At 41.1% G+C, this 144,179-nt stretch overlaps 1 protein-coding gene and 1 long non-coding RNA gene across 7 annotated transcripts; one reads left to right on the top strand and one right to left on the bottom strand.

The window, feature by feature from the left end:
• The first annotated feature begins 30,358 nt into the window (after nt 1-30,358).
• On the top strand, nt 30,359-118,950 carry LOC137423108 (voltage-gated potassium channel KCNC1-like). Of its 6 annotated transcripts, none has more exons than XM_068109922.2 (4): nt 30,359-31,390; nt 84,333-85,251; nt 85,415-85,567; nt 117,298-118,950. In XM_068109922.2, exons 1-4 carry the CDS (start codon nt 30,863-30,865, stop codon nt 117,309-117,311), a joined length of 1,614 nt encoding a protein of 537 aa, XP_067966023.1. In that variant the 5' UTR covers nt 30,359-30,862; the 3' UTR covers nt 117,312-118,950. The 6 variants fall into 6 exon arrangements, with proteins under 6 accessions (XP_067966023.1, XP_067966026.1, XP_078630818.1 ...); XM_068109925.2 differs by having other exon boundaries at nt 30,364-31,390; nt 85,469-85,567; nt 117,301-118,950; XM_078774692.1 differs by having other exon boundaries at nt 30,364-31,390; nt 85,430-85,567; nt 117,301-118,950.
• LOC144891369 (uncharacterized) lies at nt 44,408-46,078 on the bottom strand. The gene is made up of 3 exons (XR_013622888.1): nt 45,563-46,078; nt 45,077-45,468; nt 44,408-44,952 (listed from the first exon to the last, which is right to left on the bottom strand). It is a non-coding gene; the product is annotated as an uncharacterized LOC144891369 (long non-coding RNA).
• Nucleotides 118,951-144,179: the final 25,229 nt, after the last annotated feature.

Raw genomic sequence — 144,179 nt, 5'->3', positions numbered from 1 at the left:
AAAAAGCCAATGGGAAAACAGCCTGGGGCTGGGAAAAAGCCAATGGGAAAACAGCCTGGGGCTGGGAAAAAGCCAATGGGAAAACAGCCTGGGGCTGGGAAAAAGCCAATGGGAAAACAGCCTGGGGCTGGGAAAAAGCGAATGGGAAAACAGCCTGGGGCTGGGAAAAAGCTAATGGGAAAACAGCCTGGGGCTCGGAAAAAAGCCAATGGGAAAACAGCCTGGGGCTGAGAAAAAGTCAATGGGAAAACAGCCTGGGGCTGGGAAAAAGCCAATGGGAAAACAGCCTGGGGCTTGAAAAAAGCGAATGGGAAAACAGCCTTGAGTGGGAAAAAGCCAATGGGAAAACAGCCTGGGGCTGGGAAAAAGCCAATGGGAAAACAGCCTGGGGCTGGGAAAAAGCCAATGGGAAAACAGCCTGGGGCTGGGAAAAAGCCAATGGGAAAACAGCCTGGGGCTGGGAAAAAGCCAATGGGAAAACAGCCTGGGGCTGGGAAAAAGCGAATGGGAAAACAGCCTGGGGCTGGGCAAAAGCTAATGGGAAAACAGCCTGGGGCTCGGAAAAAAGCCAATGGGAAAACAGCCTGGGGCTTGGAAAAAAAGCCAATGGCAAAACAGCCTGGGGCTTGAAAAAATCCCATGGAAAAACAGCCTGCGGCTTGGAAAAAAAGCCAATGGCAAAACAGCCTGGGGCTGGGAAAAAGCCAATGGGAAAACAGCCTGGGGCTTGAAAAAAATCCCAAGGGTATACAGCCTGGGGCTTGGAAAAAACAGCCTGGGGCTGGGAAAAAACAGCCTGGGGCTGGGAAAAAGACAGTGGTAAAACAGCCTGGGGCTGGGGAAAAGACAATGGGAAAACAGCCTGGGGCTGGGAAAAAGCCAATTGCAAAAGAGCCTGGGGCTTGAAAAAAATCCCATGGGAAAACAGCCTGCGGTAATGAAAAAAGCCAATGGGAAAACAGACTGGGGCTTGAAAAAAATCCCATGGCAAAACAGCCTGGGGCTGGGAAAAGCCAATGGAAAAACAGCCTGGGGCTTGAAATAAATCCCAACGTTATACAGCCTGGGGCTGAGAAAAAAACTGCCTGGGGCTGGGAAAAAATCCCATGGGGAAACAGCCTCGGGCTTGGAAATAAGTCAATGGGAAAACAGCCTGGGGCTGGGAAAAAAAGCCAATTGCAAAACAGCCTGGGGCTTGAAAAAAATCCAATGGGAAAACAGCCTGCGGCTTGGAAAAAAAAGCCAATGGCAAAAGAGCCTGGGGCTGGGAAAAACGCCAATGGGAAAACAGCCTGGGGCTTGAAAAAAATCCCAAGGGTATACAGCCTGGGGCTGGGAAAAAACTGCCTGGGGCTGGGAAAAAAACTGCCTGGGGCTGGGAAAAAGACAATGGTAAAACAGCCTGGGGCTGGGGAAAAGACAATGGGAAAACAGCCTGGGGCTGGGAAAAAGCCAATGGCAAAACAGCCTGGGGCTTGAAAAAAATCCCATGGGAAAACAGCCAGGGGCTGGGAAAAAGCCAATGGGAAAACAGCCTGGGGCTGGGAAAAAGCCAATGGGAAAACAGCCTGGGGCTGGGAAAAAGCCAATGGGAAAACAACCTGGGGGTGGGAAAAAGCCAATGGGAAAACAGCCTGGGGCTGGGAAAAAAGCCAATGGGAAAACAGCCTGTGGGTGGGAAAAAGCCAATGGGAAAACAGCCTGGGGCTGGGAAAAAGCCAATGGGAAAACAGCCTGGGGCTGGGAAAAAGCCAATGGGAAAACAGCCTGGGGCTGGGAAAAAGCCAATGGGAAAACAGCCTGGGGCTGGGAAAAAGCCAATGGGAAAACAGCCTGGGGCTGGGAAAAAGCGAATGGGAAAACAGCCTGGGGCTGGGAAAAAGCTAATGGGAAAACAGCCTGGGGCTCGGAAAAAAGCCAATGGGAAAACAGCCTGGGGCTGAGAAAAAGTCAATGGGAAAACAGCCTGGGGCTGGGAAAAAGCCAATGGGAAAACAGCCTGGGGCTTGAAAAAAGCGAATGGGAAAACAGCCTTGAGTGGGAAAAAGCCAATGGGAAAACAGCCTGGGGCTGGGAAAAAGCCAATGGGAAAACAGCCTGGGGCTGGGAAAAAGCCAATGGGAAAACAGCCTGGGGCTTGAAAAAAATCCCAAGGGTATACAGCCTAGGGCTTGGAAAAAACAGCCTGGGGCTGGGAAAAAACAGCCTGGGGCTGGGAAAAAGACAGTGGTAAAACAGCCTGGGGCTGGGGAAAAGACAATGGGAAAACAGCCTGGGGCTGGGAAAAAGCCAATTGCAAAAGAGCCTGGGGCTTGAAAAAAATCCCATGGGAAAACAGCCTACGGTAATGAAAAAAGCCAATGGGAAAACAGACTGGGGCTTGAAAAAAATCCCATGGCAAAACAGCCTGGGGCTGGGAAAAGCCAATGGAAAAACAGCCTGGGGCTTGAAATAAATCCCAACGTTATACAGCCTGGGGCTGAGAAAAAACTGCCTGGGGCTGGGAAAAAATCCCATGGGGAAACAGCCTCGGGCTTGGAAATAAGTCAATGGGAAAACAGCCTGGGGCTGGGAAAAAAAGCCAATTGCAAAACAGCCTGGGGCTTGAAAAAAATCCAATGGGAAAACAGCCTGCGGCTTGGAAAAAAAAGCCAATGGCAAAAGAGCCTGGGGCTGGGAAAAACGCCAATGGGAAAACAGCCTGGGGCTTGAAAAAAATCCCAAGGGTATACAGCCTGGGGCTGGGAAAAAACTGCCTGGGGCTGGGAAAAAAACTGCCTGGGGCTGGGAAAAAGACAATGGTAAAACAGCCTGGGGCTGGGGAAAAGACAATGGGAAAACAGCCTGGGGCTGGGAAAAAGCCAATGGCAAAACAGCCTGGGGCTTGAAAAAAATCCCATGGGAAAACAGCCAGGGGCTGGGAAAAAGCCAATGGGAAAACAGCCTGGGGCTGGGAAAAAGCCAATGGGAAAACAGCCTGGGGCTGGGAAAAAGCCAATGGGAAAACAACCTGGGGGTGGGAAAAAGCCAATGGGAAAACAGCCTGGGGCTGGGAAAAAAGCCAATGGGAAAACAGCCTGTGGGTGGGAAAAAGCCAATGGGAAAACAGCCGGGGGCTGGGAAAAAGCCAATGGGAAAACACCCTGGGGGTGGGAAAAGCCAATGGGAAAACAGCCTGTGGCTTGGAAAAAAGCCATTGGGAAAACAGCCTGGGGCTGGAAAAAAAACAGCCTGGGGCTGGGAAAAAGCCAATGGCAAAACAGCCTGGGGCTTGAAAAAAAATCCCATGGGAAAACAGCCAGGGGCTGGGAAAAAGCCAATGGGAAAACAGCCTGGGGCTGGGAAAAAAGCCAATGGGAAAACAGCCTGGGGCTGTGGAAAAGCCAATGGGAAAACAACCTGGGGCTGGGAAAAAGCCAATGGGAAAACAGCCTGGGGCTTGGAAAAAGCCAATGGGAAAACAGCCTGGGGCTGGGAAAAAGCCAATGGGAAAAAAACCTCAGGCTCAGAAAAAAGCCAATGGGAAAACAGCCTGGGGCTGGGAAAAAGCCAATGGGAAAACAGCCTGGGGCTGGGAAAAAACAGCCTGGGTCTGGGAAAAAACAGCCTGGGGCTGGGAAAAAGACAGTGGTAAAACAGCCTGGGGCTGGGGAAAAGACAATGGGAAAACAGCCTGGGGCTGGGAAAAAGCCAATGGCAAAACAGCCTGGGGCTTGAAAAAAATCCCATGGGAAAACAGTCAGGGGCTGGGAAAAAGCCAATGGGAAAACAGCCTGGGGCTGGGAAAAAAGCCAATGGGAAAACAGCCTGGGTCTGTGGAAAAGCCAATGGGAAAACAACCTGGGGCTGGGAAAAAGCCAATGGGAAAACAGCCTGGGGCTTGGAAAAAGCCAATGGGAAAACAGCCTGGGGCTGGGAAAAAGCCAATGGGAAAAAAACCTCGGGCTCAGAATAAAGCCAATTGGAAAACAGCCTGGGGCTGGGAAAAAGCCAATGGGAAAACAGCCTGGGGCTGGGAAAAAGTCAATGGGAAAACAACCTGGGGGTGGGAAAAAGCCAATGGGAAAACAGCTGGGGCTGGGAAAAAGCCAATGGGAAAACAGCCGGGGGCTGGGAAAAAGCCAATGGGAAAACAGCCTGGGGCTGGGAAAAAGCCAATGCGAAAACACCCTGGGGGTGGGAAAAGCCAATGGGAAAACAGCCTGGGGCTGGGAAAAAGCCAATGGGAAAACAGCCAGGGGCTGGGAAAAAGCCAATGGGAAAACAGCCTGGGGCTGGGAAAAAGCCAATGGGAAAACAGCCTGTGGCTTGGAAAAAAGCCATTGGGAAAACAGCCTGTGGGTGGGAAAAAGCCAATGGGAAAACAGCCAGGGGCTGGGAAAAAGCCAATGCGAAAACACCCTGGGGGTGGGAAAAGCCAATGGGAAAACAGCCTGGGGCTGGGAAAAAACAGGCTGGGGCTGGGAAAAAGCCAATGGCAAAACAGCCTGGGGCTGGGGAAAAGCCAATGGGAAAACAGCCTCGGGCTGGATAAAAGCCAATGGGAAAACAACCTGGGGCTCGGAAAAAAGCCAATGGGAAAACAGCCTGGTGCTGGGGAAAAGCCAATGGGAAAACAGCCTGGGCTGGGAAAAAGCCAATAGGAAAACAGCCTGGGGCTGGGAAAAAGCCAATGTGAAAACAGCCTGGGGCTGGGAAAAAGCCAATGGGAAAACAGCCTGGGGCTGGGAAAAAGCCAATGGGAAAACATCCTGGGGCTGGGAAAAAGCCAATGGGAAAACAGCCTGGGGCTGGAAAAAAAACAGCCTGTGGCTGAGAAAAAGCCAATGGCAAAACAGCCTGGGGCTGGGAAAAAGCCAATGGCAAAACAGCCTGGGGCTGGGAAAAAGCCAATGTGAAAACAGCCTGGGGCTGGGAAAAAGCCAATGGGAAAACAGCCTGGGGCTGGGAAAAAGCCAATGGGAAAACATCCTGGGGCTGGGAAAAAGCCAATGGGAAAACAGCCTGGGGCTGGAAAAAAAACAGCCTGTGGCTGAGAAAAAGCCAATGGCAAAACAGCCTGGGGCTGGAAAAAAACCAGCCTGGGGCTGGGAAAAAGCCAATGGGAAAACAGCCTGGGGCTGGGAAAAAGCCAATGGGAAAACAGCCTGGGGCTCAGAAAAAAGCCAATGGGAAAACAGCCTGAGGCTGGGAAAAAGCCAATGGGAAAACAACCTGGGGCTCGGGAAAAAGCCAATGGGAAAACAGCCTGGGGCTGGGCAAAAGCTAATGGGAAAACAGCCTGGGGCTCGGAAAAAAGCCAATGGGAAAACAGCCTGGGGCTGGGAAAAAGCCAATGGGAAAACAGCCTGGGGCTGGGAAAAAGCCAATGGGAAAACAGCCTGGGGCTTGGAAAAAGCCAATGGGAAAACAGCCTGGGGCTGGGAAAAAGCCAATGGGAAAACAGCCTGGGGCTGGGAAAAAGCCAATGGGAAAACAGCCTGGGGGTGGGAAAAAGCCAATGGGAAAACAGCCTGGGGCTGGAAAAAAAGCCAATGGGAAAACAGCCTGGGGCTGGGAAAAAGCCAATGGGAAAACAGCTTGGGGCTGGGAAAAAGCCAATGGGAAAACAGCCTGGGGCTGGGGGAAAAAACCAATGGGAAAACAGGCTGGGGCTGGGGAAAAGCCAATGGGAAAACAGGCCTGGGGCTGGGGAAAAAATCCCAAGAGAAAACAGCCTGGGGCTGGGAAAAAGCCAATGGGAAAACAGCCTGGGGCTGGGGGAAAAAACCAATGGGAAAACAGGCTGGGGCTGGGAAAAAGCCAATGGGAAAACAGGCCTGGGGCTGGGAAAAAATCCCAAGAGAAAACAGCCTGGGGCTGGGAAAAAGCCAATGGGAAAACAGCATGGGGCTTGGAAAAAGCCAAGGGGAAAACAGCCTGGGGCTGGGAAAAAGCCAATGGGAAAACAGCTTGGGGCTGGGAAAAAGCCAATGGGAAAACAGCCTGGGGCTGGGAAAAAGCCAATGGGAAAACAGCCTGGGGCTGGGAAAAAGCCAATGGGAAAACAGCCTGGGGCTGGGAAAAAGCCAATGGGAAAACAGCCTGGGGCTGGGAAAAAGCCAATGGGAAAACAGCCTGGAGCTTGAAAAAAATCCCAAGAGAAAACAGCCTGGGGGTTGCAAAAAGCCCAAGGGAAACAGCCTGGGGCTGGGGGAAAAAACAGCCCAGGACGGCAAAGTTCCCGGGGCCCAGTGTAGACAACTTTACACAGTGTGGTTTACACACCAGTCAATCTGTCATGTCATGTAAGCCATCATTTGTGTTTTTTTCCTTGTCATAGTGTACGTTTCTTTAAATTTAATAAATGCGGTAACGAAAATCTGATTTGGTAATTAATTGTGGGCAGAAGTCCATATCAATGGCGCGATAAAAGGTCGTGCTATATAAATACCGCAGCAATTTCCATAAGTTGCTAGCATGGATTTCCGTCATTGGTAAATGCATAAACTACTAATATTTATTTATTTTTTATTTCTATTTTTTGTTATGTTGAAGGCTCCAGGCACAGACTATGTCGTCCTCATCGAGGCCAGGCCAAATAAAAGAGCTGCATTGATAGAAAAGTATAGAAGGAGAGAATAGTCTAAGAGTTTTTGAGAAAGCAGAGAATCTGATTTTTGAAAAGGGGAAGATCATAAGTGTTTGGAAAGACATGTGAAGGTAAAGAGTTCCAGAGTTTGGCAGTGGAGGGGAAGAAACAAACATCATAACGGCCCACCCTTGAGTTGCCAATGGCCACACAATAATCATGAGATGTAGTGGCTTGTCGAGTATTCCGTGGTCTCGCTAATGGCGGAGGTATACAAGCAGCAAGTCCTTGGGAGCAAAAACCGAAGTAATATCTGTAGAAAAGAGAAAGAGAGCCAAATTTGCTGCGTAATTTGAGCAGGTCGAGTTTTGAGGTCAGATTGGGAGAGTTGATAAGTCGGATTACTTTTAATTCAATTCTGTCCTGTAAGTATGTGGAACTAGAACCTCCCCAGATGTGAGAGCAGTACTCCATACAAGGACGAATCAATCCTTTATATAGTTGAAGAAACTGTTGAGAGGAGAAGAATCTTCGACATCTGAACAGGACTCCCAGTTTCTTCGAGGCAGATTTAGCTATTTGTGTAATGTGTGGATTCCAGGAAAAATTTGAAGTTAGGGTAATACCTAGTAGGTTTATTATATCACATGGTGTAATTGTGGAACATTCAAAGGAGATTGGAGAGATGAGAGGAGTTTTGGAGAGATATATGGGAAGAAATTGAGTTTTAGAAGCATTAAACTGAACCTGGTTACATTTGCCCCAATGGGAAATCTTGTCCAAATTTGTTTTTAAGTGTATATTAATTTGTTTAATAGTGTATATTAATGTTTTCTGGCTATTATTACAGCTGACATATACAGTGCCTTCAGAAAGTATTCACAACTCCTTGACTTTTTCACATTTTGTTGTGTTCCAGCCTGAATTTAAAATGAATTAAATTGACGATTTTTGTCATTGATCTGCACATAATACCCAATAATGTCAATGTGGAATTTTTTTTTAGAATTCTTTACAAAATCATTAAAAATGAAAAGCTGAAATGTCTCGAGTCAATAAGTATTCAACACCTTTGCTATGACATTTCAAATTGAGCTCAGGTGCATCCAATTTCCTTTGATCATCCTTAACATCTATCTGCAGCTTGATTGGAGTCCACCGGTGTCCAATTCAATTGATCGTACATGATTTAGGAAGAAACACACCTTTCTATATAAGGTCTAACAGAAACTCTTCCATGAAGTCCAAGGAACGGTCTGCAGAACTCCCAGATAGAATTGCGAGGAGGCATAGATCTGGGGAAGGGTATAAAACAATTTATAGTGTTGAAAGTTTTCAAGAGCACAGTGAGCTCCATCATTAAAAAAAGGAAAGAATATGGAATGACACAGACTCTTCCTAGAGCTGGCCGTTCGACCAAACTGAGCACACAGGCAAGAACGACCTGGTCAGGGAGGTTACCAAGAACAACAAGCATTCTGAGTATTGCGCTGCAATACATGTCCCCTACCAAAGTTCAAAGTGCCATAACTTTGTCAAAAATGATCGAATATGCAAATTTATGCATGGTTGATGCTGGTTTTCAAACTTGATTTGAGGTATGCTGAGACACACGTGTGTCACGCCTCGCCTCGTTGATAAGCCCGCAAGGTCGCTCCGTGGAGCAGCCTGCACGTGTTTCACTGTGTGAATTATATAATTACCATCTCATGGTCTGAGGTACTAGCGATTCAAGAGATATCCATTTTTTAAATATTCTCGTTTAATTAACGATATCTGCCAAACCACGTGCCCTATCGCAAATTCCAAAAGGACGTTTTAGTAGACTGACATGCTGAACAGATCTGTGAAGTTTTCCCTCGAATGGATCAAAAATGAGGGAGGAGCTCGGTTTTAAAGGTTCATGCTTAAAAACGTCATAACTCTGAAACCATGTGATGCATGACGTCATGCTCGCTGAGTTTTTTGTTCGCCATGGGTATGCGATTCTGCCTGCAAAGTTTGGCCTCGATCTGTTCAGCCGTTGCAGAGAAAAAGGGGTTTTCGTGTTTTCACGAAAAACAATGTGGCGGCCGAACCACGTGACCTGTGACGTCATAATTACCATTAAAATATTCTACCGACCGAGTCCCTCCTATGGTGAAAATTTGATCTCACTCCGTCCAATTATTGCAGAGAAAATGTTTTTTAAAGGAAATTAAAACTTAAAATGGCACTGAGAGCATCAGAATTATCAGAATTCCCAAAGTTCAAAGTGCCATAACTTTGTCAAAAATGATCATGAAGTTCGAACTTGATGTGTACCTTATCATGAGGAAACCATGTGCCAAGTTTGAAATCATTAGCATTAAGCGTTTAGAAAAAAAAGTCTGGAAAACTGTTCTTTGCGTGACGGACTGACAGACTGACGGACTGACGGACTGACGGACTGACGGACTGACAGACTGACAGACTGACGGACTGATGGACTGACAGACTGACAGACGGAGGGACGGCGTGGAGGGACGGAGGGAGAAATGAAAGGGAGAAAAGAAAGACGGAGGGAGAAAAGAAATATGACAGCACACCTGGATTTTGCAAAAAGGTACCTGAAAGGGACTGAGAAAATGAGGCAAAATATTCTGTGGTCTGCTGAAATGAAAATTGAACGCTTTGGTCTGAATGCTTTGGTCTTTGGTCTGAAAACTGAGCACATCTCATCACCCATATAACACCACCCCTACTGTGAAGTATGGTGGTGGCAGCATCATGCTGGGGATACTTTTCAATGGCAGGGACTGGGAGATTTGTAAGGATAGAGGGAACAAGGAATGGAGCCAAATACAGGCAAATCCTCGAGGAGAACCTGCTTCAGAGTGCAAAAGACCTTAGACTGTGGAGAAGATTTACATTCCAAGAGAACAATGACCCCAAGCACACAGTCAAAGAAACACTGGAATGGCTTCAGAGCAAGAACGTGAAAGTCCTTGAGGAGGGAGAGTGTAGAGAGAAAGGAGGGGGGGGGGGAGCAAAGCCTCACCACATGTCGCTATACTGTACACTCTGGGAGTGAGGGATGGTGTGAGGAGGGGAGTGGGTGCGAGGGAAAAAGGGAGAGGGTGGGAGAGAGAGAGGGTGGGGGTGAGTGTGAGAGGGGTGGAAGATAGAGGCAGTGGGGAGGGGAGAGATGGAAGGGAGAAAGGAGGTGGGGGAAAGCCAGCCTTGCCACTTGTCGCGAAACTGTACATTCCGGGAGGGAAGAGGGGAGTGGGAGCAAGGGAAAGAGAGAGGGAGGAAGAGGGGAGAGTGAGGGGTGAGGATGAGGAGGAGGAAGAAAAGATTGCGGGGTTTGGGGCGGGGGTTTGAAAATCTGGCAGATGTGATGCCCAGTTAGTTTAATATCCATCTGAGGGACGGCACACACATTGATGAATCACGCTACATGTGAAACACCGAGATGATAGTTTATATCTGGGTCGGGAGTTGAACCCAGGCTATACGGCTTAGAGCAAGTGTGCATTCCTCTCGGACATTGTGCTTGTCCCGTTTCTTTAATCCTCTAATTTATTTACGTTCTAATTCCTGGGATGTCCCCAAGGAGTGGCAAGCCAGGTATCACCATGAAAGCCAAGTGGCTTAAACACTCGACGTTGGTTTTATTACATGTATATTTTTATAGGTGTGCTAATATAACTTTATTCATAAAATGAAAGAAGATCGCACAAAAAGGGGGAAAATAAAAGATTTTTAGCAGGTGAGGCAGCACCCGACGCACCGCACATCGCACATAGTCAGGCAGATAGGTGTAACAATTGTGGGTTTATACGTACAAGCATGAAATTTGGCACAGTCATAGATAATAGTCTAATGAATAATTCCAGATATGGTCCCACCGCGAAAACGTCCTATGGTAGCCGTGGCGGCCATTTTACAAAATGGCCGCTTTTAGTCTAGTGGCTAGATAGGGGTCTCGTGCACCCCCCCCCCCCTCCCCCCGAAATATACTTTTCATTGGTGTCTATAGATAGGAAAAAATGTGTAGAAAATGATTTGCTATGTTAAATAGTTGAAAAAATGTCCCACGTATCATTTTAATGCAAATTAGTGCAAATTAGCAAATTAAATAAAGTGCAAATTAGCAAATTAAATAAAGTTTTTATTTATTTATTGCAACTTGTTATCGTATCTTATCTTTTTTTTCAGTTGGTGTTTCGAACAGCGAAATGTCTAAGAGTTATCAGCTAGTGGATCCACTGCAACCTGGACAATCAAAGGCGCAGGTACAGACGGATTGGAACAAGTGCGGTTTGTGCCAAAAAATCACACGAGAAAGTTTGCAATGCCCAGCAGAATCAAAACGGCACGATGTTGGAGTTGGTTATTCTACCATTGCCTTCAACATCAGACGTTTCAATGAACTTCACGAATTACCGATGCCACTAGAATTAGGACGCCTTGATGACGGGAATGGCATTGAAGCTACGTTTCTGGAGAACAATGCCAAGTGGCACAAATCTTGCCATACAAAATTCAATAATATAAAACTACAACGAGCAGAAAAAAGGAAATGCACACAGGGTTGCGACCCTGATGCTACTCCATCCAAGAAATACACTCGTCAAGTCGCTCATCATGAAGTGGCAGCATCGGATGTCTTTTTTATGCGAAGATGTGTCAACTTCCGAACCACTCCGTGAGGCATCAACTTTTCGTCTAGACTCACGCGTACGAAAATGTGCATTAGACCTGCAGGACGAGAGGCTACTTGCAAAATTGAGTGCTGGGGACATGGTCGCACAAGATGAAAAATATCATCCAAGGTGTTTTGTTTCACTTTACAACAAAACTAAATCATTACAAGATAAACAGAAGATGGACACAACTGATAAAGTCAACCATGGGATTGCACTAGCCGAGTTGCTGTCATTTATCGATGAAACAAGAATAGATGAAGAGCATGCCCCTGTCTTTAAACTTGCAGATCTCGTCAAACTTTATTCTAATCGTCTAGAACAACTTGGAGTGGAGCAGCATGTCAGACAACATAGCACAGAGTTAAAAAATCGTATCCTGGCCCAAATCCCAGACCTTACGGCTCATAAGGAAGGGCGTGATATACTACTTGCATTTGATAAAGATGTAGGACCTGCCCTCCGTAAAGTCTGCAAAGAAGACTACGATGACGAAGCCATATGTCTTGCAAGGGCAGCGAAGATAGTACGTAGAGAAATGTTCCCAACTGCAGCTACATTCACAGGTTCATTTGATGAGGACTGCCAAGTAAAATCAGTACCTCAGTCACTGTTGACTTTGGTGTCCATGATCCTCGACGGCCCCAACATCAAGTCTCAATCAGGTGATGGTGTAACCCAAGCAACCCTCAGCACAGCTCAGTTGTTGCAGTACAATAGCTCCATCCGTCGCAGAGTGGGAAGTACTACTGTGCGTCACAACAAAGACAGAGAAACCCCATTGCCCATCTACGTGGGACTCACAGTCCATGCTAGGACTCGGAAACGTGACCTCATTGAGATGCTGTTTGATCTCGGACTGTCCATCTCCTATGACCGAGTGATGGCAATCTCCACATCCATGGGAAACAGAGTGTGTGAGCAGTATCACCGAGATGAGGTAGTGTGTCCACCCAATCTACGCGAGGGCTTATTCACAACGGCAGCGGTTGATAATATCGACCACAATCCGAGCTCCACAACGTCGACAGATTCCTTTCCCGGTACTGGGATATCACTTTTCCAGCACCCCAGTCTGCAAAATAATGGGACGGACCGCAGGGAACACAGCGTCCTTGAACAGCCATCTACTACCACTACACTGTCAGAGCTCCCAGAGTCCTACACCTGTGTTCGTCCGCTGGTGTTACCTCGGAAGGATCCTCCACTCCCAAAGGCTGATGGTCCATTGAAGAGTGATGGGCAGGAGATCACCCAGGCATTGCACCAAGAGTATGGGTGAGTACTTGTAACATTCTAACATAATACCATGCCATAAGAACGTGATGCAATAACATTATTGTTATACCATGAGTAAATGTTTGCTTGTTTTCTGACAATTCTAATGTACTTTGCTTAATTTACAGATGGCTGGATACTGTGAAACAGAGGTATCAAGAAATCCCACAAAGTGACAGTAACTTATCATGGGCAACCTACCATGCCAGTAAGGAGTCAGGACAAGATAATCTGCCGGCGATCACAGCACTACTTCCCCTCTTTCCATTGTTTAGTCGATCGTCTCCAAGAGAGAAATCCAAGACAAGTTTGCAAGTAACTTCGCTAAAGAGTGACTGCTCTTTATTCTCAAGACTCTACATTGCGTCTCAAACACGAGATGGTGATCTTGCAGAATTTTTCCGCCATGAAAACCAAGCATGTCCCCCGTCTTTATCTCAGCTTGGGAAGTTACGACTGGGAACCAAATCAGATCTATTGGTGTGTCTAGAGAGTTGCGCAGAGGTCAGAGGTGATGCTCCAAAACCAGATACTGACGTCACTATCCTTGACGGGGCAGTGTTGGTGAACGTTCTGAAACCAGTTGCTGCCAAAACCTTTGATGATTATGCGCTGAAAGTATTCTTGCCACACATACAAGGTCACTTGCAAAGAGCCTGTCGTGTGGATATAGTCTGGGACCACGGATGGTTCACGCGCAGATAGTCAGCAGATAGTCACCACGGATGGTTCAGATGTGACGTGCATTCCCGCACGCGACACCAGTCATCTTACCCCATGTGACCATGAGGAGGCTGATACACGAATGATGATACATCTCGCGGATGCAGTCCGTGATGGATTTCAGAAAATTCTTCTGCGTACGGTGGATACAGATATAGTGGTATTGGCTGTGGCAGCAACAACCAAACTCAAAATCCAGGAGCTTTGGGTGGCCTTTGGGACAGGCCAGCACTTCAGGTATATTCCAGCACATGAAATTGCAGCATTCCTCGGACCAGATAAGTCACAGGCCCTCCCGATGTTCCATGCATACACAGGGTGTGACACAGTCTCATCATTTAATACACGGGGCAAGAATACAGCCTGGGATACCTGGAAAGTATTTGACGAATTGACGCCAGCGTTAGTTCATCTCTCCACGGGGACAGCAGACATCTCTGATGACGTTGTGGCAGTGCTCGAGCGGTTCACCATTCTTCTCTACGATCGCACCAGCAATCTCGTCAACATAGACGAAGCTCGACAGGCACTCTTCACGAAGAAAGGACGAGCCATGCAAGCTATTCCCCCTACCAGAGGAGCCCTGGTACAACAAATCAAGAGGGCTGTGTACACGGGTGGCCACTGCTGGGGAAACATGCTCAAGGTTGTTATGGATCTGCCCTCACCTGGGGATTGGGGATGGATCGATCCCCACAACTGGAAACCCCTGTGGTCCATGCTTCCTGAAGCCAGCATTTCATCAAGGGAGCTGATTTGTTGTAAATGCAAAAAGGGTTGCAAGGGACGATGCAAGTGCAAACAAGCTAGTTTGAAATGTACCGCTTTGTGCCAGTGTTACATATTTATGTGAATGTATGTGGATTACCATTCAGGTCTTTGCTTATCCGTGTGTAGTATATTAAGGGTTGTTGTGATTGGAGGGTCAGGAGCCCTTCTGAACAAGTGGCCGGAAACGGAAGTGACCGAAAACGGAAGAGGAAAAGACACGAGGAAAAAAGGACGAGTATTCTTCTTCCTCGCCCCGCACCGACGAAAGGTGGGATTGATTGAGCTGCGTGGAAAAGCGGCGTTCCGAAACCCGCCTGGCGAGAGGAATCACCGGGACGTGTACCTGCCCGGTGGAGACGTCAAGTTGACGTGGGGCCGTGCATCGACCCCGCGTCTGGCACCGTTCCCAACACCGTCTAAAAAGACGCGTACGGGTCGCCCGTTGGGGCCTAACACGCCTGGCAAGCGGCGTGGGGCTTTTGGCTTGCTTTCCCGTCCCCGCGTCGCGTGGCCGCGAGGGGCTGTAGCCGGGGTGCCGGGTACGATACCTGCCCGGTGGAAACACGTCCACCCGGGGTTCGTTCAACCGCCCGAGTGCGGTGACGCTGACTATCATCTTGGTCAGGAGGGGCCCAGAGACATTGTGCGGGACCGAGACCAAAAGGGTGTCGTGAGTACTCACCGGGACACACGTATATAAGATGGCCATCTTACTCATAGGGAATTGACTGTGGCTGGGGAATTGTTGATGGTAGTGTATTGTTGATTGCTCGGGGAAAATCTCCGTGGTTGTGTCATTGAAATATTGTTGATGGTTGTGTATTGTTGATTGCTCGGGGAAAATCTCCGTGGTTGTGTCATTGAAATTGTATGGTATCATTACCATTGGAAATATATCCTTGAACATCAGTTGTCTCCTGGGGGAAATTCATATGGATTGCGTGGTGAAAGCGCATATATAATACAGCTTGCTGGCGGAGTTCCTCTCACGGTCCGGGGGTCACCGAGACCAGGTATTCACCGAGGGGACCACGTAACAGAATTGGGGGCTCGTCCAAATTACGATTTGCGGTTTCGCAATTGGGTCTACGTCCGGGATTTAAAATTGTATAAAATAATAAAATAATAATTTTTTTATTAATTAAAATTTATTAATTAATTATTAATTGGTAAAAAAAAATTTTGAGAAATTGGGGTAAAGTCTTGGGTGAAGGTTAACAGGTGTTAACGATAGGCACCATGGCGTTTGTGGCACAGAACTTTGGGGTAACCCCGAGTGAGGCACAGTTCCGAGCGTTGCTAAAGTCGGACCTCTTGAAATTGGCCAAACATTTTAACTTGGAGGTCCGAACTAATTTGAGGAAGGCAGAGTTGCAGGCCACGGTGATACAATCTATGGTGGGATTAGGAACATGGGACGAGTTAGCCTGGGAGTGGCTACCCGAAGAACCAGAAGACGTTGAGCTCCGGAAACTGGAGTTGCAATTACGGAGCCAGGAACGGATTAAAGAAGAAGAAAGGAAAGCAGAAAAGGAAAGAGCAGAAGAAGAAAGGAAAGCAGAAAAGGAAAGAGCAGAAGAAGAAAGGAAAGCAGAAGAGAGGAGGGAAGAGAAACAAGCGGAGGAAAGGAGAGTGGAACGAGAACTCCAGGAAAGGTTAAAAGAAGAAGAAAGGAAAGCAGAAGCGAGGAGAGAAGAGAAGCAAGCAGAGGAAAGGAGAGTGGCACGAGAACTCCAGGAAAGGTTAAAAGAAGAAGAAAGGAAAGCAGAAGCAGAGGAAAGGAGAGTGGAACGAGAACTCCAGGAAAGGTTAGAAGGGAGAAAAGCAGAGGAGAGGAGAGCTGCAAGGGACCTCGAAGCAGAGGAGAGAAAAGCGGAAAGGGAATTAAAGGAACGTGACATGGAGCTTCAGCAAGAAATCAAATTCAAGGAGCTGGAGTTAATGAGAGAACGGGGAGAGGCACCACCCTTGCTGACGGGGTCGACACCTAACCAGAAAACCTGGGATGTGGGCAGACATGTGAGGCTGGTTCCACCGTTCAGTGAAAAGGAAGTCGCGAAATTTTTCCCACACTTTGAGAAAGTGGCTCGACAATTAAACTGGCCGGAGGAGGCCTGGACCATACTCGTGCAAAGTGTGCTGGTGGGGAAAGCTCAGGAAATTTATTCGGCGCTACCAATGGACCAATGTGCAGATTATGAGGTACTGAAGAAGCACATCCTCAAGGCCTATGAGTTGGTTCCGGAAGCTTACAGGCAAAAATTCAGGAATGCCAGGAAGAGGGAGAGTGAGACCCATGTGGAGTTTGCCAGAGTGAAAGAAAACATGTTTGATCGGTGGTGTGAGTCAAAAGGAGTCGGGAAAGACTTCGAGACATTGCGGGACTTGATCCTGGTGGAGGAATTCCAGCAGTGTGTCCACGAGGACATCAAAGTGTACCTGCAGGAAAAGAAGGTACCAAAGTTGTGGGACGCAGCCACCATGGCAGATGATTATGCCTTAACCCACCGAATAGGGGTCCACGAACCTAACTCCTCGACTAGATCTCCGCAGGGGAGGTGGGGAACAGCAGGTGCGGAGAACGACCATACATGGCGGCGGCCTCGAGATGATTATGGGGACAACTATGATACCCCACCTGTTCGAAATCAGAGGGATGCGGGCCCAAGACAAACTTATAGTTCGGGGGGCCCGAGGCAGACCACGAGTTTTTCCTCCGGGCCTACTTGCGCTTTTTGCAAGAAACCTGGACACTTGATGTCCAGTTGTTACCGCATGAAAAGCGAAGACCCAGAGCGGAGTCCGACTACTATGACTCCAAACGCAATGGCCATTGTGAGAAATCGCCATCAAAAGGGTTACCAACCATTTATTTCAGAGGGGTTTGTGTCACGGGATGGAGCCTCGACTAACCGGAAACCGGTTAGGATATTGAGGGACACAGGGGCACATCAATCTTTAATGCTGGAAGGCATTTTGCCATGGTCCGAGGAGACGGCAACGGGGGATAGTGTTCGTTTACAGGGGATCGGGGGCGGTGTTAGTGCTCCCCTTCATGTCATCCATTTGGAGTCCGATTTGGTGTCAGGACCGGTCACCGTCGGTTTACAAGCCACGCTTCCTGTAGAGGGTGTATCTGTGGTTATCGGGAATGATTTGGCCGGGGGTCAAGTTTATGGTAACCTGAGGGTTGGTAAAGAGCCCAGCAGGGAAAATAACGCCACACCAGCTCGGGATGGCGACAAAAGTGCCAAGTTATTTGTAGGGGGACTGAACTTCAAAACAGAGGAAGAAGTTCTGACCTCTGTCTTCAACAGATATGGGCCGCTGGTGGAAGTGCGGTTGGTAAGAGACTGGGAAACGCAACAGTCAAGAGGGTTCGGCTTTGTCACGTTTGCCAGCACAAAAGACGCCAGAGAGGCAGAGAAGAATTGGAATGGCAGGGATTTGGAGGGTCGGACCATAACAGTAGGGAAGGCATTTCATAGACGTCGAAAGGTCTACAGGAGAGGACAACTGGGCGGTAGTGTTGGTGGTGGCCGCAATCAATATTATTATGGAGGCTCCCTGAGTTACGGCCGCTCCCGAAGGAAGGATTGGCAAAGTAGTGGCCGAGAAGGAGACCGCTATTCATGGGACTACAGGGACAAGTGGTCCCACCCTAATTATTAGGGAAGTTCTGAGAAGTTGAAGCACGGAATGCGGCGGAGCCGCCGAGCCAAGATTCCTACACGGATTAACCGTGAACGCCGTTCCTAAAGGCGTCCATGTAGTGAACTTTCATGCACGGACTAACCGTGAACTCCACGTTCCTCAAGGCGCCCATGTAGAGAACTTTCCTGCACGGACTAACCGTGAACTCCACGTTCCTAAAGGCATCCATGTAGTGAATACTCGGCTTGGCCTCCCAGAAAAAGTGCTATCGAGTGGCTTAACTTTGGATCTGTGATCAACCCCTTAACCTTCATTCACAAGAAACTGGCGGTCAAAGTCAGAGGGCCATGAGATGGAGTTTGATTTGGCAGGGACAATGTCGTTGCTGGTGCTTAGTCCAGAGTGAGTAATCTGGAGGGGTTGTGGTGAAATTTTGGTTGCTTTATTTTTAAGTGATAACTGTGCCCGGGGGCAACTGATAATGTGGGGGGGGGTTGAGTTATCTGGTTTGTTTCTCCAAATTGGCCGGCAAAGAAAGTTTTCGCTGGGTTCAAACTTTCTTTCTTGAAGGGGGGGAGTGTTACATATTTATGTGAATGTATGTGGATTACCATTCAGGTCTTTGCTTATCCGTGTGTAGTATATTAAGGGTTGTTGTGATTGGAGGGTCAGGAGCCCTTCTGAACAAGTGGCCGGAAACGGAAGTGACCGAAAACGGAAGAGGAAAAGACACGAGGAAAAAATGACGAGTATTCTTCTTCCTCGCCCCGCACCGACGAAAGGTGGGATTGATTGAGCTGCGTGGAAAAGCGGCGTTCCGAAACCCGCCTGGCGAGAGGAATCACCGGGACGTGTACCTGCCCGGTGGAGACGTCAAGTTGACGTGGGGCCGTGCATCGACCCCGCGTCTGGCACCGTTCCCAACACCGTCTAAAAAGACGCGTACGGGTCGCCCGTTGGGGCCTAACACGCCTGGCAAGCGGCGTGGGGCTTTTGGCTTGCTTTCCCGTCCCCGCGTCGCGTGGCCGCGAGGGGCTGTAGCCGGGGTGCCGGGTACGATACCTGCCCGGTGGAAACACGTCCACCTGGGGTTCGTTCAACCGCCCGAGTGCGGCGACGCTGACTATCATCTTGGTCAGGAGGGGCCCAGAGACATTGTGCGGGACCGAGACCAAAAGGGTGTCGTGAGTACTCACCGGGACACACGTATATAAGATGGCCATCTTACTCATAGGGAATTGACTGTGGCTGGGGAATTGTTGATGGTAGTGTATTGTTGATTGCTCGGGGAAAATCTCCGTGGTTGTGTCATTGAAATATTGTTGATGGTTGTGTATTGTTGATTGCTCGGGGAAAATCTCCGTGGTTGTGTCATTGAAATTGTATGGTATCATTACCATTGGAAATATATCCTTGAACATCAGTTGTCTCCTGGGGGAAATTCATATGGATTGCGTGGCGAAAGTGCATATATAATACAGCTTGCTGGCGGAGTTCCTCTCACGGTCCGGGGGTCACCGAGACCAGGTATTCACCGAGGGGACCACGTAACACCAGTGTGGTGGAGAAAATTGTGACGTATAAACAAGATCAAACTGGAACTATCTAGTAATATAAGTTACCGTTACAGTGCTTGGTGGGTTAATTGACATTGCTGGCAACACAAATGCAAATTGTGGTCATTTGGAGAATATAATTATGGCATATATGTGTATCTAGAGTCATTTCATTAGAACATAAAGAAGCATTTGTGTCGTCCGGTAAAAAATAATCGCGGTCAAAACGGCCATTTTGTAAAATGGCCGCCATGGCTACCATAGGACGTTTTCGCGGTGGTTCCATATCTGGAATTATTCATTAGATTATTATCTATGACTGTGCCAAATTTCATGCTTGTACGTCTAAACCCACAATTCTTATGATGGATACACCTATCTGCCTGACTAACAACACCGCAGACCCAAACACAGGCATATGGGGGCGTATTTGAAGAAGAAGAATTATCAGAAGCAGATTGTTTCTCCGTAATATTTTCCGAGTTTGAATAAATAGTTTTTCGTGAGTTTGAAGAAGATCTGGGTGGTACATGTTGCCAAAAATTCATGGGATAATAAAGTGTGTTGTTTTTTTATTTTGATGTTTTGCCAATTTCAAGAAAAAGAAGAATAAGGGCTAATGCTTTGTTCACACTGTTTCTCCGGAAGAAGAAGAATGATCTCTGTAATGATTTTCGAGTTTGAAGAAGAAGAATTATCAGAGGCAGATTGTTTCCCTGTAATGTTTTCTGAGTTTGAATAAAAAGTTTCTTGTTGAGTTTGAAATTCGCAGCTCGAACCAGCATGCTATAACTACCAACACGAGATTGATGGACATTATTTTTATATGTATCTATTTATTGGGGAGTGGCAAGTCATATAATGAAAGCAGCTCACACAAAAAGGGAGAAAACAAAATAGCACAACAAAGGCAATGCACCGCCCATGGCACCGGGGGGGTTGGCAGGGGAGGCTGCCTTTGTTCATCAATATATGCGCTTTTTACATTTTAAAGGGAGGAAATAAATAAAATAGACTCAATCGGAAGAGGGGTGTTCCATCTAATAAAGTGCTCCATTACCAAGCTGCTTATAGAGCACTCGCCAAGCAGCTTAAGCACTTGTGTAGACACTCCAACAATGTTGTTTATATGCCTGAAATGTCCCACAATGTCTGAATTGAACAAATAAACACTTTTTTTTTTAATAGTCGGAACTGCTGCTGAGGTTAATTCTGCAGTTAACATTTTAAAATTCGGTTCAAGTGAAGAGATTCTCAAGCTTTGCGAAAATTAAATAAAGGCATGGACACTGGCATTTGTAAGCATTGTGATGCATACAGGAATACAGCGAATCGTAGGTGTGAAGATCAGCGATATTACCCTTCATAGATATGAAGCCTTATTGTACAGAAACCGACCTGTTTTGAGGCAAGGCATACTTGAGTTGAGTGGACAATATGGTGGAATTAAGACCTCAAACTTAGTGATCTGGATGCAGGCTGACCAAAATTAAGCCTGTTCGTGTAAATTGTCTTCAAAAACACACCAAGACACCCAGTTTTCAATCGTGCACGCTCCTGGAGGTTATATATATATATATATATATATATATATATATATATATATATATATATATATATATATATATATATATATATATACATATATTATCGTATTGTGTGCTGCTTACGGTTGTACAAATATGGTGGTCGTGATCAAAGGAGAAGAGGAATCACATTTCATCGGTAAGTGAAATTCACCTTAGTTAGTTTGAAAGTCATGGGAACTCATTGTACTAAGAGTCCCATTCATTACTTATGGGAAAGCAAAGATGGAAGGCAAATGGCTTCAAAAAACGAGCTTCCCCTGCTATCCAGTTAATATGGTAGATCAGTGTTGGAATCTACACTTTTCAATAATTTCACCCTCTTTATAATGTGTGTGGCCATCCAAGCATGTTTCTCCATTTTTTTCTCTCTTTCAGGTTGAAGTTTTCCTTAAGCCCAGCCTGTGTGTATAAACAAGATACGCCATGATGTATGACATATGGTGAGGACAGACATGTGAGGGGGAAAAAGCGAAGAAGGTGCATGCACTCGAAGGGTCTGGACTCTGAACAAAAGGATAAACATGGTGAGAGGCTTCAGCGAGTATGTTGGGCTGGCAAGGGTTCCCTCGAGGTAAGCAGACGTCACCTCCAAACTGTCTATACTGGCTTCCTGGAATCAAATCCTGACCCAGCTATAAACTGTCATCTTGGTCTTTCACAGGCATGGTGATTCATCAATGTGTGTCATCCCTCGGATGGGAGTTAACCGAGGTGCCCTGTCTTCCTGCATTAGTTCATGGATGTTTCAGATCAAACGGTGTTCTCTGGGGAGAGTAGAGGAGCTCACCTATGCTGCTGGGTCTTCTGGGAAGCTTAGAACTCTTTCAATGCCCCCATTAGAAATTCCTGACTATGCCAGTGCCTTTGGGATCCTATAATTGACCCTTCTCCCCAAGCACCACAAACCCTAACTATGCCACTGCACCCATTATCTCACATGGAGGAACTTTTTTCTGAACTGAGACGTAATACAGTCTTTTTGACAATTGACCTTGCTAGTGCTTACTATCAGGTTACCCTGCAAGAGGACTGCCACAATTTGACAGTTTTTATTACGTAAGAGGGACTTTTCCAATACTGCAGAGCTTCATTTGGCTTCGCATCAGCCTCTGCTGCATTTCAAAAAACTTATGTTGACAATTCTTCAGGGATTACCAGGTGTATAAATCTACTTGGATGATAAAATTATTTATGGTCATTCCAAAGTTGAGCATGATACAAACCTCAGTGCTGTTCTACACCGATTGCATGAGGCTGGACTAAAACTCAACACTAAAAAGTGTTCATCCAATCAAACCAGCTTGCATTTTCTCGGACACCATTATTTCAAACGATGGTCTCCTTCTTGATTGTAACCACATTACAACCATAGCTGAGGCACATACTCCTCTAGACATTGTTTCCTGCACTTCTTTTTGGGACTTACCTCATGGTACAGAAAATTATTGCCAATCTATGCCACTGTTGTTGAACCAATGCACACACTGCTTAGATCTGGGAGTGACGTAAAGTTTACCTGGACTTCTGAAGCTGAGCGGAGTTTTGCTGCTTTGAAGATGCTTATTGTTGAGAGCTCTGATCTTGCTCTTTTCATCCAAAACTGCCAACATTTGTTTCAACAGATGCGTCTGACTACAGGCTGGGGGGGAGTGTTAACTCAGCAGCACTCTAACAATACTGAGCGCACGGTGGCCTTTGCCTTCCGCTCAATGGCTCCTGCCGAAAGGAAATACTCGACAGTTGAGAAGGAAGCTCTAGCCTGCGTCTGGGCTGTGGAAAAGTAGAGAACATACCTCTGTGGACATCACTTCACCCTTCAAATTAACCCCAAACACTGACCACACTGTTGGCTACAAAAGACATTGGTGTGCTGGACTGCAAATTGCCAGATGATCTTCTCGGCTGCTTTCCTTCTCTTACGATGCGATGTATCACCCTAGAAAGCGAAATTACACTGCAAACTGTTTATCTAGACTGCTTCTGCCTACCAATTGTGATGCAGTAGATAAACCTTAACTGATCGCCACTATTTCAGCTGCTCTGCCTGCTCTGTCTGTAACCGAGTTCTCCGCTGCCTGGGAAACCTGCCGGGACTGTGGCTGTTGCGTGCCCATATCGGGAAAGGCTGGACAAACTCAAGGAAAGCAGTTGCACCTGAAGTTGCTTCATACTTCACTGTCCATCATGAACTGACCGTGGACAATGCATATTTGAGTGTACCTCTGTCGTTGCACACCAAAGTGGTCAACCTGGCACAGGAGAGTCATCAGGGCATCGTGTGCACTAAACAGTGCCTCCATGACCTATACTGGTGGCCCAAGCTGGACAGTCTTGTGCAATCCATTATTTCGTCTTGTGTGTCTTGACAACTGGGCAACTAAACTGCAAAACCTTCCCTGCTCTGCTGCAACCAGTCAAACTGCCAGAGGGACCATAGCAGAAAGTGGCAATATACATTATTGAACCATTCAAATTTGGAACATGGGATTGATGTTATACCATCAACCTGATCGATTATTACAGTAAGTGGCCTGATGTTGCATTTACTTCAAGTGTCGCCACAAAGGTTTTTATAGCTTTCCTGTGCTCCGTTTTCAGTCAAAACAGAAATCCCCACTGGGTTGTTTCTGACAATGGACCCCAATTCACTTCTACTGCCTTCTCTCGGTTTTTGGAAGAGAGGAATATGGCAAAGTCGCTCCAGCATCTACTACCCCGTGGATAATGATGCTGTGAAAGGTTCAACAGAGTGCTGAAGGAGTATATACAGAATGTGGAATGAAAACGTAAACTTTTAAACTTGCGGTGGCTGAATTCTTTCAGAACTACAAGGCTACACCACACACCGCTATTGGTGTATCGCCGTTCTAGTTGCTCCACAAAAGGAAGATGTGCATTAAGCTGAACATCTTTGTGATCATCAGTGATTCCGAACCGCTCCTGAATTTGAGACACTTTATTCAAAAGACAGACGAAGAGTAAGGAGTACACCGACCAACCAATGGATTATGTGCGAGGAAAGAAACCTGTGAATGTGAGAAAAGCGACTACAAAATACACTGATCCTATGCTGATTCTGGAGAAAATTGGACCAGGCACATACATACTCAGTGATGGGAAGAAATGGATTACCTCGCACCTGACCCTCGATCCAAAGACTGTGCTAATGCCGATCACAAGGGGACATGGAAGGCATGAAACTGTTGCAAGTCCAGAGGGAAATGGAAGGAATTAAACTGTTGTAAGTCCAGCGGGAAATGGAAGGAATTAAACTGTTGTAAGTCCAGCGCGGAGCATGACGGTGAGAAGACCACCTGCTCGGCTAAAATATTTTGAGAGATACTAGGATTAGTGTGACAAGAATTAAGTAAATGTTAATTGCTCATGTATTATTAAACGTGAAAATTACAATTTCATTCCTTACAGTTAATATTATCATGAGTGATTGTAGGAAATGTTCTCCAACTTAACGATAATTAAACGAAACATTGATTAGAGTCCATGTGTGAAGGTACCAAGTCATGACATTTATGCAAAGTTTGAACTGAATCGATCGATAAATGAAGGAGGAGATACATTTTTGAGGTTTTTCATGAAATCCAATATGGCCACCACGTGACCTATATGGCCATCACGTGAAGTCACGTGACCTATGATGTCATCCTTAGGATATACATCAATTCCAGTGCCATACTATAAGTGGTCCAAGTTTCAACTCAATCGATCAAAAAATAAAGACGGAGATGCATTTTAATGGTTTCCATGAAATCCAATATGGCCACCTTGTCACGTGACCTATGACTTCATCAATTTTCATCAATTTTGTTTTATTTTTCATAGACAGGCTTGTGACTGATCAAAACGAAATTTCAAATTTAAGTTCTTATTGATGTGTAGATGCCACAAAAATGTTTCGTGTTAATTGGAGAATTTTTTTTTACCTCGATGTGGCTGCACCGATGCATCCTATACACCGATGATGATGAATGTAGCTGATGTAGCAGCTTGACTGATGACGTCATCTTGTACAACTTTTTTGTGCCATGGGTAGTCGATCATAACCTGACAAGAATCGAATTTTTCACTTAAATCCAAGCTGGTTGCTATGGCGATTGCAAAATTAAAATTCGGAAACAATATGGTATCAATTCCTATTGGTCCCAACATTCCTGGGAAGTTTCGATTTAATCAAAGCAACAATGCCGATGCAGCAGCGACAACAAAATTTGGCGGAAAGAATAATACGAAGTCTAATAACAATAGGAGACCAAGTCTTTTATATATTTGGTCCCATAAATAGTCCACATGATGACAGAAAGTGTTCCTTAATACAGTTCAAATTTTTAGGCTTCAGCATTGCCACCATCTTTACCTCAATCACTGAAGGTGGGCGGAGGTTATGGTTTCATCCCTGTCTGTCTGTTTGTTACTTGCAAAATCGAAGATTTTTCAAGTATATAGGTCTGTCGTCTTTGTTATTCTGTCTGTTTGAAAGTTTGTCTGTCTGCCTGTCTTACTCGCCTACAGGTCACAATTCTAAACTGATCGTCATGAAACTTTACCAGGTTGTAGAGGGAGTCACATCTTTGAAGCCTATTGATTTGGAGGTCAAAGGTCATCTTCAGGTCAAGTTTCTAAAATTGTCATTTTTAATCGAAATGACTTTAAAGGTGCACAGCATTTGCATATTGAGTCACCACATTCAGAAACCAACAATTTTTGAGGTCAAAAGATCAAACTTCTAAAATCATCAATTTCCGTCTGAAAAATCATCAATTTTTATTCGATTTACTTAACAATTAAACAAAAATTGCATAGTGCCTCACTGAATTGGCAAACCACCAATTTTTAACTCAAGGTCAAATTTCTAAAATCATAAATTTTCATCTGAAAAATCAAAAAAAAATTGCAAGTATCGTGCTTTGCAAGCGTGGTTGTTGTGGACGGATACGGCTGAAATTTTGTGGAGAGGTTGGGGACATGGACGAAATCATTACATTTTGGTGAAGCTCCGGATCTGGATCTAGATCCCAGAATATTTAAAGTGTTTTTTCACCATTGAGAGAAAGGGCAAGAAAACAATATACAGCACAATATTTCAACAACGTGTGGCCCTGAATGGATTTCTTTCATCTCCCCTTCCTGTTCAGGCTCGAGTTCCCCAAGGCAGTGTTCTGGGCCCTGTACTTTTTCTGGTCTTCATCAATGATCAACTTCATCAATTTCTGGTTCCGACTCTCTGGAAAATCCTCTCTATCTCTTTGCTGATGACTCCACTCTCTGCCGCTCCATTCCCCATCCCTCAGATCGGCAGTCTGCAGCCTCCTCACTCTCTGCAGACCTGGACAAAATCACAGACTGGTCAAACAAGTGGAACATGTCTTTCAATCCTGACAAATCCCACACTCTTACAATGTCTCTCCGAAAAGACCGAATGGAAAACCCTCCCATCTACTTTCTCAACAATCCTCTCCAAGAAGTTCTGTCACTCAATCTTTTGGGTCTCAATATCTGCCATGATCTTTCCTGGGAAAACCACATTTCAAATCTGGCCTCCAAAGCCCGTCGCCGACTGGGCATCCTCCGTCGTGCGATGTCCTTCCTTGGCACAGCTGAGCTCCTCACCACATACAAGGCTTTCATCCGCAGCTCACTGGAACGCTGCTCTCCCCTTTGGGCTGGTGCTCCTGCCTCACACCTCGCTCGGCTTCACGCGGTTGAAACCAAAGCTTTCAGAATCATTGGAATCTCCCACGATGAAGCTGATTCTGAGGACCTTTCTCTCTCACGGCAGGCAAGTTGGTGGTCTTTTAACGACTTTACCGGTCTCCTACCAACTCCTCTCCGGCCTAGCTCCCCCAGCTCTGTCTGTGCTCTGTCCCTCAAATATTTATACAGGTGGCACAAGATCGGCCAGCAATCCTCTTTCGGGTGAAACTACCAAAATAAAGACTCTCTGCTCACCTTCACTCTTTCATTCCTCCTTACTCCCGCCTCTGGAACAAACTCACTCACTCTCTTCAATCCCACTCCTCCCTCCATGTCTTTAAAACAGCTGTTCACTATCCCCCATCCAAAACCTTGATCTTTTCTACCCCCGTTAATTTTTTATTTTATTTTTTGGATACAGAATCGAGGTTCGTGTAAGAGCTGACACATTGAACATGAAAACATGCACAGACACATAAAACATGCAATGAAGGGAGTGGGAGACAAGAGGGGGAGAGAGGGAAGCACACAAGCACAACAGAAGAGAACAGGGATGCCGGTAGATCTGTGGAAGCGGGAGGGCTGGGGAAGGAGGGAGGGGTACATGGTACAAAGCAAACGAACACTTCTAGGAACCCCGGGAAAGAAGCTGGGGATGCAGAGTCGGATTTGGGGCGTTTTAACGGGGGTAGAAATTTTTAAACCACTTATTTTCAAATACTTTTCAATCAACCACAACCAGAAAATTCACCCCAGACCCACTTTTTTCAAATACCAATTTCTTTCCTGGAACTCCTAGCAGTATCCATGTGTTTTATTCCTCTCCCACCCCCCCCCCACCCCCCTGATTGACTGAAAATTTTAAAATAATTGCATATTGGGTCACGGAATTGGATCACAAATCAGAAAGCTAAAAGCCTGTTTTGTTTTGTTTTAGATCAAAAGGTCAAAGGTCAAGGTTGCATAAAATCATCAATTTTCAACCAATTGACCTGAAATAAAACAATTACATATTGGGTCACTGAATTGGTTCACGAATCACATTCCTTCACATTCACATTCATCCACACAACCACATTCCTCCCCCCACCCCTTCCCATGACTCCACACCCCAAGCCCTCTCCCTCCCACAGATCTCCAGATGTCCCTGTTTTCTGCTGTTGTACTTGTGTGCTTCCCTCTCTCTCCCCTTATTGTCTCCCGCTCCCTTTATTATATGTTTTATGTGTCCATTTGTTTTTTTGTGATTAATGTTAGCTCTTACACAAGTCTCGATGTTGTATACAAAAATAAATAAATCAAAAAGTTATGGATGGATTCAAACGAATCTTGGTGGACAGGTTAGTTGTGTGACGAGGATGAATCATTTCAATTTTGGTAAAGATTCGAATCCGGATCCGGATACAATAATTTTTTTCGTGATTCTTCATCATTGAATGATGGAGCGAAAAATGATATATAGCGCAATGTCTCAAAAATTATTGACGGATTCAGATGAAACTTGGTGGACAAGTTAGTTTTGTTACAAGGATGAATCAATTCTATCTTGGTGAAGATCTGAATACATATCCAGATACGAGACTTTTTTAAATTTCTAAGTGATTCTTCACAATTAAGTGATAATACAAAAAAATAATATATAGCATGATATTTCAAAAAGTTGTGAACGGGTTATAACAAAACTAGGTGGATGAGTTGGTTAGGCGACAAGAGCAAGCCGATTACATTTTGGTTCAGGACCGAATCCAGATCTGGCCCATCAGTGAGAAACAAAACATAAACTGTTCAGCCTGGCAGAGGTATGTTTGCTCTCTCCAGAGTGCCGTTCTGGTTTGTATTGAATGCATCTTTCAATGCAATTTTCCAACTTGTTGAAAACATTTTCCAGTGATTGCTGAGTCATTCCATGAATTGCCTTTGTGGTCATAGCCCTGTTCATAACCCTTTTTGGGTCATTGAAAGAATATGGTTTTGATGAGTAAACAAGTTTCACATAGCCCCATAAAATGTAGTCCAATGGGGACAAGTCAGGCGAACTACGTAACCAAGCATTTGGTCCACGTCAACTGATACACTTGTCTGGGAAGACGTCGTTCAAGAGCTGTCACACATTCAAAGAATAGAGGTATGGAGCCTCGTCTTGCTGGTGCAAGGTGATATGTAAAATATTTAATCATGTAGTTCGGGAACGAAATGCGGTAATTGTGGTGGTTGACTTTACCACTGATGTCGAAGTTGCCTCATCAGAAATGTCAACTCGTCAAGAAACCCAGTGGAATTGTGAATTTAACAACAGCAATAAAACATTAATAACTAGAAAGTATCTGGAAATGCAAAACCCGTCCACGTCTGCTTTGTATTCAGACTTCTTCTTCCATATGCTAAACATGACTAAACAGCTAAAAAAAAAAAAAAAAAAATTGATGATTTTAGGCGACCTTGACCTTTATGACCTCAAAAGTAATAGGCTTCAGTGATCTAATATGCAAACCCTGCTCGAATTTCAAGTCAATTGAATGCAAATTGACGATTTTATGCAACCTTGACCTTTTGATCAAAAAAACCCAAAAACAATCAGCATATAGCTTTTGATTCGTGAACATTTTCAGTGACACATTATGCAAAATTTTTTAAATCTAAGTCAATTGGATGAAAATTGACGATTTTATGCAACCTTGACCTTGGACCTTTTGATCTAAAAAAAAATAGGCTTCTAGCTTTTGATTCGTGAACCAATTCCGTGACCCAATATGCACATTTTTTAAATTCTCAGTCAATCGGATGAAAATTGACGATTTTATGCAACATTGACCTTTGACATTTTCATCTAAAAAACAATAGGCTTCTAGCTTTTGATTCGTGAACCAATTCCGTGACCCAATATGCAAATTTTTAAAAATCTAAGTCAATCGGATGAAAATTGACGATTTTATACAACCTTGACCTTTGACCTTTTGATCTAAAAAAAACAATAGACTTCTAGCTTTTAATTCGTGAACCAATTCAGTGACCCAATATGCAAGTTTTTAAAATGTAAAGTCAATCGGATAAAAATTGACGATTTCATGCAACCTTGACCTTTGACATTTTGTTCTAAAAATAAAACAATAGACTTCTAGCTTTTGATTCGTGAACCAATTCAGTGACCCAATATGCAATTGTTTTTATTTCAGGTGAATTGGTTGAAAATTGATGATTTTACGTGAAGCTGTTCTTTGACCTTTTGACCTAATTATTAATTTGGCTTCTCCATTTTCTCATAAAAAAAACTTCGATGACAACTTTTTTTACCATTTGAGCTTTTATGACTGAGACACAGAAGTGATTGCAAAACCCCAAGCGGAACGCGTTAACAACATTAACAAGAACAAACTTGATGAATTGTGCTTTCATATGCCATTTACCGTTTGTTTGTATCATATGTACATCAAAAGTTATAAAAGCTATAAGTTGCACAAGGACTTTATGGACACCCTGTATGTACAACTTGGACCTGCAGGTTTCGATTTCACCACCTTAATGTCAACCAAACCCAACACCAACTTGGGTATAAAACGGGAAACTTGTGATGACTTTGGGTCCAAAGGGCAATCAATGGCTTTGTAATTGGAGAAAAACAGCACAAACACAGAAGAGAGAACAAAAAATAATCTACCTGTCAAGCAATGCTCTTTTTTGTTCCCGTGGACCCAGAATCACTCGGATCACGTGGGTGTCGCCGGTTGAATGTACCCCGGGAGTGCCGCGAGTAATTGGCAGATCCCCTTGTACTTGTAGTTGTAGTTCGACCATCAGGGGGCTCGATGCGCGTACGTCACGAGGACCCCTCCTCTGCGCTCCTTTCTCGCCCGATATTCAAGACATCGCTGCTTCTTGTTTCTTTCTTGGTCCGTTTCGTTATTTGCTCCATCGCACCGTCTGCGCACGTCTCGTCCCGCCCGCTGACATCACGGGGACCGAGAGGCGGAGCCGCCTGTTGAGCGGACACTCGTTGCGCAGGCCGTGTTTACTCGGTCGCAGCAGGACGTGCGCGGTACGTGCCGGACAAGGGTCGTCTCACTCGTGCGTTCCCCCGGAGCGAACGTCTGACAACCCCGTCCGTCTAGACAGCGTCAAGCACAACTATCCCAATTGTCTCTTCCAAATGTTCGCGCGTTTTACCACCACGTGGTGCTCCTTTCGTTTTCCTTCGGCGTTCGGATTCCCCGTCGTCCTCGCTTAATCCCAAGTAGGTTTTCCCAAATCCCCCGGGATTCAATCCCAAGCGGTCCGAGAGCTCTGAGCGCCGAACGCGCACGTCTCCCCGTCGAGCGTTCCGAAGAGACATGTCGACACGGCGATATGGGCAAGAACGACGACTATGAGCGAATGGTCGTCAACGTGGGGGGCCTGAGGCACGAAACGTACCGGAGCACCCTGAAAACCGTACCAGGGACCAGGCTCGCACGGCTCGCCGAGACGGACCCTCGGTGCGTATCAAGTTTTGACCCGTACACGGGGGAGTTCTTCTTCGATCGACACCCGACGGTGTTCGCGCTCATCCTCAACTACTACCGCACGGGGAAGCTGCATTGCCCGGCCGAGGTTTGCGGTCCCCTCTTCGAGGAGGAACTCGCTTTCTGGGGTATCGATGAGACGGACATCGAGGCGTGCTGCTGGATGAACTACCGACATCACCGGGATGCCGAGGAAGCCCTCGACAAGTTTGAGAGTCACGACCTCAACTACGGACAAGATGGGGCCATCGACGACGGCGTGTCTCGCCTCGACGGCTGCTCCAGAACTGAAGGATCCATCCACTATTGGAAGCTTTGGCAACCAAAGATCTGGGCGCTTTTTGAAGATCCTTATTCATCACGTGCAGCGAGGGTATGTCCGCCAGGTTCGGTTTTAACATGGACATCCTCCATATCTCCATATATAATCTAATATGTGCGAAACGTGTGCACCACATAATACACATATATATACAGTGCAAGTCCATGAACGATAAAATTAACCGTGTTTTAGTGGCAGTGATGCAGTAAGAACTTGAAATCGCAGGTGAGGTGAGAATGCGTGCTTATGATCCACACCTGGAACGAGATAATTATTGTTTTCACCCTTACGACGGATTTATCTACACCCAGCAACACCGAGTGTTAGGTGCCCGAAAAGCAAACTCCAAAAGTTTCCAAATCCAAAACTCCAAAAGATGAACTCCAAAAGTGAAATTAACTCCAAAAGAGTTTAAAAAAATAGATTATCACTCAATATTTAGATGTCGTTTCTTGGCAACTACTCTTCAATGATACTCTTAATCAACATAGTTGTTTTTAGATGTTGTTCATTTCATCAATCATAAACATTCAGTTTCAATCTGAAATTTACTCTGTCTTCTGTTTAAGTAAACTTCATAGCTTTTGATGTTGCTGTGTTTGTAGTTCACAAAAAAAAAAGAAGGTTTTGTTTTGGAAGATCCATATATTCAGAAATTAAGGCAACCCAGGTTATAGTGAGTCCTATAGCTTCCCAACAAACGAGGCTCAGGTGGCTGGTGCTTCTCATTTTTTAATATTCAAATATTGTGAAGGCAATTAATTGACTTGGGGAAAGCCCATGATCAGATCTCTCAAAACGTGTGAAAGCCACTGGGTCAGTTATTACCTGCCGTCCCTCAACCTATAGCATGGAGGTCTTCCCTCAAAGGATGAACTAGACAACGCTCAGCTTCCCAGATCTGGCAGGATCAATGTCAATCAGGCTTAACAGCTCCTCATTAGATTCATAGTACAACACTAGATTGAGTCTTACAACCTAAAATTTGCTTCATTCTTCAGTTCCTTGACGTTCTCATGGAAAACTATCAGTTAACAGGTGTCCGTCAACAGTAACATAAAAAACTTACAGGTGCCAGATTCGGAAATTATGTAGCAATTTTGAAAGAAATGTTGAAAATTTGATTATATATAGTGTTGAAGTGCATGCGTTTTTTCATTTATCCAAGAAGCTTATACTGTAGGTTGCAAACTACCTGCTTCAGCAATGATGCAATAAAATGGTAGCGGGTACAAATTCGGAATTCGGAATGTATATATATGTATATATATTAGTATATGTAATTTAGTTCACCAACTGACTGATATATATATATATATATATATCTGTGCAGCGTCTGTCCTGTCCTGTGTTGTGTTGTGCTGTGTTGTGTTGTCACTGAACTACCTTCTCAAACTTTTGTGAAATCGTACCAAACTTCTGGAATGCACATATCTCTCCCGTCAGTATGTCCTCAGGGTATTTTATTTGAAAAATTTTCCAATTTTGTTTTTTGGGGGGAATTTTTTTGGGAAATTTGTTTTTTTTCAACTTCAATTGTTTATAAAATGTGATATCACGTATATTACAAATACATTTGTGCAAAATAATTGTTTGAATTATGATTGGTTTAAACCATGACAAAACGGCAACTCGGGTACAGTCATTTATCTATATATCTACACATATGGGCAGTGTCTGTGTTGTCACTTAACGACTCCCTCAAACTTTTGTTTCCGTGGTTGTGAAGTGTTTTTAATAACGTTGTGGTGGTTTTGAATCATGTGATGGAGGTATTTTGAATTATGTGGTGGTGAGGTGTTTTTAAATGACGTGGTGGTGAGGTGTTTTTATTACGTGTTTTATGGCTGTGATGTGTTTTTATTACGTGTTTTATGGCTGTGAGGTGTTTTTAATTTTGTGGTGGTGAGGTGTTTTTATTACGTGTTTTATGGCTGTGAGGTGTTTTTATTACGTGTTTTAAGGCTGTGAGGTGTTTTTAATTTTGTGGTGGTGAGGTGTTTTTATTACGTGTTTTATGGCTGTGATGTGTTTTTATTACGTGTTTTATGGCTGTGAGGTGTTTTTAATTTTGTGGTGGTGAGGTGTTTTTATGACGTGTTTTATGGCTGTGAGGTGTTTTTATTACGTGTTTTATGGCTGTGAGGTGTTTTTATTTTTGTTGTGGTGAGGTGTTTTTATTGCGTGTTTTATGGCTGTGAGGCGTTTTTATTATGTGTTTTATGGCTGTGAGGTGTTTTCAATTTCGTGGTGGTGAGGTGTTTTTAATTTCGTGGTGGTGCGGTGTTTTTATTACGTGTTTTATGGCTGTGAGGTGTTTTAAATTACTTGGTGGTGAGGTATTTTGAACTACGTGGTGGTGAGGTGTTTTGAATTACGTGGTGGTGAGGTGTTTTGAATTACTTGGTGGTGAGGTGTTTTGAATTACGTGGTGGTGAGGTGTAATCGTTCAAAACTTCCAGTCTGCACATACCCCTCCCCTATGTATGTGCGGAGGGGTTCTTTCTTGAAAAAAAAACATTCAACCTAAATCTTCAACCTAAATTGCCGATAAAAATGTAATATCACAAATACAACAAATACATTTGTGCAAAGTAATTGTTTGTATTATGATTGGTGAAAATCATGACAACACAGCAACTCAGGTACAGTCATTAGCCTCAGTTAAAATAAGCCCGTTCCTCAGTATCGACGCTTGGTGAGGCGAGCGCAGCGAGCCGAGCCAAGCTAGTATATATATATATTTGCACACTCATAAGAGGGTTGCTCAAAAAGTTTTGCAACACAATTTTTTTTATTGCTAGTAATTTATTATACAATTATTTGAACATAATCATAGGATAACTAGATGTATTTATTACATTCCTCATTTTTCTACATAATCTCCGTCAACTTCAACAGCCTTGCGCCAGCGAGAAACAAGAGCATGTATCCCCTTATTGTACCAGTCTTAATCCTGCACTCGCAGCCACTTCTGATCACTTCTTCAATAACCCCGTCATCACTCCCAAACCTTTTCCCACAGAGGGCATCCTTAAGGGCTCCAAAGAGGTGGAAATCTGAGGGAGCAAGATCTGGGCTGTATGGTGCGTGGGGAAGAACAGTCCATCCGAGTTTTGTGATTGCTTCTTGTGTTTTCAAACTTGTGTGTGGTCCTGCGTTGTCGTGTTGAAGGAGGATTTCAGCAAAATTTTTGTGAGGTCGAACACTCCTAAAACGTTTCTGCAATTTTTTAAAGAGTTTGAATATACAGATCTGAGTTAATGGTTTGACCACGTGGCATGTCTACCAAAATCACTGATTCTGCATCCCAAAAGAGGTGGCCATGACGTTCCCTGCTGAAGGGGTAACCTTAAACTTCTGCTTCCAAGGAGAAGTTGGATGATGCCATTCCATTGACTGTATTTTGGTCTCCGCTTAAAAGTGATGTATCCATGTTTCATCCCCAGTGACGATCCGTGCCAAAAGCTTTCACCATCAGCCTCGTAACGGGAGACCAAATCTGAACACACCTCTTTCCGCAAAGTTTTGTGATCGTCGGTTCGGCTTCGTGGAACCCAACGTGCACACACTTTTGAATATCCTAAGGCATCAATAATGTTGTTCACACTTCCCTTGGATACTGAGAGCTCAGTTTAAAGCCTTCTGGTTGTAATCCATCAATCCTTTCAAATGAGTTCATCAGCACGTTGAAGCAACGCCGGAGTGACTGCTGTTGTTGGCCGGCCAGAGTGAGGCGCAACACTGAGATCTGTTTGGCCTTTCTCAGAAGCCGCAATTTGTGAAGCCCAACGACTAACAGTGTTTTTATCAACAGCATTGACTCCGTATACATTTTCTAACCGCCTGTGAATGTTCGTTACTGATTCCTTCTCTGCCACAATAAATTCAATAACAGGCTGTTGTTTAAAACGCTCACCACCACATAGCGCCATTTTGACGACCCACTGCGCATGCGCTAGAAAACGTATTGTTCCGCGGAGCTGCAGTAGTAAGCGGGACATTCAAAATTAACCACAGAATAGGTTGCAGACATTTCCTGTTGATTTTGACTGAAGTATAGAAAGTGTTGCAAAACCGTTTGGGCAACCCTCATATAAATATATGTATATATATACATATATACACTCATATAAATATATATATATATAGTGCATATCAAAAAAAAAGGTAATCCGAATTCAAGGGGTTAATATGCAAAGGTTATTTATTTTGACAATTTACATGTGGTTTACTAATTAAGAGGAGATCCTCGGCTTTCCATTGATACCTTCCATGCATCATTGCTGTCACACATGACCGAGTACATGTTCATTGAAAATGACAAGTTCAAATCGCATTTTTACAAGTTTGGCTAATCGATGCAAGTCAGGATAATTCGGAGCAAAATGAACGTCAGATGTGAACTTTTCTCAGGAATGATTGGCCTTTATGCACCCACACCTTCAACATGTCCACCTCCCCTTTCAGCACAAAGCTCACAGCGGCGGCGCATGCCCTGAACTGCTCGTCTCACCATAGCCGGGTCATTGCGCAAAGCATCCACTTCATGTCGAATAAGGCCCTGCAATTCGTCAAGATCACGGGAAGGAGTTACGAACACCTTGTTCTTTAAATGTCCCCAAAGGAAATAATCACATGGTGTGAGGTCAGGTGATCTTGGCGGCAATTCCACTGCATGGATGAGGGCGATGACTCGGTCTCCAAAGAGTTCCCTCAGTCGATCTCGGACAGCGATAAGACGATGTGCTGTGGCACCGTCTTGGGCCCACCAGAGATATCTGAAGACACCACGAACCTGTCGCTCAAAGTTCTCCTCCAGCTGTGGTAAAACTTCATCATTGATCATCTGCAGATACCTGTTACCAATGACATTCCTTTGAAAGAAAAATGGCCCGATCACCTTACCACTTCCACAAAGTTCCAACCAAACAGTCCACTTTTGTCGATTCATGATGGTGTCAAAATTAAATTCCGGGGTTTGTCCTGTTGGTGCATATTCAAGAAAATTATGGGTATTGACCTTGCCGCCAATGGTGAAAGCAGCTTCGTCGCCGATAACAAGATACCGCAGGAAATTGAAATCTGCTTCGCAACGTGCTATCAACCATCTGGCAAGCACCAGCCTCCTGGCAAAATCCCCTGGCGTAAGTTGATGCAGGATGTGAATCCGATATGGATGTTGGTGGAGGTCCAGTCTTGTGATTCGGTTGAATGTTCCCGAAGGCAATCCCGTCCCATTTCGTCTTGTGCTGGTATCCCTAGGATGCTCCAAAACTTGCTGCCTTACTGTTGCAATTGTCATTTCCGATTGCCCAGTGTGCCTCCTACCAGAATTCCCATTGTTGTGGTTGATGCTAGTGCCATGCTCTTGGTATTTTCTAGCATTCGCCCAGATGGTTTTGGCTGCTGGAGGCTCCCGTTCTGGGAAACGTTCCCTGAACGCATCACGAGTTTGCTGCAAACTTCCAGTGTGGTGAAAGGTTGTAACCACGAAGGTCCGCTGTTCAGTCGTAGGTTGAACCATCTTTTCAATTATTCAGACTGTCTCTAAACCCATACACTGTAGGCCCATCTTAAATACCCATCTTAAACAAAGGATGACGCAACCGACGATTACCAGACCAGCTTAACAATTTTACATAATCAACCTGGCAGTCGACAAGTAATGCGTCCATTTCAAACTGTCTTGCACCGATTAGCCAAACTTGTAAAAATGCGATTTGAACTTGTCATTTTCAATGAACATGTACTCGGTCGTGTGTGACAGCAATGACGCATGAAAGGCATCAATGAAAATCTGAGGATCTCCTCATAATTGGTAAACCACATGTAAATTGTCAAACGAAATAAACTTTGCATATTAACCCCTTGAATTTGGATTACCTTTTTTTGATACGCACTGTATATATATATATATATATATCTATATATATATATATATATATATCTATATATATATATACACTCATATAAATATATATATATATATATATATATATATATATATATATATATATATATATATAGATATATATATATATATATATATATATAGATATATATATGTATATATATATATATATATATATATATATATATATATATATATATATATATATATATATATATATATATATATATATATATAAGCGTCGTTACTGAGGAACGGGCTTATTTTAGCTGAGGATAATGACTGTACCTGAGTTGTCATGATTTACACCAATCACAATACAAACAATTATTTTGCACAAATGTATTTGTTGTGTTTGTGCTATTACATTTTTATAGGCAATTTAGGTTGAAGATTCAGGTTGAATGTTTTTTTTTTTCAAGAAAGAACCCGTCAGCACATACAAAGGGGAGGGGAAGGTGCAGACTGGAAGTTTGGGACGATTACACCTCACCACCACGCAATTCAAAACACCTCACCACCAAGTAATTCAAAACACCTCACCACCAAGTAATTCAAAACACCTCATCACCAAGTAATTTAAAACACCTCACAGCCATAAAACACGTCATAAAAACACCTCACCACCACGAAATTGAAAACACCTCACATCCATAAAACACGTAATAAAAACACCTCACAGCCATAAAACACGTAATAAAAACACCTCACAGCCATAAAATACGAAATAAAAAGACCTCACAGCCATAAAACACGTAATAAAAACACCTCACCACCACAAAATTGAAAACACCTCACAGCCATAAAACACGTAATAAAAACACCTCACCACCACGAAATTGAAAACACCTCACATCCATTAAACACGTAATAAAAACACCTCACAGCCATAAAACACGAAATAAAAACACCTCACAGCCATAAAACACATAATAAAAACACCTCACAGCCATAAAACACATAATAAAAACACCTCACAGCCATAAAATACGTAATAAAAACACCTCACATCCATAAAACACGTAATAAAAACACCTCACAGCCATAAAACACGAAATAAAAACACCTCACAGCCATAAAACACATAATAAAAACACCTCACAGCCATAAAACACATAATAAAAACACCTCACAGCAATAAAACACGAAATAAAAACACCTCACAGCCATAAAACACAAAATAAAAACACCTCACAGCCATAAAATACATAATAAAAACACCTCACATCCATAAAACACGTAATAAAAATACCTCACAGCCATAAAACACGTAATAAAAACACCTCACAGCGATAAAACATGAAATGAAAACACCTCACAGCGATAAAACATGAAATGAAAACACCTCACAGCCATAAAACACGAAATAAAAACACCTCACAGCGATAAAACATGAAATGAAAAACACCTCACATCCATAAAACACGTAATAAAAACACCTCACAGCAATAAAACATGAAAGAAAAACACCTCACAGCCATAAAACACGAAATAAAAACACCTCACAGCCATAAAACACATAATAAAAGCACCTCACAGCCATAAAACACGTAATAAAAACACCTCATAGCCATAAAACATGAAATAAAAACACCTCACATCCATGAAACACGTAATAAAAACACCTCACAGCCAAAAAACACATAATAAAAACACCTCACCACCACGAAATTCAAAGCACCTCACAGCCATAAAACACGTAATAAAAACACCTCACCACCACCAAATTAAAAACACCTCACAGCCATAAAACATGGAATAAAAACACCTCAACACCACGAAATTCAAAGCACCTCAGCCATAAAACACGTAGTAAAAACACCTCACCACCACAAAATTAAAAACACCTCACAGCCATAAAACACGTTATAAAAACACCTCACAGCCATAAAACACGAAATAAAAACACCTCACAGCCATAAAATACGTAGTAAAAACACCTCACCACCACAAAATTAAAAACACCTCACAGCAATTAAACATGAAATAAAAACACCTCACAGCCATAAAAGACGTAATAAAAACACCTCACAGCCATAAAACACGAAATAAAAACACCTCACAGCCATAAAATACGTAGTACAAACACCTCACCACCACAAAATTAAAAACACCTCACAGCCATAAAACACGAAATAAAAACACCTCACAGCAATAAAACATGAAATAAAAACACCTCACAGCCATAAAAGACGAATAAGAACACCTCACAGCCATAAAAGTCGAAATAAAAACACCTCACAGCCATAAAATACGTAGTAAAAACACCTCACCACCACAAAATTAAAAACACCTCACAGCCATAAAACACGTAATAAAAACACCTCACAGCAATAAAACATGAAATAAAAACACCTCACAGCCATAAAAGACGTAATAAAAACACCTCACAGCAATAAAACATGAAATAAAAACACCTCACAGCAATAAAACATGAAACAAAAACACCTCACAGCCATAAAACATGAAATAAAAACACCTCACAGCCATAAAAGACGTAATAAAAACACCTCACAGCCATAAAAGACGTAATAAAAACACCTCACAGCCATAAAACACGAAATAAAAACACCTCACAGCCATAAAACATGAAATAAAAACACCTCACAGCCATAAAAGACGAAATAAAAACACCTCACAGCCATAAAATACGTAGTAAAAACACCTCACCACCACAAAATTAAAAACACCTCACAGCAATAAAACACGAAATAAAAACACCTCACAGCAATAAAACATGAAATAAAAACACCTCACAGCCATAAAAGACGTAATAAAAACACCTCACAGCCATAAAACACGAAATAAAAACACCTCACAGCCATAAAATACGTAGTAAAAACACCTCACCACCACAAAATTAAAAACACCTCACAGCAATAAAACACGAAATAAAAACACCTCACAGCAATAAAACATGAAATAAAAACACCTCACAGCCATAAAAGACGTAATAAAAACACCTCACAGCCATAAAACACGAAATAAAAACACCTCACAGCCATAAAACATGTAATAAAAACACCTCACCACCACAAAATTAAAAACACCTCACAGCCATAAAACACATAATAAAACCCCTCACAGCCGTAAAACATGTAATAAAAACACCTCACAGCCATAAAACACGTAATAAAAACACCTCACAGCCGTAACACATGTAATAAAAACACCTCACAGCCATAAAACATGAAATAAAAACACCTCACAGCCATAAAACATGGAATAAAAACACCTCACAGCCATAAAACATGAAATAAAAACACCTCACAGCCATAAAACACGTAATAAAAACACCTCACAGCCATAAAACACATAATAAAACACCTCACAGCCGTAAAACATGCAATAAAAACACCTCACAGCCATAAAACTCGAAATAAAAACACCTCACAGCCATAAAACATGAAATAAAAACACCTCACAGCCATAAAACACGAAATAAAAACACCTCACAGCAATAAAACATGAAATAAAAACACCTCACAGCCATAAAACACGAAATAAAAACACCTCACAGCAATAAAACATGAAATAAAAACACCTCACAGCCATAAAAGACGTAATAAAAACACCTCACCACCACAAAATTAGAAACACCTCACAGCCATAAAACACATAATAAAACACCTCACAGCCGTAAAACATGTAATAAAAACACCTCACAGCCATAAAACACGTAATAAAAACACCTCACCACCACGAAATTCAAAACACCTCACAGACATAAAACACATAATAAAACACCTCACAGCCGTAAAACATGTAATAAAAACACCTCACAGCCATAAAACACGAAATAAAAACACCTCACATCCATAAAACACGTAATAAAAACACCTCACCACCACAAAATTGAAAACACCTCACAGCCATAAAACACGTAATAAAAACACCTCACAGCCATAAAACACGTAATAAAAACACCTCACCACCACAAAATTGAAAACACCTCACAGCCATAAAATACGAAATAAAAACACCTCACAGCCATAAAACACGTAATAAAAACACCTCACCACCACAAAATTGAAAACACCTCACAGCCATAAAACACGTAATAAAAACACCTCACCACCACGAAATTGAAAACACCTCACATCCATTAAACACGTAATAAAAACACCTCACGGCCATAAAAGACGTAATAAAAACACCTCACAGCCATAAAACATGAAATAAAAACACCTCACAGCCATCAAACACATAATAAAAACACCTCACAGCCATAATACACATAATAAAAACACCTCACAGCCATAAAATACGTAATAAAAACACATCACATCCATAAAACACGTAATAAAAACACCTCACAGCCATAAAACACGAAATAAAAACACCTCACAGCCATAAAACACATAATAAAACACCTCACAGCCATAAAACACATAATAAAAACACCTCACAGCAATAAAACATGAAATAAAAACACCTCACAGCCATAAAACACATAATAAAAACACCTCACAGCCATAAAACACATAATAAAAACACCTCACAGCCATAAAATACGTAATAAAAACACCTCACATCCATAAAACACGTAATAAAAATACCTCACAGCCATAAAACACGGAATAAAAACACCTCACAGCGATAAAACATGAAATAAAAACACCTCACATCCATAAAACACGTAATAAAAACACCTGACAGCAATAAAACATGAAAGAAAAACACCTCACAGCCATAAAACACATAATAAAAACACCTCACAGCCATAAAACATAATAAAAGCACCTCACAGCCATAAAACACGAAATAAAAACACCTCACAGCCATAAAACACATAATAAAAGCACCTCACAGCCATAAAACACGTAATAAAAACACCTCACAGCCATAAAACATGAAATAAAAACACCTCACATCCATAAAACACGTAATAAAAACACCTCACAGCCATAAAACACGTAATAAAAACACCTCACCACCACCAAATTAAAAACACCTCACAGCCATAAAACACGTAATAAAAACACCTCACCACCACCAAATTAAAAACACCTCACAGCCATAAAACATGGAATAAAAACACCTCAACACCACGAAATTCAAAGCACCTCAGCCATAAAACACGTAATAAAACACCTCACAGCCATAAAACACGTAGTAAAAACACCTCACCACCACGAAATTAAAAACACCTCACAGCCATAAAACACGAAATAAAAACACCTCACGGCAATAAAACACGAAATAAAAACACCTCACAGCCATAAAACATGAAATAAAAACACCTCACAGCCATAAAAGACGTAATAAAAACACCTCACAGCCATAAAAGACGTAATAAAAACACCTCACAGCCATAAAACACGAAATAAAAACACGTCACCACCACAAAATTAAAAACACCTCACAGCCATAAAACACGTAGTAAAAACACCTCACCACCACAAAATTAAAAACACCTCACAGCCATAAAACATGAAATAAAAACACCTCACGGCAATAAAACACGAAATAAAAACACCTCACAGCCATAAAACATGAAATAAAAACACCTCACAGCCATAAAAGACGTAATAAAAACACCTCACCGCCATAAAAGACGTAATAAAAACACCTCACAGCCATAAAACACGAAATAAAAACACCTCACAGCCATAAAAGACGTAATAAAAACACCTCACAGCCATAAAAGACTGAATAAAAACACCTCACAGCCATAAAAGACGTAATAAAAACACCTCACAGCCATAAAAGACGTAATAAAAACACCTCACAGCCATAAAACACGAAATAAAAACACCTCACAGCCATAAAATACGTAGTAAAAACACCTCACCACCACAAAATTAAAAACACCTCACAGCCATAAAACACGAAATAAAAACACCTCACAGCAATAAAACATGAAATAAAAACACCTCACAGCCATAAAAGACGTAATAAAAACACCTCACAGCCATAAAAGACGTAATAAAAACACCTCACAGCCATAAAATACGTAGTAAAAACACCTCACCACCACTAAATTAAAAACACCTCACAGCAATAAAACACGAAATAAAAACACCTCACAGCAATAAAACATGAAATAAAAACACCTCACAGCCATAAAAGACGTAATAAAAACACCTCACAGCCATAAAACACGAAATAAAAACACCTCACAGCCATAAAACATGTAATAAAAACACCTCACCACCACAAAATTAAAAACACCTCACAGCCATAAAACACATAATAAAACACCTCACAGCCGTAAAACATGTAATAAAAACACCTCACAGCCATAAAACACGTAATAAAAACACCTCACAGCCGTAACACATGTAATAAAAACACCTCACAGCCATAAAACACGAAATAAAAACACCTCACAGCCATAAAACATGAAATAAAAACACCTCACAGCCATAAAACATGAAATAAAAACACCTCACAGCCATAAAAGACGTAATAAAAACACCTCACAGCCATAAAACACGAAATAAAAACACCTCACAGCAATAAAACATGAAATAAAAACACCTCACAGCCATAAAAGACATAATAAAAACACCTCACAGCCATAAAACACGTAATAAAAACACCTCACCACCACAAAATTAAAAACACCTCACAGCCATAAAACACATAATAAAACACCTCACAGCCGTAAAACATGTAATAAAAACACCTCACAGCCATAAAACACATAATAAAACACCTCACAGCCGTAAAACATGTAATAAAAACACCTCACAGCCATAAAACACATAATAAAACACCTCACAGCCGTAAAACACGAAATAAAAACACCTCACAGCCATAAAACACGAAATAAAAACACCTCACAGCCATAAAACACGAAATAAAAACACCACACAGCCATAAAACATGAAAGAAAAACACCTCACAGCCATAAAACACATAATAAAACACCTCACAGCCATAAAACATGAAATAAAAACACCTCACAGCCATAAAACACATAATAAAACACCTCACAGCCATAAAATACGTAGTAAAAACACCTCACAGCCATAAAACACGAAATAAAAACACCTCACAGCAATAAAACATGAAATAAAAACACCTCACAGCCATAAAAGACGTAATAAAAACACCTCACAGCCATAAAAGACGTAATAAAAACACCTCACAGCCATTAAATACGTAGTAAAAACACCTCACCACCACTAAATTAAAAACACCTCACAGCAATAAAACACGAAATAAAAACACCTCACAGCAATAAAACATGAAATAAAAACACCTCACAGCCATAAAAGACGTAATAAAAACACCTCACAGCCATAAAACACGAAATAAAAACACCTCACAGCCATAAAACATGTAATAAAAACACCTCACCACCACAAAATTAAAAACACCTCACAGCCATAAAACACATAATAAAACACCTCACAGCCGTAAAACATGTAATAAAAACACCTCACAGCCATAAAACACGTAATAAAAACACCTCACAGCCGTAACACATGTAATAAAAACACCTCACAGCCATAAAACACGAAATAAAAACACCTCACAGCCATAAAACATGAAATAAAAACACCTCACAGCCATAAAACATGAAATAAAAACACCTCACAGCAATAAAAGACGTAATAAAAACACCTCACAGCCATAAAACACGAAATAAAAACACCTCACAGCAATAAAACATGAAATAAAAACACCTCACAGCCATAAAAGACATAATAAAAACACCTCACAGCCATAAAACACGTAATAAAAACACCTCACAGCCATAAAACACGAAATAAAAACACCTCACAGCAATAAAACATGAAATAAAAACACCTCACAGCCATAAAAGACATAATAAAAACACCTCACAGCCATAAAACACGTAATAAAAACACCTCACCACCACAAAATTAAAAACACCTCACAGCCATAAAACACATAATAAAACACCTCACAGCCGTAAAACATGTAATAAAAACACCTCACAGCCATAAAACACATAATAAAACACCTCACAGCCGTAAAACATGTAATAAAAACACCTCACAGCCATAAAACACATAATAAAACACCTCACAGCCGTAAAACACGAAATAAAAACACCTCACAGCCATAAAACACGAAATAAAAACACCTCACAGCCATAAAACACGAAATAAAAACACCACACAGCCATAAAACATGAAAGAAAAACACCTCACAGCCATAAAACACATAATAAAACACCTCACAGCCATAAAACATGAAATAAAAACACCTCACAGCCATAAAACACATAATAAAACACCTCACAGCCATAAAACATGAAATAAAAACACCTCACAGCCATAAAAGACGTAATTAAAAACACCTCACAGCCATAAAACACGAAATAAAAACACCTCACAGCCATAAAATACGTAGTAAAAACACCTCACCACCACAAAATTAAAAACACCTCACAGCCATAAAACACGAAATAAAAACACCTCACAGCAATAAAACATGAAATAAAAACACCTCACAGCCATAAAAGACGTAATAAAAACACCTCACAGCTATAAAAGACGTAATAAAAACACCTCACAGCCATAAAATACGTAGTAAAAACACCTCACCACCACAAAATTAAAAACACCTCACAGCAATAAAACACGAAATAAAAACACCTCACAGCAATAAAACATGAAATAAAAACACCTCACAGCCATAAAAGACGTAATAAAAACACCTCACAGCCATAAAACACGAAATAAAAACACCTCACAGCCATAAAACATGTAATAAAAACACCTCACCACCACAAAATTAAAAACACCTCACAGCCATAAAACACATAATAAAACACCTCACAGCCATAAAACATGTAATAAAAACACCTCACAGCCATAAAACACATAATAAAAACACCTCACAGCCGTAACACATGCAATAAAAACACCTCACAGCCATAAAACACGAAATAAAAACACCTCACAGCCATAAAACACGAAATAAAAACACCTCACAGCCATAAAACATGAAATAAAAACACCTCACAGCCATAAAACATGAAATAAAAACACCTCACAGCCATAAAAGACGTAATAAAAACACCTCACAGCCATAAAACACGAAATAAAAACACCTCACAGCCATAAAACACGAAATAAAAACACCTCACAGCCATAAAACACGAAATAAAAACACCTCACAGCCATAAAACATGAAATAAAAACACCTCACAGCCATAAAACATGAAATAAAAACACCTCACAGCCATAAAAGACGTAATAAAAACACCTCACAGCCATAAAACACGAAATAAAAACACCTCACAGCAATAAAACATGAAATAAAAACACCTCACAGCCATAAAAGACATAATAAAAACACCTCACAGCCATAAAACACGTAATAAAAACACCTCACCACCACAAAATTAAAAACACCTCACATCCATAAAACACGTAATAAAAACACCTCACAGCCATAAAACATGTAATAAAAACACCTCACAGCCATAAAACACATAATAAAACACCTCACAGCCGTAAAACACGAAATAAAAACACCTCACAGCCATAAAACACGAAATAAAAACACCTCACAGCCATAAAACACGAAATAAAAACACCTCACAGCCATAAAACATGAAAGAAAAACACCTCACAGCCATAAAACACGTAATAAAAACACCTCACAGCAATAAAACATGAAAGAAAAACACCTCACAGCCATAAAACACGAAATAAAAACACCTCACCACCACGAAATTCAAAACACCTCACAGCCATAAAACACGTAATAAAAACACCTCACCACCACGAAATTAAAAACACCTCACAGCCATAAAACACGTAATAAAAACACCTCACCACCACGAAATTAAAAACACCTCACATCCATAAAACACGTAATAAAAACACCTCACCACCACGAAATTAAAAACACCTCACATCCATAAAACACGTAATAAAAACATCTCACAGCCACGAAATTAAAAACACCTCACAGCCATAAAACACGCAATAAAAACACCTCACCACCACGAAATTAAAAACACCTCACAGCCTTAAAACACGTAATAAAAACATCTCACAGCCACGAAATTAAAAACACCTCACAGCCATAAAACACATAATAAAAACACCTCACAGCCATAAAACACATAATAAAAACACCTCACAGCCATAAAACACATAATAAAAACACCTCACAGCCATAAAACACATAATAAAAACACCTCACCACCACGAAATTAAAAACACCTCACATCCATAAAACACGTAATAAAAACACCTCACCACCACGAAATTAAAAACACCTCACATCCATAAAACACGTAATAAAAACACCTCACAGCCACTAAATTAAAAACACCTCACAGCCATAAAACACATAATAAAAACACCTCACCACCACGAAATTAAAAACACCTCACATCCATAAAACACGTAATAAAAACACCTCACCACCACGAAATTAAAAACACCTCACATCCATAAAACACGTAATAAAAACACCTCACAGCCATAAAACACATAATAAAAACACCTCACAGCCACTAAATTAAAAACACCTCACAGCCATAAAACACATAATAAAAACACCTCACCACCACGAAATTAAAAACACCTCACATCGATAAAACACATAATAAAAACACCTCACAGCCATAAAACACATAATAAAAACACCTCACAGCCACTAAATTAAAAACACCTCACAGCCATAAAACACATAATAAAAACACCTCACCACCACGAAATTAAAAACACCTCACATCCATAAAACACGTTATAAAAACACCTCACCACCACGAAATTAAAAACACCTGACAGCCATAAAACACATAATAAAAACACCTCACCACCACGAAATTAAAAACACCTCACATCCATAAAACACGTAATAAAAACACCTCACCACCACGAAATTAAAAACACCTCACATCCATAAAACACGTAATAAAAACACCTCACCACCACGAAATTAAAAACACCTGACAGCCATAAAACACATAATAAAAACACCTCACAGCCATAAAACACATAATAAAAACACCTCACAGCCATAAAACACATAATAAAAACACCTCACAGCCATAAAACACAAAATAAAAACACCTCACAGCCATAAAACACATAATAAAAACACCTCACAGCCATAAAACACATAATAAAAACACCTCACAGCCATAAAACACATAATAAAAACACCTCACAGCCATAAAACACGTAATAAAAACACCTCACAGCAATAAAACACGTAATAAAAACATCTCAGCCACAAAATTAAACACACCTCACAGCCATAAAACACGTAATAAAAACACCTCACAGACACAAAATTAAAAACACCTCACAGCCATAAAACACGTTATAAAAACACCTCACCACCACGAAATTAAAAACACCTCACAGCCATAAAACACGTAATAAAAACACCTCACCACCACGAAATTAAAAACACCTCACATCCATAAAACACGTAATAAAAACACCTCACCACCACGAAATTAAAAACACCTCACATCCATAAAACACGTAATAAAAACATCTCACAGCCACGAAATTAAAAACACCTCACAGCCATAAAACACGTAATAAAAACACCTCACCACCACGAAATTAAAAACACCTCACAGCCATAAAACACGTAATAAAAACACCTCACCACCACGAAATTAAAAACACCTCACATCCATAAAACACGTAATAAAAACATCTCACAGCCACGAAATTAAAAACACCTCACAGCCATAAAACACGTAATAAAAACACCTCACCACCACGAAATTAAAAACACCTCACAGCCATAAAACACGTAATAAAAACACCTCACAGACACAAAATTAAAAACACCTCACAGCCATAAAACACGTAATAAAAACACCTCACCACCACGAAATTAAAAACACCTCACAGCCATAAAACACGTAATAAAAACATCTCACAGTCACAAAATTAAACACACCTCACAGCCATAAAACACGTAATAAAAACACCTCACAGACACAAAATTAAAAACACCTCACAGCCATAAAACACGTAATAAAAACACCTCACCACCACGAAATTAAAAACACCTCACAGCCATAAAACACGTAATAAAAACACCTCACCACCACGAAATTAAAAACACCTCACATCCATAAAACACGTAATAAAAACACCTCACCACCACGAAATTAAAAACACCTCACATCCATAAAACACGTAATAAAAACAACTCACAGCCACGAAATTAAAAACACCTCACAGCCATAAAACACGTAATAAAAACACCTCACCACCACGAAATTAAAAACACCTCACAGCCATAAAACACGTAATAAAAACATCTCACAGCCACGAAATTAAAAACACCTCACAGCCATAAAACACATAATAAAAACACCTCACAGCCATAAAACACATAATAAAAACACCTCACAGCCATAAAACACATAATAAAAACACCTCACAGCCATAAAACACATAATAAGAACACCTCACCACCACGAAATTAAAAACACCTCACATCCATAAAACACGTAATAAAAACGCCTCACCACCACGAAATTAAAAACACCTCACATCCATAAAACACGTAATAAAAACACCTCACCACCACAAAATAAAAAACACCTCACATCCATAAAACACGTAATAAAAACACCTCACCACCACTAAATTAAAAACACCTCACAGCCATAAAACACATAATAAAAACACCTCACCACCACGAAATTAAAAACACCTCACATCCATAAAACACGTAATAAAAACACCTCACCACCACGAAATTAAAAACACCTCACATCCATAAAACACGTAATAAAAACACCTCACAGCCATAAAAAACATAATAAAAACACCTCACAGCCACTAAATTAAAAACACCTCACAGCCATAAAACACATAATAAAAACACCTCACCACCACGAAATTAAAAACACCTCACATCCATAAAACACGTAATAAAAACACCTCACCACCACGAAATTAAAAACACCTCACATCCATAAAACACGTAATAAAAACACCTCACCACCACGAAATTAAAAACACCTGACAGCCATAAAACACATAATAAAAACACCTCACAGCCATAAAACACATAATAAAAACACCTCACAGCCATAAAACACATAATAAAAACACCTCACAGCCATAAAACACAAAATAAAAACACCTCACAGCCATAAAACACATAATAAAAACACCTCACAGCCATAAAACACATAATAAAAACACCTCACAGCCATAAAACACATAATAAAAACACCTCACAGCCATAAAACACGTAATAAAAACACCTCACAGCAATAAAACACGTAATAAAAAAATCTCACAGCCACAAAATTAAAAACACCTCACAGCCATAAAACACATAATAAAAACACCTCACAGCCATAAAACACATAATAAAAACACCTCACAGCCATAAAACACATAATAAAAACACCTCACAGCCATAAAACACATAATAAAAACACCTCACAGCCATAAAACACGTAATAAAAACACCTCACAGCCATAAAACACATAATAAAAACACCTCACAGCCACTAAATTAAAAACACCTCACAGCCATAAAACACATAATAAAAACACCTCACCACCACGAAATTAAAAACACCTCACATCCATAAAACACGTAATAAAAACACCTCACCACCACGAAATTCAAAACACCTCACAGCCATAAAACACATAATAAAAACACCTCACAGCCATAAAACACATAATAAAAACACCTCACAGCCATAAAACACGTAATAAAAACACCTCACAGCCATAAAACACATAATTAAAACACCTCACAGCCAGAAAACACATAATAAAAACACCTCACAGCCATAAAACACATAATAAAAACACCTCACAGCCACTAAATTAAACACACCTCACAGCCATAAAACACGTAATAAAAACACCTCACAGCCACTAAATTAAAAACACCTCACAGCCATAAAACACGTAATAAAAACACCTCACAGCCACTAAATTAAACACACCTCACAGCCATAAAACACGTAATAAACACATCTCACAGCCACAAAATTAAACACACCTCACAGCCATAAAACACGTAATAAAAACACCTCACAGCCATAAAACACGAAATAAAAACACCTCACAGCCATAAAATACGTAGTAAAAACACCTCACCACCACAAAATTAAAAACACCTCACAGCAATAAAACACGAAATAAAAACACCTCACAGCAATAAAACATGAAATAAAAACACCTCACAGCCATAAAAGACGTAATAAAAACACCTCACAGCCATAAAACATGAAATAAAAACACCTCACAGCCATAAAACACGAAATAAAAACACCTCACAGCCATAAAACATGAAATAAAAACACCTCACAGCCATAAAACACGTAATAAAAACACCTCACAGCCATAAAACACATAATAAAACACCTCACAGCCGTAAAACATGCAATAAAAACACCTCACAGCCATAAAACTCGAAATAAAAACACCTCACAGCCATAAAACATGAAATAAAAACACCTCACAGCCATAAAACACGAAATAAAAACACCTCACAGCAATAAAACATGAAATAAAAACACCTCACAGCCATAAAACACGAAATAAAAACACCTCACAGCAATAAAACATGAAATAAAAACACCTCACAGCCATAAAAGACGTAATAAAAACACCTCACCACCACAAAATTAGAAACACCTCACAGCCATAAAACATAATAAAACACCTCACAGCCGTAAAACATGTAATAAAAACACCTCACAGCCATAAAACACGTAATAAAAACACCTCACCACCACGAAATTCAAAACACCTCACAGACATAAAACACATAATAAAACACCTCACAGCCGTAAAACATGTAATAAAAACACCTCACAGCCATAAAACACGAAATAAAAACACCTCACATCCATAAAACACGTAATAAAAACACCTCACCACCACAAAATTGAAAACACCTCACAGCCATAAAACACGTAATAAAAACACCTCACAGCCATAAAACACGTAATAAAAACACCTCACCACCACAAAATTGAAAACACCTCACAGCCATAAAATACGAAATAAAAACACCTCACAGCCATAAAACACGTAATAAAAACACCTCACCACCACAAAATTGAAAACACCTCACAGCCATAAAACACGTAATAAAAACACCTCACCACCACGAAATTGAAAACACCTCACATCCATTAAACACGTAATAAAAACACCTCACGGCCATAAAAGACGTAATAAAAACACCTCACAGCCATAAAACACGAAATAAAAACACCTCACAGCCATAAAACACATAATAAAAACACCTCACAGCCATAAAACACATAATAAAAACACCTCACAGCCATAAAATACATAATAAAAACACCTCACATCCATAAAACACGTAATAAAAACACCTCACAGCCATAAAACACGAAATAAAAACACCTCACAGCCATAAAACACATAATAAAACACCTCACAGCCATAAAACACATAATAAAAACACCTCACAGCAATAAAACATGAAATAAAAACACCTCACAGCCATAAAACACATAATAAAAACACCTCACAGCCATAAAACACATAATAAAAACACCTCACAGCCATAAAATACGTAATAAAAACACCTCACATCCATAAAACACGTAATAAAAATACCTCACAGCCATAAAACACGGAATAAAAACACCTCACAGCGATAAAACATGAAATAAAAACACCTCACATCCATAAAACACGTAATAAAAACACCTGACAGCAATAAAACATGAAAGAAAAACACCTCACAGCCATAAAACACATAATAAAAACACCTCACAGCCATAAAACATAATAAAAGCACCTCACAGCCATAAAACACGAAATAAAAACACCTCACAGCCATAAAACACATAATAAAAGCACCTCACAGCCATAAAACACGTAATAAAAACACCTCACAGCCATAAAACATGAAATAAAAACACCTCACATCCATAAAACACGTAATAAAAACACCTCACAGCCATAAAACACGTAATAAAAACACCTCACCACCACCAAATTAAAAACACCTCACAGCCATAAAACAAGTAATAAAAACACCTCACCACCACCAAATTAAAAACACCTCACAGCCATAAAACATGGAATAAAAACACCTCAACACCACGAAATTCAAAGCACCTCAGCCATAAAACATGTAATAAAACACCTCACAGCCATAAAACACGTAGTAAAAACACCTCACCACCACGAAATTAAAAACACCTCACAGCCATAAAACACGAAATAAAAACACCTCACGGCAATAAAACACGAAATAAAAACACCTCACAGCCATAAAACATGAAATAAAAACACCTCACAGCCATAAAAGACGTAATAAAAACACCTCACAGCCATAAAAGACGTAATAAAAACACCTCACAGCCATAAAACACGAAATAAAAACACCTCACCACCACAAAATTAAAAACACCTCACAGCCATAAAACACATAGTAAAAACACCTCACCACCACAAAATTAAAAACACCTCACAGCCATAAAACACGAAATAAAAACACCTCACGGCAATAAAACACGAAATAAAAACACCTCACAGCCATAAAACATGAAATAAAAACACCTCACAGCCATAAAAGACGTAATAAAAACACCTCACAGCCATAAAAGACGAAATAAAAACACCTCACAGCCATAAAAGACGGAATAAAAACACCTCACAGCCATAAAACACGAAATAAAAACACCTCACAGCCATAAAAGACGTAATAAAAACACCTCACAGCCATAAAAGACGGAATAAAAACACCTCAGCCATAAAAGACGTAATAAAAACACCTCACAGCCATAAAAGACGTAATAAAAACACCTCACAGCCATAAAACACGAAATAAAAACACCTCACAGCCATAAAATACGTAGTAAAAACACCTCACCACCACAAAATTAAAAACACCTCACAGCCATAAAACACGAAATAAACACACCTCACAGCAATAAAACATGAAATAAAAACACCTCACAGCCATAAAAGACGTAATAAAAACACCTCACAGCCATAAAAGACGTAATAAAAACACCTCATAGCCATAAAATACGTAGTAAAAACACCTCACCACCACTAAATTAAAAACACCTCACAGCAATAAAACACGAAATAAAAACACCTCACAGCAATAAAACATGAAATAAAAACACCTCACAGCCATAAAAGACGTAATAAAAACACCTCACAGCCATAAAACACGAAATAAAAACACCTCACAGCCATAAAACATGTAATAAAAACACCTCACCACCACAAAATTAAAAACACCTCACAGCCATAAAACACATAATAAAACACCTCACAGCCGTAAAACATGTAATAAAAACACCTCACAGCCATAAAACACTTAATAAAAACACCTCACAGCCGTAACACATGTAATAAAAACACCTCACAGCCATAAAACACGAAATAAAAACACCTCACAGCCATAAAACATGAAATAAAAACACCTCACAGCCATAAAACATGAAATAAAAACACCTCACAGCCATAAAAGACGTAATAAAAACACCTCACAGCCATAAAACACGAAATAAAAACACCTCACAGCAATAAAACATGAAATAAAAACACCTCACAGCCATAAAAGACATAATAAAAACACCTCACAGCCATAAAACACGTAATAAAAACACCTCACCACCACAAAATTAAAAACACCTCACAGCCATAAAACACATAATAAAACACCTCACAGCCGTAAAACATGTAATAAAAACACCTCACAGCCATAAAACACATAATAAAACACCTCACAGCCGTAAAACATGTAATAAAAACACCTCACAGCCATAAAACACATAATAAAACACCTCACAGCCGTAAAACACGAAATAAAAAGACCTCACAGCCATAAAACACGAAATAAAAACACCTCACAGCCATAAAACACGAAATAAAAACACCACACAGCCATAAAACATGAAAGAAAAACACCTCACAGCCATAAAACACATAATAAAACACCTCACAGCCATAAAACATGAAATAAAAACACCTCACAGCCATAAAACACATAATAAAACACCTCACAGCCATAAAACACATAATAAAACACCTCACAGCCGTAAAACACGTAATAAAAACACCTCACAGCCATAAAACACATAATAAAACACCTCACAGCCGTAAAACATGTAATAAAAACACCTCACAGCCATAAAACACATAATAAAACACCTCACAGCCGTAAAACATGTAATAAAAACACCTCACAGCCATAAAACACATAATAAAACACCTCACAGCCGTAAAACACGAAATAAAAACACCTCACAGCCATAAAACACGAAATAAAAACACCTCACAGCCATAAAACACATAATAAAACACCTCACAGCCATAAAACACATAATAAAACACCTCACAGCCATAAAACACGTAATAAAAACACCTCACAGCCATAAAACACATAATAAAACACCTCACAGCCGTAAAACATGCAATAAAAACACCTCACAGCCATAAAACTCGAAATAAAAACACCTCACAGCCATAAAACATGAAATAAAAACACCTCACAGCCATAAAACACGAAATAAAAACACCTCACAGCAATAAAACATGAAATAAAAACACCTCACAGCCATAAAACACGAAATAAAAACACCTCACAGCAATAAAACATGAAATAAAAACACCTCACAGCCATAAAAGACGTAATAAAAACACCTCACCACCACAAAATTAGAAACACCTCACAGCCATAAAACATAATAAAACACCTCACAGCCGTAAAACATGTAATAAAAACACCTCACAGCCATAAAACACGTAATAAAAACACCTCACCACCACGAAATTCAAAACACCTCACAGACATAAAACACATAATAAAACACCTCACAGCCGTAAAACATGTAATAAAAACACCTCACAGCCATAAAACACGAAATAAAAACACCTCACATCCATAAAACACGTAATAAAAACACCTCACCACCACAAAATTGAAAACACCTCACAGCCATAAAACACGTAATAAAAACACCTCACAGCCATAAAACACGTAATAAAAACACCTCACCACCACAAAATTGAAAACACCTCACAGCCATAAAATACGAAATAAAAACACCTCACAGCCATAAAACACGTAATAAAAACACCTCACCACCACAAAATTGAAAACACCTCACAGCCATAAAACACGTAATAAAAACACCTCACCACCACGAAATTGAAAACACCTCACATCCATTAAACACGTAATAAAAACACCTCACGGCCATAAAAGACGTAATAAAAACACCTCACAGCCATAAAACACGAAATAAAAACACCTCACAGCCATAAAACACATAATAAAAACACCTCACAGCCATAAAACACATAATAAAAACACCTCACAGCCATAAAATACATAATAAAAACACCTCACATCCATAAAACACGTAATAAAAACACCTCACAGCCATAAAACACGAAATAAAAACACCTCACAGCCATAAAACACATAATAAAACACCTCACAGCCATAAAACACATAATAAAAACACCTCACAGCAATAAAACATGAAATAAAAACACCTCACAGCCATAAAACACATAATAAAAACACCTCACAGCCATAAAACACATAATAAAAACACCTCACAGCCATAAAATACGTAATAAAAACACCTCACATCCATAAAACACGTAATAAAAATACCTCACAGCCATAAAACACGGAATAAAAACACCTCACAGCGATAAAACATGAAATAAAAACACCTCACATCCATAAAACACGTAATAAAAACACCTGACAGCAATAAAACATGAAAGAAAAACACCTCACAGCCATAAAACACATAATAAAAACACCTCACAGCCATAAAACATAATAAAAGCACCTCACAGCCATAAAACACGAAATAAAAACACCTCACAGCCATAAAACACATAATAAAAGCACCTCACAGCCATAAAACACGTAATAAAAACACCTCACAGCCATAAAACATGAAATAAAAACACCTCACATCCATAAAACACGTAATAAAAACACCTCACAGCCATAAAACACGTAATAAAAACACCTCACCACCACCAAATTAAAAACACCTCACAGCCATAAAACAAGTAATAAAAACACCTCACCACCACCAAATTAAAAACACCTCACAGCCATAAAACATGGAATAAAAACACCTCAACACCACGAAATTCAAAGCACCTCAGCCATAAAACATGTAATAAAACACCTCACAGCCATAAAACACGTAGTAAAAACACCTCACCACCACGAAATTAAAAACACCTCACAGCCATAAAACACGAAATAAAAACACCTCACGGCAATAAAACACGAAATAAAAACACCTCACAGCCATAAAACATGAAATAAAAACACCTCACAGCCATAAAAGACGTAATAAAAACACCTCACAGCCATAAAAGACGTAATAAAAACACCTCACAGCCATAAAACACGAAATAAAAACACCTCACCACCACAAAATTAAAAACACCTCACAGCCATAAAACACATAGTAAAAACACCTCACCACCACAAAATTAAAAACACCTCACAGCCATAAAACACGAAATAAAAACACCTCACGGCAATAAAACACGAAATAAAAACACCTCACAGCCATAAAACATGAAATAAAAACACCTCACAGCCATAAAAGACGTAATAAAAACACCTCACAGCCATAAAAGACGAAATAAAAACACCTCACAGCCATAAAAGACGGAATAAAAACACCTCACAGCCATAAAACACGAAATAAAAACACCTCACAGCCATAAAAGACGTAATAAAAACACCTCACAGCCATAAAAGACGGAATAAAAACACCTCAGCCATAAAAGACGTAATAAAAACACCTCACAGCCATAAAAGACGTAATAAAAACACCTCACAGCCATAAAACACGAAATAAAAACACCTCACAGCCATAAAATACGTAGTAAAAACACCTCACCACCACAAAATTAAAAACACCTCACAGCCATAAAACACGAAATAAACACACCTCACAGCAATAAAACATGAAATAAAAACACCTCACAGCCATAAAAGACGTAATAAAAACACCTCACAGCCATAAAAGACGTAATAAAAACACCTCATAGCCATAAAATACGTAGTAAAAACACCTCACCACCACTAAATTAAAAACACCTCACAGCAATAAAACACGAAATAAAAACACCTCACAGCAATAAAACATGAAATAAAAACACCTCACAGCCATAAAAGACGTAATAAAAACACCTCACAGCCATAAAACACGAAATAAAAACACCTCACAGCCATAAAACATGTAATAAAAACACCTCACCACCACAAAATTAAAAACACCTCACAGCCATAAAACACATAATAAAACACCTCACAGCCGTAAAACATGTAATAAAAACACCTCACAGCCATAAAACACTTAATAAAAACACCTCACAGCCGTAACACATGTAATAAAAACACCTCACAGCCATAAAACACGAAATAAAAACACCTCACAGCCATAAAACATGAAATAAAAACACCTCACAGCCATAAAACATGAAATAAAAACACCTCACAGCCATAAAAGACGTAATAAAAACACCTCACAGCCATAAAACACGAAATAAAAACACCTCACAGCAATAAAACATGAAATAAAAACACCTCACAGCCATAAAAGACATAATAAAAACACCTCACAGCCATAAAACACGTAATAAAAACACCTCACCACCACAAAATTAAAAACACCTCACAGCCATAAAACACATAATAAAACACCTCACAGCCGTAAAACATGTAATAAAAACACCTCACAGCCATAAAACACATAATAAAACACCTCACAGCCGTAAAACATGTAATAAAAACACCTCACAGCCATAAAACACATAATAAAACACCTCACAGCCGTAAAACACGAAATAAAAAGACCTCACAGCCATAAAACACGAAATAAAAACACCTCACAGCCATAAAACACGAAATAAAAACACCACACAGCCATAAAACATGAAAGAAAAACACCTCACAGCCATAAAACACATAATAAAACACCTCACAGCCATAAAACATGAAATAAAAACACCTCACAGCCATAAAACACATAATAAAACACCTCACAGCCATAAAACATGAAATAACTAGAACGGGCACTCGGTAGAGCGCATACCTTCGCCGCAGCTACTGTTCTGTACTTGGCATGGGAGTGTAGGGAACAGAACAACAAAAATACGATTTTGACCTTTTCGTGACCTTGACCTTGACCTTTGACCCGATTGCTCCCAAAATCTAATCAAATGTGTCCCGTATAATAACCAATCATCCCACCAAATTTCATGCAATTCGGTTGAATACTTTTTGAGTTATGCGAATAACATACACACACACACACAGACATACAAATAAATACACAGCGATCAAAACATAACCTTCTGCTTTTGCGAAGGTAAAAACACCTCACAGCCATAAAAGACGTAATAAAAACACCTCACAGCCATAAAACACGAAATAAAAACACCTCACAGCCATAAAATACGTAGTAAAAACACCTCACCACCACAAAATTAAAAACACCTCACAGCCATAAAACACGAAATAACTAGAACGGGCACTCGGTAGAGCGCATACCTTCGCCGCAGCTACTGTTCTGTACTTGGCATGGGAGTGTAGGGAACAGACCAACAAAAATACGATTTTGACCTTTTCGTGACCTTGACCTTGACCTTTGACCCGATTGCTCCCAAAATCTAATCAAATGTGTCCCGTATAATAACCAATCATCCCACCAAATTTCATGCAATTCGGTGGAATACTTTTTGAGTTATGCGAATAACATACACACACACACACAGACATACAAATAAATACACAGCGATCAAAACATAACCTTCCGCTTTTGCGAAGGTAAAAACACCTCACAGCAATAAAACATGAAATAAAAACACCTCACAGCCATAAAAGACGTAATAAAAACACCTCACAGCCATAAAAGACGTAATAAAAACACCTCACAGCCATAAAATACGTAGTAAAAACACCTCACCACCACAAAATTAAAAACACCTCACAGCAATAAAACACGAAATAAAAACACCTCACAGCAATAAAACATGAAATAAAAACACCTCACAGCCATAAAAGACATAATAAAAACACCTCACAGCCATAAAACACGAAATAAAAACACCTCACAGCCATAAAACATGTAATAAAAACACCTCACCACCACAAAATTAAAAACACCTCACAGCCATAAAACACATAATAAAACACCTCATAGCCGTAAAACATGTAATAAAAACACCTCACAGCCATAAAACACGTAATAAAAACACCTCACAGCCGTAACACATGCAATAAAAACACCTCACAGCCATAAAACACGAAATAAAAACACCTCACAGCCATAAAACACGAAATAAAAACACCTCACAGCCATAAAACATGAAATAAAAACACCTCACAGCCATAAAACATGAAATAAAAACACCTCACAGCCATAAAACACGTAATAAAAACACCTCACAGCCATAAAACACGAAATAAAAACACCTCACAGCCATAAAACACGAAATAAAAACACCTCACAGCCATAAAACATGAAATAAAAACACCTCACAGCCATAAAACATGAAATAAAAACACCTCACAGCCATAAAACATGAAATAAAAACACCTCACAGCCATAAAAGACGTAATAAAAACACCTCACAGCCATAAAACACGAAATAAAAACACCTCACAGCAATAAAACATGAAATAAAAACACCTCACAGCCATAAAAGACATAATAAAAACACCTCACAGCCATAAAACACGTAATAAAAACACCGCACCACCACAAAATTAAAAACACCTCACACCCATAAAACACATAATAAAACACCTCACAGCCATAAAACATGTAATAAAAACACCTCACAGCCATAAAACACATAATAAAACACCTCACAGCCGTAAAACACGAAATAAAAACACCTCACAGCCATAAAACACGAAATAAAAACACCTCACAGCCATAAAACACGAAATAAAAACACCTCACAGCCATAAAACATGAAAGAAAAACACCTCACAGCCATAAAACACGTAATAAAAACACCTCACAGCAATAAAACATGAAAGAAAAACACCTCACAGCCATAAAACACGAAATAAAAACACCTCACCACCACGAAATTCAAAACACCTCACAGCCATAAAACACGTAATAAAAACACCTCACCACCACGAAATTAAAAACACCTCACAGCCATAAAACAAGTAATAAAAACACCTCACCACCACGAAATTAAAAACACCTCACATCCATAAAACACGTAATAAAAACACCTCACCACCACGAAATTAAAAACACCTCACATCCATAAAACACGTAATAAAAACATCTCACAGCCACGAAATTAAAAACACCTCACAGCCATAAAACACGCAATAAAAACACCTCACCACCACGAAATTAAAAACACCTCACAGCCATAAAACACGTAATAAAAACATCTCACAGCCACGAAATTAAAAACACCTCACAGCCATAAAACACATAATAAAAACACCTCACAGCCATAAAACACATAATAAAAACACCTCACAGCCATAAAACACATAATAAAAACACCTCACAGCCATAAAACACATAATAAAAACACCTCACCACCACGAAATTAAAAACACCTCACATCCATAAAACACGTAATAAAAACACCTCACCACCACGAAATTAAAAACACCTCACATCCATAAAACAAGTAATGAAAACACCTCACAGCCACTAAATTAAAAACACCTCAAAGCCATAAAACACATAATAAAAACACCTCACCACCACGAAATTAAAAACACCTCACATCCATAAAACACGTAATAAAAACACCTCACCACCACGAAATTAAAAACACCTCACATCCATAAAACACGTAATAAAAACACCTCACAGCCATAAAACACATAATAAAAACACCTCACAGCCACTAAATTAAAAACACCTCACAGCCATAAAACACATAATAAAAACACCTCACCACCACGAAATTAAAAACACCTCACATCGATAAAACACATAATAAAAACACCTCACAGCCATAAAACACATAATAAAAACACCTCACAGCCACTAAATTAAAAACACCTCACAGCCATAAAACACATAATAAAAACACCTCACAGCCACTAAATTAAAAACACCTCACATCCATAAAACACATAATAAAAACACCTCACCACCACGAAATTAAAAACACCTCACATCCATAAAACACGTAATAAAAACACCTCACAGCCATAAAACACATAATAAAAACACCTCACAGCCACTAAATTAAAAACACCTCACAGCCATAAAACACATAATAAAAACACCTCACCACCACGAAATTAAAAACACCTCACATCCATAAAACACATAATAAAAACACCTCACAGCCACTAAATTAAAAACACCTCACAGCCATAAAACACATAATAAAAACACCTCACCACCACGAAATTAAAAACACCTGACAGCCATAAAACACATAATAAAAACACCTCACAGCCATAAAACACATAATAAAAACACCTCACAGCCATAAAACACATAATAAAAACACCTCACAGCCATAAAACACAAAATAAAAACACCTCACAGCCATAAAACACATAATAAAAACACCTCACAGCCATAAAACACATAATAAAAACACCTCACAGCCACTAAATTAAAAACACCTCACAGCCATAAAACACATAATAAAAACACCTCACCACCACGAAATTAAAAACACCTGACAGCCATAAAACACATAATAAAAACACCTCACAGCCATAAAACACATAATAAAAACACCTCACAGCCATAAAACACATAATAAAAACACCTCACAGCCATAAAACACATAATAAAAACACCTCACAGCCATAAAACACAAAATAAAAACACCTCACAGCCATAAAACACATAATAAAAACACCTCACAGCCATAAAACACATAATAAAAACACCTCACAGCCATAAAACACGTAATAAAAACACCTCACAGCCATAAAACACGTAATAAAAACACCTCACAGACACAAAATTAAAAACACCTCACAGCCATAAAACACGTAATAAAAACACCTCACCACCACGAAATTAAAAACACCTCACAGCCATAAAACACGTAATAAAAACACCTCACCACCACGAAATTAAAAACACCTCACATCCATAAAACACGTAATAAAAACACCTCACCACCACGAAATTAAAAACACCTCACATCCATAAAACACGTAATAAAAACATCTCACAGCCACGAAATTAAAAACACCTCACAGCCATAAAACACGTAATAAAAACACCTCACCACCACGAAATTAAAAACACCTCACAGCCATAAAACACGTAATAAAAACACCTCACCACCACGAAATTAAAAACACCTCACATCCATAAAACACGTAATAAAAACATCTCACAGCCACGAAATTAAAAACACCTCACAGCCATAAAACACGTAATAAAAACACCTCACCACCACAAAATTAAAAACACCTCACAGCCATAAAACACGTAATAAAAACACCTCACAGACACAAAATTAAAAACACCTCACAGCCATAAAACACGTAATAAAAACACCTCACCACCACAAAATTAAAAACACCTCACAGCCATAAAACACGTAATAAAAACATCTCACAGCCACAAAATTAAATACACCTCACAGCCATAAAACACGTAATAAAAACACCTCACAGACACAAAATTAAAAACACCTCACAGCCATAAAACACGTAATAAAAACACCTCACCACCACAAAATTAAAAACACCTCACAGCCATAAAACACGTAATAAAAACACCTCACCACCACGAAATTAAAAACACCTCACATCCATAAAACACGTAATAAAAACACCTCACCACCACGAAATTAAAAACACCTCACATCCATAAAACACGTAATAAAAACAACTCACAGCCACGAAATTAAAAACACCTCACAGCCATAAAACACGTAATAAAAACACCTCACCACCACGAAATTAAAAACACCTCACAGCCATAAAACACGTAATAAAAACATCTCACAGCCACAAAATTAAAAACACCTCACAGCCATAAAACACATAATAAAAACACCTCACAGCCATAAAACACATAATAAAAACACCTCACAGCCATAAAACACATAATAAAAACACCTCACAGCCATAAAACACATAATAAAAACACCTCACCACCACGAAATTCAAAACACCTCACAGCCATAAAACACGTAATAAAAACACCTCACCACCACGAAATTAAAAACACCTCACAGCCATAAAACAAGTAATAAAAACACCTCACCACCACGAAATTAAAAACACCTCACATCCATAAAACACGTAATAAAAACACCTCACCACCACGAAATTAAAAACACCTCACATCCATAAAACACGTAATAAAAACATCTCACAGCCACGAAATTAAAAACACCTCACAGCCATAAAACACGCAATAAAAACACCTCACCACCACGAAATTAAAAACACCTCACAGCCATAAAACACGTAATAAAAACATCTCACAGCCACGAAATTAAAAACACCTCACAGCCATAAAACACATAATAAAAACACCTCACAGCCATAAAACACATAATAAAAACACCTCACAGCCATAAAACACATAATAAAAACACCTCACAGCCATAAAACACATAATAAAAACACCTCACCACCACGAAATTAAAAACACCTCACATCCATAAAACACGTAATAAAAACACCTCACCACCACGAAATTAAAAACACCTCACATCCATAAAACAAGTAATAAAAACACCTCACAGCCACTAAATTAAAAACACCTCAAAGCCATAAAACACATAATAAAAACACCTCACCACCACGAAATTAAAAACACCTCACATCCATAAAACACGTAATAAAAACACCTCACCACCACGAAATTAAAAACACCTCACAGCCATAAAACACGTAATAAAAACACCTCACAGCCACTAAATTAAAAACACCTCACAGCCATAAAACACATAATAAAAACACCTCACCACCACGAAATTAAAAACACCTCACATCCATAAAACACGTAATAAAAACACCTCACCACCACGAAATTAAAAACACCTCACAGCCATAAAACACGTAATAAAAACACCTCACCACCACGAAATTAAAAACACCTCACATCGATAAAACACATAATAAAAACACCTCACAGCCATAAAACACATAATAAAAACACCTCACAGCCACTAAATTAAAAACACCTCACAGCCATAAAACACATAATAAAAACACCTCACAGCCACTAAATTAAAAACACCTCACATCCATAAAACACATAATAAAAACACCTCACCACCACGAAATTAAAAACACCTCACATCCATAAAACACGTAATAAAAACACCTCACAGCCATAAAACACATAATAAAAACACCTCACAGCCACTAAATTAAAAACACCTCACAGCCATAAAACACATAATAAAAACACCTCACCACCACGAAATTAAAAACACCTCACATCCATAAAACACATAATAAAAACACCTCACAGCCACTAAATTAAAAACACCTCACAGCCATAAAACACATAATAAAAACACCTCACCACCACGAAATTAAAAACACCTGACAGCCATAAAACACATAATAAAAACACCTCACAGCCATAAAACACATAATAAAAACACCTCACAGCCATAAAACACATAATAAAAACACCTCACAGCCATAAAACACAAAATAAAAACACCTCACAGCCATAAAACACATAATAAAAACACCTCACAGCCATAAAACACATAATAAAAACACCTCACAGCCACTAAATTAAAAACACCTCACAGCCATAAAACACATAATAAAAACACCTCACCACCACGAAATTAAAAACACCTGACAGCCATAAAACACATAATAAAAACACCTCACAGCCATAAAACACATAATAAAAACACCTCACAGCCATAAAACACATAATAAAAACACCTCACAGCCATAAAACACATAATAAAAACACCTCACAGCCATAAAACACAAAATAAAAACACCTCACAGCCATAAAACACATAATAAAAACACCTCACAGCCATAAAACACATAATAAAAACACCTCACAGCCATAAAACACGTAATAAAAACACCTCACAGCCATAAAACACGTAATAAAAACACCTCACAGACACAAAATTAAAAACACCTCACAGCCATAAAACACGTAATAAAAACACCTCACCACCACGAAATTAAAAACACCTCACAGCCATAAAACACGTAATAAAAACACCTCACCACCACGAAATTAAAAACACCTCACATCCATAAAACACGTAATAAAAACACCTCACCACCACGAAATTAAAAACACCTCACATCCATAAAACACGTAATAAAAACATCTCACAGCCACGAAATTAAAAACACCTCACAGCCATAAAACACGTAATAAAAACACCTCACCACCACGAAATTAAAAACACCTCACAGCCATAAAACACGTAATAAAAACACCTCACCACCACGAAATTAAAAACACCTCACATCCATAAAACACGTAATAAAAACATCTCACAGCCACGAAATTAAAAACACCTCACAGCCATAAAACACGTAATAAAAACACCTCACCACCACAAAATTAAAAACACCTCACAGCCATAAAACACGTAATAAAAACACCTCACAGACACAAAATTAAAAACACCTCACAGCCATAAAACACGTAATAAAAACACCTCACCACCACAAAATTAAAAACACCTCACAGCCATAAAACACGTAATAAAAACATCTCACAGCCACAAAATTAAATACACCTCACAGCCATAAAACACGTAATAAAAACACCTCACAGACACAAAATTAAAAACACCTCACAGCCATAAAACACGTAATAAAAACACCTCACCACCACAAAATTAAAAACACCTCACAGCCATAAAACACGTAATAAAAACACCTCACCACCACGAAATTAAAAACACCTCACATCCATAAAACACGTAATAAAAACACCTCACCACCACGAAATTAAAAACACCTCACATCCATAAAACACGTAATAAAAACAACTCACAGCCACGAAATTAAAAACACCTCACAGCCATAAAACACGTAATAAAAACACCTCACCACCACGAAATTAAAAACACCTCACAGCCATAAAACACGTAATAAAAACATCTCACAGCCACAAAATTAAAAACACCTCACAGCCATAAAACACATAATAAAAACACCTCACAGCCATAAAACACATAATAAAAACACCTCACAGCCATAAAACACATAATAAAAACACCTCACAGCCATAAAACACATAATAAAAACACCTCACCACCACGAAATTAAAAACACCTCACATCCATAAAACACGTAATAAAAACGCCTCACCACCACGAAATTAAAAACACCTCACATCCATAAAACACGTAATAAAAACACCTCACCACCACAAAATTAAAAACACCTCACATCCATAAAACACGTAATAAAAACACCTCACCACCACTAAATTAAAAACACCTCACAGCCATAAAACACATAATAAAAACACCTCACCACCACGAAATTAAAAACACCTCACATCCATAAAACACGTAATAAAAACACCTCACCACCACGAAATTAAAAACACCTCACATCCATAAAACACGTAATAAAAACACCTCACAGCCATAAAACACATAATAAAAACACCTCACAGCCACTAAATTAAAAACACCTCACAGCCATAAAACACATAATAAAAACACCTCACCACCACGAAATTAAAAACACCTCACATCCATAAAACATATAATAAAAACACCTCACAGCCATAAAACACATAATAAAAACACCTCACAGCCACTAAATTAAAAACACCTCACAGCCATAAAACACATAATAAAAACACCTCACCACCACGAAATTAAAAACACCTCACATCCATAAAACACGTAATAAAAACACCTCACCACCACGAAATTAAAAACACCTCACATCCATAAAACACGTAATAAAAACACCTCACCACCACGAAATTAAAAACACCTGACAGCCATAAAACACATAATAAAAACACCTCACAGCCATAAAACACATTATAAAAACACCTCACAGCCATAAAACACATAATAAAAACACCTCACAGCCATAAAACACAAAATAAAAACACCTCACAGCCATAAAACACATAATAAAAACACCTCACAGCCATAAAACACATAATAAAAACACCTCACAGCCATAAAACATGTAATAAAAACACCTCACAGCAATAAAACACGTAATAAAAACATCTCACAGCCACAAAATTAAAAACACCTCACATCCATAAAACACATAATAAAAACACCTCACAGCCATAAAACACATAATAAAAACACCTCACAGCCACTAAATTAAAAACACCTCACAGCCATAAAACACATAATAAAAACACCTCACCACCACGAAATTAAAAACACCTCACATCCATAAAACACGTAATAAAAACACCTCACCACCACGAAATTAAAAACACCTCACATCCATAAAACACGTAATAAAAACACCTCACCACCACGAAATTCAAAACACCTCACAGCCATAAAACACATAATAAAAACACCTCACAGCCATAAAACACATAATAAAAACACCTCACAGCCATAAAACACGTAATAAAAACACCTCACAGCCATAAAACACATAATTAAAACACCTCACAGCCATAAAACACATAATAAAAACACCTCACAGCCATAAAACACATAATAAAAACACCTCACAGCCACTAAATTAAACACACCTCACAGCCATAAAACACGTAATAAAAACACCTCACAGCCACTAAATTAAAAACACCTCACAGCCATAAAACACGTAATAAAAACACCTCACAGCCACTAAATTAAACACACCTCACAGCCATAAAACACGTAATAAAAACACCTCACAGCCATAAAACACGTAATAAAAACACCTCACCACCACGAAATTAAAAACACCTCACAGCCATAAAACACGTAATAAAAACACCTCACAGACACAAAATTAAAAACACCTCACAGCCATAAAACACGTAATAAAAACACCTCACCACCACGAAATTAAAAACACCTCACAGCCATAAAACACGTAATAAAAACATCTCACAGCCACAAAATTAAACACACCTCACAGCCATAAAACACGTAATAAAAACACCTCACCACCACGAAATTAAAAACACCTCACAGCCATAAAACACGTAATAAAAACACCTCACCACCACGAAATTAAAAACACCTCACAGCCATAAAACACGTAATAAAAACACCTCACCACCACGAAATTAAAAACACCTCACATCCATAAAACACGTAATAAAAACACCTCACCACCACGAAATTAAAAACACCTCACATCCATAAAACACGTAATAAAAACAACTCACAGCCACGAAATTAAAAACACCTCACAGCCATAAAACACGTAATAAAAACACCTCACCACCACGAAATTAAAAACACCTCACAGCCATAAAACACGTAATAAAAACATCTCACAGCCACGAAATTAAAAACACCTCACAGCCATAAAACACATAATAAAAACACCTCACAGCCATAAAACACATAATAAAAACACCTCACAGCCATAAAACACATAATAAAAACACCTCACAGCCATAAAACACATAATAAAAACACCTCACCACCACGAAATTAAAAACACCTCACATCCATAAAACACGTAATAAAAACGCCTCACCACCACGAAATTAAAAACACCTCACATCCATAAAACACGTAATAAAAACACCTCACCACCACAAAATTAAAAACACCTCACATCCATAAAACACGTAATAAAAACACCTCACCACCACTAAATTAAAAACACCTCACAGCCATAAAACACATAATAAAAACACCTCACCACCACGAAATTAAAAACACCTCACATCCATAAAACACGTAATAAAAACACCTCACCACCACGAAATTAAAAACACCTCACATCCATAAAACACGTAATAAAAACACCTCACAGCCATAAAACACATAATAAAAACACCTCACAGCCACTAAATTAAAAACACCTCACAGCCATAAAACACATAATAAAAACACCTCACCACCACGAAATTAAAAACACCTCACATCCATAAAACACATAATAAAAACACCTCACAGCCATAAAACACATAATAAAAACACCTCACAGCCACTAAATTAAAAACACCTCACAGCCATAAAACACATAATAAAAACACCTCACCACCACGAAATTAAAAACACCTCACATCCATAAAACACGTAATAAAAACACCTCACCACCACGAAATTAAAAACACCTCACATCCATAAAACACGTAATAAAAACACCTCACCACCACGAAATTAAAAACACCTGACAGCCATAAAACACATAATAAAAACACCTCACAGCCATAAAACACATAATAAAAACACCTCACAGCCATAAAACACATAATAAAAACACCTCACAGCCATTAAACACAAAATAAAAACACCTCACAGCCATAAAACACATAATAAAAACACCTCACAGCCATAAAACACATAATAAAAACACCTCACAGCCATAAAACACGTAATAAAAACACCTCACAGCAATAAAACACGTAATAAAAACATCTCACAGCCACAAAATTAAAAACACCTCACAGCCATAAAACACATAATAAAAACACCTCACAGCCATAAAACACATAATAAAAACACCTCACAGCCACTAAATTAAAAACACCTCACAGCCATAAAACACAAAATAAAAACACCTCACCACCACGAAATTAAAAACACCTCACATCCATAAAACACGTAATAAAAACACCTCACCACCACGAAATTAAAAACACCTCACATCCATAAAACACGTAATAAAAACACCTCACCACCACGAAATTCAAAACACCTCACAGCCATAAAACACATAATAAAAACACCTCACAGCCATAAAACACATAATAAAAACACCTCACAGCCATAAAACACGTAATAAAAACACCTCACAGCCATAAAACACATAATTAAAACACCTCACAGCCATAAAACACATAATAAAAACACCTCACAGCCATAAAACACATAATAAAAACACCTCACAGCCACTAAATTAAACACACCTCACAGCCATAAAACACGTAATAAAAACACCTCACAGCCACTAAATTAAAAACACCTCACAGCCATAAAACACGTAATAAAAACACCTCACAGCCACTAAATTAAACACACCTCACAGCCATAAAACACGTAATAAAAACATCTCACAGCCACAAAATTAAACACACCTCACAGCCATAAAACACGTAATAAAAACACCTCACAGCCATAAAACACGTAATAAAAACACCTCACCACCACGAAATTAAAAACACCTCACAGCCATAAAACACGTAATAAAAACACCTCACCACCACGAAATTAAAAACACCTCACAGCCATAAAACACGTAATAAATACATCTCACAGCCACGATATTAAACACACCTCACAGCCATAAAACACGTAATAAAAACACCTCACAGCCATAAAACACGTAATAAAAACACCTCACCACCACAAAATTAAAAACACCTCACAGCCATAAAACACGTAATAAAAACATCTCACAGCCACGAAATTAAAAACACCTCACAGCCATAAAACACATAATAAAAACACCTCACAGCCATAAAACACATAATAAAAACACCTCACAGCCATAAAACACATAATAAAAACACCTCACAGCCATAAAACACATAATAAGAACACCTCACCACCACGAAATTAAAAACACCTCACATCCATAAAACACGTAATAAAAACGCCTCACCACCACGAAATTAAAAACACCTCACATCCATAAAACACGTAATAAAAACACCTCACCACCACAAAATTAAAAACACCTCACATCCATAAAACACGTAATAAAAACACCTCACCACCACTAAATTAAAAACACCTCACAGCCATAAAACACATAATAAAAACACCTCACCACCACGAAATTAAAAACACCTCACATCCATAAAACACGTAATAAAAACACCTCACCACCACGAAATTAAAAACACCTCACATCCATAAAACACGTAATAAAAACACCTCACAGCCATAAAAAACATAATAAAAACACCTCACAGCCACTAAATTAAAAACACCTCACAGCCATAAAACACATAATAAAAACACCTCACCACCACGAAATTAAAAACACCTCACATCCATAAAACACGTAATAAAAACACCTCACCACCACGAAATTAAAAACACCTCACATCCATAAAACACGTAATAAAAACACCTCACCACCACGAAATTAAAAACACCTGACAGCCATAAAACACATAATAAAAACACCTCACAGCCATAAAACACATAATAAAAACACCTCACAGCCATAAAACACATAATAAAAACACCTCACAGCCATAAAACACAAAATAAAAACACCTCACAGCCATAAAACACATAATAAAAACACCTCACAGCCATAAAACACATAATAAAAACACCTCACAGCCATAAAACACATAATAAAAACACCTCACAGCCATAAAACACGTAATAAAAACACCTCACAGCAATAAAACACGTAATAAAAAAATCTCACAGCCACAAAATTAAAAACACCTCACAGCCATAAAACACATAATAAAAACACCTCACAGCCATAAAACACATAATAAAAACACCTCACAGCCATAAAACACATAATAAAAACACCTCACAGCCATAAAACACATAATAAAAACACCTCACAGCCATAAAACACGTAATAAAAACACCTCACAGCCATAAAACACATAATAAAAACACCTCACAGCCACTAAATTAAAAACACCTCACAGCCATAAAACACATAATAAAAACACCTCACCACCACGAAATTAAAAACACCTCACATCCATAAAACACGTAATAAAAACACCTCACCACCACGAAATTCAAAACACCTCACAGCCATAAAACACATAATAAAAACACCTCACAGCCATAAAACACATAATAAAAACACCTCACAGCCATAAAACACGTAATAAAAACACCTCACAGCCATAAAACACATAATTAAAACACCTCACAGCCAGAAAACACATAATAAAAACACCTCACAGCCATAAAACACATAATAAAAACACCTCACAGCCACTAAATTAAACACACCTCACAGCCATAAAACACGTAATAAAAACACCTCACAGCCACTAAATTAAAAACACCTCACAGCCATAAAACACGTAATAAAAACACCTCACAGCCACTAAATTAAACACACCTCACAGCCATAAAACACGTAATAAACACATCTCACAGCCACAAAATTAAACACACCTCACAGCCATAAAACACGTAATAAAAACACCTCACAGCCATAAAACACGAAATAAAAACACCTCACAGCCATAAAATACGTAGTAAAAACACCTCACCACCACAAAATTAAAAACACCTCACAGCAATAAAACACGAAATAAAAACACCTCACAGCAATAAAACATGAAATAAAAACACCTCACAGCCATAAAAGACATAATAAAAACACCTCACAGCCATAAAACATGAAATAAAAACACCTCACAGCCATAAAACACGAAATAAAAACACCTCACAGCCATAAAACATGAAATAAAAACACCTCACAGCCATAAAACACGTAATAAAAACACCTCACAGCCATAAAACACATAATAAAACACCTCACAGCCGTAAAACATGCAATAAAAACACCTCACAGCCATAAAACTCGAAATAAAAACACCTCACAGCCATAAAACATGAAATAAAAACACCTCACAGCCATAAAACACGAAATAAAAACACCTCACAGCAATAAAACATGAAATAAAAACACCTCACAGCCATAAAACACGAAATAAAAACACCTCACAGCAATAAAACATGAAATAAAAACACCTCACAGCCATAAAAGACGTAATAAAAACACCTCACCACCACAAAATTAGAAACACCTCACAGCCATAAAACATAATAAAACACCTCACAGCCGTAAAACATGTAATAAAAACACCTCACAGCCATAAAACACGTAATAAAAACACCTCACCACCACGAAATTCAAAACACCTCACAGACATAAAACACATAATAAAACACCTCACAGCCGTAAAACATGTAATAAAAACACCTCACAGCCATAAAACACGAAATAAAAACACCTCACATCCATAAAACACGTAATAAAAACACCTCACCACCACAAAATTGAAAACACCTCACAGCCATAAAACACGTAATAAAAACACCTCACAGCCATAAAACACGTAATAAAAACACCTCACCACCACAAAATTGAAAACACCTCACAGCCATAAAATACGAAATAAAAACACCTCACAGCCATAAAACACGTAATAAAAACACCTCACCACCACAAAATTGAAAACACCTCACAGCCATAAAACACGTAATAAAAACACCTCACCACCACGAAATTGAAAACACCTCACATCCATTAAACACGTAATAAAAACACCTCACGGCCATAAAAGACGTAATAAAAACACCTCACAGCCATAAAACACGAAATAAAAACACCTCACAGCCATAAAACACATAATAAAAACACCTCACAGCCATAAAACACATAATAAAAACACCTCACAGCCATAAAATACATAATAAAAACACCTCACATCCATAAAACACGTAATAAAAACACCTCACCACCACAAAATTAGAAACACCTCACAGCCATAAAACATAATAAAACACCTCACAGCCGTAAAACATGTAATAAAAACACCTCACAGCCATAAAACACGAAATAAAAACACCTCACAGCCATAAAACACATAATAAAAACACCTCACAGCCATAAAACACATAATAAAAACACCTCACAGCCATAAAATACATAATAAAAACACCTCACAGCCATAAAAGACGTAATAAAAACACCTCACCACCACAAAATTAGAAACACCTCACAGCCATAAAACATAATAAAACACCTCACAGCCGTAAAACATGTAATAAAAACACCTCACAGCCATAAAACACGTAATAAAAACACCTCACCACCACGAAATTCAAAACACCTCACAGACATAAAACACATAATAAAACACCTCACAGCCGTAAAACATGTAATAAAAACACCTCACAGCCATAAAACACGAAATAAAAACACCTCACATCCATAAAACACGTAATAAAAACACCTCACCACCACAAAATTGAAAACACCTCACAGCCATAAAACACGTAATAAAAACACCTCACAGCCATAAAACACGTAATAAAAACACCTCACCACCACAAAATTGAAAACACCTCACAGCCATAAAATACGAAATAAAAACACCTCACAGCCATAAAACACGTAATAAAAACACCTCACCACCACAAAATTGAAAACACCTCACAGCCATAAAACACGTAATAAAAACACCTCACCACCACGAAATTGAAAACACCTCACATCCATTAAACACGTAATAAAAACACCTCACGGCCATAAAAGACGTAATAAAAACACCTCACAGCCATAAAACACGAAATAAAAACACCTCACAGCCATAAAACACATAATAAAAACACCTCACAGCCATAAAACACATAATAAAAACACCTCACAGCCATAAAATACATAATAAAAACACCTCACATCCATAAAACACGTAATAAAAACACCTCACAGCCATAAAACACGAAATAAAAACACCTCACAGCCATAAAACACATAATAAAACACCTCACAGCCATAAAACACATAATAAAAACACCTCACAGCCATAAAACACATAATAAAAACACCTCACAGCCACTAAATTAAAAACACCTCACAGCCATAAAACACAAAATAAAAACACCTCACCACCACGAAATTAAAAACACCTCACATCCATAAAACACGTAATAAAAACACCTCACCACCACGAAATTAAAAACACCTCACATCCATAAAACACGTAATAAAAACACCTCACCACCACGAAATTAAAAACACCTGACAGCCATAAAACACATAATAAAAACACCTCACAGCCATAAAACACATTATAAAAACACCTCACAGCCATAAAACACATAATAAAAACACCTCACAGCCATAAAACACAAAATAAAAACACCTCACAGCCATAAAACACATAATAAAAACACCTCACAGCCATAAAACACATAATAAAAACACCTCACAGCCATAAAACACGTAATAAAAACACCTCACAGCAATAAAACACGTAATAAAAACATCTCACAGCCACAAAATTAAAAACACCTCACATCCATAAAACACATAATAAAAACACCTCACAGCCATAAAACACATAATAAAAACACCTCACAGCCACTAAATTAAAAACACCTCACAGCCATAAAACACATAATAAAAACACCTCACCACCACGAAATTAAAAACACCTCACATCCATAAAACACGTAATAAAAACACCTCACCACCACGAAATTAAAAACACCTCACATCCATAAAACACGTAATAAAAACACCTCACCACCACGAAATTCAAAACACCTCACAGCCATAAAACACATAATAAAAACACCTCACAGCCATAAAACACATAATAAAAACACCTCACAGCCATAAAACACGTAATAAAAACACCTCACAGCCATAAAACACATAATTAAAACACCTCACAGCCATAAAACACATAATAAAAACACCTCACAGCCATAAAACACATAATAAAAACACCTCACAGCCACTAAATTAAACACACCTCACAGCCATAAAACACGTAATAAAAACACCTCACAGCCACTAAATTAAAAACACCTCACAGCCATAAAACACGTAATAAAAACACCTCACAGCCACTAAATTAAACACACCTCACAGCCATAAAACACGTAATAAAAACACCTCACAGCCATAAAACACGTAATAAAAACACCTCACCACCACGAAATTAAAAACACCTCACAGCCATAAAACACGTAATAAAAACACCTCACAGACACAAAATTAAAAACACCTCACAGCCATAAAACACGTAATAAAAACACCTCACCACCACGAAATTAAAAACACCTCACAGCCATAAAACACGTAATAAAAACATCTCACAGCCACAAAATTAAACACACCTCACAGCCATAAAACACGTAATAAAAACACCTCACCACCACGAAATTAAAAACACCTCACAGCCATAAAACACGTAATAAAAACACCTCACCACCACGAAATTAAAAACACCTCACAGCCATAAAACACGTAATAAAAACACCTCACCACCACGAAATTAAAAACACCTCACATCCATAAAACACGTAATAAAAACACCTCACCACCACGAAATTAAAAACACCTCACATCCATAAAACACGTAATAAAAACAACTCACAGCCACGAAATTAAAAACACCTCACAGCCATAAAACACGTAATAAAAACACCTCACCACCACGAAATTAAAAACACCTCACAGCCATAAAACACGTAATAAAAACATCTCACAGCCACGAAATTAAAAACACCTCACAGCCATAAAACACATAATAAAAACACCTCACAGCCATAAAACACATAATAAAAACACCTCACAGCCATAAAACACATAATAAAAACACCTCACAGCCATAAAACACATAATAAAAACACCTCACCACCACGAAATTAAAAACACCTCACATCCATAAAACACGTAATAAAAACGCCTCACCACCACGAAATTAAAAACACCTCACATCCATAAAACACGTAATAAAAACACCTCACCACCACAAAATTAAAAACACCTCACATCCATAAAACACGTAATAAAAACACCTCACCACCACTAAATTAAAAACACCTCACAGCCATAAAACACATAATAAAAACACCTCACCACCACGAAATTAAAAACACCTCACATCCATAAAACACGTAATAAAAACACCTCACCACCACGAAATTAAAAACACCTCACATCCATAAAACACGTAATAAAAACACCTCACAGCCATAAAACACATAATAAAAACACCTCACAGCCACTAAATTAAAAACACCTCACAGCCATAAAACACATAATAAAAACACCTCACCACCACGAAATTAAAAACACCTCACATCCATAAAACACATAATAAAAACACCTCACAGCCATAAAACACATAATAAAAACACCTCACAGCCACTAAATTAAAAACACCTCACAGCCATAAAACACATAATAAAAACACCTCACCACCACGAAATTAAAAACACCTCACATCCATAAAACACGTAATAAAAACACCTCACCACCACGAAATTAAAAACACCTCACATCCATAAAACACGTAATAAAAACACCTCACCACCACGAAATTAAAAACACCTGACAGCCATAAAACACATAATAAAAACACCTCACAGCCATAAAACACATAATAAAAACACCTCACAGCCATAAAACACATAATAAAAACACCTCACAGCCATTAAACACAAAATAAAAACACCTCACAGCCATAAAACACATAATAAAAACACCTCACAGCCATAAAACACATAATAAAAACACCTCACAGCCATAAAACACGTAATAAAAACACCTCACAGCAATAAAACACGTAATAAAAACATCTCACAGCCACAAAATTAAAAACACCTCACAGCCATAAAACACATAATAAAAACACCTCACAGCCATAAAACACATAATAAAAACACCTCACAGCCACTAAATTAAAAACACCTCACAGCCATAAAACACAAAATAAAAACACCTCACCACCACGAAATTAAAAACACCTCACATCCATAAAACACGTAATAAAAACACCTCACCACCACGAAATTAAAAACACCTCACATCCATAAAACACGTAATAAAAACACCTCACCACCACGAAATTCAAAACACCTCACAGCCATAAAACACATAATAAAAACACCTCACAGCCATAAAACACATAATAAAAACACCTCACAGCCATAAAACACGTAATAAAAACACCTCACAGCCATAAAACACATAATTAAAACACCTCACAGCCATAAAACACATAATAAAAACACCTCACAGCCATAAAACACATAATAAAAACACCTCACAGCCACTAAATTAAACACACCTCACAGCCATAAAACACGTAATAAAAACACCTCACAGCCACTAAATTAAAAACACCTCACAGCCATAAAACACGTAATAAAAACACCTCACAGCCACTAAATTAAACACACCTCACAGCCATAAAACACGTAATAAAAACATCTCACAGCCACAAAATTAAACACACCTCACAGCCATAAAACACGTAATAAAAACACCTCACAGCCATAAAACACGTAATAAAAACACCTCACCACCACGAAATTAAAAACACCTCACAGCCATAAAACACGTAATAAAAACACCTCACCACCACGAAATTAAAAACACCTCACAGCCATAAAACACGTAATAAATACATCTCACAGCCACGATATTAAACACACCTCACAGCCATAAAACACGTAATAAAAACACCTCACAGCCATAAAACACGTAATAAAAACACCTCACCACCACAAAATTAAAAACACCTCACAGCCATAAAACACGTAATAAAAACACCTCAAGCCACTAAATTAAAAACACCTCAGAGCCATAAAACACGTAATAAAAACACCTCAAGCCACTAAATTAAAAACACCTCACATCCATAAAACAAGTAATAAAAACACCTCACCACCACAAAATAAAAAACACCTCACATCCATAAAACACGTAATAAAAACATCTCACAGCCACGAAATTAAAAACACCTCACAGCCATAAAACACGTAATAAAAACACCTCACCACCACGAAATTAAAAACACCTCACAGCCATAAAACACATAATAAAAACACCTCACAGCCATAAAACACATAATAAAGACACCTCACAGCCATAAAACACGTAATAAAAACACCTCGCAGCCATAAAACACATAATAAAAACACCTCACAGCCATAAAACACATAATAAAAACACCTCACAGCCATAAAACACATAATAAAAACACCTCACAGCCATAAAACACATCATAAAAACACCTCACAGCCACTAAATTAAAAACACCTCAAATCCATAAAACACGTAATAAAAACACCTCACAGCCATAAAACACGTAATAAAAACACCTCACAGCCATAAAACACATAATAAAAACACCTCACAGCCATAAAACACAAAATAAAAACACCTCACAGCCATAAAACACGTAATAAAAACACCTCACCACCACGAAATTAAAAACACCTCACATCCATAAAACACGTAATAAAAACACCTCACCACCACGAAATTAAAAACACCTCACATCCATAAAACACGTAATAAAAACATCTCACAGCCACGAAATTAACAACACCTCACATCCATAAAACACGTAATAAAAACATCTCACAGCCACGAAATTAAAAACACCTCACAGCCATAAAACACGTAATAAAAACACATCACCACCACGAAATTAAAAACACCTCACAGCCATAAAACACATAATAAAAACACCTCACAGCCATAAAACACATAATAAAAACACCTCACAGCCATAAAACACATAATAAAAACACCTCACAGCCATAAAACACGTAATAAAAACACCTCACCACCACGAAATTAAAAACATCTCACAGCCATAAAACACATAATAAAAACACCTCACAGCCATAAAACACGTAAAAAAAACACCTCACCACCACGAAATTAAAAACACCTCACAGCCATAAAACACATAATAAAAACACCTCACAGCCATAAAACACGTAATAAAAACACCTCACAGCCATAAAACACATAATAAAAACACCTCACAGCCATAAAACACATAATAAAAACACCTCACCACCACGAAATTAAAAACACCTCACAGCCATAAAACACGTAATAAGAACACCTCACAGCCATAAAACACGGAATAAAAACACCTCACCACCACGAAATTAAAAACACCTCACAGCCATAAAACACGTAATAAGAACACCTCACCACCACGAAATTAAAAACACCTCACAGCCATAAAACACATAATAAAAACACCTCACAGCCATAAAACACATAATAAAAACACCTCACAGCCATAAAACACGTAATAAAACACCTCACAGCCACTAAATTAAAAACACCTCACAGCCATAAAACACGTAATAAAAACATCTCACAGCCACAAAATTAAACACACCTCACAGCCATAAAACACGTAATAAAAACACCTCACAGCCATAAAACACGTAATAAAAACATCTCACAGCCACGAAATTAAAAACACCTCACAGCCATAAAACACGTAATAAATACATCTCACAGCCACGATATTAAACACACCTCACAGCCATAAAACACGTAATAAAAACACCTCACAGCCATAAAACACGTAATAAAAACACCTCACCTCACAAAAACACCTCACAAAAATAAAAACACCTCACAGCCATAAAACACGTAATAAAAACACCTCACCACCACAAAATTAAAAACACCTCACAGCCATAAAACACGTAATAAGAACACCTCACCACCACAAAATTAAAAACACCTCACAGCCATAAAACACGTAATAAAAACACCTCACAGCCACTAAATTAAAAACACCTCAGAGCCATAAAACACGTAATAAATACATCTCACAGCCACGATATTAAACACACCTCACATCCATAAAACACGTAATAAAAACACCTCACCACCACGAAATTAAAAACACCTCACATCCATAAAACACAAAATAAAAACATCTCACAGCCACGAAATTAAAAACACCTCACAGCCATAAAACACGTAATAAAAACACCTCACCACCACGAAATTAAAAACACCTCACAGCCATAAAACATATAATAAAAACACCTCACAGCCATAAAACACATAATAAAAACACCTCACAGCCATAAAACACGTAATAAAAACACCTCACAGCCACTAAATTAAAAACACCTCACAGCCATAAAACACGTAATAAAAACACCTCACAGCCACTAAATTAAACACACCTCACAGCCATAAAACACGTAATAAAAACACCTCACAGCCACTAAACTAAACACACCTCACAGCCATAAAACACGTAATAAAAACATCTCACAGCCACAAAATTAAACACACCTCACAGCCATAAAACACGTAATAAAAACACCTCACAGCCATAAAACACGTAATAAAAACACCTCACCACCACGAAATTAAAAACACCTCACAGCCATAAAACACGTAATAAAAACACCTCACCTCACAAAAACACCTCACAAAAATAAAAACACCTCACATCCATAAAACACGTAATAAAAACACTTCACCACCACAAAATTAAAAACACCTCACAGCCATAAAATACGTAATAAAAACACCTCACAGCCACTAAATTAAAAACACCTCAGAGCCATAAAACACATAATAAATACATCTCACAGCCACGATATTAAACACACCTCACAGCCATAAAACACGTAATTAAAACACCTCACCACCACAAACTTAAAAACACCTCACAGCCATAAAACATGGAATAAAAACACCTCACAGCCACGAAATTAAAAACACCTCACCACCACGTCATTTAAAAACACCTCACCACCAAGTAATTCAAAACACCTCACCACCATGTAATTCAAAACACCTCATCACCACATAATTAAAAACACCTCACCACCACGTAATTATAAATACCTCACCACCACGTAATTCAAAGCACCTCACCACAATGTGATTTAAAAACACCTCACCACCATGTGATTTAAAAACACCTCACCACCACATCATTTAAAAACACCTCACCACCATATAATTCAAAATACCTCACCACCACCTGATTCAAAACCACCACAACGTTATTAAAAACACTTCACAACCACGGAAACAAAAGTTTGAGGGAGTCGTTAAGTGACAACACAGACACTGCCCAGATGTGTAGATATATAGATAAATGACTGTACCCGAGTTGCCGTTTTGTCATGGTTTAAACCAATCATAATTCAAACAATAATTCAAAATATTCAATATTCAAATGTATTTGTAATATACGTGATATCACATTTTATAAACAATTGAATTTGAAAACTTAAGTTGGAAAAAAAAAATTTCCCCGAAAAAATTCCAAAAAAAAAAAATATATATCGAAATTTTTTCAAAAAGAATATCCTTAAGGTGGGTTTTCACGGGACAGGCGAACGGTTCGCGAAGGATGCGAATGTCGAAAAAATGGCAAAGTCCAACTTTCGTATTTTAGGCTCCAAAAGTTCACCAAACATGCGCGGGGGTTCGGAAGCGTCGTCAATTGTTCGCAGGAGTCGTTTTTTGTTCGGCGGGTATTTCAAACATTTTTGAAATAAACAAACATTTTTGAAATACCCGCCAAACAAAAAACGACTCCTGCGAACAATTGACGACACTTCCGAACCCCCGCGCATGTTTGGTGAACTTTTGGAGCCTAAAATACGAATGTTGGACTTTGCCATTTTTTCGACATTCGCATCCTTCGCGAACCGTTCGCATGTCCCGTGAAAACCCACCTTTTGGACATACCGACGAGAAAGATATGTGCATACCAGAAGTTTGGTACGATTTCACAAAAGTTTGAGAAAGTAGTGCAGTGACAACACAGGACAACACAGGACAACACAGGCCAACACAGACACTACACAGATATATATATATATATATATATATATATATATATATATATATATATATATATATATATATATATATATATATATATATATACACACACACTCATATAAATATATATATATATATATATATATATATATATATATATATATATATATATATATATATATATATACATATATATATACATATATATATACATATATATATATATATATATATATATATATATATAGATATGTATATATATATATATCTATATATATATATATATATGTATATATATATATATATATATATATATATATATATATATATATATATATATATATATATATATATATATATATATATATATATATATATATATCAGGTCTTGTACAATGTTACGGTACAGCATTAACAAGTAGTGTAACAAGAGAAGCACAATGTTAAATTGAAATAATTATGTAAAATGGAGGCCAACTCAAACATTTTGTTTTTGGTTGTTGTGCACAACTTTTAAGTCTGGTTGTTGTCCCCATAGGACTTTTTGATTTAAATATATGAAAAAAGGCAAGGCCATAATCTATTGTATATAAACTGACTGATAGCAAGGATATGGATAGAGTTCTGCAAGTGTTAATCACCTATGTTAATAACAAGGTCACGTATGCCAAACATTTGCAGTTTTTTTTAGTTTTTTCTTTCATTTTTTATGTTTTGCAGTTCATTGCATTTGCGTCGCTGCTTTTTATTATCGTCTCCATCACAACGTTTTGTCTCGAAACCCACAAGTATTTCAACATCAAGGTAATCAAGAATGACACAAGTCTGGACCATCTGGCAGGGTCAGATATGGATCGGCATCCAACATTGACCATAATAGAAGGCATTTGTGTCATTTGGTTCACATTCGAATTTCTCATCCGCATCATCTCCTGTCCCAACAAGCTCGCTTTTATCAAGAACTCATTAAACATCATCGACTTTGTTGCCATTTGGCCCTTCTATCTTGAGGTAGTGTTGAGTGGTTTGTCCTCAAAAGCGGCCAAAGACGTGCTGGGTTTCTTGCGCGTCGTGCGCTTTGTGCGGATTTTGCGCATTTTCAAGCTGACCCGCCATGTGGTTGGCCTCAGAGTCCTTGGCCAAACACTCAAAGCAAGTGCAAACGAGTTCCTGTTGCTCATAATCTTCCTCGCTCTCGGAGTGCTCATCTTTGCCACAATGATATATTATGCTGAACGTCTTGGTGGCTTCTTTGCTGAAAAATCAACAGAAGACAAATCACACTTCAAGAGCATCCCCATTGGATTCTGGTGGGCTGTGGTTACCATGACTACGCTTGGCTATGGGGACATGTTCCCAAAGACTTGGCCGGGTATGATCGTGGGAGCACTGTGTGCGGTCGCTGGTGTGCTCACTATCGCCATGCCTGTGCCAGTGATTGTCAACAACTTTGGCATGTACTATTCTCTTGCCATGGCGAAGCAGAAACTTCCCAAGAAGAAGAACAAGTATGAACAACGGCCTGTACGTGTGAGTTCATCACAGTTCTGCAAGATGGAGGGCAATTCACAGTGCTACAAACACCGAGGAGAAACAAGTCCCATCACAAAGGATGACTCTGCAGACCTCTGTGAAGCTGGTAAGTTACTAGTCAGCCATTATAGTAACCATGTGTGTATTTAAAGGTGTTGGGTGAAAATCAATGAGCTTCCCCCAACACTTTAGAATTGAAACATTTTTGCTAATTTCCTTTCGGTGTACATCTTGACAAGAATCTAAGCAGATTGGTAATACACATGTAGCCCTGCCCCATGAAGAGCTTTCGCCACCGATCTGCCCGAACCCGATTCCCCGAGGGCGCACCAGCTCTCATGGTCGTGACTGGCGTAAACGCACCACGCTCCTGCTACCCATCGGGGACCTGGCGTGTGCACCTGACCAAGAATCTAGCAACGGTGAGGCACCGCTCCACTGTGACCTATCTTTCATATTATCCTTACATATATTTAGTGTATTTCTTACTTACAGCATGAGGTGCATTAGGAATGGACAGAAGCATTGTTTATGGCACGTTGTTGATCCGCTGGACCACGCATCACGCCAAATATGCTGTTTGCAAACCATAATGTTTTGACCACTATTTTTGCCCATCAAAATGTAAAGTGATTGGATTAAAGGATGGGTGGTTAGCAGGAAAACTTTTGGAAAAATTTGTGTGTGTGTGTGTGTGTGTGTGTTTGTGTGTGTGTGAGTATGTATGTATATATCCGTAGGTGATTCTGTGATACGTCTGTCTGGGGGAGTGGCTACATCTGGTCTGGGAGGGGATTCAAAAACAAATATCCACCATTTTATTTACTCACATAGCTTTGAGGCCTCTTTTGTTAGACCCACGGTGTCTTGCTCTCTCTCACAGTTTTATTTCAACTCTAATTCGATATGTCATTTCATTTTTCACAGTTGCTATCATGGTTTTAGACTCGGTTGAAAAAAAACGGGAAAAAAATTCGATGAAAGTTTCCGTTTATAGAACAAAATGAATTTTCAAAGGCCTATAACATAAAGGCCATTTAGACTCTGTCATGGCTTTATCTCGACTAATTCACCATCACAGTCGTTGGGATGGTTCAAGTCTCAGTTTCAGCTGAAGTTAAGAAAATCCAATCCAAAGTTAAAATGTATTCCAACAGCCGTTTTGAATGTGTTGACTGTTATGTGGGCATGGAGAAGGAGAGAGAGGGAATGAGAGAGGGGAATGAGAGAGGTGAATGGCAGAGGAGAGAACGTTCCCAGGACTTCATTATTTATATTATTACTTAGTAAAAATACAGAGACTGAATACTGAAGTTTGGGATCAAATCAAAGTCTAATTATATTTTTCCATAACCCTGGGGTGTATATATAGAGTTTGTTTTAAGCGAGTCAACTCTTTTCCAACCATGGAATTAAACAATACAGTAGTCAGTACTTTACAAATCTACATAATTATGTAAACAAACTATGGAATACAATATTTATTAATAACGTTTGATTTTAATCTATTTTTACTTTGTAAAGCGAAAAGTTATCGATACATTCAAGTTTAAAAATGAGGAAGAGTCATGGGCTCAATCGGCCTACGATCGGCATGTGTATGCTCTTTTTTTTTCTTTTTTCTTTTTTTGTATTCTGAATCGAGGCTCGTGAAAGAGCTAACATTTACTTCACAAACAAATCAACCAGACAAACAAAATATATAATAACAGGGAGCCTTCCAGATGGGGAGAGAAGGGGAGGCACACAAACACAACATTTGAGAGCAGGGAGATGTGTGGGAGGGAGAGGGCTTGGGGGGAGGAGGCGTGGGAAGGGGGGGGGGGGGGGTGGGAGAAGTATAAAACACAAGGACACCAACGACTTCCAGGACAGAAGTTGGTATTTCAAAAAAGTGAAATTGGGGTGAAATTAGCGGGGGTAGAAAAGATCAAGGTTTTGGATGGGGGAAGATAAGAGATGGTGGTGAACAGCTGTTTTAAAGACCTGGAGGGTGGAGTGGGATTGAAGAGAGTGAGGGAGTTTGTTCCAGAGGCAGGAGAAAAGAGGAATGAAGGAGTGAAGGTGAGCAGAGAGTCTTGATTTTGGCAGTTTAACCATAAGAGGGTTGCAGGCAGATCTTGTGCGACCTTTAGGAATATTTGCGGGACAGAGCCCAAAGAGAGCTGGGGGGGGCAAGGCCAGAGAGGAGTCGGTAGAAGACGGAAAGACCACCAACCTGCCTGCGGTGAGTGAGTGAGACGCCCTTGGAGTTAGCTTCACGTGGGAGATTCCAATGATTCTGAATGCTTTGGTTTCAACAGCATGAAGACGAGCTAGGTGTGAGGGAGGAGCACCAGCCCAGAGGGGAGAGCAGTATTCCATTGAGCTGCAGATGAAAGCCTTGTATGTGGTGAGGAGCTCAGGTGTGCCAAGGAAGGACTTCGCACGACGGAGGATGCCCAGTTGGCGACTGGCTTTGGAGGCCAGATTTGAAATGTGGTTTTTCCAGGAGAGATCATGGCAGATAGTGAGACCCAAAAGCTTGAGTGATAGAACTTCTTGGAGAGGATTATTCAGAAAGTGGATGGGAGGGTTGTCCAGTCGGTCTTTTCGGAGAGACATCGTAAGAGTGTGAGATTTGTCAGGATTGAAAGACATGTTCCACTTGTTTGCCCAGTCTGTGATTTTGTCCAGGTTTGCAGAGAGTGAGGAGGCTGCAGACTGCCGATCTGAGGGATGAAGAATGGAGCGACAGAGAGTAGAGTCATCAGCAAAGTGATAGAGAGGATTTTCAAGAGAGTCAGAGAGATCATTGATGAAGACCAGAAAAAGCACAGGGCCCAGAACACTGCCTTGGGGAACTCCAGCCTGAACAGGAAGGGGAGATGAGAGAAACCCATTCAGGGCCACACGTTGACTACGACTAGAGAGGAAGTCCGCCAGCCATGCGTGGATATTTCCATGGATACCAAAAGAGGAGAGTTTGGTGAGCAGAGCGGGGTGCCAGACCGTATCGAAGGCACGTGATATGTCAAGGGAGACAGCTCTAATTTCCTGTTTGGCATTGAGGACCTCCATCCATTGTTGAGAAAGCAGTAGCAGCATGTCCAGAGTAGAGTGACCAGGTCTGAAACCAAATTGATGATCAGAGTTCAAGCCATTGCAGAAGAGGAAAGATTTCATATCTGAAGCAATGATGGATTCCATGAATTTGCTGATAATTGGGAGAAGGCTGATTGGTCTGTAGTTGCTGGGATCTGTTTTTGCACCTTTTTGTGCAAAGCGGTGATGTTGGCAGATTTCCAAGCAGATGGCAGATGACCTTGAGCAAAAGAGAGGGTGAAGAGAACAGAGAGAGGGAGTGAAAGAGCGGAAGAACAGGATTTTGGACCCGTGGGCTGATGCCATCAGGTCCAGTTGCAGAATCAGAGTCGAGGGTTGACAGAAACTTTTCCACCTTGTCAGGAGCAAAGGACACAGAGTCCAGGAGCAGCTGGGTACGACTGGGTACGGTGGGTACAGAGAGAGAGATGGGTTTGGGACACAAGATTTAGAGGCAAACACAGAGTTGAGGCATTCAGCTTTTTCACGTGCGGAGTCAGCCGTGTGGCCATTTGAGGTGAGGGAGGGGATGGAGGGGGAACAAACACCAGAAACAGATTTGACCAGACGCCACCAGGATTTGGAAGAGGGAGACAGATAAGAGAGTTCGGTCCTGAGAACGGAGAGATATTGTTTCCTGGCTCTCCTGAGGGTGGACACACACTTGTTTTGGCCTTTGTGAAAGGAAATGAGATTTCCTTCCGTTGGATTTGCTTTCCAGGAGACTAAAGCAATTTCTGTATGTCTGCATGATCTGTATGACTGCATGATCGGATGTACATTTTAAGACTCAATCAACACGTCTTCGATCATGAATTACTTTTTGAACAACTCAAGCAAAGGAAACGAGGTAATGCCTGTTTCGTTCGGAGCGATTATACACCGCCCAAAGAAAATGTGTTTCGTAGCTACAGGTGTGTGTGTGTGTGTGTGTATGTGTGTGTGTGTGTGTGTGTGGCCCACTCCCCTGTGTGTGTGGCCCACTCCCCTGTGTGTGTGTGTGTGTGACCCACTCCCCCGTGTGTGAGTGTGTGTGTGTGTGTGTGTGTGTTTGTGTGTGTGACCCACTCCCCCGTGTGCGAGTGTGTGTGTGTGTGTGTGTGTGTGTGACCCACTCCCCCGTGTGTGAGTGTGTGTGTGTGTGACCCACTCCCCCATGTGTGAGTGTGTGTGTGACCCACTCCCCTGTGTGTGTGTGTTTGTGTGACACACTCCCCCATGTGTGAGTGTGAGTGTGACCCACTCTCTTGTGTATGAGTGTGACTCAATCCCCCGTCCCCATGTGGGAGTGTGTGTGTGTGACCCACTCCCCCATGTGTGTGTGTCCCACTCTACCATGTGTTTGTGTCCCACTCCACCATGTGTGTGTGACCCACTCCCTTGTGTGTGTGTGTGTGTGTGTGTGTGACCCACTCCCCCATGTGTGTGTGTGTGTGTGACCCACTCCCCCATGTGTGTGTGTGACCCACTCCCCAATGTGTGTGTGTGACCAACTCCCCCATGTGTGTGTGTGACCCACTCCCCCATGTGTGTGTGTGACCCCCTCCCCCATGTGTGTGTGTGACCCACTCCCCAGTGTGTGTGTGACCCACTCCCCCATGTGTGAGTGTGTTTGACCCACTCCCCTGTGTGTGAGCGTGTGTGTGACCCACTCCCCTGTGTGTGAGTGTGTTTGTGTGACACACTCCCCCGTGTGTGAGTGTTAGTGTGACCCACTCTCCTGTGTATGAGTGTGACTCAATCCCCGTCCCCGTGTGGGAGTGTGTGTGTGTGACCCACTCCCCCATGTGTGTGTGTGTCCCACTCCACCATGTGTGTGTGTCCCACTCCACCGTGTGTGTGTGACCCACTCCCTTGTGTGTGTGTGTGTGTGTGTGTGACTCACTCCCCCATGTGTGTGTTGGTGTGTGTGTATGACCCACTTCCCCATGTGTGTGTGTGACCCACTCCCTCATGTGTGTGTGTGACCCACTCTCCCATGTGTGTGTGTGTTTGTGTGTGTGTGACCCACTCCCCTGTGTGTGTGTGTGTGTGTGTCTGTGACCCACTCCCCAGTCTGTGTGTGTGACACACTCCCCCATGTGTGTGTGTGTGTGTGTGTGTGTTTGACCCACTCCCCCATGTGTTTGTGTGACCCACTCCCCCATGTATGTGACCCACTCCCCTGTGTTTGTGACCCACTCCCCCGTGTGTGACCCACACCGACTCAGTATACAGACAAAGGGAAATATTAAAAGAACTTGAAAATAAAGATGTGTGATTTAATCGGCTCATAGCTCAATCGGATGGTGGGGTCTCGTCAGGAATGGTGTTGTCCCAGGCCATTGGCAGGAACAACCGCGCATCGTTTGGCACACGCGCGCAAAATGCAATCTAGCTGCCCGGTCCGTCTTGGACGGCAGGTGCGCAGCTTGCCTCCCCAGCCGCATCGGCCTCTGTTCTCCTTGCACGCCAAAGGGTGGTGTCAGCAAGAGTGTTGAGGACCAGGGGTGAGCAAGAGGCAGGAACATGGAGTTACAGAGGAAGATGCGAGAGGCGAGAGAAAGGGCAAGAGGTCGTCGAGGGCAAGACGAAGCGTGAAGGGCAAAAGGCTAGAGAGAAAATGTCGGTCCGTGTCTTCTTTTATTTGTTGGGTCGTGATGTCATCAGTGCTTCTCCTCCAATTCTGACAGGCCACCGCTGCATGGTCAGATCTTCACCAATCAACACGCACAACCTCGTGATGCAGTCCACTCTCCTGATGCAGTCCTACTTGCCCTTCACTCTACCAATCAGCGGGTCATTTCTTGCTCGCCCTTCTCTTCACCAATCAGCGAGTCCCTTCTTACCCCGGCCTTCCTGTTGGTCAACTCCCGCCAAATCACTGTCCTTCTGGGCGTGTCTTTGGCCTGCTCGACCTTTGTGGTGATGTAGATGGTGATGTCCTATCGGCAGTGCTCGGAACTGGCTTCCGGTTGGTTTTTATTGTTATTTAGTGCAATTTAATGGGCACTTCTTGTGCTAGTGTCTATGGTGCGATGCCAAAAGGGACAAAGGATAAATCACATAGGGAACGACGAACCGGGAATTACTTAACATAATCCCTGAGCTAAATAACATGCCCCGCCCCCTCGTGACGGGGACAAATATACAATTTCATCCGACATCCGAGCTAAACAGGTTCTCTACTTATTACATGGTGGTGGTTCTACTTCTTCACGACAGTCCGAACAAAACAGGTCACACACATGGGGGAGTTGGTCAAACCTGGTCTAAAGTCATCACTACCCCACCGACACAACAATATATTGTCGTGTAATTCCCCTCGGTGAATACCGGGGAATCACGGATAGCGAATCGAGCATTATTTGAGGCATTATTCAAATACGGACTTCACTATATATGCACGGGAGGAAGAAAGAGAAGAAGAAGAAGCGGCAGCTTTTACCTGATGGTCCCGAGCAGTCTTCAACCTGCAGGAAATAAACTCAAATGAAGACCGAATTTAGAATAACAGGGAAAATAATAAAAGGGTTTATTTACAACGGAATGCCAGGACAAGATGAACGCGACGATGTAACTAATATCTAATTTTGGATCCAACACACCAGAATTCTAAAACAAGCACAAGGGAGAATATAAATGAAAGGAACCATTGTGTTTAAGTTTATGCTGAGCTTAATTCTGTGCGCCGTCTGCAGTCGTCCAGGCCCCAAGCATGCAAGCCCGCCGCGGCACTGGTGTGGACAGGAAGAAAGGCCTTGACACGCCCTTGTTCGTGCGCCGCTAGGCCAGCGTACCCTGCTGTGGCAGGCCTCACGTCCCCGTGCGTTCGCTCACGAGGTCCTGTGCATGAAGGCAGGGAAAGAGGATTGTCAGCACTCCAGCGTCTCTCCACTGTCCGTCATTGCCCAACAAGCAAGGGTCCAAGGTCAGAGAGCAAAGTTGGCGAAAGGAGGAAGAGATCGATGGAGAGGAATCACGAGGCAGCAGAGGGGGGAGGTCCAGGCATGAAGGGATCCAAAAACGAGGAGCAGAAAATGGGAGAGAAAATGTCAGTCCACGACCATCCGCTATGGCATCCAGAACGAGAAGAAGAAAAATGTCGGCTTGCGGTTCGTGGTGTGGCTCATCGTCTGACGTCACCGTCCCTTTTCCTTCAATCAGCGCGTCGCTTCTTGATCACCCGAAAGTTCCTCCCCCGTCAGTCCCCCACCATTGGCCGAGCACCTCACGCTCTCCTCCCATCTGAGGGAGCTTCTTGCCCCTCCCCTGGCCAATGACAGTCCTCCCCCACTATGCCAATCGGCGGCCCTCGTCCTGTGGTGTCTTCCTTCTAACAATCATTGGCCAGCATCTTGCCCCTACCTTGACCAACCACGAGCCTTATCCTGCCTTGCTCAATGTTTGTCTCCAAGTCGGGGTTGTCAGCCCAAGTGCGTCATCTGAGTTCTGGTTAGGTTTTATTATTATTATTTGCTGTGTGGTGCTTTTAATGGTGGGATTCCTAACTAGTGTCTTTGTGCGTTGCCATTTGGGACAAAGGAATGATCACAAAGGGAACGGCGTACAAGGAAATTTTATCCTTATGCCCTCATCTAGTTAACAAGCCCCGCCCCCTTGTGACGGGGACAAAGACACAAGCTTAATCCGACATTCGGGCTAATATGACCCAACTGCAAAGCCGCAATGAGCCGGCGAAGCCAAAGCCTCAAAGTATTTTAATTACAAATTACAGGTGCATAACATTGTGAATCAAAAAAACACGGGTGAAACAAACTCCGATTGAACTTCTTCGAAATTTTTTATGTATACTTCCGCATCCGCAAGATTGCGGCCTCCATGGAGCGATTTGGTGCGTCAAAGCTTCAAAATTCTCAAGGGATCTAGCAAAATCTGGCTTTTCAACATAATACGTGCACGTTCATTCACAACACCGGCTTCGCTGGCTACAAAACTTAATACATCGAGATTCCCCATCACGACAACCGGAGCACGATACCTATGCAGATCTACCTGAATCTATATATGTCCATACCCCAAAATTCATAACAATATATATATGTATGTGTATATATATATATATATATATATATATATATATATATATATATATATATATATATATATATACGTAGATCTCTCTGTATCTCTCTGTATATATCTCTCTCTGTATCTCTCTGTATATATCTCTCTGTATAGCTCTCTCTGTATATCTCTCTCAGTATATCTCTCTCTGTATATATCTCTCTGTATATCTCTCTCTGTATATCTCTCTCTGTATATCTCTCTCTGTATATCTCTCTCTGTATATCTCTCTCTGTATATATCTCTCTGTATATCTCTCTCTGTATATCTCTCTCTGTATATCTCTCTCTGTATATCTCTCTCTGTATATATCTCTCTCTGTATATCTCTCTCTGTATATCTCTCTCTGTATATCTCTCTCTGTATATCTCTCTCTGTATATATCTCTCTGTATATCTCTCTCTGTATATCTCTCTCTGTATATCTCTCTCTGTATATCTCTCTCTGTATATCTCTCTCTCTCTATATATATATATATATATATATATATATATATATATACATATATATATATATATATATATAATATATATATATATATATATATATATATGTATATACATATATATATGGTAGGTGGGGGTAATATGGACCCCCTAAGCCAAAGTCCCGATAGGGGCTATACAAATAGACAAGGAAAATTTCCAAATAATGGTTTATTTAGACAACCAGACAGACTACATCCCCGTGCAGTTTGGGTTGAATAAAATCAAAGACATATGATTGAGGGGACAAATAAAAATGTGCCATCAGTGTCCATATTCCCCACGTTGTTTGGAATATGCCCCCCCCCCCCCCCCACCCGCTCCATTGGGGTAATATGGACCGCGGGTCCATATTACCTCAATGTGGTAAGTCGAGTTTCTTTTCGACAAATGTTCCCTGGGACAAATGTTACTTTCCGATTTTTCAGTGAACAACAACCTTAGCGACACTCGTCACAGACGAAAGCACCTTTACCCTCATAGTCAGTTTCGTTTTCGTGGGTCCATTGCTTGCATTCACTGCATTGGATCCAAGAAAATTCAGGTGGATCAACCACCTCCACATCTGTCCACAAACCTCTGCCCACAAACCACGTACACCTTTCTTTTTGTATGTTCGCACCATCTGAAAGCCAAATCACAACACATCTTTAGTCTTGTCAGACCACAAATACACCTTGGACCTAGCCGTCAAGTATCGGCTGTTTGTTAACAGCCGATATCATACACCTTCACACACAGAGAAAAACACAGCCTTTACTTGCCTCTACCTGCCCCTACAGTGACCAATGACAAATTTTATTCAAAAGAATTAGGCATAAAAATAAAGGTCAGATTTGTTTATAGTGGAATTACGTTGAAATTTTGTTGATAACGCTTTTTTGGGGCGAGTTAAATCTCCGACAGTGCATCGTCACTGTCGGATTTTTATACAGAATCAAGTGTACATGTTATCGGCTGTTAACAAACAGCCGATACTTGACGGCTACTTGGACCATGCCTAGTTTTGCTTACTCACATATTTCGGTGCAGAAAAATTTATTTGATTCAAATTTTGACAGTGAACATGCTGTTTTGTGGACTTATTCTATTAGCTTCCTGTGTGGGGAATATGGACATCGACCACGGGGAATATGGACATGGGTCTATATTAGACACTACCAAAGGGTCCATATTCCCCACACCATGCCTCTCGATCATGTCAGCATGCCCAGTACATATGGGCTGGGATGGAGTTTTCTATACACAGTGGTGCTGTCGACAGCTCTCGCGTGTATTCAGCCAGGGACACCACTCATCAAACAAGATAGTGACTACATGTCCATACACAGTACTGCATGCTTATGAATTGTAAAATTTGAGATGAAAACTTTTGGAAGTTTGCACTTACCATCATTAAAGAGTTTGAATCAACTGCAGTTGTTCACTTGCTGGTCAGCCATACTTGTTTATCCCGTGATATGGAGACGAGGCTTGATGCAGTGCATCATGGGAAATTCAGTGGGGTCCATATTCCCCCGGGGTCCATATTACCCCCACCCACTATATATATAAGATGAAAGATGTTGGCCATAATAAAGCTTGCAGTGTTAGTGCAAGAAATTTCTGAGGATATCCCGAAGACTCAATATCTCAGTGGGCTGTCACTACATAAGTGATAAGGTACTTGGGTTTGTCAAGGGTTGAGTCAGAATTTTTTCACAATATGCCCACACAGGAATTTATTCCTCTTCACTAAAAATTTATAAATGTATATATTGTAGTGAGTGTGTGTATTATATCATACTAAAAAAGGTACCTGGCATTACTCAGCAACACCAGGGCCCTCCTCCCACCATTCCACTTACTCCTTCACCTCTCCACTCTTCCCCTCAACCCCCACTCTCTCCTCGCTTTCTCCTCTCCCCTCTCCTCCCTCCGCTATCTCTTCCCCACTCTTACGTTTCTCTCCCACCCCTTCTCAGCTCATGGAAGACCTCAACGAGAAAGGGCAGCTTTTAGAACACTTCTTAGAACCACATAACTGGGACGTTTGTAGCAAAAAAAATGCACACCAATGTTTGTAGAAACAAATAACGAACAACAACTTTGCCTACCCGAGTGTGCATGTTTGGGTTCGGAGGTTAGAAAATTGTAAGAAATTAATGGATAGCTCTGCGTCCACCAAACTTGGCATACAATTCGTTATTAACCAGAGGCAGGTCCTAAGCACAAGAAAAAACAAACACGACTCGGACCGGAATTGGGCTCGGAATGCCAAGTACTCGGATTCGGGACTGCTGGACTCGGACTCAGACCGCAGGACTCGGACTTTGATTCGGACTCGGACTCGGACCAGGTGGTCTCAACTACAACACTGCTCTGCACTATAAAAAATGGCCAATGCCTTCTTTTTCCAAATGTTTTCTTTCCCAATCGGTGTCACAATTGCTGGTGAGAAGCAACTTGTGCACAGCATGGAAGGGATTGATATTCACCCCAATCAAACAGCCAAATGTCTCTAGTAAGATTGTCATGAGGGCTCCAAATAGTAACTAAGTTATGGCTATTTCAGTGTTTTCCCAGAATTTTGCATTGCAATGGCAGCCATGTTGGATTGATGTTGTAAGATGACCTAAAAGTGAATATCTGAGGGTTCCTTTGAATTTCTGATACTCCAAAATCTGGGTCTAGACCCCAAATCATCTTGCTATGACAAGTAATAACAAAGTTATGGCTCTTTTAGTGTTTTTCTAATATTTACGAATTGTGACAGTGGCCATCTTGTATTCTGATGGGAGGGGAGGCAAAGTCAGTATGAGCAGGGGAGAAGGGAAGGCAGCATTTGCGGAGAAGAAGGGAAGGCAACTTGAGGAGAGGGGAAGCGAAGGCAGCGAGAGGAGAGGTGAAGGCAGCATGATGGGAGGGGAAGGTAGTGTGAGTGGAGGGGAATGGAAGGCAGCATTAGGAGAGGGAAAGGAAAAGCAGAGTGAGGGGAGAGGAAAGAAGTGTGAGGAGAGGGTAAGAAAAGGCAGCATGATGGGTGGGAAAGGCAATGTGAGAGGAGGTGGGAGGGGAGCGAGAGGAAGGGAAAATGGAGGGGAGGGGAGGCAGCCATGAGGTGAGTGGGGAGCCGAGGGAGAGGGAGGGAGAGGGAGGGAAAAGGGACATGAGGGGAGGGAGAGGAAGGAAAAATGGAGGGGAGGGGAGGCAGCCGTGAGGTGAGTGGGGAGGTGAGGGAGAGGGGGGGGGGAAACGGACATGAGGAGAGGAGGGAGGGAGAGGGAGGGGAAGGGACGAAAGAGGGGAGGAGGGAGGGAAGGGTGGAGGAGGTGGGTAAGGGGAGTGGAGGAGGGCAACAGGTGGGTGATGGAGGGTGAGAGGAGATGAGTGAGAGGGATTGTGTGAGAAGGGAGGAGAGTAGAAAGGGTGCGGTTAGCGAGAGGATTGGGGGAGAGACAGAGGGTGGGGGGGGGTGGAGGGAGGTGGGGAGTGTGAGAGAGAAAGAGAGAAAGAGAGAAAGAAAAAAAAGAGAAAAGGTGAGGGGAGGAGAGGGGGTTTAGCAAAGAGAATGATATGTTACGCTTAATGTCCATGTGCGCACACACATGCACACACATACACGTCTCTCGGATGAGTGCTGGTGAGTGGATCGAGGCACCATGGTCTGTTCAAAGTAACATTGTAGTAAAGCACAAGCACGCATAAAGTACATCAAAACGACATCCCAAACGCAAAGGACTGAAGGTTTACCTTGAAACAGGCCATTTTTCGTCAATCAATGCACTTTCTTCTTTTTAAAGGATAGAGATAAATTAAATGGGCTATAAATGCTGGAACAGTAGAAAACGTGAAGTTTAATGCTTTGGAAATATGGAGAAGGAGGAATGACGGCCCTGCATAAAGCTGAGTAAAAGACACTTATTTGGTTATAAGAATCGCTAATGTCTATAATTTTTCAGATTTCACTCCAGATTTTATACTTATTAAGTGTATGGGATCCAATCCTCAAATCCCAATCCAGATTTCGATCATATGCTTTAATTAATCCGTGAGAGTAGTTAGTGTTTCCAAGCCAAGGCACATTTCAATAGGCTGAACTTAAATGGCAGCTTAAGGACCAATCAATATCACAGAGGGCTGACCAAGTTGGCTCACAGCCATTTTGCTAAGACTTATTTTGTTTTCTTTTTGTTATGAGCACCCCATTAATCATCTTCAAAAAGGGCGTTTTAACACACTCACAAACCCAATGTTCAATCAAGCACCCCCTTGAAGTTTGAGAAGAATGCGTGCAAAGTTTGGGTCCACTAAGTTTCATAGTTTGGAGTCATGGCGGAGACACACACACACTGACACACTCTGCCTTTTATTATTATAGAATAAAAATCAGTGTGTGTGTGTGTGTGTGTGTGTGTGTGTGTGTGTGTGTGTGTGTGTCAGTGTATGTCAGTATGTTTGTGTGTGTGTGTGTGTGTGTGTTTGTGTTTGTGTGAGTGTGTGTTGTGTGTGTGTGTGTGTGTGTGTGTGTGTGTGTGTGTGTGTGTGTGTGTGTGTGTGTGTGTGTGTGTCTTTGGTTGGTATCTCCATATTCGGGTTTCAGAAGGTGGAACGGATTCCTCCAGGGTCTCAAAGTATCCACCTCCTTTTCAGTAAAGGATAATGCGTCATGAACCAGTTTGTGAAGTTTTCTTATTCTCAAACCTTTGTTCCGAGGACTCTTTTGAGCTTTGTCACAAAGCCTCGGACAACTTCCAACTGCAGTTCGTTTGTGTTAATATTCCCAGGGATGTTTTTTAAAGATATCTGTAAGGTTATTTTTTGTCATTCCCATTGCTCGAATAATCACTGGTGCAATTTTGGTGCTCTTCAGCTTCCAGGATATTTTCACTTCATTTTTTAGGGCTTGGTATTTGGTCATTTTCTTGATTTCTGCATTGTTTAGGCCAGTGGTTCTCAAACTTTTTTGGACTACCGCCCCCTTCTACCCTCTTGGACCGGCCCAATGCCCCCCTTGTCCTATCGTTCGTGGTCGGACACCCAGAATTTATGTAGACAGAAAGCAAAAATAACAGAAGCCAAATATTTTCTGAAAAAATATTTTACTTTATTTTACTTTACTTTTTATTTTGCACGACCTACAATGTTTCAGCAGAACAGGTCCAGATGAGGCAAACTGGGAATCTGTTATCACAGGCCCAAATACCATTAGTGTGAAGGGTGGACTCAGGCACTCAGGTGCTCGCTCAGTCGAGATGGTTTCATTGCTTCATTGGACAGCATGATACCACACAACAAACACATCGGCAACTGTTTTTTCGTCGGAGATGGAATGAATCCATACTTGATGTATTCAACGGAATACTGACTACACCTTTTCTTTGAGGCCGACATCTTGAAGCCGACCGGACGTGAAGCTTTTTTGAATAACGAAATCAACACGCCAAAATGTCGAAAGACTAACACCAGCGCTAACACTGACTGTTCATACCTTGCCCAATGTCTGTGCTGGCCAGGCCAGGCTGCAAAGTTGAACCAGGCACGTTGAATAGTCCAGCACGAATAGAGTGTATTATATCCCGCATAAAAAGATTCTTGCAAGCCGATTGGTTGAAATGGCACCACATGACAAAAATTAATGTTGTACTATTGGCCGCATTGGCGTTCAATAGTATTTCGCTGGTGTCATACACTATCATGTTTGTTGCGTGAGCATGTATGGACAAGAAAATACCTACACGACATCAGCGAATATGTGATCATAAAAACCATGCAGAGGGTAAAAGAATGTGGTCGTTGATTGGATGGCCAATTTGCCGAATGGCGCCAAGTAACCTGTTCAGACTGCAGGAAGCCCAACGAGCGCTCCAAATCGCCGCTGCTCCTCTAAATCGCCAGTGCCCCCCAAATCATTGCCAACGCCCCCCTACCGCCCGTGGACTCTGGAGCGCCCCCCTGAAAGTTCCCAGCACCCACTGGGGGGTGGTAGGGACCACTTTGAGAACCTATAGTTTAGGCCAACATCACTGGGGACTGACACCTCAATTAGCAATACCTTATTTTCTTTTGTGTACCCCAGTACTATATCGGTCACAATGCTTTGTTTTCTATGTTCATGCTTGATGGGATAATTACATCATACATGACCGTTACTTCCTTGTTTTCAGTGATTGGTTTTGGTTCATGTTTCCATGAGTGTTCTGGAATTGGGATATTGAGACTTTTGCAGATGTGCCAGTGGATTACTGAACATACTTTGTTGTGTCTTTGGGTGTGTAGCTGTTCTGACATTTTTTTTTTTTTTTTTTTTACATTATATTAGGAGATGGCTCGTACTTTCTGTTTCTATCTTGCAGAACCTGCACTTGTCTGATTGACTCAGTCCTGCCATTTTCTTAACTCCAAAACCATGAAACCTAGTGGTCACAAACTTTGCACGCATACTTCTCGAACTCCAAGTGGGTGCATGAATGAAAACTGGGTGTTTGGGAGTATTAAAACACCCCTTTCGAAGATCATTAACCGGCTTATTTAATTAAAACAAAAACAGGCTTTATTCTTAGTCAGCAAGCTCTACCTCACAGAGGTCTGCAGCTTTTTAGGCCTGCTCAAAACGCCTTCGCCTGGAACAAGCTGTAATGGTTGCTGCACGATTAACTGTTCAATATTTATTTTTTCACTTTCCTCAAGCATATCATAGAATGTCTGATCTTCATAGCTACGAATCACTGTACACAACACTTTTGTAGAAATAGCGTTTTAAGACTTTGTGGAGAATTTTCTTTGGTGAAAATGTAGTTTTCCTTCCTGATAGCCTTACACCCTCATCCTAATTCTAATTCGATTTCTGTTTTCATTTATGGCAGCCGTCAAAGTTTATTAAGACTTGGTGAAAAAAATATTCTGTGAAAATCCATTCACTTTTGATTTATTTACCATGTTGATTAACTTTACATAGTGCAATGCTTAAATGTTCTTTGAGCTCTTTGTATTGGCCTTGCCTCTTACCCTCCCCCCTTCCCTCCCCTCCACTCATACCCTCCCCTCCTCCCTACCCTCTCCTCCTCCCTATCCTCCCCTCCTCTCTCCATCTCCTCCCTATACCCTTCCCTCCCCCCCACTCTCTTCCATCCCCTTTCCTCTGCCTCCCCCCACTCCCATTCCCTTCTCCTCCCCTTCCCCTTTCTCCCCCTTCCTTCGTACCCCTCCTCTCTCCCACCCCTCCCCCTTCCCCTTCTCCTTCACCTTCCCTTCCCTTCCCCCCTCCACTCTCCCCTCCCCTGCCATCTCCCCCATCCCCCTCCTTGCTCTCGCCGCTCCATTCCCCCACCCCTCCCCCTCTCTCTCCCACTTTCTCACCCCTCCCTTCCTACCCCTCGACTCTCCCACCAGTTCCACTCCCCACTCCCTTCCCCCCTTCCCTCCATTCCCTCCTCCTCCCTCTACTCCTCTCTCTCCCCCCCTTTCTTCATATTCTTGTTACTAAGCAACCGCGTTACCCGGTGACAACGGGCAAGTTACGGACGTAACTTTAAAATGATCGATCTTTTATTTTCAGATAAGCTTTCTGCCAAATAGGCCTTATTCTCAGGTTTCCTCAAGTTCAACGAGAGACAACTACAACTCTGATATATATATATATATATATATATATATATATATATATATATATATATGTATATATATATAATTATATATATGTATGTATGTATGTATGTATGTATGTATACCTATCCTTTACAATATATTGTAGCACGATAGAGTGTCAAATAAGTGAGACAGCAATTTTAGTGTGAATGTTTGTTAGGAAAGATTCCTTCCTGGTGGGCTTTTTAAACTGAAAAATATGAAGCTGATTCACATAAATGTTTTGGCAGAATGTTCAAGTTGTTCAGTCACATCTTCGGATATGAAGTTCATGCAATATCGAAGACATAAGTGGTGTTCTGTGTTTGCACAGGTTAACAAAATGACTACTGTGTCAAACTCATTCGGAATGAGGTGCTTCTTATTCGAGCAAATAATCATACGTTTCAAATTCTTTAAAAAACGAAATTGAATTGGGAAAGAAACTGGAAAGGCTCAGGGAGTAAGTTTACATGTTTGTAAGTTTCTGTAAAATGTTTTGAAAATCCGTGTACGCATTCTGTCTGTAATGCACGTAATTGCTGCTTTCAAAGCCGATGGTCGATCATAATAAAATAAAAGTTAATAAACACGTGTCGATTATCTCAGGCAGTTTGCCAAATGCTCACTCTATCTGCTGCATTGTGCTGTTGCCAAGCTGACAGAATGGAGAAAAAAACCTTTCCTTTCCCATTCGGAGCGTTTTTGACATTTTGTACAGCGTAGCCCATAGGGCAAAGCTGTCTAGGACAATGTTTGTTTGTATGTATGTATGTATGTATGGCGTATGTATGTATGTAAGTATGTATGTACCCTCAAATGTATACCAATCAGACCTGAGGATCTGGTCACATGACAGGGTGATTTGATTACGTCTAATGTTATTACGGCGGTACGGCGGCTGACTCAGCACACCGCCATTTTGATTCCAATTTTGTTAAGGCCGAACATATCATCAAACTTGTCATATATCACAATCGCCATGCTCTACCTTTACATTTTTCATTCAGTGTCGAACACAAACAAAACGATTGTTAAAATGACCATTAAATATATCGAAAGCATCGGTTTTACGTCTCTTCCAACAAAACGGTACGTATAGGCCTTGGGCTTCATGCCTCACCTTCGGACCGCTTCGGACAAATTAAGACCAAGTTTCTTAATACAGTAGTGTATTGTTTCAGTAGTATCGTTTTCTTAATAGTAATCTATATATAATGGAGCAAGTGTTTGTATTTATGTATGCATGTCCGCTCTTCACCCATTGGTTGGACTGCTGACCTGACTCCACCCACAAATGTAACCTGAAATACTTAACCTAAAATACCCAGAGGACCCAAAAGACCCTCCTGTCCCCACCATCCTCCCCCTCCCCCCCCACACCCCCCCCCCTCAACACCCCAAAGACCTACAAGACTGAGAAGACCCAGAGGACCCAAAATACCAAGAGGACCCAAAAGATCCCAAGGACCCTAAATATCCAAAAAGACCTGGAGGACCCAAATGACCCAGTTGAACCAAAAGACCTAAAAGACTGAAAAGACCCAATCGACTCCAAAGACCCAAAATAACCCAAAGCCCTAAAATACCCAAAATACTCCAAAGCCCCCAAAGACCTAAAAGACCCCAAAGACTGAAAATATTCCAAAGACCTGAAGACCCTTAAAGACCCTGAAGACACAAGAGAACCAAAAGACCCAAAAGACCCTTAAAAACCCAATGACCCAAAAGACCCAGAGGACCCAAGAGACCCTGAAGACCCAAAATACTCCAAAGATCCTTAAACCCAAAAGACAAAAAAGACTCCTGAAAGACCTAAAATACCTGAAAGACCTAAAAGACCCAATGGACTCTAAAGACCCCAAAGACCCAAAATACCCCAAAAATCCTTAAAGTCCCAAAAAACTCCAAAGAATGAAAATACCCCAAAGAATGAAAGGACCCCAAAGAATGAAAAGACCCCAAAGACTGAAAAGACCCTGAAGGCCCAAAATACCATCAAGACCCAACAGAATGAATAGACCTTGAAGACTCAAAAGACTCTAAAACCCTAAACCCTAAGACTAGGGTTTAGGGTTTTAGAACCCTAGACCTAAACCCTAGACCTAGACCCTAGACCTAAAACCCTAGACCCTAAGACCCTAAAAAGGGGAGCCCAAAAGTTGTTTTTCTGAACAACCATTGGCAATCATTAATCACGGTCTAATTTGAAAGGAATTTTTTTTATTTGCCAATCACAAAGTGCCGAAATAACCCTAGACTGTCGATTTTCGAGATTGCCAGTGACGTCACATTGTCAACTCATCATGATCCTTCCAGTGACGGTACATAGAGATAGAGAAACGGCGCATTGCGAGCTTGGATTCCGATACTGATTGGGGTTGATGAAGGAGTTAGGGGGGGGGGTGGGGACGTGTGGGGTGGTCGTGGAGTATTGTTAGCTCGGGCGACAGTTGACGAGCGATTGTGAGGGGATGGTGGAGGGGGGTGGGGGAGGGTGTTGGGGTTGTGGGTATTGTTAGCTAGGGCGACGGTTGATAGGGGATTGTGAGGGGTGTGAGGTGGTCATGGGAATTGTTAGCTCGGGTGATGGTTGATAGGGGATTGTTAGGGGTGGTGGAGTGTGGTGAGGGGTGTGAGGTGGTCATGAGTAGTTAGCTAGGGTGACGCTTGAGGGGATTGTGGGGGGGGGGGGGTGAGGTGGAGTTGGGTTGTTATGGGTATTGTTAGCTATAGTGACGGTTGATAGGGGATTGTGAGGGGTGGTGGAGTGGGGTGAGGGGTGTGGGGCGGTCATGGGTATTGTTAATTATGGTGACGGTTGATAGGGGATTGTGAGGGGTGGTGGAGTGGGGCGAGGGGTGTGAGGTGGTCATGGGTAGTTAGCTAGGGTGACGGTTGAGGGGGATTGTGAGGGGTGAGGGGTGTGGGGCGGTCATGGGTATTGTTAGCTAGGGTGACGGTTGATAGGGGATTGTGAGGGGTGGTGGAGTGGGGTGAGGGGTGTGAGGTGGTCATGGGTAGTTAGCTAGGGTGACGTTTGAGGGGGATTGTGGGGGGGAAGGTGGAGTTGGGTTGTTATGGGTATTGTTAGCTATAGTGACGGTTGATAGGGGATTGTGAGGGGTGGTGGAGAGGGGTGAGGGGTGTAGGGTGGTCATGGGTATTGTTAACCAGTGTGACGGTTGAGGGGCATTGTGAGGGGTGAGGGGTGTGGGGCGGTCATGGGTATTGTTAGCTAGGGTGATGGTTTATGGGGCATTGTGAGGGGATGTTGGAGGGGAGGGGAAAGAGGGGGATGTGGTTTGGTCGTGGGTATTGTTAGCTAGGGTGATGGTTTATGGGGGATTGTGGGGGGATGGTGGAGGGGAGGGGAAAGAGGGGGATGTGGTTTGGTCGTGGGTATTGTTAGCTAGGGTGACGTTTGATGTTTGTTTGTTTTTTTCTGGAAATTTGAGATGCCTCGAATACCAAGGACACCTATGTTGAACAGAAATCAGCAAGAGCAATCTATCTATAATTCCAGTAATCTCTGTACGTTTGTACGTTTGTACGTCTGTACGTCTGTACGTCTGTACGTCTGTTTGTCTGTGACCGCTGTTTCTCGACAACCACGGGTCCGATATACTTTTAACTTGCCAGGTATATTGCTGGGGACCCGAGGATGTGCCTTTTCAAGGTTTCATATTAATCGGACAATTACTTACCGAGCTATGTCCAAAAAACGATTCAACCAATCAGAGAGCAGCGAACGATCGCGTGTGCCGAACGTGGAGGACACACTCTGCCTCGGATGGCACATTTGAGAGCGTATTCATTTATTTCACGTTTGCAAACTATGTTGGCGTTAAACTATGTTTTAAAACTAATAAAACCGAATTTGCGATTCATTCGCTTTCCTGCGCGTTTGTGCACGCGATGGCGATTTCTTTACCAAACTCCGGAAGCCGTTCGCTTTGGACCAAACCATTGCATGTAAATAGAGGGGGGGGGATTGTCACCGTACTCGCAAGCCGTTCGCTTTGGACCAAACCATTTCATGTAAATAGAGGGGGGGGATATAATTTTAGATATAGATATAGTACGGGCAATGCCCTAGTATTACCAAAGGAAACAGGAAGAGATCCAAGTCATATCAGTTGTGTCAGCAGAAAATATCCCATGGCAGAACAATGTGTCACACGCTTGGAACAAGATCGCTCGTAGGGTCAGTCGCCCGTAGGGCGTGTACTCTGCTAGTAATAATAATATAGTAAATATGACCATATCACTTTAATCCCAATGTCGTGAATACAATGTTAATGGATTGAAGCTGTGTATGGTTCATTAATAGATGATAAGCGGTGTACGGTACTAACAATCACGGAAGTAAGGAATTCGCCTCGGTTTTTTGATAGCATGTTATTAACCCAACCATTGTGGAGTATATAGATTACAGTAGATCTTCCCTCAGTTCTGCAAGTAAAACTTACCTCACATATGTCGGGATTCCTCCAAATTTCTTTGTTTAATGTTATGAACAACATTAGCGACTCTTTTTTTTGTATCCAAGATCGAGGCTCGTGTAAGAGATAACATTAATCACGAAAAAAAAGATAAAACGGACACTCAAAACATACGTACAATAAAGGGAGCGGGAGACAAGATGGGGAGAGAGATGGAAGCACGCGAGTACAACAGCAGAGAACGGGGACATCGGCAGGACTGTGGGAGGGAGAGGGCTTGGGGGGAGGAGGCATGGGAAGCAGGGGGGGTGGGAGAGGTATAAAACACATGGACACTGCCAGCACTTGCAGGAAAGAAGTTGGTATTTCAAAAAAGTGAATCTGGGGTGAATTAATGGGGGTAGAAAAGATCAAGGTTTTGGATGGGGGAAGATAAGAGATGGTGGTGAACAGCTGTTTTAAAGACCTGGAGGGAGGAGTGGGATTGAAGAGAGTGAGGGAGTTGTTCCAGAGGTGGGAGTAAAGAGGAATGAAAGAGTGAAGGTGAGCAGAGAGTCTTGATTTTGGCAATTTCACCAAAGAGGGTTGCTGGCAGATCTTGTGCGTCCTGCAGGAATATTTGGGGGACAGAGAGCACAGATAGAGCTGGAGGGAGCTAGGCTGGATAAGAGTCGGTAGAAGACAGAAAGACCACCTACCTGCCTGCGGTGGGTGAGTGAAAGGCCCTCACAATCAGCTTCATCAAGGGAGATTCCAATGATTCTGAAAGCTTTGGTTTCAACAGCGTGAAGCCAAGCTAGGTGCAAGGCAGGAGCACCAGCCCAGAGGGGAGAGCAGTATTCCACTAAGCTGCGGAGGAAATCCTTGTATGTGGTGAGGAGCTCAGGTGTGCCAAGGAAGGACTTCGCACGACAGAGGATGCCCAGTCGGTGACTGGCTTTAGAGGCCAGCTTGGAAATGTGGTTTTCCCAGGAAAGGTCATGGCAGATTGTGAGACCCAAAAGCTTGAGTGACAGAACTTCTTGGAGAGGATTGTTGAGAAAGTAGATGGGAGGGTTGTCAAGTCAGTCTTTTTGGAGAGACATAGTAAGAGTGTGAGAATTGTCAGGATTGAAAGATATTGTTACGGATCGCGGTTAGATGTTATTTCGACCGAGCGGTGGTGTATTACCGCGACCTAACAGTTATTCCCCGACTCTTCCCCAACTCACCCGATTCCACCCGAACGTTGGCCAAATCGCGCTACGCTAAATCAATGATTGGAAAGGACACAACGACTGGGATAAATGAAACGATGCAAGGGGTACAGTTCTCAAGACCTCCGGAGGAGGGTATAATTAGTGGTGGAGAAAAGGGGTAGATTACAAGGTAGAGTGAGGTAAAAGACACAGAAGAGATGGGCACTTAATTACAGTCTTATCTTATCCCAGACAGACCACAGACAAACGGAACAAGGCTGACTTACACAGGGATTGATGGCAGGGAAGGACAGGTAGTTCGATAGCACAAGGTGCACCTTGGCTCAGGGACAGGATCAAGCACGGTCCAAGAGATGCAGGGAGGTCTCACAGCGCTCGGAGGTGGCGTCTTTCTTTCTCCAAGCTCAGCGCGCATCTGACGTCACCTCCCTCTTCCTGCGCATGCTCAGCGGGGAGTGACACGCCCTCGGTTGGTTGGCTCCGCCCCAGATGGGACCGGTCCGCCGCTTCCATTGGGTGCGGGGGTTACCGGGCTCCGCCCTTGACGAGGAGCTGACAGGGAGCCCCTATGTGGTAACCCCGTCGAGCACATGTTCGATGGCGGCTCGCTGGGAAGGCCTCATGCCCTCCCAACACCCCCTACCAACCAAGCCGGAGTGAGGACGCGCACTCCCTGTGCACGCCGCCGCCGTTGCTGTTATTGTTGTTGTTGTTGCTGAACCGTGAGGAAGAGCTGCGGGGAGGTATTGGGAGGTCCTAAACTTCCTAACGGTGCCATACAATCACATTCTGGTGCAACGAAGGGTCAGAATTAATGGAAACGAGTCCTTAACTGACATAGACTAAGAATAACTAGCAAGATGTCCTATAGTTGTCTACGTGAGATGCGGTGGACCTGGATGCGACATTTAATGGGGGAAATAGGGGGAGGTCGGGTCTACAGAGTGTTGTTTACAGAAAATGGGACTAGGGAATGGGGGATTGGGGATAGTTGGGAAGTATTGAGGAAATAGGGGAATAATTACAAGCGGATATGGATGGATGCAAATCCCATATCCGCAACAATATCCTCCATTTGTTTGACCAGTCTGTGATTTTGTCCAGGTCTGCAGAGAGTGAGGAGGCTGCAGACTGCTGATCTAAGGAATGAGGAATGGAGCAGCAGCAGAGAGTGGATTCTTCAGCAAAGAGATAGCGAGGATTTACCAGAGAGTCGGAGAGGTCATTGATGAAGACGAGAAAAAGCACAGGGCCCAGAACACTACCTTGGGGAACTCCAGCCTGAACAGGAAGGGGAGATTAGAGAAATCCATTCAGGGCCACACTTTGACTATGACCAGAGAGGAAGACCGCAAGCCATGCGTGGAGACTTCCATGGATACCATAGGAGGAGAGTTTGGTGAGCATAACGGGGTGTCAGACCGTATCGAAGGCATGTAATATGTCAAGGGAGACAGCTATGATTTCCTGGTTGGCATTGAGGACCTCCATCCATTGTTGAGACAGCAGAAGCAGCATGTCCAGAGTAGAGTGACCTGGTCTGAAACCAAATTGATGATCAGAGATCAAGCCATTGGAGAAGAGGAAGGATTTGATATATGAAGCAATGATGATGACTGATGATGATGAGCAATGATGAATGATGGATTCCATGACTTTGCTGATAATTGGAAGCAGGCTGATTGGTCTGTAGTTGCAAGGATCTGTTTTTGCATCTTTTTTGTGTAAAGTGGTAATGTTGGCTGATTTCCAAACTGATGGCAGATGACCATGAGCAAAAGAGCGGGTGAAGAGAATAGAGAGAGATTTTAGGACGCGTGGGCTGATGCCGTCTGGTCCAGTTGCAGAATCAGAGTCGAGGTTTGACAGAAACTTCTCCACCTTGCCAGGAGAGAAGGGCACAGAGTCCAGGAGCAGCTGGGTTCGACTCGGTAAGGTGGGTACAGAGAGAGATGGGTTTGGGACACAAGATTTTGAGGCAAACACAGAGTTGAGGCATTCAGCTTGGTCACGTGCGGTGTCAGCTGTGTAGCCGTTTGAGGTAAGGGAGGGGATGGAATGGGAACAAACGCCAGAAACAGATTTGACCAGATGCCACCAGGATTTGGAGGAACGAGACAGGTTTGAGAGTTCAGTCTTGAGAGTAGAGAGATAGTGCTTCCTACCTCAACTGAAGATAGACACACACTTGTTCTGAGCCTGGTGGAAGGAACTGAGATTGCCTTCAGTTGGATTAGCCTTCCAAGAGGCAAAGTCAAGTTGTTTCAGGGCAATTGCCTCACCACAAGATTCAGTGCACCATGGACTGGAGGAAGGGTAAGACAACTGAAGACGAGATGGGATAAATCTGTGCATGAGAGAGAGCAGTTTACTGTGGAAGAATTCCCAGGAAGAGTTGATGTCAGAGGCAGTAGAGATGGGAGACCAGTCCAGATGATTGATGACTGTTTGAAGACCGTGCCAGTTGGCCTGAGTGAAATGCCAGACTCGTCGGTGCTGAGGAGGCTCTCTGAGAATGGCCAGAGAGATATCCACTTTAACAATCACATGATCAGGAGAACCGATTGGAGCAGAAGACGAGCAGCAGACATTTGCAGGGAAATTTGTTATAACCAAGTCTAGAAGAGAAGATGCGCCGTCAACTGAGATTCAGGTTGCTAAATTGACAGATTGTGTCAGTCCCATTGAGTCACATAAATCCTTTGCTGAGATTCCATGGCTGGTGAGAAAGGTGCCCACACCCAGCCAGCTGGCATGATGACAGTTGAAGTCGCCACATATGAGGAAGAGAGAGTTGGATTAGTGGAGAGAGTTGGTCCATGTTGTCAGACATCGAAATGTAAATGGAGTCATCACTGTTTGGAGGACGGTTCAAAACACATATGAACAAAAGGTGGGAGCAGAGAGGAAGCTGTAGCCAGAGGTACTCCTGGGGGTGGGGTGGAGAGGGGGCAGTGCAAGGAGAGTGAGGAAGAGAGTTTTTGATAAAGATAGCAACCCCACCACCAGGACGAGGCTCAGGTCTATCATACCGGAGGAGGGAGTAACCAGGAAGAGATGCTAAGGAATCAGAGACATCTTGAAGGAGGAAAGTTTCTGTTAAGCAGATTACGTCTGGTTTGTCAGAAGCAACCTGTATGGAGAGATCAATCAGTTTTGAGCAAAGGCCCCGGATGTTTGAGGTCCATACCGTTAAGGAAGAAGGAGGGGGAGCATCGGGTGCAGGACAGGGGAGGGGAGGGCTAGGGTAAGATGAAGGGTGAGAGGGGGATGTAGGGAGAGCTGTTGATAGTGTGTCCGAGATTGCAGAAGAGTTAGGAGAAAAAAGGAGACTTGGATGAAAAAAAAATTGCTAATGATGAAATGCCTGATGAAAATGTCTGATGAAAAATCTAATCATATGTGTTTGTGGTTTATAATATATTGCAAGCCACGCTATTCCACTGTTTGACTTTCGGTCTTGTTTTTAAATCACAAGTGTGACTCGGCGTGCTCCGCACGCCTCACCACACATCGTTTCAGAAGGATAGGCATCTTTGACCATTTCCGTGTATTTTGGGTCTTTTGGGTCTTCATGGTGTTTTGGGTCTTCAGGGCCATTTGGGTCTTCAGAGTCTTTTGGATCCTCTGGGCCTTTAAGGGTATTTTGGGTCTTTTGGGTCTTTTGGGTCTTCGGTGTCTTCAGGGGCTTTTGGGTCTTAAGAGTCTTTTGTTTCCTCTGGGAATTTAAGAGTCTTTGGGGTATTTTGGTTCTTCGGGGTATTTAAGGCTATTTTGGGTCTAAAGGGTATTTAAGGGTATTTGGGGTCTTCAGGGTTTTTTGGGTCTTCAGGGTGTTTTGGGTCTTTGGGGTCTTTTGGGTCTTTGGTGTCTTCAGGGGATTTTGGGTCTTAAGGGTCTTTTGGTTCATCTGAGTCTTTTGAGTCTTCAGGGTATTTTGGGTCTTCGGGGACATTTGGGTCTTTGGGGTATTTTGGGTCTCTGGGGTCTTTGGGGTTTTTGGGGTATTTTGGGTCTTCATGGTCTTTAAGGGTCTTTGTGGTCTTCTGAGTGTTTTGGGCCTTCGGGGTCTTTTGGGTCTTCAATGTCTTTTGGGTCTTCTGGGTCTTTGGAGTGTTTTGGGTCTTCAGGGTCTTTTGGGTATCTGGGATATTTTGGGTCTTCTGGGTCTTTTGGGTCTTCGGGGTGTTTTGGGTCTTTGGGGTGTGTTTTGAGTCTTCGGGGTGTTTTGGGTATTCGGGGTGTTTTGGGTCTTCGGGTGTTTTGGGTCTTCGGGGTGTTTTGGGTCTTCGGGGTATTTTGGGTCTTCGGGGTGTTTTGGGTCTTCAGGGTGTTTTGGGTCTTCAGGGTGTTTTGGGTCTTCAGGGTGTTTTGGGTCTTTGGGGTGTTTTGGGTCTTCGGTGTGTTTTGGGTATTTGGGGTGTTTTGGTTATTCGGGGTGTTTTGGGTCTTCGGGGTGTTTTGGGTCTCAGGGTGTTTTGGGGCTTTGGGGTGTTTTGGGTCTTCGGGGTGTTTTGGATCGTGGGGTCTTTTGGGTTTTTGGGTATTCAGGGTCTTTTTGAGCCTCAGTGCCTTGAAGGGTGTTTTGGGTCTTTGGGGTGTTTTGGGGTCTTTGGGGGTCTTCAGGGTATTTTGGGTCTTCGGGGGTCTTGGTGGTCTGAAGGGTCGTCAAAGGTCTGAGGGGTCTCAGCAGTCTTAACGCAATTAAGAGGGTTAATTAAGAGGCTGGTAATTTTATTTGAAGAAGAAGAAGACGTTTCGTCGCATATAAACATACAACATACAAACATACATAGCGAACCATTTACAGTACGTTTTCTCTATTATAATAAGATATACTAGCCGAAACCCGTGGAACATCCACGGAAGGGAGGATGTGGTGTATGGATAGAGTGTACCATTATGGATGGCATAGGGGATTTGCTTGTCCGAGTAAGAGTTAGGAAGAAAGATCAATTTTCACTTGTGCAAAAATGCTACTCACAATTACATCGCCTGTGCGTCGGCCTGTGATTGAGCCAGAGAGTTGGCCTGTGAGTCAACTTCCTTTCCAATGTCTGCAAGAATTGAAATACTGATTGTGAATGTGTAAAATTATATGAAAGAAGAACATGCATATCAATAGACGATGCCATCGAAAAGGAGAGCAGCTGTCAATAGAAAAGGATGTCTGACATCAATTTGACATTATTGCACAGGAAATGACAAACAAAGAAACAGTTCATTTCCATCGGGTAATATTACGATGAGAGATCAGCCGATACCTTTATTATGTCCATCAGCATCCATGGCACTTAGAAAAAAACGCAGCATCAGCCAGCCGCAGCCAACTATCACGTACCGTCTCGAAGTCAATGCCATCCTTTTATCTCTTCGTATACAAGTACAACTCACTGATCGCAACGTCACTCCATTTAACTTTATTAAAATGATGATAAAGACGTGAAACCCGTGGAACATCCACGGAAGGGATATCGTTCGTCTGTTTTCAGCTCGTTATCTTTAAGCTTCCTTACGTCTCGCCACCTGCTACACCTCTCTGAGTTACGAGGATTTATGCAACGCACCCTGAGTATCGCAACGTCACTCCATTTAACTTTATTAAAATGACGATAAAGACGTTTCCTTATATATCCTAATTTCAAATGTTCAAGGGAATAAAAAAAGCTTACTTATGTCTCGCCACCTGCTACACCTCTCTGAGTTACGAGGATTTATGCAACGCACCCCGAGTATCGCAACCTCACTCCATTTAACTTTATTAAAATGACGATAAAGACGTTTCCTTATATATACTAATTTAAAATGTTCAAGGGAATAAAAAGACCATTTGGTTCACACCACCCATCACACCACTCGACTGTCCAATCAGCGGACGGCTCGCATCGCCTTCGCCCAGCAGACGCCAATACGATGGTGTCATAAGATGGCGTCGTATCGGCCGATAATCGGATGCTTTTGGGTCCCAAAGTCGGCGAATTCAGATTTTTCGAGTATGGCTGTACGTGATAAACAAAGAGCGCGGTTCGTAGATGGAAAATGCATTAGTGCCGTGAGCATCGGGTCACTGGATGCGGCGTAAAAGGGATAACAAAGTCGAGTCCTTACGGTATTATTATATAGATGATGATATGATATGAATAAGGCTTACTATATAGTGTCATCCCTTGAACACGATCAATGGGCTCCCAAATATTTGCTGTGTTCACGGTTTGAATTACGCTGAGGTAATGTGGAGGCGTTTCGTGGACATGAATAATGCTTACGATATCGTATCAGTGTACCCAGGGGTAAAATGTCAAGTGTACCCAGAGGTAAAATGTCAAGTGTACCCAGAGGTAAAATGTCAAGTGTACCCAGAGGTAAAATGTCAAGTGTACCCAGAGGTAAAATGTCAAATGTACCCAGAGGTAAAATGTCAAGTGTACCCAGAGGTAAAATGTCAAGTGTACCCAGAGCTAAAATGTCAAGTGTACCCAGAGGTAAAATGTCAAGTGTACCCAGAGGTAAAATGTCAAGTGTACCCAGAGGTAAAATGTCAAGTGTACCCAGAGGTAAAATGTCAAGTGTACCCAGAGGTAAAATGTCTAGTGTACCCAGAGGTAAAATGTCTAGTGTACCCAGAGGTAAAATGTCTAGTGTACCCAGAGGTAAAATGTCAAGTGTACCCCAAAGTGATGTGAACGAAGTGGGCAAGCACGATATGTTCCTGGGTGTCATGAGTTATCCACCGATTGGGTTTCACGTCACAACCAGTAAGGTCGAAAGAAAACGAAGCGTATTCAGAGGTGTGGGAAAATAACGTTAGGCTGGAGACCAAACCTGAAAATGCTGGAGACCAAACCTGAAAATGCTGGAGACCAAACCTGAAAATGCTGGAGACCAAACCTGAAAATGCTGAAGACCAAACCTGAAAATGCTGGAGACCAAACCTGAAAATGCTGGAGACCAAACCTGAAAATGCTGGAGAGCAAACCTGAAAATGCTGGAGACCAAACCTGAAAATGCTGAAGACCAAACCTGAAAATGCTGGAGACCAAACCTGAAAATGCTGGAGACCAAACCTGAAAATGCTGGAGACCAAACCTGAAAATGCTGGAGACCAAACCTGAAAATGCTGAAGACCAAACCTGAAAATGCTGGAGACCAAACCTGAAAATGCTGTAGACCAAACCTGAAAATGCTGTAGAGCAAACCTGAAAATGCTGAAGACCAAACCTGAAAATGCTGGAGACCAAACCTGAAAATGCTGGAGACCAAACCTGAAAATGCTGGAGACCAAACCTGAAAATGCTGGAGACCAAACCTGAAAATGCTGGAGACCAAACCTGAAAATGCTGGAGACCAAACCTGAAAATGCTGGAGGCCAAACCTGAAAATGCTGGAGACCAAACCTGAAATTGGAAAAACAATAGAGCCTATTTTATTCCGGGGTGTCCCAGGATTAACCACCCAAAATTTCGTCGCGATCGTTTCAGCCGTTTTTGCGGTACCTGGGAACGGACGGACAGACAGGCAGACGGACATTTGGCGAATTACAGTAAGACTCGGATTTGGAATCTTAAACTGCACATTAACGACGCAGTGTAATTGCGAGAGAATGCTGCTGAAATAAACAGTTTTGGTTAAGTCTGCTTTGTTACTAGAATAATGTTCATCCACATTTCCTGGAGTTTTTTCCCTTCACCCAAGGGATGCTTTACATTGAATAAAATTGGCTGCATGGATCCTTGACTTTCTTTGAGAAAGTGTGGAAAAGGGGAATGGCGATATGAAAGAGGAAAGTGTTTGCTAATGTAGAAATTTCACAAACTTTTATGCCTGTTGGATCCATGCCTGTTGTCACTGGCAGATTTTCTTTGAGATTCGTTTTCAAGCATTATAAGTAGGCTTTTGTCTCTGCAATACGCAAATCCATCATGGTGCTCGGTCACGTGATATTCTTTGGATTATATTTCAGTAACTTGAATGTCTGCAGCTGAGAACATTCTAGCTCAGGGAATAGTGAGAAATTTCAAATGAAAAATGTTCAGTCTATCCAAACTAAAATATCGAGGAGGATGTGTATCTGCAGGTGGGTATTGTGCACCACCTTCCTCTACTGTACTTCATTATTACCTAACAACAGCTGTTCACCACCATCTCTTATCTTCCCCCATCCAAAACCTTGATATTTTCTACCCCCGTTAATTCACCCCAGATCCACTTTTCTGAAATACCGACTTCCTTCCTGGAAGTCCTAGCAGTGTCCATGTGTTTTTTTTACCTCTCCCACCCCCCCCCCCCCCCTTCCCACGCCTCCTCCCCCCAAGCCCTCTCCCTCCCACAGATCTCCCGATGTCCCTGCTCTCAAATGTTGTACTTGTGTGCTTCTCCCTCTCTCCCCATCTTGTCTCCCGCTCCCTTTATTGTTTGTTTTGTGTGTCCGTTTGTTTTTTTGTGATTAATTTTAGCTCTTACACGAGCCTCGATGTTGTATACAAAAGAAAGAAAAGAAAAAAAAACAATGATTTATCATGCATGTAATAAAGTTTCATGAATGAAAGTTATTAAGGTTCATGAATGGAGTAATTATCCTTCATTTTCCCCTCCTAGGTATTTCTAGTTATAATCTCCTCCATGTAATAATGCAACTACATGAAAAAGGGGGAGTGATTAGAACTATGTGTACAGTATGTTGTGTGTACATGGAAGAGGGGATGGGCACAGGGGGTATATTTTTACCTCTGCCACCAAAGGTGGATGGAGGTTATGTTTTCACCCCTGTCTGTCTGTTTGTTTGTTTGTGAACAAGATATCTCCAAAAGTTGTGGACGGATTCGGACGAAATTTTGCGGAGTGGTTGGGTATGCGACAAGAACGAAATGATTAGATTTTGGTGAAGATTCGGATTCGGATCCGGCTAGTAGAATTTTTAAAGTGATTCTTCACCATTGGGAGATTGGGCCAAAAACGATACATAGCAGGATATCTCAAAAAGTTATGGACGGATTTCGACGAAACTTGTTGGACCGGTTGGGTGTCTGACAAGACCGAATCGATTCGATTTTGGTGAAGATGTGAATATGGATTCGTATAGGAGGATTATTTAATTTTGTTAGTTATTCTTCATCATTGAGAGATAGGGCCAAAGGCGATATATAACATAATATTTTTAAAAAAGTTGTGGACGAGTTATGACTAAATTTTGTGGACGAGTTGGTTAGGCGACAAGAACAGATTCAGCCTATCAGTGCGATAGAAACCATAAACTGTTCAACCTGGCGAAAGTATGCGTTCTACCGAGTGCCGTTCTAGTTTTTAATGTTTCTTCTTACAATAAATTTCGATGATGCCATAAGTTTTTGTTTTTTAAAACATGCATTTAATTAGTAAAGCAACAATATCAAGGAATTCATAAATAAAATAACCGATTGAATTGTCTTGACGAGACAATAATGCAATAATGCAATAATGCAACAATAATGCAACCATTTTGTAATTCAAAAAGCCAAAGGCTTTACTTGCCATTGAGAGGTTTACTTCAACTGCGCTTAAAGCATCCCCCTGACTGTAGAGCACACGCACTGTGAGTGCCAGGTTACCAGAAGTCTCACAGACTTCTCTGCTCTTGCTGCTTTGTGCTCGCCAGCCTCTTCTTCCTTCACTTGACAATTTCCACCATACGTCTCACTTCCCCATCCCTTCATCTCTCTGCATGGACACCGCTTTGAGGCACCTTCCATGAAACCAGTGGAAGCAACCACTCACAGCCACTAACCTTGAGCCCCAAACTCCCACCCACCTTCTCCACTGACCCTCATTCTCCACTCTTAACTCCACATTCTCAAAAAACGTTGACCCTCTTCACTCTCATTCCATCTCCTTGAACTTTCCCCATTAAAACTATAATACAAATAGTTGACAAAAGTACACACAGTTTGATCTGCCACATGCCATACATACACTTGAAACTGCTGCATGTCAGATAATTAATTGTATGTAAGATGTTATTGCAAAGTTCATTTTAAAAATTGCAAAGTTAAAATTCATTGCAAAGATGTTATTCATTGTAAAGATGTTATTCATTGTAAAGATGTTATTCATTGTAAAGATGTTATTCATTGTAAAGATGTTATTCATTGTAAAGATGTTATTCATTGTAAAGTTCAAAATAATTGCAAAGAAAACCAAAAGCATTCAAGTAGACATATGACCCCCCCCCCCCCTCATGTATTTAGCTTTGTTTCTCAAGCATCTTTTCCTTGTGATACCTTTGTTATCCCAGCAGGCCATCTTTAACTTCTCTCCTGCCACGGTGGACGCTCGGACGCCAAAGCAGTGGAGGCAGGTGCGGACCACATGATGATGGCAGAGAGAAAGAGAGCAAAACAGAGAAGGAAATGTGGGGCCACTCTCATCACCACAAAACATGCTTTATTACATGCTAAAGTTTTCTTTGTGGAAGGGATAACAGAAAAAAGTGACTGAGAGAGAGAGCCAAGGTAACTACTAGATTGCTTTGCTGTTGCACTGTGGAAATGAATACAGAGAATCCTGTCTTTAATGATCAACTTAAGGAATGAATTAGTTTTGTCTTTAAGAGGATAAAAATGCTGTTAGATGCAGGCCAACCTGCAAGTAATACAGAGTACTGTGTTTCTCTAGAGGAGATCAACTGTAAAACGATTGCCTGATGAACTCTTAACAAGCTTCATATTCATTCGTTTGCTGTCATAAGTTGGCACGAGTCCTATGCCTTTTAAAAGGGCACTTTATATGCAAACTCACTGGAATGCTGTCCATTCCATATTCTGTGAGACTACCGTGAGTGCTCTGCACTTGCCTCTGAGCTGTCAAGCCTGGGTTTGAATACCGGTCCAGCTATAAACTGTTATCCTGGTGTTTCACAGATAAGGCGAGGCATCAATGTGTCCCTTGGACGGATGTTCAACTGGGTGTCCCGTCTGTTGACATTAGTTGGTGGAAATTATAGATCCCATGGTGTCCTATGTGAGGTTGAGGCGAGCCTATCGCCAACACCCTGAAGAAATTCCAAATTTCTGTTCTAGCAAACGAGTCGAATGTCAGGCCAGGACAGCCTGTACGCAAGACTTCCGCCAAAGGCGTTACCCGGCCGACCCCACCAGAACTTGGGAATAATTGTGGCCATTAAAGAATAGAAAGAACATTGAGTGCTCTTTATTTCACGTTGGTGAAATTGCATCCTGTGACCCCAAGTTCAGGTGAGAACTTGAATGTTTCCTGTGCACCATATCCACCCGCAAGCTGACGCATTCCCCCCTAGAGATCTCACAGGTTAAAGCTGGGTGTCTGCTTACTCAGTGTTCTGTGAGCAGTGCTGTACACCATACCCAAAGAGTGAAACTGCAGCCTCAAAGGCCTCAGGAAGTCTTCATAGTTCTGATGTTTGTTTTATTGAGGATTATGTCTCAGCGTTATCACGTTCTATTGTATAGTTATCTATCTTTGTACAATGAATATGTTGTGGATAGATATATGATTGTGTTACAACTTTTCATGGTGGGGTACAATATTGTGCATATGCACAGTCATTGTTCCTCTACATCGCACCAACTACTCCGTCATGGCGCGGCTTGCAGGTACAAAAATAGCATCGTATAGCATCGGTGTAATGAATGAGCTGCACGTTTGGCCTCCGTGCGCAATATCCAGTCTAGCCGTTGTCAATCCGTGCTGTATTATGTCCTAACCAGAACCTACCACCGACTGTGTGACTTGTACATGATGAGATCTATGTCAAATCTGTGCACTTTATTGTGGTGTCAATAGAGCATATTGAAGCAGGTTTACCAGGATCCTTTTTCTAAGCCCATATATCATCCATACACCTTTCTTCAAATGTATATAATGACAATCATCGCGCTTTGTCTTTGGGACAATAAACCCATGAGTCATATATGTGTTTGCCAAGAAAACTATTGGCCTACTTGGCTTCAGTGAAATGGCTAGACACGTTACTTGATGATATAAGCTTGTGTCCAGCATATCACATCATGGCAACCTCGTCTCTATGCAGTACATGTGGTGCCGATGAGTCATAAACGTCCTGGTGTGACTCACACAGGGTTATGCCAACCAAGTGGCAGGAAGATCAAATATGCACTTTTCAACTCTTAATTGGAAAGGTGATTTTATTTCACAGCACGGAGACACCTTTTGTCCACTAAAACGTTCACCACCAGGACATCCATTTTCTTTTCATTCCAATGCTGCAAAAATGCATCAAATATATTCTGTATAATTATATGTAATTTTATGTCCCCTTAAATATTCTTTTTTTTTCTTTTTCTTTTTTTGTATGCAAGATCGAGGCTCGCGTAAGAGCTAACATCAATGACAAAAAGACAAACTGGCACATAAGACGAAATAAAGGGAGCGGGAGACAAGATGGGGAGAGAGAGGGAAACACACAAATACAACATTTGAGAGCAGGGACATCAGTAGATATTTGGGAGGTAGAGGGCTTGGGGGAGGAGGCATGGGAAGGGGGCGAGGGTGGGAGAGGTAAAAAAAAAAACATGGACGCTGCTCGGACTTCCAGGAAAGAAGTCGGTATTTCAGAAAAGTGGATCTGGGGTGAATTAACGGGGGTAGAAAAGATCAAGGTTTTGGATGGGGGAAGATAAGAGATGGTGGTGAACAGGTGTTTTAAAGACCTGGAGGGAGGATTGAGAAGACTTTTGGGTCTTTTAAAATACATTTCTTCTTATAAAGTTTAGATATTGATTTAGTTTGATTAATGAAGCATAAACATCTTAAACGTTGTAAAGGGGGAAAATCCGAAGCTCCACTACACTTGTTTAGGACGTTCTCCTAAAATGGAAGGTAAAACCAATCATCGGAAAACATTGGTTGAATGTATTTTAAAAGGAAAGATAAGTTTGTGAAGATCAGCTTTGATTTGATCATAAGGAGTTTTAATCAACAAAACACTATAATTAATCATACACAAATCCAAACAAGAGAGCATTGAAAACATTGACGCAATTAATGAACACAATGGTTTTTTTATTGTATACATATTTATTACTAGCTGAAGTACCTGGCGTGGCTCGGGTATATTCAATGGAATATGTATTTTAATATTTCCTGCATGACAAATTGGGCAATGTTGACCTTACCTACCAAGGGAATACACAGTTTCCGTTATTAGTTTGCATACATATGACCTCAACATATTGTGTTCACAATACGTATTACTCAATCGCTTTCGGGGGAAAAAAAAAAACCCAGGCACGTGTACAAGCAACATACTCACTTGAGGCCTTATTGTGGAGGTGCTACAATAAACCTGCATAAAGCAATCTTTTTAATAACAGGCGCATGTATAAACAATATTGTGATTAAATTTGTGATGTTGACCACAAATCACTATATACAACCTCAACATACGATCTTCACAAAACATAATACTCGATTGCTCCCAGGGAAAAAAGCCCAGGCAGCGTATAAGCACAAGACCCGATCAGGCCTGAAGGCAAATTATCTGGATTTATCTGGGGTCACTTTTTTTTAATCCAAACATAGACCCTGACCTTCCTCTGGATGAAAGAGGGGGCCACGCAAAGTTTGGTTGCATTGTTTCCTCCAGTGTCCAAATGCATAAACGAACAAATAAACACACAAACAAGAAAGACATCGTGCAGAGCATGATATATGCAAATCCATCCCGTACCCCCCTCCCCCCCTAATAATTTGTCATGGATGCATCAAATTGTCCATTTCATTACGATTTAAATTGACGATCTTAATCAAAGCTCATGTCAATCGGATGAAAATTTATTATTTTTCAGATGAAAATTGATGGTTTTAGAATGTCGACTTTGAGTTGACCTTTGACCTTTTGATCTCAAATATAGTGGGTTTCCCAATTCAATGATGCACTATGCAATTGCTCTTTAATTTTCAGGTTAATCAGATGAAAATTGATGATTTTTCAAATGGAAATTGATGATTTTAGAAGTTTGACCTTTGACCTTTTGACCTTGAAAATAGTTGGTTTCCCAATTATGTGACTCAATATGCAAATGCTGTTCAGCTTTCATGTCAATTGGATTAAAAATGACTATTTTAGAAATTTGACCTCAACATGACCTTTGACCTTTAACTTCAAATCAATGGGCTTTTCAGTTGTGGCTGCCTTTACAACTTGGTAAAGTTTCATGACAATTGGTTTGGAATTGTGACCTGTAGGCGAGTGACAAACAGACAAACAGACAAAATCTTCGATTCTGCAAGTAACAAACAAACTTTCTTAGTTTAGAAATATTAGATACAAGTGTATTACCTCCGTCACCAAAGGTGGATGGAGGTTATGTTTCACCCCTGTCTGTCCGTTTGTGAACAAAATATCTCAAAAAGTTGAAGATGGATTCGGCCGAAATTTGACAGAGATGTATCGTATGCGACAAGAACGAAATGATTCGATTTTGGTGAAGATCCGGATTCGGATCCGGCTACTATAAATTTTTAAATGATTCTTCACCATTAGGACATTGGGCCAAAAACTATACATAGCAGGATATCTCAAAAAGTTGTGGACGGATTTGGACGAAACTTTGTGGACCGGTTGGGTGTCTGAGAAGGACGATTCGATTCGATTTTGGTGAATATCTGAATATGGATTCGCCTAGAAGAGTTATTTGATTTTTAAGTGATTCTTCACAATTGAGAAATCTGGTGAAAAGCGATATATAACATGATATATTAAAAAGTTATGGACGAGTTATGATTAAACTTGGTGAATGAGTTGGTTAGGTGACAAGAACAAGCCGATTCGATTTTGGTTCAGATCCGAACCCAGATCCGGCCTATCACTGGAATACAAAACGTAAACTGTTCACGAGGCGGAGGTATGATGCTCCCTACTGAGTAGCGTTCTAGTTTTCTGTAGTTTTTGTTGAGAACGAAGACTTATCCGATCTTTTCTCATCTAATAAAAATATTGTCCACTTAACCAGAACCACTCATAGATGATAAGTAAAGATTGTTGTTGGAACTTGATCACCAGGACAAACATTTGCTAAAATAATGTGAAAAAGCAATTGGTATTTACCTTTGCATCAAACTGGTGTTGAATGTCAATTTACCTGTAGATTATGCCCTAAAACACAAACATCTTCTCAGATTATCCAGCTGGTTGTCAGCAATCAGCATATGTGGTAAAATATCACCATTGATATATCTCCTTTATGACATGTCTAGCGTCGGCCATATTGAAATGAAATTACCCCAGCAATATCCCATAATTCTTTGCAGCATAGACATTGTGGCATCAACAGTTCTGGTTGAGAGGGAGTGGGGGTGCTGGGGTAGGACAGAGAGAATTACAATAAGAATGTATAAAATATTTCTTAGACTCATCATGCTTCATCCACATGCAACAATCCTCATTGCAATACGCGCCTTTTGAAATTGCGTTCTACCCGACCTCCCCGATTATCCCTGTCAGTGAGTGACCTATGAACCTTGTGGGATTAACTCGTGTGACCATGGCAGGCTTGGTGAAGCATGAAACCAATAAATTCCACATTCCTGTAGCACCCTCAGTTGCACGTCAGACATGGACAGCAAGTTCGTGAAGGACTTCCATGAAAAACGTTCCTGTTCGCAAACAAACGGGTACGTTCACGTATAGAAACATCAATCGTGGGTCCATGGCGAATCTGCATATGGCGATCCGCGAAGTTCACGTTCAGAAAGTAGAAACCATCACAGCATGTCGTCATTTACTTGAACTCGATATCTCGTTTTTCATTCCAAACAACATAACACCAATCACAAATTAATCACAAAATAAACTTTTAACAACATTGTTAATGTTTCCTTCATTGTAAAAACTACCAAGTCAACAGTTGAAAGGATTTTGAGCCGATAGGTGTTACGGCCTTGGCAAGATCGATGGAGACAACGATCTGTTAGCTCATACACAGCCCAAATAGCTATGTGGAATTCTTTCATGTAGAGATTAAACGTCGTTTGAAATTTGGCCGAGGTCATTATTTACTTTTAATGATGTTTATATACGAATCAAAAATAAGATAATTGGTTTTGGGTCGTCCTTTCCGCATATCTCGTGGGATTGTGAGTTGGAGAGACGACCATGATGGCGGGGAGGGGGTTGGCATTCTCTCAAGCAGGGATTCAACCCATGTCCTTATAAAAGGTCTTTGTCCGAGGTCACCAAGTCCGATCGGTGCAGCCGTGCAGAGATCGGTGCAGCTGTGCAGCAATTGGTGCAGCCGTGCAGCGATCGGTGCAGCGGCTTGTGCGGCACCCGGGAAAATAACGTTATGCGGGAGTCCAAACATGAAAATGCCGGAGGCCAAAGCTGAAATTGGAAAAACAATATTCCCTATTTTACTCCAGGAGATCCCAGGATTACCCACCCAAAATATCGTTGCGATCGGTTCAGCCATTTTTGCGGTACCTTCAAACGGACAGACAGACAGATAGACAGACATTTGGTGAATTATAGTAAGATTATTCTGGCAGATATAAAAATTATCCCAGAGGGAGACACAGTATCCGGTTTAGGTGCTTCTTAACACTGACGGGAAGGTCATATCTGGGGCTTCTAAATGCACAGGCTAAGTTGAAAATGATGATACTTACTGTTAATCATGATTGGGAGAAGGGGATGGAGAGGGAGCTGGATGGGCTGTGAGGTTCGCTTCAAATGTATTTTCTTTGTTTGATTCCAGCGCTGCAAGATAACTTATACGAGATTTTTGCATCTATTGGTAAAAGGAGAAGTGCCCGTGTGTGTGTGTGTGTGTGTGTGTGTGTGCGTGTGTGTGTATGTGTGTGTTTGTGTGTGTGTGTGTGTGTGTGTGTGTCTGTGTGTGTGTGTGCGGGTGTGGGTGTTATATCCACTGCCGCTGCTTTCTTTCACTAACAGGAAATGGTACTATTCTGACACCTCTCGTATTTCCGAAATATCGAGTCAAATTTGCATTCAGGACCATAATAATTATAGTTAAGCATTTTAAAATTTCTACTCTTTCGACTAAATGCACAAAACCATACTAAAATAAGCGATTTGGTGTCTGTCTGTCTGACTGATTTTTTTTGACCGCAATACATTCGGTCGTTACTTATCCATTCTCAACCAAACTATACAGTAGTACTAAGGGTCAGATGATGGAAGTTGTGGACTTCATTTGCCCCCTTTCCGAAGGGTGTTTTCCCCACCAAGAGTGTTGCATGTTGAGGTGTATATCCATGTTAAAATAGTTGTATCATGGCGTTTTTCCAAGGTGGCTTTTAATTACAAAAGTAATAACAACACTCATGATTATAGCGTAAGATTAATGTTTTTACAAAGCAATATTAATACTAATAATATCCCCCATCGCCACCCCAAGGTGTTTCCTCCTTGGACAAACTAAACACCATGTCAACGTGAATAAACAGCTTATCGTGGCGTTTCGTGGGGTGAGCCCAGTAGAAGTAAAAATATGATGAAACACAAACATGGTTGCTTACATTTTTAACAGTCTCTAATGCTATTTATCACTAAACTGAAAGAAATTTGGAGGAATCTCGACGTTTTTGAGGCATTATCTGCTTATCACCTCGACAAACGGACCTGAGTGTAGATCCACTGTAATATAGATACCTCACAGAGGTTAATAGCATGACCCTTCCTGTCGTTTCCGTGGGGAGTGGGTGTATTGGTTTTGTTAAAAGCAATATTTGAATTAGACATTTCGCGCTAGCAATGGCAGATTAAAAGTGCTCATCGAGCAGAACCGAGTCACTGAAAATGGAACATTGGCCTCCAAAGCCAGCCGCAGACTAGGTATCCTCCTTCATACAAAATCCTTCCTTGGCACACCTGAACTCCTATCTACCGACAAGGAATTCATCTGCAGCTTGATTGAGTACTGCTCTCCACTCTGGGATGGCTTCACTGCCTCATACTTTGCTCAGCTTGAAACCGTGGAAACTCTAAGCTCTTCAAGATTATTGGAATCTCCCACAATGAAGCTGAATCTAGAGGCCTATCACTTCATCATTTCGCTCAGTGGTCTCTCTGTCTTCTATGTTCTCCTTTCTGGTGTGGCACCCTCTGATCTTTCCATGCTTTGTACCCCCATACCCCAAGGTTTATGCAGGGCACACATGGTCCACCATCAACCCTTTCTGGGGAAACTACCTAAATCCAGGATCATTGCTCACCTCCATTCATTGCTGTTCTCCTTTTCCCCGCATGTTGAACCAACTTCCACGTTCCCTTCAATCTCATTCTTCCCTCCAGATCTTAAAGACAGCTGTTCACCACCAACTCAGATCATCCCCAAACCAAAACCATGATCTTTTCAACCCTCGTTAGCTCCCACTCCAATCTCTTCTGCTTCCAAATTTCCAGGTTTCCCTCCTGAGAGTTTCCTTCTGTATCCATACTATCCATTCCATGCATCCTCTCCTGTCCCCCATTCCTACCCACACCAATTGTTTGTCGAAGTCCCCCTCTATCCTGGCCTTCAACTCTGCTGTTGGTGTCTACCCCCTCACACTACTGTTCCTTTTGTTCTGTTGCATCCCGATCCGTTCAGTGTACTCATACAAGCTCTTCCACGAGCCTCGACTACGTATACGAAAATTAAATAAACCGCACACAGCGCACGAGCAAAAGCCCTCATGATCATTCATACGTCATTGCGAAAGTCACATATTGACTGTCCTTAGATTGCTCCCTTTTTCGTAAAGTCTCAGAAGGTAAGATCCAGCAATTATGAGCCCTATAAATCGATGGAGCATTCTGAGAATGTCAAACTGTTTTCTCAGAAGACAACACTGAGCATGGAGATGGTTCTTGAGAATTAATTATTCCTTCCTATTGAAAGAAAGCCTCACAATCTTTATTTACATTGGTGTTTCTTGAAGATGCTTTGTTGAGTGGTAAATAAATAAATAACATTCCGTATATTTCCGAGACCATATGTGTGTTCATCAAAACTACCACGAGCAATAGTCAGACCAAGTCATGTTATAAATGATGCATCTTCTTTGTGACACATTCATCCACTGTTGGAAAAATTCAGAGCTGTGATTATACACGCAGTTCTGCCTTTTATTGATGCCCTAAAGTGGAAGCAATTATTCATATTACTGCAGCCTCTTGGGGAGACAGTCCCCGCCACCACTCCCACACCTGGCCCTTTGCTTCGTACTGTCTCACGTAAGAGTTAAATAAAGGACACAAGCTTGATTTTATAACGTTTTTGACAGGCAAGTGTGAGTAAAAGAAACAGTTGAATGTTATTTATCTGCTGAGCAGAGGTCGTGAAAAAGTGAATTCTGAGTATGTTCAAGCAGAAAGCCACACTTCATCACTTGACATGGAACCCTATGCAATTTAACAATCCCGCAGCAGCTGTGTGATAGAAAAGTGTGAAAACGGCATAAAACAAGTGCCAAGCACTAAGGGGGTCCGCGTGCTACGCCCCCACTGTTTTCACGACATCAAGCACAACTAACCCCGACCCCATTCCCAACACCACCAACTCTCCCTACCCGCATTCGATTGAAATCCAATGATATCCTTGAAAATGATAGTCGTCCGACCTTGATTTACCCCCTGGTAAATCTCAAGATCTATTCAAGCTAATAAAAATTGTTGAGCCCCCATTGGGACCTACACTATCATTACCAAGGTTGGTGGCAATCACTCAAGCCTTTACAGAGACTTGGCTGATGTAAGTAGCTGTGTCCAGATATAGAGAACCCCACCCTTCCCCCTCCTTTAACCCCTCCGTCCAAAATGATCACTGGTTCACCCCAGATTTTACTCTCCATTGTCCCCCATTCATCATCATTACTCGGCTACAATCCTGCTCGGGTCGTCACTCCGACTCAGGAAGTCAGGGCAGGAATTTGCAATTTGGCCATGGTGCCGGCGATAGCTCACCTTCCCTTTGCGAAGTGGGATTTTTAACGTCCATCCGAGAGACGGTATAGTCCATGAGACGAGATAGTCCATCTCAAATTTGATTGAGATATTCCATAAGCAATTACAAAGACCTTCGCCTCACACTAAATCTTCTGCTCCGACAATGTTGTGTTCCCAATATACACAAGATATAAGGGAATGGACAGAAAGAGAAACAGAACAAAAAAAATCACTCATAGAGCGACACTTGACAAAACAGAATTGCGGCGAATCCTCCACTGTCAGGGCTGGGAAGTAAGAGGCAAAGAGGGACTCAGGTTACCAATGGATTACCTGTTGAACAAAATCAGATGAAAAATGTGTCTCCATTTTCGAGGGTACGGTAAAATAAATGAACGAAGTACTTTGACAATTGTGCCCGATGTTTGTTTGCTGATGTGTACTAAACTAACCCCAGGGGTCGAAAATGTCGTTATATTTGCTCCAGCACTCTTAGTTACCGATATAACGGCCAAAATGTGGTTTAAACATTATGACATTGACAGACAAATATTCAAATTCATACGCTTAGGAAATTGAACGCAGAACATTTTGGCATCAAACAGAATTGATACAACTTCCGATTCCGGAGTTATTGACCAAAACGCTTTTTACGTTTTTGCAATGTCACGTCATAACACGTCGATTTTTACAAAATTCTGCCACGGACTGTCAAAGCGACGGTGCCTACAATCTGCGAAAGTTTCAGAATGATTGGCTGAGCGGTTTGGGCTGTAGGCGAAAGGACAGAGAAACAAACAATAAAAACGACACCCAGAGCCCGATACTTGCGAAATCCCTCAAACGAATCTACGTAAAAATAACTGGTGGTTGAATATCAAAGGCCAAATATGCAAATCTACTTTAAATTTCAGGTCAATCGGAGAAAAATTAAGGATTTTAGAGATTCATCCTATGTTGACCTTTTGACCTTTAGACCTCAAAAATAATAGGTGGTTGAATTAAATGACCTGATTATGCAAATCCTCTTCAAATTTCAAGTCAGAAGGATGAACATTGAGGATTTTAGAATTTTCAGCTTTAAGTTGTTGACCTTTGGCCTATGTCGACCTTTTGGCATATGTTGACCTCAAAAATATAATTAGTACTGTGGTTGAATTCAATGACAAAATATGCAAGTCCTCTTCAAATTTCAAGTCAATCAGATGAAAATTTAGGATTTTAGTAATCTGGCCTATGTTGACCTTTTGGCCTATGTTGACCTAAAATATAATTGGTGATTGAATTCAGTGACCAGATATGCAAGTCCTCTTCACATTTCAAGTCAATCGGATGAAAATTTAGGATTTTAGAAATTCGGCCTATGTTGACCTTTTGGCCTATGTTGACCTAAAATATAATTGGTGATTGAATTCAGTGACCAGATATGCAAGTCCTCTTCACATTTCAAGTCAATCGGATGAAAATTTAGGATTTTATTAATCTGGCCTATGTTGACCTTTTGGCCTATGTTGACCTAAAATATAATTGGTGGTTGAATTCAGTGACCAGATATGCAAGTCCTCTTCACATTTCCAGTCAATCAGATGAAAATTGAGGATTTTATAAATTTGACATTTGTTGACGTTTGGCCTATGTTGACCTTTTGACCACAAAATAAATAGGCTTCTTTCTTGTGACCAACTTTAGCATTTGGTGAGGTTTTTGTGAAGATCGGTTTAACATTGTGACTTGTAGGCGATTACAGGTGAGCTGCGGACAGACAAACAAACTAACCGAACCTATTAACATACTTTGCGAAATTTGTTCGGTGGAAATGTATTTGGAAATTTATTTCGCCAAGTAAAATGGAGTGTGACAATAAGGACAGCTTTGCATTTGTGTCAGCTTTGCCTGATATGAGACTGGTTAGCAAACATGCCACATGTGGACCAACATGAGAAGTAAGAAATACACACGATTCTTCACCATTGTTGGATTGATATATACAAACTATAAATGGACAGCTGCATTGGTTGGAATTTATTAATGAAGACTGAAAAACTTTCAACAACTATTCTTAACCTTAGTCAATTTATATTCCATCTAAAGTTTCCTCCAACTTGCCATTGAGTGTGAGTCACAAGTAACTGTCAATTAGATAGCCAGAAATTAGGCCATTAGCTTACAATTGTCTCGTGAATATTTTGTAACAGCATGGGCATAAGTGCATGGATGAATCACTAAGATTCTCAGTAGGAGGTTTCTGTTTGCCCTGCTCCGCTATTTACTGTGCTTGCAAGTACCACACAGCTTGGAGGAGATTTTTCCACATTAAGACCAGGGGAAGGCTCAATTTGAAGTCCAAATAAGCATTACTCATCCTCATCGCCGTTTCTTTGCTCCATAAGGATAGAGCAGGTGATGCCAAAATAATGGTTCTGTATCTGGCAGCAAGCCAGGTTTGGATTGATCAGAATCTTCTTTCTGTGGTTTAGTGGCTTCCTTCGCGAGATGTACTTACTCATTGTTGTTTTAACATACTCCATATGTAGGGATGCCACAGGAAAAAAATGGCCGCCCATTTAAATGTGTACAAAATGATATGCATAAAACTACTATCGAGTGAAATATTAAGCATTTGAAAGGCATACATTTCATTCTCTAATGTTTTCATTACTAACAAGAACGGAAAATACGCCAAAATACATCGCTAAAGTACCAGATCGAGAGATGACAAAATCATCTCGATGATGTGAATCACTTTAAACAAAGATTCCTTCTCCAACACATTGTATGCCTATTGTACATCCTGGATAATTTGCAATGGTCAAAAAACATGATTTTGAGTCTTGAAAACACAGACTGAGTGCGATTTTTTTTTATGTTGAAGGCTCCAGTCACAGACTATATTGTCCTCATCAAGGCCAGGCCTTAAATAAAAGAGCTGCATTGATAGAAAAGTGAAGAAAGAGAGAATAGGCAAAGAGATTTTGAGGAAGTAGCAAATGTGCTTTTTGAAAAGGGGAAGATTATAAGTGTTTGGAAATACAATGGAAGGTAAAGCGTTCCAGAGTTTGGCAGTGGAGGGGAAGAAACAAACATCATAACGGCCCACCCTTGAGTTGCCAATGGCCACACAATAATCATGAGATGTAGTGGCTTGTCGAGTATTCCGTGGTCTCGCTAATGGCGGAGGTATACAAGCAGCAAGTCCTTGGGAGCAAAAACCGAAGTAATATCTGTAGAAAAGAGAAAGAGAGCCAACTTTGCTGCTTAATTCGAGTGGGTCGAGTTTTGAGGTCAAATTGGGAGAGTTGATAAGTCGGATTACTTTGGATTCAATTCTGTCCAGTTAGTATGTGGAGGTAGTACCTCCCCAGAGGTGAGAGCAGTACTTTATACAAGGACGAATATAAGAGAACCAAGTCATGTTAGTGGGGCCTACACTATCATTACCAAGTTTGGTGGCAATCATTCAACCCATTACAGAGATTTGGCTGATGTAAGTACCTGTGTCCAGATATAGAGAACCCCACCCTCCCTCCTCCTTTAACCTCTCCGTCCAAAATGATCACTGGTTCCCCGAGATTTTACTCTCCATTGTCCCCCATTCATCATCATTACTCGGCTACAATCCTGCTCGGGTCGTCACTCCGACTCAGGAAGTCAGGGCAGGAATTTGCAATTTGGCCATGGTGCCGGCGATAGCTCACCTTCCCTTTGCGAAGTGGGATTTTTAACGTCCATCCGAGAGACGGGATAGTCCATGAGACGAGATAGTCCATCTCAAATTTGATTGAGATATTCCATAAGCAATTACAAAGACCTTCGCCTCACACTAAATCCCCTGCTCCGACAATGTTGCGTTCTCAATATATACAAGATATAAGGGAATGGACAGAAAGATAAACAGAACAAAAAAATCACTCATAGAGCGACACTTGACAAAACAGAAATGCGGCGAATCCTCCACTGTCGTCGCTGGGAAGTAAGAGGCAAAGAGGGACTCAGGTTACCTGTCGTCTCTAGATTGCCCGTTGAACAAAATCAGATGAAGAATGAGTGTCCATTCCCCAGGCTACGGTAAAAAAGAATGAATAAAGTCCTTTCACAACTGTGTCCGATGTGTGTTTGCTGATGTGCACTAAACTAACCCCAGGGGTCTAAAATATCGTTATTTTTGCTCCAGCACTCTTAGTTACCGATATATCGGCCAAAACGTGGTTTAAACATTATAACATTGACAGACAAATATTCAAATTCATACGCTTAGGAAATGAATGCATCTTACAATATAAGAGAGCTGTTGGTCTGTCTGTGTGTGTCGCCATTTTTCTCAGAGATGGCTGAACGGATCTTCGTAAAACTTTCAGAGGTTCATCAGTGAGTGCCTGGGAGTGTTTTAGGCAATATATATATATATATATATATATATATATATATATATATATATATATATATATATATATATATATATATATATATTATATATAGTATATGTATATATTTGGAAAACATTTTATTTTCATTTTTTTGGTTTTATAAAAAAAATCTCTCGATAGTGCCGAAGCCTTTTTGGTTAATGACACTTATAATTATATACAAGTACACATTCACATAAATAAATACAAAACAATCACCAGACATTTGAACACAGATAAATCAAACAATTCCAGCCCCACAAATATGGATATGTAGTATATCTTTCCCTTCCCTCTCCCATCCCCGCCTCAACCCCTTCCACTAACCCCACTCCCTTCCTCAACCCTCCCTCTCCAGCCCCCCCCCCCCCCCCCCCTCCACAGCACCGGGCACTTCTGCTCGTCCTTTATATAGTTGAAAAGAAACTGTTGAGAGGAGAAGAATCTTCGACATCTGAACAGGACTCCCAGTTTCTTCGAGGCAGATTTAGCTATTTGTGTAATGTGTGGATTCTGGATAATTTTGATGTTAGGGTAATACCTAGTAGGTTTATTGTATCACATGGTGTAATTGTGGAGCTTTCAAAGGAGATTGGAGAGTTGAGAGAAGTTTTAGAGAGAGAGAAGGGAAGAAATTTAGTTTTTGAAGCATTGAATTTAACGTGATTACATTTGCCCCACTGGGAAATCTTGTCCAAATCCGAATTTAAAGAGGTGGTTGTGATAAAACGAGATGCAGATCGATTGAGGGAAGATGGGGCAGATGGGAAAAAACATGGAGGAATGCAACGTTGAGTCATCAGCATATGAGTGCATTTGGTTATTTGTAGAAGAAAGAAGGTCATTGATAAAAAGAAGGAAGAGTGTTGGAGACAGAACAGAACCCTGAGGAACACCGCTGTTGATCGGGAGGAGGGAGATGTTGAGCCATGGACAATTACAGAGATAGAGCGGTCAGAGAGAAAGCCCGATATGAGAGAGCAGAGTGAAGGAGGAAAGCCGAAAGAGGGAAGCTTAGATATCAGACCCCGATACCAAACTCTGTCAAAAGCTTTTGAGATATCAAGGCCTACAACAAAGGATTCCCCAAAATCGCTCAGAGAAGAGGCCCAGAGATTCATAATGTAAAAAGGATATCACCGGTAATATTGAAATGATAAAGTGATAAAAAAAAGTAATAAAAATAACACTGGCAACAATGAAATAAATAAATTCAAACATAATGATAAAGTTTTAAAATTCTTCTAAAGAATTCCATTTTGACATTGTGGTGTATTAGGTGTAGATCAGTGACTAAAAATCTCAGTTTAATCAATGCTAAATTTAGGCTGTAATTCAACAAAATGTAAAAACGTCAAGGGGTGTGAATACTTTTTGAAGGCACTGTATATGACATTTGGGATACCATTTCACTTCTTGGTTCATGAATGGTTAGGAGAAAAGAAGCATCTAAGATGACAAATTGATGATTCCTGTGATTCGTTATTCATCAAGTATCCACCTTTGGAGCAAACTGAATGGTACAAATCAGTTCCATGTTGAACACCGCGCTCGTAAATTTTCTCATTATTTAATTATTTTCCATTATTAGTTGGAGCCATAATTTATACTGTTAGTTGTACTGACTAATGCATAATTTGGCTTTATGACAATTAAAACCATGTAACTTCGCTTCTTATGCTTCTCAGCCACAATTATTCCCACGTTCTTGTAGCGTTGGCCAGGGGAAGTTTTTGGCCCAAGTCGTTCAAGGACCAGCTGGCCGAGCCTGACACTCGACTAAGTAGTTAAAGCAGGAATTTTGGAATTTTGTGCCAGTGATAGCTCACCTACTCTTCCAAAGGATACCGTGGGATCATTAACGTCCACCAACTAATGCCGACAGATGGGACACCTCGTTTAACCTCCATCAGAAGGATGAATCACCCTGCCTGTGAAACACCAAGATGGAAGTTTATATAGCTGGGAAGAGATTCAACCACAGGCTGGACAGGTTCGAGGTGAGGGTTTGTACCTCCAGGCCATCCTACCAGCCATCGACTCACTTATACTGAATTACTTAGTTTTTCATTAGGCTTTGCTTTCAGCTTCCACTTAATTACTTTAATTTAAGTGTCAATAGATATGTGAACACATAATAGAACAAAATAAATTGAAAAAGAGATTTGTTTACTTGACGAAAACTATGCTTATGGATTGGATTGAGCGTGATCGGCTGAAGCCATTATGGAGGATGTTGATGGATACACATCTCCATCAATCAAAGGCACGATCGAGACCTGTATCAAACTTCCTTTCTGTCCATTAATGCAGAAATTTACCATATGGATCAGAGCAGTCATTTGGCTAAAGTGCCAGCGGAAGCTCGCCTCCCTTCGCGAAGGGCACCATGGGATATTTAACATCCTGTAATTAATGCTGAAAGAAAGGATGCCCGGGCCAAGATTTAAACCCAGGCTAGATGGCCTAGAGGTGAGTGTGCATACCTCTAGGCCATTGGTGTCCAATAGGGTAATTATGCTCGCCAAATTTGTGGCGACCAGGTCACCATGCTCCAAGTGAGAATTGAGAATTACAGATGTCAAAATGAAATGGATCTTGCATGAATTGAAAGGTGAGCCCAAAACTTTCAAAATCGGAAAAGTATTTTTCAAATTCACTGATCAGATTCTCAAACTACTTCACATAGTGCTGGGGGTTAAAAATCAGTATCTTCCACAAACTGATGCAGATTTAGAAAGTGCGTAAAAATCCTGACTATTCAAGTGTGACCCAAAAAGTTTCTGTTTTCACCGAAGATCTCACGCATTCTGTACCAAATCACAAATCAATCAGCTTGCTCTTTCCTTGAAGTTTCAGGTTCAGTTCATTCAAGTGGGCACTGCTGTCGGTCAGAAAACGCAAGTCACATTGCCACGCTTCATCCTCCATCACAGAGTAAGTTGCCATTTCTCGGCAACAAAGTCTCAGATTGGAGTGAGCTCGGCAGCAAAGTCTCAGATTGGAGTGAGCTTGGCAGCAAAGTTTCAGATTGGAGTGAGCTCGGCAGCAAAGTCTCAGATTGGAGTGAGCTCGGCAGCAAAGTCTCAGATTGGAGTGAGCTCGGCAGCAAAGTTTCAGATTGGAGTGAGCTCGGCAGCAAAGTCTCAGATTGGAGTGAGCTCGACAAAAATAGTTGCAAGATCTTTCCACGACCCAGCCACTGCAAATACGTGAAGTGGATGATTTGCTCCACAAACTGTCGATGGTTCAGAGCACAACCACGAATAGAATTAACGATTTTGACAACCATGTCCATCAAACCTTCCAGCATATCTTTCCTTGCCATTTTGGCACAAATATTTCCTTGATTCAAAATGCAGTGATATGATGCCAATTAATCGCCATTTAAAGGCCAATTACAGTCAGATGCGGCTCCAGCAGACTGACAAATCCAGATTTTCGTCCAAAAATCGCAGGTACACCATCGTCGTAACTGAAGCTAACTTCTTAAAATCCAATTCAAACTTTTCTAGAACACATTGGAAAGTATAAAGAATGTCGATGCCATGAGTTCGATCTTTCAGGCCACAAAATGACAGCATTTCTTCATGAATCTCCATGTCTTTGGACACAAAACGAATCCAGAAAATGAGCTGTGCAGTCTTGGATGTCACATGATTCGTCCAAAGTCAGCGAAAACGACACACAGGTCTTCAAATGAGCACACATTTGGGAATCAAGATTCTGCGACAAATCTCTCAATCGCCGAGTAATCATCTGGTCACTCGAATCTTCTGCATAATGTCGTTTTTGTACCTTTCCTATTCCATCCCCGGGTGCTGCATGACGTCATAGCCGGGCACCGAAGGGGGCCCGGCAATGACGCACGCTGAAAGGGAGTACTCAGTTTTCACTCTGGTTGTTTGTTCCTTTGTTTTCTTTCTTTCTTGTTTGTTTGTTTGTCCGGGCGATATCTCAACCATCCTTTGAGCTAGGAAGCTAAAATTTGGACACAATTGTGAGCAAGTGCTTGGCAAAAATAGTATTTTTTTTTGAATGATCAATTAATTGATTAATTACTTAATTATTATCGATTAATTAACCACATTTATTTTCTATCAGCTGGCCAATATCTCAGGCACCTTTGTGGGCGAGGAAGCTGATATTTGGACATAACAATGACCAAGTGATTTGGCTGTAAAGAGTATTTTTGATTTATTGATGAATCAATAAGTCGATTAATTATTTATTGATTAGTCAAATATAATCAATTAATTGTTTAATTTTTCGATTAATGACTTATTTAATTAATTTCCAAAGTTACAGCTTCGGATGAAATAACACCTCATTGTGGCTCACCCAATCACCATCAAACTTTTTGTCCGCCCCATCCTTCCCTTTCTCCGAGCTATTCTGAAATCTCTGACACACCTTCAACAGCTCTCCCTACCTCTTCCACCTCTTCCACATCTTACCCTACCCCTCCTCCCCCCTGTTCTGTATCTGATGCTCCCCCTTCCTCTTCATTAACGGTATGGACCTCAAACATCCGGGGCCTTCGTTCAAACTTAACCGATCTCTCCATACAGGTTGCTTCTGTCAAACCAGACGTGATCTGCTTAACAGAAACATTCCTCCTTTATGATGTCTCTGATTCCATAGTATCTCTCCCGGGCTACTCCCTCCTCCGGTATGATAGACCTGAGCCTCGTCCTGGAGGCGGGGTTGCTATCTTTATCAAAAACTCTCTTCCTCACTCGCCCTGCACTGCACTCTCTCCACCTCACCCCCAGGAATACCTCTGGCTACGGCTTCCCCTTCGCTCCCACCTCTTGTTCATATGTGTGTTGTACCGTCCACCAAACAGTGATGACTCCATCTACATCTCGCTGTCTGATGATATGGACCAACTTCTATCTACTCATCCCAACTCTCTCTTCCTCATATGTGGTGATTTCAACTGTCATCATGCCAGTTGGCTGGGTGTGGGTACCTCTCTCACCAGCCATGGCTCCTCAGCAAAGGACTTCTGCGACTCACTGGGACTGACACAATCTGTCAATTTCCCGACCCGGATCTCAGTCAACGGAACATCTTCTCTTCTGGACTTGGTTATGACTAACTTCCCTGAAAATGTCTGCTGCTCTTCTTCTGCTCCGATCGGAACATCTGATCATGTCCTTGTTAAAGTGGACATCTCTCTGACCATCCTCAGGGAGCCTGCTCAGCGTCGACGAGTCTGGCATTTCACTCAGGCCAACTGGCACGGTCTTCAAGCAGCCATCAATCATCTGGACTGGTCTCCCATCTCTACCACCTCTGACATCAACTCATCCTGGGAATTCTTCCAAAGTAAATTGCTCTCTCTCATGCACAGATTTATCCCATCTCGTCTTCAGTTGTCATACCCTTCCTCCCGTCCATGGTACACGGAATCTTGTGGTGAGGCTGTTGCCCAGAAACAACTTGCCTTCGTCTCCTGGAAAGCAAATCCAACGGAAGGAAATCTCATTTCCTTCCACAAAGCCCGAAACAAGTGTGTGTCCACCCTCAGGAGAGCCAGGAAACAATATCTCTCCGTTCTCAAGACCGAACTCTCTTATCTGTCTCCCTCTTCCAAATCCTGGTGGCGTCTGGTCAAATCCGTTTCTGGTGTTTGTTCCCCCTCCATCCCCTCCCTTACCTCAAACGGCTACACAGCTGACTCCGCACGTGAAAAAGCTGAATGCCTCAACTCTGTGTTTGCCTCTAAATCTTGTGTCCCAAACCCATCCCTCTCTGTACCCACCATACCCAGTCGTACCCTGCTGCTCCTGGACTCCGTGTCCTTTCCTCCTGACAAGGTGGAAAAGTTTCTGTCAACCCTCGACTCTGATTCTGCAACTGGACCCGACGGCATCAGCCCACGGGTCCTAAAATCCTGCTCTGCTGCTCTATCTCACCCTCTCTCTGTTCTCTTCACCCTCTCTTTTGCTCAAGGTCAACTGCCATCTGCTTGGAAATCAGCCAACATCACCGCTTTGCACAAAAAAGGTGCAAAAACAGATCCTAGCAACTACAGACCAATCAGCCTTCTCCCAATTATCAGCAAAGTCATGGAATCCATCATTGCTTCTGATATGAAATCTTTCCTCTTCTCCAATGGCTTGATCTCTGATCATCAATTTGGTTTCAGACCAGGTCACTCTACTCTGGACATGCTGCTTCTGCTGTCTCAACAATGGATGGAGGTCCTCAATGCCAAACAGGAAATTAGAGCTGTCTCCCTCGACATATCACGTGCCTTCGACACGGTCTGGCACCCCGCTCTGCTCACCAAACTCTCCTCCTTTGGTATCCATGGAAATCTCCACGCATGGCTGGCGGACTTCCTCTCTAGTCGTCGTCAACGTGTGGCCCTGAATGGGTTTCTCTCATCTCCTCTTCCTGTTCAGGCTGGAGTTCCCCAAGGCAGTGTTCTGGGCCCCGTGCTTTTTCTGGTCTTCATCAATGATCTCTCTGACTCTCTCGAAAATCCTCTTTATCTCTTTGCTGATGACTCCACTCTCTGCCGCTCCATTCCTCTTCCCTCAGATCGGCAGTCTGCTGCCTCCTCACTCTCTGAAGACCTGGACAAAATCACAGACTGGTCAAACAAGTGGAACATGTCTTTCAATCCTGACAAATCTCACACTCTTACTATGTCTCTCCGAAAAGATCGACTGGACAACCCTCCCATCTACTTTCTCAACAATCCTCTCCAAGAAGTTCTGTCGCTCAAGATTTTGGGTCTCACTATCTGCCATGATCTTTCTTGGGAAAACCACATTTCAAGGCTGGCCTCCAAAGCCAGTCGCCGACTGGGCATCCTCCGTCGTGCGAAGTCCTTCCTCGGCACACCTGAGCTCCTCACCACATACAAGGCTTTCATCCGCAGCTCAATGGAATACTGTTCTCCCCTATGGGCCGGTGCTCCTGCCTCACACCTAGCTCGGCTTCACGCTGTTGAAACCAAAGCTTTCAGAATTATTGGAATCTCCCGCGATGAAGCTATCTCTGAGGGCCTTTCACTCACTCACCGCAGGCAGGTAGGTGGTCTTTCTGTCTTCTACCGACTCCTCTCCGGCCTTGCACCCCCAGCTCTCTCTGTGCTCTGTCCCCCAAATATTCCTACAGGTCGCACAAGATCTGCCAGCAACCCTCTGATGGTTAAACTGCCGAAATCTCGGCTCTCCGCTCACCTTCACTCTTTCATTCCTCTTTTCTCCCGCCTCTGGAACAAACTCCCTCACTCCCTTCAATCCCACTCCTCCCTCCAGGTCTTTAAAACAGCTGTTCACCACCATCTCTTATCTTCCCCCATCCAAAACCTTGATCTTTTCTACCCCCGCTAATTCACCCCAGATCCACCTTGTTTGAAATTCCAACTTCTTTCCTGGAAGTCCTGGCAGTGTCCATATGTTTTATACCTCTCCCACTGCCCCCTTCCCACGCCCCCCCCCCAAAGCCCTCGCCCTCTCTCAGATCTCTCGATGTCTCCATGTCTCTCGGTCCCTGCTCTCAAATGTTGTGTTTGTGTCCTTCCCCCTCTCTCCCCATCTTGTCTACCGCTCCCTATGTTATATGTTTTATGTGTCGGTTTGTCTTTCTGTGTGATTAATGTTCGCTCTTTCACGAGCCTCGATATTGTATACAAAAAAAAAAAAAAAAAAAAAAAAAAAAAAAAAAAAAAAAAAAAAAAAAAAAAACGCTGGTGGTTGAGGTATGCTATTAGCCAATTGATTAATAAATTATGTTGTGATTATTATTTGTTGATTTTAATTATGCAATTAATCAATCAATTATTGTACACCTCCCCCTCCCAATACCGTCTCTATGTGTGGCACAGCGGTATCACCAGGCACCAAAGGCACCCCGGCAATGCCGCGCTGGAGGATGTTATTTATTTATTTGGCATGGGGGCGGTGTACTTTGAATGTATCTGTACTTGTTTTGTCTTTGTTTCATAATTTTCGAGAAAAATTTCCTTTGTTGTCCAGATGTTTTATTTCACCAATCCTCCATCTGAAAACACTTCGTTTTTTTATCAAGCCAAATCCACGCTACTTTGTCACTAGCCAAAATCACTAGCTCAGATGATGAAATAAACCGTTTCAAATTCTGCTGCTGCTGATGCAGCATATTACGTTTATTGTAGCTTTGAATATAGAAACTGGGTGATGGTCAGATAGATCGTTGATATCTGCAGGTAGTGCTGTTAGGAAGTCATTTGTTATTGGGTGATATTAAAAATAGAAGGTTAACGTCGGCCAATTTAGTTAGCTCGAAATAATATTGGGTGTATTTGCAACCTGCATACGACTGATGCACAAACTGATGCACAAAGTCTGACGACTGATGCACAAACGCAACTTTTTGCAAATAAAAATATAAAGTACAACTTTTGAAAAACATCAATTCGCCATGTGTCTGTGGCATTCAATTCACCATATGTGGTGAGTGGCGAGCATATTAGACATCCCTACTCTAGGCCATCCCTACCAGCTCTTGCTTCCCATTGCAACATAATTCATTACAATCGTTGGTTATTTATTCTTTGGCAATACTTTTGTTTTTCTATGCCTTTAACAAATTATTTGTTGAGAATCAAGGTGGTGCTCTTTGTTTGCTTCCATGGTTAAATTAAGCTCTAAGTGAAACCATTTTGGAGGTTAAGAAATGTTCTGCTAAACCTGGTCAACTGTCTGAGCTCGCATTTATAAAAGCTCCCCCATCATGGTGTCGTAAACTACTACCAGTCAGGATGACTACCAGTCTACTACTACTACTTCTACTACTACTACTAAAACTACCAGCCAGGGTGACTACTACCAGTCTACTACTACTACTACTACTACTACTACTACTACTACTACTACTACTACTACTACTACTACCAGTCAGAGCCACGAGTCAGTGTGACATCAAGGTCAGGGAGCACGTGTGGTGGGAATGACTTAATTTGACAATTCATGAGATGGAAGGTCAGGGGTTAAAATAATGGGCGCTTCTCCAACAAGGGAATAATAGGTAAATAAACAAGAAATTAAAGATGTTAGAAAAGTAAAAGAACTTCAAAAAATAATAAATAATAAGAAGTACATACAGTTTTTGATAAAAAGAATGATAACAAGTACAGATACATTCAAAGTACACCGCCCCCATGCCAAATAAATAAATATTCTCCAGCGCAGCATTGCCGGGGCGCCTTTAGCGCCCGGCGATGTCACTGTGCAGCACATAGAGACGGTATTGGGAAGGAGAGATGTACAATAATTAATTGTGTAATATTAAAATCAAAAAACAATAATCATAAAATAATTTCTTAATCAATTGGCTGATGGCATATCTCAAACACCAGTTTCATCCGAAGCTGTAACTTTTTGAAAATTAATTATATTAGTCATTAATCGAAAAAATAAGTAATTAATTGATTAATCGATAAAACAAAAATATACTTTATAGCCACATCAGTTGGTCACTGTGAATGAATGAATGAATGATCGTTTTAAGGCCATTTTTCCCCGCTAGAGCGGGGGTTAGCCTTGCGGGCCCCATGACAATCATGGTTCCCTGTTTGAGGCAATGTTTTTATGGCCGGATGCCCTTCCTGACGCCAACCCTTGGTTCACACTCTTACGATGCGCAGGGATACGGTGTACCTATTCTAAATCGGGGTACACACCGGGATCATTCATCCCAGCAAGCTGGTGCTCAAATTTGCCGACCTCGGAAGGATGACAGGCTGAGTCAACCCCCCTGGCGTTAATTTCAGCGATCGACCGGGATTCGAACCCAGGATCCTCGGATCCCAAGCCGGCACCCTAACCGCTAAGCCAACACCAACACCAGACTGTCATGTCCAAATATTAGCTTCCTATCTCAAAAGGTGCCTGAGATATTGCCCAGATGAGAAATAAAATAAATAAATGATTAATAATGAAAATAAATAAATAATAATCGTAAAATAATTAAATTATTAGTCAATTGGCTAATATAATACCTAAACCAGCATTTCATCCAAATCTGTAACTTAAAAAAAAATTGAGATCAATTTGGTTTTCTAGATGAAAGGGCAGACATTACAGCGACTCCGGGAACACTTGTATGTTTCCGGTGAGAGGTCAGAGACCAATGGTCCTTTAACCAATGAAAAATCTGCCGTATGTACCTTTATCTCACTTCCACCCTCTATCGACATTTGCCCGTTATCTCGTCTCCCTCTTTTTTTGCTCCAGCTAAGGGTTAATGCCTGAAATGTCAATTTTTCATTGCTTCCACCTGCGGATAGCATACTTTGATCAACGTTCTCTTGATTTGATCCATTATCCTACCTGTCCGCTGATTAGCTTTCCCAATTAAGACTAGTTTGCAATTCTAACTCCCACTCAATTTGATCTCATCCTTTCCGTGATAACCTCCTAATAATAAAGTAAGAATTGCGTTAAGTTTCTGCGTGGGGGTTAGTAGGGATTTGCAAGAACATGCCAGAAACTAACTGTCATAAAAAAGTTTATTGCAATTTATATGCAGTATGTTTGTTGGTGGTTAAGCCTGGTGTTGGCTTAGCGGTTAGGGTGCAGCTTGGGATCCTAGGATCCTGAGTTTGTAATCCTGGTCGATCGCTTAATTAACGCCAGGGGGGTTGACTCAGCCTGTCATCCTTCCGAGGTCGGAAAATTGAGTACCAGCTTGCTGGAATGAATGATCCCGGTGTGTAACCTGATTTAGAATAGGTACACCGTATGTCTGTGCATCGTAAGGGGCAACTAAGCCAGGAAGGGCATCCGGCCATAAAAACTGCCTCAAAAAGGGAACCATGAGGTCATGGGGCCCGCCAGGCTAACCCCTGCTCTAGCAGGGAAAATGGCCTTAAAACGATCATTCATTCATCGTTGGTGGTTCATGTGATTTGTAAGTCTTTTATGTCTTTTATGTTTTGTAAAATGATTTGTAAATAGAATGGAGTAACGTAATTAAATTATTCACAACTTTCTAATCTGTCTGCCTTGGTGGTTGGATAGACTACATCCAATAGAATCGAGAGTAGAGATGCACCAATGGCGCACTGGGAATAGTGACATGGCTGTGAGAGTGCCTTCCTACTCAGACGTCAACGTTTGCTGAGTCTCTGTGAGCACAGGGTTCCAATTACATCCACGAGGTACATAACGGTCTGGAATGTCCATGTAACAATGCATCCTTGTCTAAAGTCACAAATAATTATGCCGGAAACTAAAAACGATGCAAGTATTGCTTGAGAAGATTGACACAAAAATGATAGTTTATGGCTGGACTGAGATTCGAACCCAGGAAAGATGGCTCCTCTAGGCCACCGCGAGGCCATCCAGCCAGCCTGGGGCATGGAACTAAAAAAGAAAAGGAAGTTGGGAGGAGGTAAGAGGATTGCCTCGTCATGAATGACAAACTTCATAACTGTCAGTTAGAAAGTCATGACTGAAGGTACTCTGGTGTTTTAACTGTTTCAGCTATCTTGCTCCATTTTGCTCTGGCTTTTGTGTGAAATAGTGTTGCAATAGCTCATTGATCAAAAACGTTAAAAAATGTGGATTATTGGCTATAATCATAATGGATGATGAAGAGCAATCTTTAGGAAAGAAAAAGAGTTTGCAGGAAAGAATGTCTCATGAGAATGACTGAAGGAGGCTTTTATAGTTCCTCCCCTCCAAAAGTTATTTTTGCAATTCAATGTGTGAGTGCAATTGCCTGTGGCTCCAGAATTGCCTGTGACACCCCCATTTTTCGGCGTTATAGGTTAAAAAAAATTAATGAATAAATTCGAAGTCACAGTAACCAATTTTGTGCTTTTCCTGTAAATCTTTAATTTGTCTGTAAAACACCAACATAAAATTCAGTTCAAATTCTCCATGTAAAATTCAAAAATTACACTCATTTGCAAGAACGTCCTTCTGGACTCTGTGTCACTTCAAATGGTCCCATGGTCAACAATATGGTCAGGGGGTACAAGGTCCAAGAGGAGTCGGGAGAAAACAGAAAGACCACCAACCTGCCTGCGGTGAGAGAGTGAAAAGCCCTCGGAGTTAGTTTCATCGTAGGAGATTCCAATGATTCTAAAAGCTTTGGTTTCAACAGCGTGAAGCCGAGCTAGGAGAGAGGCAGGAGCACCAGCCCAGAGGGAAGAACAGCATTCCATTGAGCTGCGGATGAAAGCTTTGTATGTGGTGAGGAGCTCAAAAGTGCCAAAGAAGGACTTCACACAATTGAGGATGCGCAAGGAAGGATTTTTAAGGTCAATTTTTGTCTCGAGATTTTGCAAGTATCGTTCTATGTACAACATATTTCTTGTTCTTATTTGCCTGTTTGTATGTCTGCATTTCTGTTGGCAGGATATCTGAAAAAGTTTTGGATGGATTTAGAAGAAACTTTGTGGACAGATTGGATGTGTGACAAGGATGAATTGTTTTGATTTTGGTGAAGATCTGGATCCGGATTTGGATACGAGAAGTTTTTAATTTCTTGAGTAATTCTTCACCATTGAGAGATTGGACCAAAACTATGTACACTGCATGGCATGATGTTTTTAAACGTTACGTTGTGGACGAATCTCTTCCCAGCTATAAGGATCTTGGTTGACAGGTTGTGTGTTTGACAAGGACAAATTGATTCGATTTTTTGTGGATTCGGATCCGCAGATACTATCATTTTAAGGTGATTCTTTACATTTGAGAGATAGGGCCAAAAACGATATACTGTAGAGCACGATATTTCAAAAAAGTTGTGGATGGATTACGACAAAACTTGGTGCATGACTTGGTCTGTGACACAGCAAGCCGATTAGAATTT

The sequence above is a fragment of the Myxine glutinosa genome, chromosome 3 (assembly GCF_964187855.1).
Source record: "Myxine glutinosa chromosome 3, kmMyxGlut1.1, whole genome shotgun sequence".
In the NCBI taxonomy this organism is placed as follows: domain Eukaryota; kingdom Metazoa; phylum Chordata; class Myxini; order Myxiniformes; family Myxinidae; genus Myxine; species Myxine glutinosa.
This window is presented reverse-complemented; position numbering and strand designations above follow the sequence as displayed.

Bases quoted from the DNA above. Each gene is read 5' to 3' on its own strand.
- LOC137423108 (XM_068109922.2), top strand. From the start codon at position 30,863: ATGGGCAAGAACGACGACTATGAGCGAATGGTCGTCAACGTGGGGGGC. The intron at 31,391-84,332 runs GTATGTCCGCCA...TATGTTTTGCAG, and splicing joins ATTCATCACGTGCAGCGAGG to TTCATTGCATTTGCGTCGCT. The intron at 85,252-85,414 runs GTAAGTTACTAG...ATACACATGTAG, and splicing joins TGCAGACCTCTGTGAAGCTG to CCCTGCCCCATGAAGAGCTT.